The 144,179-nt window shown below is 36.8% G+C and overlaps 1 protein-coding gene and 1 long non-coding RNA gene across 17 annotated transcripts; one reads left to right on the forward strand and one right to left on the reverse strand.

Moving 5' to 3' along the window:
- Positions 1-6,836: 6,836 nt before the first annotated feature.
- RBM26 (RNA binding motif protein 26) lies at positions 6,837-104,080 on the reverse strand. Of its 16 annotated transcripts, XM_055542739.1 has the most exons (23): positions 103,945-104,080; positions 100,889-101,017; positions 60,851-60,969; positions 60,102-60,238; positions 55,438-55,526; positions 54,542-54,759; positions 52,582-52,842; positions 51,571-51,810; positions 50,774-50,944; positions 50,287-50,442; positions 46,295-46,406; positions 45,029-45,188; positions 42,712-42,876; positions 41,883-42,014; positions 40,526-40,597; positions 33,987-34,112; positions 33,563-33,637; positions 32,461-32,628; positions 30,722-30,826; positions 28,329-28,529; positions 25,121-25,207; positions 16,115-16,228; positions 14,509-15,058 (listed from the first exon to the last, which is right to left on the reverse strand). In XM_055542739.1, exons 2-23 carry the CDS (start codon positions 100,921-100,923, stop codon positions 14,966-14,968), a joined length of 3,036 nt encoding a protein of 1,011 aa, XP_055398714.1. In that variant the 5' UTR covers positions 100,924-101,017; positions 103,945-104,080; the 3' UTR covers positions 14,509-14,965. The 16 variants fall into 16 exon arrangements, with proteins under 16 accessions (XP_055398718.1, XP_055398717.1, XP_055398716.1 ...); XM_055542743.1 differs by lacking the exons at positions 14,509-15,058; positions 100,889-101,017; positions 103,945-104,080 and adding exons at positions 6,837-8,642; positions 87,516-87,783; XM_055542742.1 differs by lacking the exons at positions 14,509-15,058; positions 100,889-101,017; positions 103,945-104,080 and adding exons at positions 6,837-8,645; positions 87,516-87,783.
- Positions 104,081-121,391: 17,311 nt separating this feature from the next.
- Positions 121,392-132,315, forward strand: LOC129624150 (uncharacterized). Its single transcript, XR_008700782.1, has 3 exons — positions 121,392-121,503; positions 130,496-130,575; positions 131,884-132,315. It is a non-coding gene; the product is annotated as an uncharacterized LOC129624150 (long non-coding RNA).
- The last annotated feature ends 11,864 nt before the right edge of the window (positions 132,316-144,179 follow it).

The raw sequence follows: 144,179 nt of genomic DNA on the forward strand, positions 1-144,179 counted from the left end.
CTCCAAAATCACTGGCAACTACTGGTCTTCCCCACCTCAAACTTTGTCATTTCAAGAATGTTATGTAAATAGAATCATTCAATAGCCTTTTGGAGCTAGCTAATTTCATTCAGCGTAGTCTCTGGAGATTCATCCAGAAGTGGCATGAATCGATAGTTTGTCTTTTATTTTTACTGTTGAGTAGTATTTTCCTGAAATGGATGTATCAGTAACCATTCACCCACTGAATAATATGGATTATTTCCTTTTTTTACTGTTATGAATAAAGCTTCTCTGGTATTTCTGTACAAGTATTTGTGTGAAGGTAAGTTGAATGTTCAAGAGTACAACTGCTGGTTTGTGTGACAGTTGTATGTTTAGCTTTTTAAGAAACCACACTGTTATCCAGAGTAGCTATTCAACTCCCACCAGCGATGTGATCTAGTTTCTCTGCATCCTTGACGTCGGTTTTTACTTTGGCCGTTCTGATAGGTATGTAGTGATGTCACACTGTGATTTTAATTTCCACTTCCCTAATGGCCAAAGATGTTAAATATCTTCTCATGAGCTTATTTGCCATTTGAACGTCATTTCTGAGGAAACAGGTCCGTCTTTCGCCTATGTTCTACTTAGATTGTTTTTCATTCTTGAGCTTTGTTATTGATATAATCTAGATACCAATTCTGACATATACTAGAAACATGGTTTGCAAGTCGTCTTCTACTTTGTAGCTTATCTTTTTGTCCTTTTAACAGGTTCTTTCACAGAGCAAAAGTTTTAAATTTTGATGATGTCCAATCTATCAAGTTTTTATGGATTAAGCTTTTGGTATCGTCTTAAGAACTTTTCTTGCCTAGCTTTAGGTTCCAAAGATTTCCTGGATTTTTTTTCCTATTATAGTCACATATTTAAGTCAACGTTCCATTTTGAGTTGAGTAAGGTGTAAGATTTAACTCAGGGTTCATTTTGGTTTTCCCAACGGATGTTCAATTGTCCTAGGACCATTTGTTGAAAAGGCTGTATTTCTTCAATTGCTTTGGCACTTTGTTAAAAATCAGCTGGACATACTCATGTGCGTCTGTGACCTCTATGCTATTCCAGTGATCTGTGTCTATTTCTCCCATAAAGAACCCAGTTTAGAGAAGAAATATTGTACGACATCCCTTCTATGTGGAACCTAAAAAGAAATAATACAAGTGAATTTACGTACAAAACAGAAACAGACTCAGAGACTTCGAGATCAAGCTTATGGTTGTCCAGGAGGAGCTTTGGGGGAGAATTGATACACGTGTATGTTTGGCTGAATCCCTTTGCCATTCACCTCAAACTATCACAACATAGTTATCAGCTATATCCCAATACAAAATAAAAAGTTTTAAAAAAGAACAGTCTCGATAACTTTAGCTATAAAATTACTCTTAAAATTGGATTTCTTCCACTTGATTAGTCTCTTAAAAATTTGTTTTATTCTAGTTCTCTTGCCTTTCCATATAAATTTTAGTACGATCTTGTGTCCACACACACACAAAATTATGTTAAACCTGTGTTATCAGTGTTAAATTTGTTTACCAGTTCTGGGAGAACTGACACATTTATTTTGGGGCTTTCTGACATAGGACTGTCTCTCCATTTCCTTAGGTCTCCTTTGATACTTTTTATCAGCATTTTGTAGTTTTCAGCATACAAGTCCTGCACACACTTTGTTAGATTTACACCTAAGTATGTGACTTTTTCATTTACTAGACTTGGCACTGTATTTTTAATTTCAGCCTCCTTGTATTCCAAGGTAGTATTTAGAAATACAACTGATTTTTCTGTCTACTGTATGCAGTACACCATACTTGTTCACATTTGGAACATACGTAATTGTTCACATTTGGAACATTTCCAGGTCCAACTGGGGAAGTACTACAGGTAGGTTACATACACAGCACAGTAAAAATAGAAAAAAAAAAATCTGGGACATCAAATCCGGACATTAGGCATAAATGGTATGGCTTATGCTCTCTTGTCAGATTAGAGTTCTTTGTGAGGAGGGACCTAAGAACTAGATCAAATTGCTATCATAATCCCCATCTTGCTCTCCCATGAGAAACGGAAGTAGGACCCTGAATAGATGTGCCCTGGAGACATGCTTTTCCATGGAATTTCCTTGTCTTTTGGTGCTATATAAAGCTTATCAGTTGAGAAAAATGAAAATGTACTACTTGCTTCCAGGTCAGAACTTCCACAAATGCAGGACTAAATCTATAGCCTATCCTTCTCTTCCCATCCTTGGCACCTTAGATGGATCTGTTCTTTTGTGAGCACTCCCACTCTGGGAATTCTCTCCTTTTTTCACTGCTTGTTGTTTAATCGCTAAGTCATGCCTGACTCTTTTCGACCTCATGGACCATAGCCCATCAGGCTCCTCTGTCCATGGGATTTCCCAGGCAAGAATACTCAAGTGGGTTGCTATTTCCTTCTCCAGGGGATCTTCCCAACCCAGGGATCAAATCCAGGTCTCCTGCATTGCAAACTCTTCACCGTCTGAGCCACCAGGGAAGTCCTTTCCACTGGAGACCTTGACAAAACAAAAGTTAAAAGACCTACTTCTTTTAGGTTGACTGAATTGTTGGTTACAATTGTTTTTAATATATGCAGTTTTCATACTATTCTAAATATGACATGCATGAGGACTGTCATGACTAGTAACTGGTTCAGTATTCAGTGTTTTTGTCAAGATACCTATTTGGTTTTTACTTAAATTCTTACCTTAGGCAGACATGACAATTGTTAAATGCCAGAGATCTCCTTTTTAATCATTAATTTGTTAATTCTGAATATTAACTTGATAAGAAAAAAAATGTAAAGCTGGCACATCTACTAGTTATTTATCACCAAAAACCAAAACCCTAAACAAGCAAAATACTGCATTAAACTTAGTACAAATTTGCTTCTAACTCCAAACTTTCAGTTATAATTTCTAAGTATTTCTCCAACACAGACTTTAATTAAAAAAATAAAATAAAATAAAGGGTATCTATTCAGTTTTAAGTCACAGATGTTACTTAAAAAAAAATAGATTGGTAATGTCCCTGAAAATTCTGATTTAAATGAGGTATTAAGGACAAATAGCATTTTAACATTAGGAAAAAAAAAAAGGTCAAGATGTGAGACTCTTAAGGTTTACTTTTTTGTAATTTGTACTGTACCCTCTTTGAAGTCAGAAACATAAAATTGGTCTTTTCATTAACTCCATGACCTAAATTCAAAATCTTCAACACAAATACAGGGCATATTATATTTCAGATTATCAGAATGATTCTCACAGCACTGAATACAAGTTCTTGCATAGTACTTCAATAATATACATTTGGGATATATAAAAAGTAAATTAATGATCAATTTAAGAAAACTCTGCTATAACACTGTAAAACCCTTGAATACTGGAACTGTCCTATTATAATTAGAAAAAATATTAGATAAAACATGACCATGGATAGCTCAGGAAAATATTCAAGCAATATTTTGCAAGGAATCTTATTATTCTGAATAAAATGACTCTTCTAAAAATGGACTTTTATATAAGGAAATATATGGAACCCATCATTTTCTCATTTCTACGTAATTTTTTTCACAGTTTACTTCTCTTTATGTACTTCAATCACCAATGTTCATGAACTTCATGGGAAAGACAAATTTTTCTGGAAGCAGTCTGCAGAGCTGAGATAAAAAATAAGGGGAGTTTGTTTTTACTGTAAATTATTTGATACCTCTTTCAGTATTCTTATAGTGGCTATGGTATTAAGAAATGGAAATTCCAGTCCTTATTCTGTCATTTATTTTAACTTATTTAATAAAGACAAAGGTTATCTGCCCTACTGTCCAATAAGACTAGTTATGAGACTGTGTAAGTTCTTGAAAGTTTATAAAATGCTGTAACAAAAGTATACAAATCTGTAGTTCCAAGGGGGGAAACAAACTGCTATGGTAGGGAATATAAAATCCTGCCACAACATACTATAGAAAATAAAAAGAGCTTAACCACTATAACAAGCATTAATTTGCTATGTTTAGAACAAGTTCAGTAAGTTCACATTTACAAAGAAAACTGAATGAATGGTCTTTTCCAAAGCTAAATTATGAAAATAGGTGTTCATACCTATTTGCCTATAAAAGATCAAATTAAAGTATATCATTTAAAAAATAATGTACTTTGATGCAGCAGTTCTGAGAAAATATCTTGAAGAAATAATCTAAGATGTTTAAGGATATGGCATTATTTACAATAAAATAAAAGCTGGAAAAGTCCTAAGTGCCCCAAATGAGGAGACAATACACTATGAGTCATCTACAAATGGAGGGGCTTTAAAAATGGTATATTAACCTATTACCATACATGGAAAGACAAAGCAATATGCATTATATAATCCCATTTTAAAATGTCTGGGGATCATTTGTAAATGACAGGCTTTCTATCATCCTACCTCTTTGTCTTTTTATTTTGAATGTCTAGCTTTTTGACAGTATGTCATATGTGATTTTTTACAGGATTAAAAAAGACCAAATCCACTCATACTCTATACAGAAGTATTTCCCAGGTTAAGTGAAGGCTAACATGATTATTCTGCAAATATTCCACATATTATATAATTTTTAATAATTTTACTGTCGTCATGTATTAACCAAAGTCCTCTATCTCAAGCCAGAGACTTCTATTTCATAACCAGATCTCTAATTGGATTTTTATCGACTTATGCACTTTGAAATGATAATGTATTTTCCTGTAGAAACAGTGGAAGATAGGCAACTACCAAATTTATTTAACCCATGTTATAGATAACAGAAGGAATACCTGCAATTAAAAAAAAAAAAAATATCACAATACTGTTCACTCAATAAAAGCATGAAATGAACATGTTGAATGCTGGAAAAGCAGATCAAATTAGATCAGGAGAATAAACATTCAGATGAAAACTGAAAATTATGGAGGGACGTTCTGAAAACTTTCATTGGCCTTCGAGGTTGACAGAAATGCTTTATGTCTCTAATTTCACTTCAGAATCTATGGTAGTCCTTCTCTGATATCAGAGTATCATTATACAATCACTCATGATAAGGAGAAACTTTTTAGTCCCCAAATGAAATAAAGAGAACATTTCCAGCAATAAATAGGCAAGAACTAGGGAGAAAAGGGATACGGAAGATTTTTGTATATGTGTGACAAAAGGAGTCAAGAACACTTTGGTACCAAAGGTGACTTAAAACAATTTTAAGTGAGAATGGCTGTGAAGAGAGGAAGAGGCAATATAGAGCCATTTCTTCATATAAATATTTTCAGAATTTTCAACTGTGCAATGCCTGAGAGCTGCAAATTTTCCTTTCTACTCTATGTTAATATAATTGATGCAAAATGCAGGACAATTTTAAAAAGTTAACAACTGCTTTTAGTAAGACTATTTTATTTAAAAAATTTTCAAAATATAAAAATAATAAACATTATGGGTATTAACAAACAAAACAACATAATTCAACTATAAATAATAAAAACGTTGACAACCCCACATAAACACGTAATACTATAAACATTCTAGGCATACAAGAGTAGTTTTCTAGTTCAAGTTTTACCATTTTCAAGTTTTATCACTTTAAAAATAAACAAAAAAGCTGCTACAGCTTAACCAATTACTTTCGCTCCACTCAAAGAGCAGGGAATTTTCCCCCCATGCCAACACACATTCATGAAATGGGATACTTATGGGCACAGGTATTAAAAACTGGAATAATCCAGTCTCCAGACAAGAAGGAATTCCTTTGGTGCTTTTAGGTTCAACAATCCACAGAAATTGAGTTCAACTAAACCACTATTAAAGGAAATCTTGTGCCAGACATGTTCTGAAGTAATATCACACCCAAAACAGGTTCAGGATTCTGAGAATCAAAAGTAAACATCTATGAATGCTTTGCTGATACTTAAAAACTGTATCTCAAGAACATTCACTAAGGTGCTGGAATGAAGTCTTGCAGATGCAGAAAATCTGCACATCAACACAAAACTTGTACAATGTAAATAATACATCTCTTTACAACTCATCAAATGTTCTATAAATATTTAAGAATTACCCTGCCTCCTGATGAGTAAAAGACAGATGGGAATTGAATGCAGAAGAGGATTACACCATTTTTTAGGATTAGAAAAGTTTTCCATTTGCAATTGGGAAAACTGAGCCATGCTCAATGTATCATTTTTTTTTTGTTTTAGTCTAGTCATATTAACCATTCCTCTTATCAAAAGAGCTGCTGACAAATTGAAGAAAATATTTTCTTTCTGGGAAGTTGGACACCAATTAGTATAATGTCATTCTGCATCATTCTCTTTAAATTACAGGGTGTTTCTAATTGGCTGGGCTCTTTACCTGGCTCATCACAGACCACTTTTATAATTATGCTGCTAGATCAGATTAAGTTATAAGCAATCATAGATTTAAGCTCAGCAAAGTCTGGATAACAGGTTGAAAAATGATATTGAGAGGTTTTGTAGCACCAATGACTTTTTCCTAAGACACTTGAGGGGCTGCATCACTTTAAAGTATTATTTCTCTTGTAAACAAGACCAAAAATATTCAATTGATCTGTACTTTGAGCACAAATATTTATAAACTCTATTTGAAAAAAAACACACACATATAGCATGACTAGGGCAGCTAATAGTGTAAAATCTAAGTATATTGAAAAATATAAAGATATATAAAAGGCTTTCATAATGCAATCGTGCAGAGGTAAACTGCTTCATTCAATTACACAAAAGTGATTCTGTACAGTTATCTACATATAGCTCCATGAGAATCCTCTTCAGGAAAATGAAATAATGAAAATCCTCATCTTTAATTAATAAACATATGGGAAATTATTAAAATATGTACCTGACCTACCAGATCTCAAAGCAATTTTTCAAAAAGAGCAATGATTTTTAACGAGAATTAAATCATCTCAACTTCTGATTCCCAATGGCATGTTCAATTTCATTTTGCTTTATTTTGTTTTTAATTTAAAAGCAAGGGGGTGAAAAAAAAGGAAGATGACAAAATAAGAGAGAGTAGTGGTATGTGATCCACAGCTATTAACCAACCCAAAGCTGATAACAGCCAAGTACGGTCTCTTCAGAGAATTATCTTTGGGTTTTCAGCCTAGCACGTTAGAGCTATTCTAACTATTACACAGAGAGAGAAGCTTTCCTTACAAAGAAAAAATACTGAACTAATCTGGGAAAATATCTGCAAACTCCCAGCGGCCACATGTTAGTTTACAATGTGAACTAATACAAAAGTCTAATTTTAAAATGCCTTGTAGGCTACAAGGTCATACGTAAGAAAAATTTCCAAAATACTTACTGTTCCTTTAAACCAAGCCTACATTAACCATGCTGTTTTCAATTAATATGAATCAAAATAGATAATTTACATTATGCCTGACATATTCATTCTTTTTTCCTGACGACAAATGCAATGCATACTCAAGAAAAAGTGCTTGCAGAACAGTTAACTTTGCACAAAAAGGTGAGAATGTGAGCGTGGCTGAATGGAACTAAAAACAAAAGGAAAACAAGGGTGAAGAGAATCAAATACAATTTGGACTCTTTTAATGAAAACTTTTGATCAAGTATTGACTTCTAAAATGTTAATGAGAATCCAAGAAGGAATACTAAGAAATTAATGTTCTGAAAACTTTATGGTGCCCATTATAAAGAGGGTATTTTGGATGAAAATTTAGAATAAAATTTAACTTCACTCTTTATAAATAATTCTACACCATATTGCTTATAAGTAAAGAACACGGACATACACCTCTTAAGGCAAGAAATCTACAGTCTTTAACAGTGTTAGACACACACTATTTCCCCTTGCTTTTAAGATTGTCTTTGATGTCTTCGTTGCAAGTGAAGAAAACAAGGAAACACTGTGTAAATTAGACGTTCATTAGATATTTCTCAGTATTTATAATTCACAGATCATCCCATACTACTTGAAAAGCAAATTATTCTCCTTGTTGATTTTGAAGAGTTAAGAATTTTTTAAAAATTATTTGGGTAAGTGGCCTTGGCGTAGACTTCAATAAATATATTTAGAAGAAACAGGCAAGTTATTACCATGTGAAAAAAATATTTTAACCATTTGTTCAAAATTATTGTAAGTAACCACCCTAACTCCAGAAATGTATCCTAAAGCCCAGAAAAATTAAAGCCAAACCACGGTTTAACTTTTTAATCATTTTCATCATTCTAGATTGTTCATGCTGATGAACATAGTATCATGGCTTTATAGATTTCCTAGATACAATTTCAACTTGGCTGAGCCTGAAAACTCATCTCATGTTAGGAAAACCAAGAGGATTTGTTTTTCCTTCTTAGAGTGTTTAAAAACAAACAGCTATAAAGGGGAGAAAACATTTAAGTATAAGATCAGACAAAGCACACACTCAGATTTACTTCTGGACTCAGATGTACCCTAAAATTGAACTGGAAAAATAAAAATGCTAATTATGGTACATGTAAACATCTATTCAAACTGATAAAGGGCAAACATAAAGTGATAGTGTCATATTATTGTAACAGTCGTCTCCAGACAGGAACAGGTCTTGCTGCTGTAGTCACAAAGCTAAATTCAGGCAATGATGATCTCCCTCTGCTGGAAAAAGAGAAGACTATTAAAAAAAACTTTGAAAACAGTAAATAAATCTAAAACTTGAATCATACCATACAATGACCTTAACTTTTTTAAAACATTACATCTGAGAAAAGAATCAAAATGAAAGTTGCAGACAAATTTTACAAAGATCAACCATGGTTTAAAATTATTTTAACAAAACGTCTCTGCAACATGCTTCACTGAAACATTAAGCTGCACAGATAACAGCTCGGCAACACGGTTATGATCCAAATTTTTCATTAGGAAATGTCATCATGGACCATATAGTAAATTTTTATCAGTGTGGGTTGGCAAAGTAACAATTTTAAGAAATCATTAACAAATTTCAAGATATTGATAAAGAAATAAAAGCAAGAACAATTGTCTTAAGTTTCCCAAGGACTACAAAATAATCGTGAGCTATATATGTAATTTCCTTAAACTCCATGGGATAACCATTTCATTCTTCAATCACACTGTATGACATAAATACTATACTAAGCATAATGATAAACAACAAAAGTAAATAAAAAGGAACATATCAAAATGAGACAGTGTTTGGTATACAAAAGAAGACTAACTTGGATGATGAGATAAGAGGATGGATAAAATAAAGTAACAGGGAGGGAAGGGTTAGAAAAGAAACATAAATTGGTACAAAAAAGTAAAAAATGCTTCAATTATACTAATCTAATAAGTACATAATACTGATAAAATGCAAGAACCAAATTAGGAATTTCTCTACTGAATAAGTATAACGTTTTCATTAGAAATTACTAATGCATGTCAATCAAATTCACCAAGGTTTCTTTCTTTCTTGGGTCTTTTAGATAGCTATTCTGGATATCAGATAGCTATCATCTGATAATCTGCTGTCATCTGATAGGTATATAATAATCAGAGAGCAAAAAAATCTATTCTTCTCTAAAAGCCTGTATGCTGTATACATACCTTAGAGCAACTAGCCCGTTCAAAAGTTAATAAGATAGTTTCTGAAAATATGGGAAAAGGAAATTTTTTCTTTCTGCCTTACAAATATTGTATGTTCATGATTTATCCCTAGATTAAATTTCTACTTTTAATCATATAGGGTTTCAGAAGAATGGGAATAGCACTGTGAAAGACCAAAAATAAGCTAACAAGCTTACTGAACTAAGCTAACAAGCCAAAACTTTTACACAGGACATTTTTGTTTTAAAATGCTAAGATTTTTTTTGTAAGGGAAAAAAAAAAATATCTTACAAATATTTACATAAATTCTAGGACTAAAACTATTTTTCTATAATTAGTTTACACTACAGGTAAGGAAAAAAGGAAGAAAATATAAACTGATAGTTTGTATGATACTCTAAAATAGCCATTGATATTTCAACATACTAGATGAGCAACTGTTTGCTTTCTTTTTATAACCTTTAGAACCAGTGAGTATTGTTCCAAGTAAGACTGAAAATACAGTCCCCATAAAACAGTTCTAGTAAGAAGAAATTTCCTCCAATTAAACCATACTTTTCACAGGTAGTCAGCTAAAACAGTGAAGTCTTATCTTAATAGTAAACTATCATTTGATACATTTGATCATATCACAAAATAAAACAAGAGCTATGGAATACTATCCCATTCATGCAACATGATTTCATTAAATGCTGAATACTGGTTAACTACCAAAATTAACTTTTAAATGTTACAATTATCCAATAACATTTAAAACAACACTGCTATGTAGAGACATAAGATACTGAATGAAATATGTAAAATGACAACTCCACCATCCCTTGAGGTAATCCTAATCAATCTTTTAACAAATGATATATAATTTCCTTCAATTTTTTCCTGAAAAAAGTAGCTGTCTACATCTCAATTCCTTCTTCATTCCCACTTCAGCCCAGATCTATATTATAGCAAAGAACTTCTAAGGAAAACTGCAGAATTAAAAAATGTATTTCAAGTTTTAGGTAAATACTATAATAAAAAAGAGTTCTAAACTCTGAGTTTAGAACTGAAAGGAAGTTGTAAGTACGAAGAAAAAGTGCGAATACAGAAGTTAATCTATACTTTTTAGGCTAAATGTAATTTGTGTAGCAAAAGCAAACATCTGGAACAGTATACAAAACTGTACCAAGACACACTGTATGACTTATCATAACCAAATCTAAGTTGCTTCTACTGATGACAGAAACAGTAACAGCAACAACAGGTAGGGAGAACTGGTATAGATATGTTAAACTGTTTTAGATCAAACACTAATATACTACCAGGGAAACTAAAGATGTGAAAGGAACCTTAAGAGATCATCTGCTGCTGCTGCTAAGTCGCAGCAGTCGTGTCCGACTGTGCGACCCCATTCGGACCCCATAGACGGCAGCCCACCAGGCTCCCCCGTCCCTGGGATTCTCCAGGCAAGAACACTGGAGTGGGTTGCCATTTCCTTCTCCAATGCATGAAAGTGAAAAGTGAAAGTGAAGTCGCTCAGTTGTGTCTGACTCTTAGCGACCCCATGGACTATAGCCTACCAGGCTCCTACGTCCATGGGATTTTCCAGGCAAGAGTACTGGAGTGGGGTGCCACTGCCTTCTCCAAAGAGATCATCTAGTCCAACCCTTTTCATTTTACAGACAAGGAAACAACCCTAGATAAGTTAAGAGACTTCTCTGAGGCCAGAGAATTAGTTATAGAGCTTGGGAACAAAAGCTAAATCTCTTAACACTTGTCCAGTACTCTACACTTGCTCATCTTTGAATATAAAAAGTTAATGGGATGGACTAGATTAGTGGCTCTTGACATTTCTGTTCTTACACACTGATAGAAACCAAAAGGCTATCTTACTCCTGAAATAGACATTTAATATTCCAAAATGTTAACAGCTTACTAATTGCTATGGAAATTCCGCTAAGACTATGTGTATATTCCTCCATCACTATTTGTAACAAACCCCACTGGTACAATACTTAACAGAATCAACTAAGATGATCCCAATTGATTGAGAAGACCTTCAAGAAAGATTTCTGGAAAATTGATAAGAATTAACAAGGGAGGTAATTGTCACTCCATCATTGGAGATTTAAATATGCATTCATTCATTAATTCATCCCACAAACAACTGAATGTCCACTATGAGCCAGGTTTTATGATAATCACTAGAGATAAAGATGAATAAGACATGGTCCCCTTCTTAGAGGAGCTTGTAATCTAGTGGGGAAGACAGACATATAAACCAGATAAACTATATTACAACATAAGTACTATAACAGAGATATGAACAAAGTGCTGTATTAAAAGGGATGGTTAAGGTATGAACTGGCTAATGACCAAAGACTAGTAATTTTGTGTAACATCTACTACATTTACTGCAAACACAATCTCATGCCCGATCAATAATTACGAAGGAGGTAGCAACATAGTTTTTTAAAAAGTTGGCACTGAAATCAGAGTGCCTGTCTTCAAATCTAGTCTTTCTATTTACTAGCTATCACTCTGGGCAAGTCATTCCATCTCTATTAGCCTAAGTTTCCTTACCTGTTAAATGGATATCTTAAGTTTTAAATGAGAACACATGAAAGTACATGTAGAGTACTAGTATTTTTTTTATAAACATACTCATTAATTTAAAAAATCCAATAGCAATACTAAATAATATTTACAATTAAAATATTAATGATAATAAAAATATAATTATGAACCTGATAAATGTTGCTAATATTTAATCCCCATACTTTAGGACCCAATCAAAACATACTTGCGTTCTGATTCATTCAAAGCAACATGGTGTAAAACATTTTAATTTTAGGTTATGACAGAATTTAAGAATAGGGAAAGTGATTAGCTATTTATGAATTTAAATAAACAATATATGATTTCAGTTACATTATAAGGGAATTTTACAATAATTACACAATAGCACACTAAAATTTGCTAATCAAATTATAAAGCCAAAAATCAGTATGGAGATTTAACTGGCCTTTGAAAGATTTTCTTTCTTTATAATACCTGTTTGGTGTAAAGAGAAGAAACGTGAGCCTCTGCCAATTTGGCATCTTTCACGACTACTAAAAAGAAAAGAAAACAAACTTACCTAATGAATCAGAATAGCACATAGTCAACATACAAGAGACTATACATAAAAATATATCACAGCTCTAAGTATAGTAAAGAAGTTCTGAGTAAAGTCACTATTTTGACAAAAGAAATCTGACTGTGAAATTTTAAATATAAACATGTGCATCAACTGCAAGCCAAAACGTTCCTATGAAACAGAACTACCACTGGGAGTATATATACAACTTTAAGTGGAGGAAGAAAAGAAAAAGAGGAACAGCATCCATGAGCTACTCTACTGGCAAAAGACTATGGTGGTGAAATTACAGTTTGTGACTGTGAGGACCCCAGCATGGGAATAAAGTTTTTTTGTGTGTGATTTTCAATATAATCACTGTGATCTCAGAAGGGGCAGAAATACTTGCAACCAAAAGGATAAATTTTAAAAGATAAATATGTAGTCTCCCACCCTCCATTCTACAAAGAACGCATTTATTTCCTAGAAACTGCTATATCAACTTTCAATGATCATGTTGTCAGAGAACATGAGAGAAGTCCACTTAAAAATCACAATATTGTTGCAAATGTCAAAGATTTTTTTTTATAGAAGTATAGGAAATGCACACTTAAAATATCAGACTGGAACACTTACCAAACAGTGCTTTCCTAAAGTAGTATCTATAGTACATTTCTTTATTCATACATCTTCAAATGGTCAAGTTTTCTTTCATACATCCAAAATGTAATGTGATGTTTTCTTATTCACCAAATGTTATCTCTACTTGAAGTCTGGTTCCAAACTAATCAGCCTGCTTTTAAATTTTAAGACATCTGTTGAAAGTTTATAGGATCAAACCAAACTGAAGTGGTATAAATTTTAAACAATGGATTGTACATTATTGTAAAGGTACCAGTAACCATTATTAAGAATAAGTTAGTGATTATAGCTCCTTTTGTGATAACTGGGGAGAAGGGTAGATCACCATCTGGAATGGTCTATTTATTTTAATTCTTTTTCTTTTCTTTTTTTTTCTTTTTTTAAATCAAGGAACATTGTCTTTTTTTTTTTTGTCATTGCTTTTTTCTTTTCTTTTCTTTTCAAGAGACCATTCCACTTTATTTTTTAACATCTGAATGCATAAGGACTCAAATGCAAAGCAGTCATACACCGTTATCATTAAAACCCATATGGTAAAATACATACACAAGTCCAACAAAAGGCTAATACATAGTAAAGCCTAAGCATACTACTATGTAATATTATGAATACATAACTTGGAGACTTTAGTTAGAGTACTATGTTATCTATTCATTTTTTGAAAACATTCATTAAGATTTTAAATGCAAATTCATTCCTTATTTGGAGTAAAACAAAATTCTCTAAGTTATAACAAGTATTGGTCATTAAGTCTTCAGACCTATTCATTAAATTACAAAGAACCCAAAGAATTCTGTAATGTTCAGTAAGTATGTAATAAAAACATTGCATATGTTTCTAGTGTGATGTCTTTACCAATTGTTTACTGAAATAAAACGCAAACATCAATCTTTCAAAATACAGGATTCAGAAGGTAGTTTTCTTCTCTTTTGTCTATTTGTGAAATCCATCTTCATCACATTTTACCAAAAATTGTTTTTACAAATATGTAAAAGTACATTAGATAATACTAATGAAACACAGGTAGAGTTCTATCATATGCAGATCAATGATCAGTCAAATCATCTTCTCCAAGAACGAGATTCATTGTCCTCTTCTTCTTCATCATCATCTTGAAGTAATGAATCATCCACCAAAGACTCTTCCTGAAACTTTAGGTTAAAATGCATTTAGGAATTTACCCAAAAAAAAAAGGAAAAGAAAAAAGGTGACACTTTTAAATACTGATTACTCTCAACAGAGTCGAATACAAAAGGTATTTCTATAGTTAGAACATTCAAGAAACAAAAGCAACCTTTATCCACTCAAAGGTTTCTCAATACTATCTATTCTATTGCTTACATCACAGATACTAAAAAAAAAAAAAATCAAAGCCATAAGCCTTTGTACATGCCATTTCTCCTGCCTCTCTTCATCAAATTATGCCATCTTCTATACCTACAAAACATTGCTGCACACCTTTTTTTTTTTTTTTAAAGAAAACATCAGTAATTCTTCTCTGACACTAAATCAACCAATAACTTGAATAAAGTTTATCAATATTTATATTTCTTTTCTGCTGTATGTAACAAACATTTTCTTTTACAGCATTCTTTTCTTTTCCCCATTCCCTTCATAAAGGCTTCTCAGACTACTTTTCAAACTTTTCAAAATACCTAATACCAGGAGCTCTCCTGCTTTTCTCCCCATTCAATTCAAACTCATGGAAGGACAAAGGTATAATCTAAAATATAAAATGACAAATCATGTATATGAGTTTCAAAATACACATTTATTCTTGCATTTGACTATGGACATGTATAACAGCCTCAAATGCTCTCCAAACAAAATGAAGTGCCATAATGAAAATCTGATCAAGGTAAAACATGGAACCATTTAGTTTTCCCACCTTACCTTTATTCCTTAACTTCCTCAATTTTTTTTCCTACAGCTTATTTCATGATTAAACAAAACAGAGTTGCTTATTTTTAGATTTTTGGTTTCAAACGGCTCTCCCACTTCAGTGGTCTTTATGCTCCCCCCTCTCAGCCATAAGACTAACTGCTGTTATGCAAGAAAAAATATACTATTCCACACCTATATCTCTGCCAATTATAATGCCTCTCTAACTATTCCCAGTCCAAGTTCTTGGTTATGAAAAGCTTTTTTTTAATCACTTGGGGTTCAGCTACACTGCTACCACCTCCTTCAAGATTCTTCTGGAAAGAAACAATCATTCCTTCCTCTGCGTACCCACAGCATATTGTTCAAATCTTTATTCACCATATCAATCTGCCTTTTATTATAATTAGTTTCTTGTGTCTATCACCACCTTCTTTTCCAGATTGTATTGCTCCTTGATGATAGGGACCGTGTCTTATTCATTTTTCTGCCTATTGCAGTATCTACCATATAGCAGGCATTCATTCTAATGAACTAAAATGATATGAATTAAAATAAGACCTGAAATGTCAATAAAGTAATTAAGTAAATATATACTCTAAAACTTAAAATATCACAAGACTTCCTGTGGATAAAAATCTAATGAGCAATTATTGTCTTCTAAGAGTAAATGAAAACTGAGTATATATATGATTTTCAGATATTCTTTTTGGATTAGCAATCCACAGTTACCATTAATACATAAAATTTAGTCATCTGCATTTTATCTGCTATCCCCTGCCTGGAAAGTAGCTCAGGAATAAAAGCTTTATGTTAAAATCACAGCCATAGATCATATTTTATATAAAAATAAACATTTAAGGGTAAAAACAAATGAAAAAAAAAAAAACAAACATACTTCCTCTTCATCAGGTTCAACTTCTTCTGTTTCGACAGCTGAAATATTAGTTATTGGCTTATTCCATGCCAGCTTTAGATCCTGCCCTTTGAAACGAGCTCCATGAACTGCAGCCTAAAACAATGAAAAACATTGGAATACAGAACATTAATAATTTGTGAAGAGAACAATGAAATGCTATAGTACCTAATATTAAATACAAGTGAAGACAGCTGTCTATTTTTGCTTTGTGGTTTATTTCTCTATTTACTATTTATTATTGCAGTTTATAATTTACTTTATATTGTTATTTATTTCTAAAGTCAGCCTAGTGATTTGAGTAGAGCTATTTCACTACTGGCCAATATGTGACTAGAAGAACTATGTCTCCAAGTCTACAGTAAAATGGTAACTGCTACTCAAGGCAATAATTGCAAAGCACTTCAAGGTTCTGGTTTTATATTTTAATTCTTATTAATTCACAAATGACTCATACAAAATACAACTATCTCACACAAAATGTCTACTCATAAAATTCATGTTTTCATCCAGCTAAAGAAGGCAAAAAATGTTAGTGATGTCATCTATAGGAAGTTCTTCAAAAATTTCTTATGATCTAATTTTGCACATCTCTATATTCAATACTTACTTCAAATTCACAAGGTGAATCTACAACTCTCTGAAGTTTTAGTTTTAAAATTATTTACTGGGTGCTGTCATCCAGGCTTTGTTGTTCAATTTACCCGTTATGCGTATGCATTGGTCTCAGTTGTGTCTGACTCTGTGAGACCCCATGGACTGTAGCCCTCCAAGGTCCTCTGTCAATGGGATTCCCCAGGCAAGAATACAGGAGAGGGCTGCCATTCCCTACTCAAAATTTACACATTATAAGGCAGAGTAAAATTAGCATAAATCTAAGTAGCCTGGGATTTTTGGAATGCTAAGTGAGTTCTGGTTTCAGCTTCAAGGCATCAGTTGCGTGAGCCCCAAACAAAAGTCACCTGACCTTTGAAGCTTTGAAGTCAGGCAATGACTTTTTTCTAGCTATGAATATCCTAGATGGCATTTTCTTTCAATATAAGGCTGTTTCATCTACACTGAAAATCTGTTTACAGTAGCCATCTTCATTAATTATTTTAGCAATAACTCACAGCAGCTTCTGTATTGGCACTTGCATTTTTATATTATGGAGATAGATTCTTTCCTTAAACCTCATGAACCAATCCTGCTAGCTTCAAACTTTTCCTCTGAAGCTTCCTCATCTCTCTCAGCCCTCACAATATTGAAAACAGACAGGGCATTGCTCTGGATTAGACATGACTGAGCGACTTCACTTTCTTTATGAGGATACTGTGGCTGGATTGATCTCCTCTCCAGACCACTACACTTTCTCCGTATCAGCGGTAAGGCTGTTTCACTTTCTTTTCCTTCTTGTGTTTACTAGAGTAGCACTTTCAATTTCCTTCAAGAACTTTTCCTTTGTGTTCACACCTTGAATAACTGGCACAGGAGGCCTCGTTTTTGTCCTAGCTCAGCTTCTGATATACCTTCCTCACTAAGCCTAATCCTTTCTAGCCTTTGACTTAAAGTGAGCAACGTGAGACTCTTCCTTTCACTTGCATGCTGAGAGGCCACTGCAGGGTTATCAACTGGCCTCATTCCAAGGTTATTTTGTCTCAGGGAGCAAGGAGGCCCGAGAAGAGGGAGAGATACAGAATGGCTGCTTGACAGGGCAGTCAGAACACACATATATTGACTGAATCTGCTATCTTATATGGGCACAGTTTATGGTGCTCCCAAACAACCACCATTTGTTCTGCGGTCACCAGAACAAATATAATAATAATAATGAGAAAGTTCGGAACATTGCAGAAATTACCAAAGTGTGATAGAGAGACATACAGTGAGCAAATGCTGTTGGGAAATGGTGGCGACAGATCAGCATAAAGAAGCACTGCCACAAACCTTCAATCTGTCAAACAAACAATAATATCTGCAAACTGCAATAAAGTAGAGCACAGTAAAACAGGCATACCTGTATATGTGTGTGTATAAAAACCACACAGTACAGAATTATATGGGAAATATCAGGAGCCCTCAATTTATTTTCTTTATACGTGTGTATATATGTGCTATACATGTATATGTATATGTGCACATCTGTATATGAATGCATTTTTTCCCCCACTCCCAGCTCTGACCTCTGAAAAAAATTGTTATAATTAACATACTCAGTAGTAATGAGCATGCTTAGTACTCAGACTATGGTCTTTAAATACCTTTCCCAGTAATAAGAACCAGAGCTCCTTAGAGAAATGGCCAGTTCATGGTCTGGAAGAGAAAATGTATAAGATGAACCTGGAACACCTTTTCATACCAGAAAGAAAGAAAATTTCATAACCCATTAGAGTCCTGTCAAAACAACTCACAACAAACCTATATAGTAGCCACTAGCCAAAGACAGGACACATCAGTAACTGAGAACAATGGATCAATACCCATGAAATGTTTAAATCTATGAATTTATAATTATATAATACCAATCAAGCTAAATCAAAATATGCATTTATTATGGATCCCTAAAGGAAGAAAGTAAAATATTTATAAGAAAACCAGGGAAATGTAAACTCTGACTGGGAATTTAATAATATTTAAGGAATAATAATAATTTTTAGGTATAATAATAGTATTGTTTTATTTTATTTGGCCTCTAATATTGAAAGAGACACACTGAAAGGCTTACAGCTGAAATGATATGACTGGGAATGGCTCCAAAACAAGGAGGTAGAGTGTTGTAGTGTGTGGAATATAGACAAAAAAAGATTGGCCGTAAGTGGATAATTGCTGAAGCTCAATGAGGAATATGTGGGGGTTCATTTTACAATTTTCTCTAATTTCTAGCTTTGAAGTATAAATGAAAAGTCTGTTTAAGCGCTGAAGCATTTTATTCATAAGCCTGCTCTAGGATTTTGCCTATTTAGTCTTACACAGCATCATTCGAAGTTTGCACCAAATTATAAGTAAGGCGAGCAGGCAAACATATGACAGAAGGGGAAAAAAGAAAAAGGCTTGAAGATCTGACAAATGAAGGAAGAAAAAAAGTATGAAAAGTAGTTATGAGGTAGGCTCTGTATCTTACACAGAAAATGATTCTAGAAACAACATTTGGAAAAGACTGTGTCGGGGTCCAGCCCCGGTAGATCCAGGTAAATTCGAAGGAGAGACGGCTTTAGCGATCAGAATACGATAGCTTTAATTAAATATTAATTAGACATATAAAGAGTAATAGAATGAGGATAGCTCAGTAGGAAAATTCAGTGGAGAAAAGAGGCTGAATAACTTGGTTTACGTGGAAAGCTAGTAAAATTCCAAGGCAAGGAATTTACATCACCTACGTAGGCCACAGGCGTCCTCCCGTTCTCCCGAAGGAGAGGAGACACTAAGGCCTCCCCGGTCAGATCTTGGAAGCCCAGGCATAATTAGTAGGCTTGACGAGCCTCCACGTTCTAGATGGGGATTCAGCCAGAAGGTGAGAGAAAGAACGACATGGGGAGACCAGTCTTTCGAGGAACTGATCCCATTTTTTATTTCTCCAGGGTCTGTTTTTATACACTGAGATGTTATACAAAAGTCACGTGGGGTCAGCAGTCCTGACTTTTATTAAAGTCAGGTGTTTCATACAAATGTATACAGAGGTCTTAGGGGTGCTACATCATCTGGCCAGGGGGCCTGCTGACAATTTATGACCCTCTCCTTGTGACAGCAGTCAGTCAACTAGAACACTTATTTCTCCAGGGGTGATTATTTTTAAAACAGACGCCACCTTCTGAAGGTACCAGATAAAGTTACATTCCTATAGGGTGGGGGTGTAGTGGGTTTTAATTAAGAAAAGAATTTACTTAGCCTAAGGTCCAACGTGATTAATATCAAAGGTTAATACTTATTTCTCTTATATGGTAGTTATATTCATTAATGTGTATAAGGGACAAGAGATATGGAGATATAGCCATAAACATTGGCTCAACAAATGAAAAACTCTTCACCAATTTATTTTTTTTAATTTTATTTTTAAACTTTACAAAATTGTATTAGTTTTGCCAAATATCAAAATGAATCTGCCAATTTCTAATCAGCCCACTATACTATACTAATAGTTTTTTAAGTTCTCTAAAGAACCTGTTTTTAGAAGGTTTAAAACATCTCGTGCCTCTCACGGTTGAGAGGCTGTGAACAATCACATGTGTCCAGACAAGCCTGTCAGGCGGGCTAGAGAACCTTCAGAGGAGTTTGTAGGTTGAAACACTCCTATCACGCCCAGGAGTTTTTATTAACTGGAGCTCTAAGTTAACTCCTTCTCTGAAAGAGGTGGTGGGGGACAGCCCCCCGTAAAGTCAGAGGTGTAGGTGAGAGCACAAAGTAGTAAAGTAGGCAGACTCTGGTTTTGGGGGTAGATGCTCGAGAATTTCCAGGGGGACTCCTGAGGCTCGATCCCGCCTTTGTGTATGTTGAGCCTCCTTCCTCATGACCTTTGCCACAGGGGGAGGTCCTCACGCTGGCTCCCGATACTGGAATAAGCAAGGAGTGTTTGCCTTTTGCCTTTCAAGTTATTTAGATTATAAATCTAAACTGAACATACAAAATGCAGCTCTTCACAAACTTACTGACAAGAAAATCCTTTGTTAGAGTGCTTATAAAACCAATGTTCTGCAAAAACACTGTGGGAAAAACAGACCTAAGTCAGAAGAGCTAGAGCTATAATCCCAGTATATCTTTCTTTTTTAGTAATCATAATGGTAAAACTATCTATAAAATAAAGTTAAAGCCAAGTTTATTAATGTTTGTTAATAACCACAGTATATAATGTTTAGGCAGGAGTTACATTAAAGAACCACCAAAACAAAACTCAAAACATGTAAAATCTGATTTTCAGAATTTATAGAGAAAGACTTCTATTTCTTTAGCTTTAAGTTCAAGTTACATGGCCACTTTCTCGCAAGCTTCAGACTTAGATTTACTAATTCTCATAGCAGTGTTCATCATATAGCAATACTTAACTATTAAGTAAATCAGTAAGAACACACAGACTGTTAAAAACACGATTTGATTTCTCTTGACTGAATCCACTTATACACTTAGTTCTTGCCACAGATTTACTATTTATTCAGTTAGCCCCATCAGTTTCTGACTTGATGTTGAACTATCCTCTATGAATCCAATTTTGTGCTTCTATCTTCAGGTCTAAAGAATGAGAGTTTTGAAATCATTTCTTCTATCTTGTTTCTATTCAGTTTCATTGAATTAACAATCAATTCTCATTGACACACAGACACACACAAATATTAATAATAGCTAACACTAAGATGGAGAAGGCAATGGCACCCCACTCCAGTACTCTTGCCTGGAAAATCCCATGGACGGAGGAGCCTGGAAGGCTGCAGTCCATGGTGTCACTGAGGGTCGGACACGACGAGGCGAATTCACTTTGACTTTTCACTTTCATGCATTGGAGAAGGAAATGGCAACCCACTGCAGTGTTCTTGCCTGGAGAATCCCAGGGACGGGGGAGCCTGGTGGGCTGCCGTCTATGGGGTCACACAGAGTCGGACGCGACTGAAGTGACTTAGCAATAGCAACACTAAGATGGTTTGGGCTTCCCAGGTAGCGAACTGGCGTCTCCTGCATTGCAGGCGGATTCTTTACCAACTAAGCTAAAAGAGAAGCCCACAGTGGTAAAGAATCCACCTGCCAATGCAAGAGACATGGGTTCAATCCCTGGGCCTGGAAGATCCCCTGGAGAAGGGAATGGCAACCCACTCCAATGTTCTTTTCTGGAGAATCCCATGGACAGAGGAGCCTGGCCGGCTACAGTTCATAGGATTGCAAAGAGTCAGACATCACTGAAGCAACTTAGCATGCACGCAAGATGATTTACTATGTTCCAGGCACTGTGTTCTAAGTAAACTTTATAAGTTTTGAATCCTCACAACTACTGGGAGTTGAGGCATGGGTGTCAAAACCTACCAGTAGAACAAGAGGCTCTTTCATTTTGCTATAAAAAGCTTCATACCTCTTTTGAGTTTGGGACTGTCAAGTTTCATCTTTGGGACTGACTCGCATAAAACAGGAACTTAACTATTCTATTCTAAAACCAGATCCTGGTTACTTATAAAAGTATAGTAACAATTCAGAGTAGGAAAACTAACTTTCTAACCAGTCATAGGAAGAGGTCACTTATTTCTGTCCTCTTTGGGTACTTATCCACCTTTAGTACATTGCGGGTGGTGACAGACAAACCGGAGAACAGAAAATAAAGCAACAGGATTCATCGTCTAATTAACCAGAGTCAAACATTAACCATCTTAACCTAAAGTTAAAATGATTCTGTTAACTCAACCTAAAGCTAAAATATTTCAATATCTTTTCTGAGGAAAATTTCTTACTTTTCAGTCATATTTGAATGTGTTTGATTATCTTATTCCTTGTACTTTTACTTTAAAATATTATGCATCTACTGACTTAAGAAAATAGATAATCATCTAATACAATGGTTCAGAAATTATGAACAATGAAGTATTTGGAAATAAACATTAAGAAAGGTGGACAAATTTATTTTCCTGGGAAAGCCTATCCTTTGGCTTGAGTTCTATCCATCCACATATTGGCATTAAATTTTTCTTCATTATATATAATGATAGTGATGAGAGGCCTGGCATGCTGCAGTCTATGGGGTCGCAAAGAGTCGGACACAACTGAGCAACTGAACCGAACTGAATTGAGTGATGGGACAAGTAATTTTTTGTACTTTTTAAGCATTCTTCTTTGAAAAAATTAAATATTGGTAACTCAATGTCAAACACACTAATTTTTAAATTGCTCAACCTAACTCACATCAGATCCAAGTTAACCAAAGTTGTTCTGTCACTTATTCAATCTTCACATAATTTATTGTTAAAATTTATCTTTACACATTAATCCCTGGTCTTTCAACTGACTGCTATTTGCTTGGAAAATATATACACAGTATAAAAATATATATTAAAAAAGTTTACACCTGAGAGAGAAAAAGCAAAACCCAAGAAGGATGGTATATGTCAACAGATCTTACCTATTAAAAGCAAAACATCCAAAACTTACTTAAGAGGCAGAAAGTTTTTTTTTCCCTCAGTCATGTAAATAAACAGGGAGAAGTAACAATACACATTTTTTAAGCAGTTACTACATTCACAAATTTGGTAAATACTATAACCATCTGAATGTAACTACCATTGTTTAATAACATGACTACTTTCCAGAAAACAAATAGAACATAAAAGGTGGTACTCAATCTACCTATTCAACATTACTTTGAAAACTGTCACTGAAGGCATCATTTAAAGGAAGCTCATTCTTAACTTACACTCTCTAATACCTCTGAGAGAAAACTAGATCAAAACTCTTTTTCAATATAACACATATACATACAAACTTATAAGAAAGTTTTAAACTTTAATCAATTATGAATTAGCTTTTGTTTTCACAAAAGACCTTTAAATAAAAAGATTTCTTAAAACTTAACAAAACTCTAGGATATGAAATTCCTATAAAACTATCCACTACCCACCAATCTAATTCTGAAACTCCATTATTCCAGGGCCCAGTTAACACTTCCCTGAGACTTCTCAGACACACAATCTTTATATGATAGACTACGATGCCCCAAGAACAACTCACACCAGGGACATCCCCAGCAGTGCACTGCCAGGGGGTATTTACTAGACGAGGGTAAATCAATTTAGAAGATTTTCAAAACTTATTTAGACCGCAATCATCTCAAAACTTTTGAAAACCATTCTACTCTTCCATTCCCCATTCATATTAGGTTAACTGTTTGGAATGCTTAATGCACTTTCCCAAATCAAAAGGGTACATCTATTTCTCTGCAATCCTGAACAAAGAATACACAGAGTTAAAAACGTTACTATGAATCCCCTACACCTCGTACTCATTTTTCTTTTTTTAATCTTTTAAATCCAGAAGAAAGACAAGGTTGCACATACTTCTGGTCATTTTTTAGAAAGATAATTCAAGATATACATTTGAAGACAACTACACTGAAAGGTAAGCGCCAAAGAATTGATGCTTTTGAACTGTGGTGCTGGAGAAGACTCTTGAGAGTCCCTTGGACTGCAAGGAGATCCAACCAGTCCATCCTAAAGGAGACCAGTCCTGGGTGTTCATTAAAGGACTGATGCTGAGGCTGAAACTCCACTACTTTGACCACCTCATGCAAAGAGTTGACTCACTGGAAAAGACCCTGATGCTGGGAGGGATTGGGGGCAGGAGGAGAAGGGGATGACAGAGGATGAGATGGCTGGATGGCATCACCGACTTGATGCACATGAGTTTGGGTGAACTCCGGGAGTTGGTGATGGACAGGGAGTCCTGGTGTGCTGCGATTCACGGGGTCACAAAGAATCAGACACGACTGAGCGACTGAACTGAACTGAACACTGAAAGGACTCTAAAGGCTAGCACTATATATTCATGTCTTGGTAAAAAGCTGTAGAGGCCTAGATGAAGATATCCTGAGCTAGGGACACTGCATGGTTCAGCCAACTGAGGCTAAAAAGCAGCAGATGAGGATGATTAAGAAGAGTAGCCATCAGGATTATTATTTCTGCTTCTACCTTACACTTCACCACTCCTTCTGTCAAAACAGACTTGTTTTGGGCCAGCTGAGAAAGGGAGAAAGTGAAGAGGCCCTATTGTGTTAAAAAGAATGGAAGAATTCCTGAAGTCTCAAGACAGTACAACTTGTCATTCAACTTGGTGACTAGCTATTCTAACAATTCCATGTTATATATCAAAACTGCCTAACTGCTTTAGGACATTCTTTGTGGCCATGAATTCCACTTCATATGTGCTATATTTTGTCAAACTGTAGTTAAGCAAAAAAAAAAACAAACCACTTATATTAAAACTTAATTGTAATATTTATAAAACATTTAAATCTGAATTTTAATAAATTAGATTATTTGTAATACTTACTGCTTCAGCTTCTGCTCGTGTCTTGAATGTAATTACTGCATGAAGTGAAGAGTCATCGATCTGACAATCTTCAATTTCACCATATTGCTTTAAATTAAAAAAAAGTATTTCCTCCAAATAAATATTTTGAAACATCCAAAATGCTAATGGTTTTAAAATATTAAAATGCCAACAAATATAGCCCAGAATACATAACAATTCAGGGTGATAAGAAAAAAAACTATTAGTAATTCATTTTAGTACTTGATATTGTAAGATAAAGGGTAGTCTTATTTTCAAATATTATTTTACAATTCTATACTTTCTAGTATTAGGGAAACTTGACTGAACTATTCTTTATTTTTTAAATTTTTATTGGAGTATAGTTGCTTCAAAATGTTGTATTAGTTTCTACTATACAGCAAAATCAATCAGCTATAAGTATACCTATATCCCATCCCTTCAATTGAACTGTTCTTTAAATAATGGAAACATTGGTCAAAGACTGAGTTTCTTTATTGCCATTTCTTTTATGCTCATTATTCTAATTCCAGAAAATGCTAAGTCCTTTCTAAAGCAGATCATTATCCTCAGAATATTCTTTGAGTTTTTTTGATTCCCAATTTAAAGCTGGGGGGCAGGGGAGGAAGAGTCAGAGAATTTAAGTAATTTTTCCAAAGTAACTAAGTTAATTACCAGGATGAGAGTCCAGGTCTTTCAATTCCAAAGTTTATCTGACTGCTGTTTACTCTTACTCTACACTCCTCTAGAACACATTCTTTGAGGACATTTACAAGCTAAGCATATTAAATTATGCTTGCTTTGGGTGTGCTGGATTTTATTTTTTCCATGTATAGGAAGATCTTTCTGCAAATAGCAGAAAACAGCACCTTTATCACATAAAACTTCAGTCCCTTATATATCATTACTAATATCGTCCTTCTTTCTTACCCTCAAATAAAATTAAAACCACAATCTCATTAAATGCACACACTACACAAAGAAAAATTCTCTAGGGCATAGTAAAGAAAATGGACCACAGAATCAGTCAGACCCCAGCTCTGTTAGTGTTAGCTGTGTATACTTGAACAAGTTCCTTAATCTCTTCATGTTTCATTTTCCCAATCTCTACAATAAGCACAATAAAGGTACCTACCTCAGAGAGGTGTCAAAATAACTCATAATATGGTGAGTTATATAAAGCATTCAGAATAAAATCAGCCACAAAATAAGTGCTGTATAAGTTTTAGCTGTAACGTTTTATTTCTATACTAATTCCAGCGCATAAATTAAAGCATTTCATTAATCACAATTTGTAACAATGTTTAGTACTATAGGTTTTTTCTGATACCTGTCATGTTCATTTCAAGTCCCAGGTTGAGATAGAGAAGCTATCTTATTTAAAGACTGACAATTTTTAAATGTTCATTAACACTACTAACTGAGTAGAATTTGAATCTCCAAACTCATGCAAGAATGAATATCCATTTAGAGGCTCTGAATGTTTCTAAGCTTTTCTAAGCTTCCCTCATAGCTCAGTTGGTAAAGAACTCACCTGTAATGCAGGAAACCCCAGTTCAATTCCTGGGTCAGGAAGACCCCCTCGAAGAAGGGAGAGGCTACCATTCCAGTATTCTGGGGATTCCCTTGTGGCTCAGCTAGTAAAGAATCTTGCCTGTAATGTGGGAGACCTGGGTTCTATCCCTGGGTTGGGAAGATCCCTTGGAGAAGGGAAAGGCTATCCACTTCAGTATTCTGGTCTGGAGAATTCCATGGACTGTATACTCCATGGGGTAGCAAAGAATCCAACACGACTGAGTGACTTTCACTTTCTTTCACTTTAATGTTTCTAAAACCAAAACTGTTTTAGCCTTATCAAAACACGTTCCTAAACTCACCTTGTCTAAATTATTTTAGCATATTCTTTAATAATTTCCTGATTAGCTATATAACTATATGTAATACACTTAAGTTTATCTGGATCTTCTTCCCCTTGGGAAGGTACAGAAACAGGGTGTATAGTAGGTCCAAGCCAGAAAAAACTTTCTGATTCCTTTCTGTATTCCTTTAAAGTCATAAAGCATAAGATATTCCAGACCCATCACCGTTAAATATTAATCATCTTAGTTATTTCTTAAACATACACCATTTCTTTCAATACCTCTTGATATCCTAAAAAACTATAGTTTCACATCTGTAACTACAGTTAACAGCCTGGAATATAACTGTGAAACATTTAAATCTGAACATTCAAAAGGTTCAACTACCTGTGTACCTATCTACAAGCTTACCCATCCTTTAAGACCCAAGTTCCAGTTTTACTACCTCATGAAACTTTACTGTTCATTTACCATCATATGCCTGTGTGAAAAAAAGTTCTCTAAGCTATTGAAGCAGTTATAGTTTTTAATAAATTTAACTTGATTATAAATTATTTGTAGTTTTCTTTAACTGGTTTGTGTTAAACCATTATATGTAAAATCCTCTAGGGTAAAGAACTGGTTATTTACTTTATATACTTTATCTAGAGCAATTACTCTAATGCTGCAGGCAAGACTGATGCTTAGTAACTAACTTTTGTGATACCACTAAGAATCACAACATGTAAGTTAAAAAGGCCTTTAGGCAGACATAATCTCCATTCTGCACATGAGCCCAACAGATTCCAGGATATCCACATAAAATAATGGATTAGCAGGGACTAGACTCTTATTCACCTTCCTCACACATCACTCTATTACCATTAGACTGACTAATTATACCCTGGTATCAATTAGGGCAACTTCAAGATCTTATTCCAGAATTTTGTCTTGTTTCATTTCTACATTAGCTACATCAAGAATAGAGTGTTAATGAATAAAATTCCACCTTAACTTTTAAAAATCTGAATGGCCCAAGCAACATGCTCAATTTTTTTCTAAAAGTAAATATCAAATGAAACTAAACTCTAGGACTTCCCTCTCTGAATCAATAAGTTTAAATCATTCCTGTCATAATATCTGAAGGCCTACTAAGTGTAAGAAAAGTAACATTTCTTTCATACAATGATTAAACAGAAAACTCCTACAATTTGTTTCTTAAATAATTAAAAGATTATTATAGATTAATCAAATGCTTTGGTGAGATTAATGGGTTTAAATTACTCATTTCATTTTCATATTTTCTCCTTTAACATCCATTACCCCCAACAATGTATCAGTATTTGTTTCGTTGGACAATAAGAAAGTACCGCAAAGTGAGGAAGAAGATCTTCTCTATCACTCTCTGTAAATGCAGAAATCTCCAATGCCCTGGGACGGTGATCCACCACAGCATGACCAGGCACACCTCGACCTCGGCCTCGACCCCTGCCTCGGCCGTGAGCTGAACCTCGACCTCTTGAATGAACTCCTCTACCACGACCAGATGAAAGAATCCCTCGCTTTGCAGCCTAGTAGAGATTAGACAAACAGGTTAAACAGCACCATTACGAACACAAGCCAAGTGTTATACTCAGATGAGTCACACATCTGACATCAGTCATACAACTGAATATCATATTCAAAGAATGCCCTACAGAAGCATTTAATAATTCAAGCTAGAGTTTTAGTTTTTAAAGTGAAAGGAAATTGAGCTAATGAATTCAGAAAACAAAATAACATTAATTTAAGCAACATTGTAAAATTATTAAATACACCTTTTCTACTAAGTCTTTACTTTCCAAGACATCAAACTATATCACAAAAAGGCCAGCCATTCTTGAGTTTCAAATAATGCAGTGTTGAATGTTACTTCAGAAGTTAAACACAGAGATACAAAATACATATATATATATATATATATATAAATAAGTACATTTACACTATTATTTATTTACTAAAATTATAGGCCAAAATTTTTTAAATGATAATTTTTTTTTAAAGTCATACCAACACAAGCATGAAATCTCCAGAAAGGTTAAAACACAATTTCTACGTTAACATAAAAGAAATTTATGTTTTTCAAAACTTGTTATCTTAGACAGGACACACAGACAACCACTTAATTTTTCAAAGTAAAATACATGCAGGTTTAGGACTCCAACCTATGGTTTCCTATGACAGACAATACAGGGTCTTGAGATAAGAACAGTGACTGCTGAATGTTAAAACTCTTTAATACCCAGATCCCAGTACTAAATTAGATCTGTAATATGCAGAAAGTGAAGAAGAGCCTCTTGATGAAAATGAAAGAGGAGAGTGAAAAAGTTGGCTTAAAAAAGCTCAACATTCAGAAAACGAAGATCATGGCATCCAGTCCCATCACTTCATGGGAAATAGATGGGGAAACAGTGGCTGATTTTATTTTGGGGGGCTCCAAAATCACTGCAGATGGTGATTGCAGCTATGAAATTAAAAGACACTTACTCCTTGGGAAAAAAGTTATGACCAACCTAGATAGCATATTAAAAACAGAGATATTACTTTGCCAACAAAGGTCTGTCTAGTCAAGGCTATGGTTTTTCCAGTAATCATGTATGGATGTGAGAGTTGGACTATAAAGAAAGCTGAGCACTGAAGAATTGATGCTTTTGAACTGTGGTGTTGGAGAAGACTCTTGAAAGTCCCCTGGACTGCAAGAAGATCCAACCAGTCCATCCTAAAGGAGATCAGTCCTGGGTATTCATTGGAAGGACTGATGTTGAAGCTGAAACTCCAATACTTTGGCTACCTGATGTGAAAAGCTGACTCATTTGAAAAGACCCTGATGCTTGGAAAGATTGAGGGCAGAAGGAGAAGGGGACGACAGAGGATGAGATGGTTGGATGGCATCACAGACTCAATGGACATGGGTTTGTGTGGACTCCTGGAGTTGGTGATGGACGGGAGGCCTGGCGTGCTGCAGTTCATGGGGTTGCAAAGAGCCGGAGATGACTGAGAGACTGAACTGAACTAAACTGATGTTGGAAAAAGAAAATCAAGTTGCTAAAAAATTTAGAAGAAAGCATTATTTTCAGAAACAATAAGCTAAGATACAAAAAATTTAGTTGTGGCAACAATGATAAATACAGACAAGTACCAACTACACTAATGACATAAATGTCTCTTTACATCAAAATGTAATTATGATTTTTAAATATCTTTCCGCTTTAGAAATTATCATGTATTAGAGTTCAATTTTATTAGCTTTTTCTGATACAAATAATCATATAACTAAACTATAAGAAACTAGTTTTTTCTCTTTTAAAAACACCCACAGCACCACCTATAGGCAAAACTTGAGTAAACATGTTCTTTGATGTTAATTCTACCACAGAAACTCTGATCCTTATAGTAACTCAATGTAACATGTCTATATATGCATAGAACATCTCCATAAGAACACCTGAAAAATCTTGAATAGATTTTGGTTCCAGGAAAAAAACAAAAATAGAAAAGGAATAAAATTTACTAGAAGTCGAGAGACCAGCTGCCACCTTTCATTAAATACTAAGAGATTTTTCTGTTAGTTCTAAAAAAATTTGCTAACCTCTTCCTTCTTTCTTATATCAACTTCCAAAATGTTTTCCAGAGATTGTCAAAGACTGCTGATCAGAATAAGAATATTTTTCAAATAAACATTCAAGACCATAACAGCATACTGTGTGGTACTGATGAAACATACCTCCAGCTGTAATTCTGTGTACTTTCTCCTAAGTTCAGTGACTTCTTCTCCAGCTTGCATCTTCTTATACAAATCCAGTTCTGTGTCAAGCAACTCTTTCTGCATCTAGAAAACAGTGATTAGTAATTGAAGTGACAATAATATCCTGCATTTATATATATATACACACACACATACACACACACACACAATTTTTTATAAGGAATGCTTTTTAAGTATTCCTATTTAATCTATACATTTGTTCTCTATCTCCAATCCTACCATCCTAATTCAAGCCATCAATCACCTAGGTCTACACTAATGCAACAGGCTTCCTAACTTGTTCCTACTTTCACTGATTTCCCTACAATTCATTTTCCATATGGAAGCCAGAGTGAAATTTCTACACAGAAGAATTTTCAGGAAATAACCGTGCAAAGGAAAACAAAAAACTGAGGTCCAAATGAGGACTATATAGTACCCTTTCACGTAAGAAAGCATACATACACACACATACCAAGAGGGAGGGAAGAGTGGGGAACAGAGTGCCAGAGATCAAACAGGAATGATTATCTATATAATCCTTTATATATATTAATAGTATAACTTTTGAATCATGTTAATTATTTATTTATTGAGAAAATAAAATTAGGGTAATTAAATTGAGAGAGTGAAACAGGAGAGAATTATGTCAATGGAGCCTCCTTCATGGTTATTACCATGCAATTGCTAAAGATTATTTGAAATAACTTCAAATCAATTAGGACTGTGTAACCTTCATATCATCTGGAAATTAATTCTTCTATATTAAAGATACACTAAGATCCTCATATATTATGAAATAAAATACATTTTAAAAATAAAAATACAAGAAAATTAAATCAACAAGAATAAGGGGGAGAGGAATCCAAAATTGAATACATATAGAAATAGACCTAACTTTATCAAATTAATAACATAACCACACAAAAGGAAAAAAACAAAAACGTGATCCTATACCAAAGTTTGATTCTATACTCTAAATGGAGTATATTGTGAGGTTGTAAAAAATGCAAACAAATTCTGAATTTTATATTTAGTTAGCTGATGAAAGTGGTATTATTTTAGCAGTTTTGGAACCATCTGAATGTGCAAGTATATACTGTATTGATGTTAGTGGGAACAAGTTGTCATTATGGGAACAGGGAAATAGGCATAAGAGAAAGAAACAAAGAACACTGTGGTGTTAGATTAGAATCAGAAATATCAATATGAACTCATGATTACATATACACACACACACACACACCAAGTGTTAAGTATTTGTAACTCCGTGGGATTTTTAAAAATCACTTACTGTCATCTGAAATTAATTTGCTCAATTTCTTATGTCTAATCAGTTAATATACTTGAATTTTCTCCCATTCAATCAGCTCATTCTGCAACAGTGACTCAAATTGTTACTTCTGTTCATTAACATTTTATGCCACCAACTACTTACAAAATAAAGCTCAAACTCCTATCAAGCATTCAAGCACATATATTGTTTTGTCCTCAAGCTACTTTTTTGTTCCTATTCTCCTAATTATTGACTTTCTAGCTACAATGTACAAGATTCAAAAGATGAAATCGTTTGCTTATTTGTATTTATTAACTTATTAATTAATAGAGAAGGGGGAGAATGGTAGCAAAGAATATTAAATCAAGAATGAATCTTAATGCAGTGTTTTAATTTTTTTTGCATGCACATGCAGTATAAATAACAACACAAACTGAAATACCTGAGTCTTAGTTTTTATACTTTTTGGAAGACAGCGTCCAGGTGAAGCAGCTTTGACCTCATCTTTCAACTTGGTAATATTTTTAGTCAAAACCTCTAAAGTTTTCATTATTTCTGCTTTATCTTCAGACTTCATTGCTTTGTTTTTCTCCAGTTTTGAAATTAACATCTGGCCGATTTTTAAAAACAAAAATATAAGACTTAATTCTACTACTACTTAGAAAGCAAACACAGCAAAGTAAATATAAAAATAAATAACTACTACTTATAGCTTATGTATTCATGACAAGGCTTACAATCACCAAGACAGCAGAACAGCAGACTGGTGACACTCTCTCAATTCAAGTCTTAATCTTGGTTTGCACTGTGAAGAACTATAGTACTGCTTAAGTCTCTTAGAATATAGATTTCTTATGGTTATAAGCTTTAACTTTAATTTAATCCCTGAAAAGTCATCAATTTGAAATAGCAATAATTTTACTTTCTAATCCATCTGTTGATATTACTGAGTCTAAGTATTCACACTCCAAAAGCAGTCTGCAACCCAGAAAGGATCACAGGAAAAGTTTACGGCTTCCCTTCATATGAGATATTAGAAAAGTGCAATATTTAATTACCTTCTTTCTTTTGTTAGAGGGCACAGTAACTGGCTAGGCTAAGAACAATACACTGGACAAAGATAAGAAGAAAGAAGATAAACATGGTAAGGAGTAGAAGACACCACACAATATAGATTCTTTAGTATTACCATATAATACCATAATCTATAGTATTATAGATTCTCTGAGTCAAGATGGTTTCAGTTTTTGGTGTAAAGCATTGTGATGTCTTTTTATCAAGTATATACAAATTTAAATCAGAAAAGACATAATTTTAAACCAAATGTTCAAAAGTTTGTATATTTTTAATATTTTGAAATGTTATAACTTTTATTACCAGACATAATTAAGAACTGACACCTAATTAAATGTCATAACTAGAGTGAAACTGGCATCTTCTACTCCCTATTACCAGTTTATCTTCTTTCTTGCTATGTCAGGCATATTGTTCTTAGCCTAGCCAAATACTGTTCCCTCTGACAAATCTAACTTTGATTATTTTACCTTTTGTGTTTCAATGTGCTTTTCTAAAATTTCTTGTTTCCTTTTCCTTACATCTTGCTGAAGTTTCAGTGCCTCCTAGAGAAGTGATCAAAAATAGTATTAGAAAACTTAACTTTTCCCAAAAAAACCCCACAATTACTTAAGAACAGAACTGTGCTCTAAATGAGATTGTGGCAAGAAGCTTAGAAACAAAAATAAATGCAAAATTTTCCTATGTAAAGCTTAAACAGTATGCAAGTTTCAAAGATTAATCAGGATAGCCTTTCATTACAAGAAGAAAATTAATATTTACTAATATACTATGGAAAACAAAAGTTCAGTGGCGGCCAACATATATACCTTAATCTTTATTTTATGAAAAAACACATACATGCAGAAAAAGCTTCCCTATATGCAAATACTGTACACTACTAACTATACTTACCTGCTTTTTTTTCTGTGCTTCATTATTATCAACTGCAGAAGTAGAAACAAGTAAGGTTTTTTGTGCAGCCTTCAAAGCAGCTGGATTATACACCGTTTTTGTTAAGCCAGTAGATGTAGACAATACCTACCAATACAAATTCAATTTTTCAAAAAATGTATCAAGTAGTCATGATCTCCTGAGTCCTATTTCCTTCAAAACTCAACTTTAAAGCACTCCTGTCAAAATTTAGCACACTGAACTAAAAGTACTTATATAGTAACAGTAACTAAGTCACATTTAACATCTTGAACGGAAGAGTATGAGTGGGGGATAAGCTACACAGTGAAAAAATTTTAAAGTAATATCATATACCTTCAGGAAAAAAGCAAAAAACAAACATATAAAAACTTCAAATCAATAAAACACTGGTGGTATTACTATAACACTGATAAAATATTAGTTGCTGAACACATTACTAGTATTCCTAGGGACTAAAGATAAACTATACACAAGAGCACAGCAGAGGAGGAATTATGTCCTGAAAATAATTTAAAATGATCATTTATAATTGACATTTCTGACATTAACCTTATTGCTTTGTCTTCTCCATTTCTTTGCCAGCATTAGCATTACTCCTTTTTCTTTAAGGGACCTTATTCCCTTTAATTCAGCTCAGGTTTAGCACAACCATTCAAGATCTCTGCAAAGTCTTAATCACTTATTTCTTCTACCTAGGTTCCTCTATGAAATAATATTCCTATTAAAATATTTAGTAAAAATGACCTGATGATACTTTAATTTATATTTCTCTCTCAATCTCTCTTCCCTGTCCTTACTGTAAAAGCCCTGAAACATAAACCATGTCTTTCTTTTCTTTGTGCTTCTTCCAGTACCTAAACCTTGCTACCAACTAATTATGAAACCATGGGTGAGTTCAGGAACCTTTTTGGGCCTCATTTTGCTCATTAAATAAGAAAGTTCAACCTGATAGTGTCTAATGTCCTCATAAACACAAAGATTCATTCCATTAGAGTAAGGATTTGTTTTTTAACATGGCTCACTGCTGTATCTTCAGTGCCTAGAACAGCGCCAGACACAAAGCAAGTACTCAATAAACACTTTTGCACTAAATTAAAATGAAGTGATGGTAGATCAGAGTGAACAATCTTTTCCTCACAAAGATCAATTCAAGAACATTAAAGTGTCAGGCTGCCTTTTTTATCTTCCAAAAGAAACAGAAAGTTGTAGGTTCCAGAGAGTGGTTGATTACTGGTTCTTGGGAAGGAGTTTAGAGATCCCTTCAAAGAGATCTATGAATGCCATAAAACCTAAACATGAAACATGTGAGACTGTGTAACTTTCCAAAGGAAAAAACACAGCTTTCAAAGTCATGACCTAAAAGAAGTCAGAAGAACTACGTAAGTAGAAGAGTATCAATGAGAAAACGAGTCCTATTTTCTGACTACTAAAAGATCTGGACATGACTTTCTAATATTTTATCATGAAATTAGATTAGGGAACATCACAAAGCTTAAGCAACTCATCACTATTCTAAGTATTCAAGAATGGCATAGCTTCAAAATAAAAAAAAAAATCTAGAATACTGTAATTATACTACCTCCATACAGCACAACTGATGTTTAAAAATAAAGGATTTTTACAGTAGTTGATATGTTCAAAATTTGATAATTTTCTTCAGTAATGAAAACACTCAAGGTATCACTAACAAATATGAAATGGTTGCACTCAGTAAAATACAAAATGGACGTGGATTTAGTTCACTGTCTAACTTGTCACTATTCCATCATGCTACCTTACCACACTACGCAATGTCAAGCTGTATGAACATGTAAGGGTGAGACAAACACTGTCGAAAGGGAGAAACATAAGATGATCTGCTGAAGCCAAAGTTGGAGCGTTTCATAAACCATCTTCATCATGACGGTTCTGTAACAGTTGAAAAGCTGTGACCCAAAAAGATTTCTATATTCAAATAAACTTGGAAACAATATTATAATACTATTTTGTCCTTTCAAATGATATATTATCATAAGAGCTATAAGAAAGCCAGAAGTAAAGCAATCCATGTAATTTAACTAAGCACTTCTCCAATTTCAAGGAGTAGAGAATTCTCCCTTTCAAAGTATTGTTATTAATACCAGATATCAGACTAAGGTGTAGTGTTTCAGGGTTAATAAAATCATCCGACAACAAGAAGATTTCTGTATTCCTATATCACTTCCTTGTTTTGTCCAGGAACTTCCTTCTGTAAAAACAGAACATGAGCTAACGTATTTATTTCACTGAGTTTAAGACACCACTGACTAGGAAGTCATTTAATATAACCCTACTAAAGGAAAAGGCTGCCAATTATAACCATAAACATCAACAACTATAAGATACAGCCCAATTTCAGAGGTGTAGAAATGTGAAAATAAAATATCTTACAAACAGTGAAGTTACAAATGTTGCTCACTATCTGAAGCTATTTGGTTTCAGAGTTTAGATAGTAAGTGTTCGAATAACAAAAAATACTTGCATTTTTCAAAAGATAAAAATAGACTTGTGACAAAAGAAAATCTGTTAAAAATGAAACCAGTGGAGGGAAGTAACAAACCCAACAGAAAATGATGCTACAGTTCTAAGAATATAATCAAAACATAGTAGCCTTTCTAAACAACCACATCTCTATTTTTGAAAGGGTTTCTGCATATGCCGTATTTTTACATATTGACTTTATTTCTAGTGACCTTGCTGCATACACTTATTAATTCAAGTTGTTTGTGAATTCTTTTGGATTTTCTACATATATAACCATATCATCTATGAGTAAACATAGTTCTGTTTCTCCCTTTCCAACATTTACGCCATTTATTTTCCTGCTTTATTATATGGTTAGGCCCTATACTACTGGGAAAAAGTGACAAGAGTGGACACCCTTTGTTCTTCCTGATCTTGGGGGAATGTATTCAGTATTTCACCATTAACAAATAATGTTAGCTGTAGGGTTTTTTTGCGGTTTTTTTGCAGATATACTTTGTCAAAATTAAGGAAATTTATTTCTATTACTAATTTCCAAAATGTGTAATGTGACTAAATAATTTTATCACATGTTTTTTTCCTACTGAAATAATCACATGGGGTCCGGTTCCCCTCCCTTCAATATCTACCCCATTCCTTCCCTCAATCTTTTATTTTGTTAATATGGTGAAATAAACTGATTTTCAAATGTTAAATCAACCTTGCATTTCTGGAATAAATGCTACCTGGTCAAAGTGTATTCTTTCTATTACCAATGCACACTTGCTAAAATCGTATTTAGGACTTCTGTGTTTACGTTCATGAGATATTGGCTTGTAATTTTCCTTTCTTGTAATACACTTGTCAGGTCTGATATCAAAGTTTTTGTTGAATTCGTAAGATGAGTTGAAAAGTATCATACCCTTTGTTGTTGAAATATATACATCACTAATACTTCTTACTTTCAAGATAAAAGCCAATTCTTCAATAAAATAGAGGTTATAATCTATTAATACCTCCTTATTCATTTCCTATATAAAATATTACAAGCCATGACTATTATTAGTACTTATAAAAAAAAACAGATTTTTCTCATGGATAAAAATGGGGAAAAAAAGTATTTTGTAAAAATGACTTACTGCAAAAGAAGGTTATTACAAATTAAGTCATCCAAGTATCATTTTTTAATAATTGGTGCCAAGTTAAAATCAAACACAAAAGAAACATAGTTAAGATGACTCAAAGCCACACTCTCAATAAGCTAGTTCTCACACGTTTCTAAAGCAAATGCCAATTTTATTCTTCATAAATCTCTCTATAGTAAGCTGAGGCATTCGGGCATCATTTTATTGATCACTAGTATCTTAATATAGCAGCAAAAATCAGGTTTTAAGTTTCCTCTTTCTTAGCCCTCTCACATGCAGTCTTAGATTAACAAAGAATCACTAAAGGGTTTATTGGCTATTACAAGAGGTAGGGGATAAAATTTTATATTTGTGCACTTATTTGCCTTAACAATGACAGAAATTACTGTTTAGGTTCAAGGTTTGAGTTTTTGCCTGCCTTCAATTTTTAAAAATTTAAATAACATTTGATGAACATTCTCCTACTCTTCCCTAAGACTTCTCTGTATCACTGAGCTCTAAGGATTACTACACAAAAATCCCTACTGACTAGGAACAGAAATAACAAAGAATAAGCAAAAACAAAATGCTATTCTGTAAACAGGTTCACTGAAGCCTGGAAGTTACATACTGGTAAATAATTTCTTTCCTTAGAAGATTCATTACAATCTTTGCTGAGTAATTTTCTTTTATAAATAGCCCACTACCATTAGTGATTTTTCATAAATTAAGTTAATGCTAACTATATTAGCAAATTTATACTATCAATTCCAAATCTGTACACTTTTTATCTAAAGCTATATAAAACATGTTAAAAAATAATGAGAACAAGTAGGAAAACATACTAGAAAAGTTTTGTAAAAGTGGTAATTAGTACACTTTAATTTTAGAGTACAAGTCTTAACATAACAGATCCTAAACATAATCAGGGTTGTAGACCTCTCCAGAATTGTTCAGTACTGCTGCAGTCCATGGGGTCGCTAGGAGTCGGACACGACTGAGAGACTTCACTTTCACTTTTCACTTTCCTGCATTGGAGAAGGAAATGGCAAGCCACTCCAGTACTCTTGCCTGGAGAATCCCAGGGATGGGGGAGCCTGGTGGGCTGCCATCTATGGGGTCACACAGAGTCGGACACGACTGAAGCGACTTAGCACGCATGCATGCATGCATACTAAGAGTAACGATCCTTATATTGTTGTCTTATTCCTTACTTACTTAGTATCAGAGGATAAAAATAATCAAAGTAAATATCAGACACTGCTAAATTTAGTAGCATAGACTAAGCCATACAGATTCAGGCAGGGGCAGAGGGGCATATATGGAAAAATCTGGAGATTTCACAGTAGAGGTTAGAGAGATTTTCAATTTTTAAAAGAATGACTAGAACTAGAATTCTGTTAGGCAGAGGGAAATACACTCCAGAAAAACCACCACCAAAAAGAAGATAAAAGAGGCAGAAAATAGCAAGAGACAATGAGCAGAAAAGGGCTTATTAGGGTAGAAAGGAAGACCTAAAGCAGAGGTAACAGAACCAGAATAATTGAGGTATGATGAGTTATTAATCCAGCAAAGTCATTTAGCTGAGAAAATTATTTAAGTTTCTATAAGGAGTTAAAGAAAGTCTGAGGGTAGGATGGTGGCAGTGTAAATTAAGAGCAGGTGCCAGCCCAGAGGTCAGGGAACTGAAGGTGGCAGAGACCTACAAACACAAGTGGATGACTCTAAAGCTTCTAGACTGCACAACATGAAAATGGTGCCATCACTCCCAGAGGTGGGTGGCTAGGAGAAGATGCTACTTTACAGAGGAAATAATGAATCATTTTAGGCATTTTATGCCTAAAGTAATGCTGAGGTATCCAAGAGGAAAATGTGATATTCAGAATGAGATTCATATTCAAATTTCCAGAACTGACAAAGTTTAACACAGTAAATATGGAAATAATATACTGAAGAACCAGTGAAGACAGCAGGTCAGCTATTTCATGAGACGTTCTAATTATCTATAATGTCAATTTCCTCCGTAATCTTCATAATGGAAAGAGCCAGGGACTAGAAATAGAAGATCCAGGTTCCAGTCTTAGCTCAGTAACTCACAGTGTATAGGTCAACCATAAAGTTTGCGGGGCCTTACCTTCCTTTAAGGTTAGGATAAAGAAATAAGAAAGATTATCCAATTCTAATATTCTGTGATTCCACGTACCTCAAAAAAAGACTAAAGATCAGGGCCATTCACTCACACCTAAACAAAAAATTAATATATCTGCACAGAACTATAAGACAGGTCCAAAAATGCTCTTAATTTAGTCAGCATTTGCTCCCCTCATTTGAAAAAAAAAAGACTAACTGCATCGTTACACTATACACAATAGCTGTTGTCTTAAAAAACTTATTTACACCATTCTTTCCAATTTACAAAATACTCTTAAATAATATTTTATTTAATCCTCATAAAACCTCAAGAGAAAGACAAATATAACCATCACCACTTATTGATGAGGAAAAGGGTTCAGAAAGATTAAGCGCACTGCCCAAAGGCATGCAGTTAGTAAGTGAAGAGCCAGAGCTCAAACTCAGGTAAAGTTCCTAATTCATGGCCCTTTCTATAAGGTTATCAGAGGTTTAAAATTAAAATGTACAATATCTCTAAAGAAAAAATAGTAAGTGAAAAAACAAAAAGAATGGAGCATAAGGAAATACAGTAAGCGGCAAGTATTAAAATGCTGATGCAAAAAGTAAAAAGAGGTAGGCAAATATTTTTCTTTTTCAGCAAATGGAAAGCAAAAAGTTAGGAATAAAAGATACAGATACTATTAAGAAGCAAGAGTTTGGAACCATGAAAAAAATTAAAAAATTAAGATGCCACCTGAAAACATTTATGAAGCCAAGACACACACATCATGCTATTCTTACCTTTTCAGTTGCTGAAACAGATGGCTTTGATACAAAACCCAACCTGTCCTTCACAGATAACTTAGTTACATTCTAAAAAAATTAAAATGGACATATTCAGTGTTTCCCCAAACATATATAAGTCTGTAGGGATTTTGAACATTCTCATTCTACTAACATATTCTGACTATAAGTACACTGATATTAATAACAAAACCTTGGGCCATTTGCAAAGACAGAGACAGAAAGAAAATGTGTTTGGAAAAATAAACAGTATACAGTAAACAGTGTACAGTATTACTCGATCACGGAAAATGATTATATAAAGAAGTTTTTAAATAATTTTAAAATTATTGTGCCTGTCACATAGGCAGGTGGTTTGCTAAAGTCCCTTTCACTGATACAGAATCATAAATTCTTAGAATCCTATGTTGACAAGTAGAAAGTTTGTACATTCTAAATATTAGAGTAGTTAAAAATGCGCCTGCTTCTTCAGCTTAAAGCAAATGCCATTCTTTCCTATAGTATGTTTGTTTTACAGCCAGTATACACAGTATTTGGTGATGATTTGAGATAGCAGGATTGGAGGGTTGTTTGTTATTTAGTATCTAATAATTTACTAATTTACATTCTGCGTGTTTTTATAAAATCTCAATGTCTTACTCTTCAGGAATAACCTGCGAAGACTATTTTAATCAGGTGGCATCCATTAGCTAAGTAGGATACTACATCCTAACTATCTTACACAGCAAATGTTGAAACATCTGTAGACAAAAGAAAGTTAAGTTTCAGAGACTGAGGGTGTGGAAACAAGAAACTGCCACTCGAGTGTGGAAGGGAGTGGGAAGGGAATGACATATGGAGAAGAGAACTTGAGAATCAGGAATAAGTGATGCAAAGTTCTGAGAGAGCTGCATTAAGTAACTTGAAGCTTTTAAGCCTTCCCTTCCCAAAAGCTTTCAGTTCAGTCTACTGCATAATTATGTCTGGAACAGGAGTCTAATGAAGTAAAAGATGATGGAAAAATAAGATTTAATATACTAAAACTTTACTTTTTAGGCAGTTTTTCTCCTCTATGAAATGAAAAAGAACTCTTTCTCATAAGTAAGTATTAGCTAGAGAAAAGAATTTAAGATTGAAATACTACAGGAAAAGTAGTCCGTAAAAATGTTATGGTAATGGTAAAAAAATTTTTTACAGGTGCTGTTCAAATACAGACTATATTTCTGTATAAGTATACACACACACACACACACACATATATATATACACACATACACACACCCATACAATTAATTAAAATTCAGATCACCAAGGGAAACTAATAGACTGAGAACCTATCTATCATGTGACAGGCACAATAAGATTTTTCATTTACCTGAGGAAGGTCTGAACTGGCACTCTGGGCTTCTGCTGGTTCAATAGTACTTGAAGGTACCGGACCCAACCGCTCTTTGACTGACTGCTTCACAACAGGCAAAATGGGCTGCTGAACTAAAGGCTGCATTACCTCAGAAGAAGAAAAAAGTGTTAAACGCGCTGATTAGTTCATGAGCAGGGAAAGTAACCTTCGTTATTCTGTCACTAAGTTGCCCATGCAGTTTTAAAAGTGCAGCTTATAATCAAAGCCTAATCACCTGCCAAATTCCTTCCTTCATACAAGTTCCCCATACATGTCCAAAGATACAAAAAAATATTTATAAAGTAGAGGAAAAAATCAAAATCTACCCTTCAGTATCTTTCGTCTCTCTTTAATTAACAGAAGAAAGCTAAATAGAAAAATAAGGTGCTATAGTACACTTCTACAAGCAATTAAACTTTATATATTGATTGACTTCCTGATTAAAAGAAAGAAAAAGAGAAAAAAGGAAGAGGGAAGGAAGGATTTCCATTATGAACTCCTAGTATGAGTTTCTAGAATACAAACAGGTACTACATACTGGAGTATCTCCCACTTTAAGGGATGGTTCTATATTTTATATGTATCATCTCATGACTTCCTAAACTAGGGATGAATGTAATAACAAAATGAAAGAGCAGGTTAGAGAAGTTAAGTAACTTGCTCAAACCTACATACAGTTAACAATGGTAGAGCCAGGATCTGAACTCAAGTCTACCTGACTACATGCCCCTCCTTTTAAAAAACACTATGCCAAATGCTTTTCTTTCATAAGAAAAGCATTTACTTTCACACAAATTTCTCTTACCTTTGGAGAAGTAGTTTGCAACTGTTGGGTGCTTCCTTCTCTGTGCCAGTAAACTTTAATAAAGCGATTATTTAGTACTGCTTCTGTACTTGATATAGCTTTCTTTGCTTCTTCGTATGTTGCAAATTGGATAAGGGCACCTTCAGGATCCCCATTATAGGCAACCTAAGATTTAAAATATTAAGCACAGCGAATTTGCAAATGAATCAGTTGCTTTATATAGTAAAATGCCTCAGGAAATGAAATACTAGTCCTTCCAAGTTACAGTCTATCTTTATACTACCTTATATCGAGATTATTACCACAGTCTACTTTCACTCAAGAAGAAATGGTAACTGTGGACCACTCAGAATAGAATCAGCCTCCTCTAAATAACATTTAGGAGAGAATGCTCATTGCACAAAGGTTATATACAAGCACTCAAAATGCTTCACTTCTTACCCTCAATATTAATGCTATGGGAAATAATACTTATGTCAGTGAGTGATGTAGAGTCAAAAGAGGGAAGTAAACTATTTTCAAAGGAATGATCTCTAACTAAAAATTACAGAAAAATCAATCTGTAAAATTGTCCAAACTGGTTAATTCTCACAGAAATATTTGCAAGAGCACACACAAATAAATCTTAGATAAGGAAGGGGGGAAATCTACAAAACAATAGCAACAATTATATTTTACACATAAGGAAACTACGACTCAAAAAGTATGCAATTCTTTAGACCTATACAATGAATAAGTAGTATTAACAGATCCAAGGCTTTTTAGTGTTCAATAATACCAGCACTTTCGAAATTGTTCTATAAACTACTGGTGAGGCAAAGCAATACAAAATAGGGATTAAGCACACAGACCCTGAATCAAACAACCTGGTTCTGGATAACAATACCCACTCTGTAGTTGTTAAGAATTAAACAGTAATTCATATAAAATGGTGGGGCGGGGATTGTACACGGGGCAGGTGATGGTGGTGTGTTCAATTAGGATAAAGCTATAGGGTTTTTTGAAACTAACTTTTCAAAATATATATTTTATAAATAATAAGGCAAATGGGATACAGATACAGCAAAAGGACCTGTAAGGAGATAACAATCTCAACAGTAACTGAGGAAATACAAATTGAAAAAATATAAATTAAAGAAAAAAACTGAGATAATAGTGAGATACTCAGCTTTAAATTTATTTAAATTTAATATTACTAATGTAGTTAATTGGGTAAGGAAAATAATTTTTCGAAGTCTAGATCTACAGGTGGTAGATCAAATTGAACTGCCATAAAAAGATATTTAGAGATAGTCCAGATAATGTTAAATTACTACAGGGTAATATGTATGCTCAGGACCCACAACAAGGACCCACATACTTTTAAATACATATATATTTGTAAGCTTGCATACTAATTTATTGGTAGATACATACAGAAATACAAAACAAAAAATCAAAAATAATACATGGTAAGCTGTTACCAATAATGTAATAATATCATGCAGATACATGAGGAAGACAGAGAGCTGAAAATATTTTCATTAAATCTGTAGAAATCTCTACTGACTGACCCTAAGCAAGCATGCATTTTCTCATCTATTACTTAATAATATTATTTTTTAAAGGGCAACACCACAAAATTTTCCAAAATACCAACTTAAGCTGTACTCTCTAACATCTATTCTTATCAGATTATGGGAAATTATTGTTTTAGTTGAAAAGAAAGCCATACAAACTGGAAAAGAAGCCCAACATTATTTCAACACTTTCAACATATCCCATAATATAAACTCAATACAAAATAATCTCACAAATAACATATACCTAAGCCAAGGTCAAATTTTAGGTGAAATCAAATACAAATTACAGTTATTTATCTTAAAAGACATTCAAAAGCAGTAGAGGAAAAAGTAAATGTTTAAACTAATTAGATATTTGGGCCCCCAAAGTATCTGTTAGATATGTGCCATCTTAGAGGCAGCAAAAATAAATGTGACTAAAGCCTTCTGCTAAAGTGAAACTAAGGAAATGAAAACTATAGTAAGATTAGACTTTACCACTGTGGCTATTTAACTTTGCTGTAATTTTATGATAACCTCTATTAGGTAAAAAGTATATAATATGATCAATCAAGCCTCTTGCCTTTTCAAAGTAAATATGTTATTCAAAATCACATTTTTCTAAAATACAAAGTTTCATTTCATATCCAATTTTCTAAATTTAGAATATTACCAAAATTTCCATAATATTTTCTTGTAAAAGTATTTCTTTTTACTATATTAAGATTTCCTCTCTAAATTAAGCAAAGACAACAGAATCACCTCATAGCTCTTACCTGCAAGTTAACCAAGGTTCCAAATCGACTAAAATGCTCATTAAGTTTGCTGATATTATTTAATTCTGGAGGAACTTTTCTAAGTTCAAGTTTGGTATTTTCATTTCCAAACTGAACCTTTTTCTGGAAGCCTGGGCTGTTTGTTCTATTAAAATTTGGTCTGTAACAAAAATCAAGTTAATTAATACATTTATTTATAAATTCTGATGCTTATCAAGTACAAAGGAATCAAGTTTTGCAACTTAAGTTCAATTTTCTTTTCAAAATTGAAATTGCTAGGTGATAAAGGAAATTTATACTTTTTTTCCTTAAAAAATGAAGTTTCCAAATAAGTAGTGTTCTTATCTTTCACAGAAGCCAAGTAAGAAAGGTTCTTCCAGACCATTTGTTCCTTCCCACTTCTATTCTACGCCTGCTTAAAATTTTCAGCAGGAAAGGTCTACCCTCTTTCAGTCAATTTGCCTATATAACCATTTCACCATTTGCACCATTTCAGGAAAAGCTACCTTATCAAAATAATTCCTATTTTCAAATACTGATTAAAAGTAAGAAATCACTGTCTTGATCTCGTTCCAATTAAAACAAAATGTGGCGAACAACAGACCATACACTTGACACTTGAAGAAACAGGGACAAAACTGTGGCCCAGGGAGGTTATAATACTTGCTTTAAATCAGAGAATTAAAGGCAGAGCCAGAACTATATATTATCCATTAATAAACATACGTTAAAGCTCTAAAAATGTAATCCTAGTCTTTCCTCAAACATGCTAAATTGTAAATGAATCATCCAACACATACACTAACATTCTGATTCTCTATCTGCTTCTCTGAAGCCCTTCCTCAACAACTTCGGTGCCCATCCTATCTCCCCTGCCCCCACCAAAGACTGCTTTCTAACTCTTTACAGGAATCGCCCACATGCTAAAGCCTCCTCCCATTTCTTCCCTAATAGCAGGCTCATGACTATCCCTTAAATAGCTAGTATTCAACAACATCTCTAAGGGTTGGGTTTTTGGGGGTAGGTAGGTACAAAGAGGAAAAACAATATGCTAACCACCACACCATTTCTGTAAGCATGTACCTTCCAAGTACCAGACGACTAACATACACACTTTTAGAAAACAGATACTATATACTTTAGTTGGGGACTCCCTACAGAATAAATTTTACTTTGAAAGAGACCACTATTACTGCCACAATAATACTGCAATGATCCTAAAAATCACAGTACAATAAAATTCCTCAATTTCCTCTGCCAGCTTACTTATCAAACCAAGTCTTCTTTGTAGGAACTCCAGGCTCCCCAGAACCAATGGTTCTTTTCCTTGACTCTGAATCCACTACTATCCTCATACTGCTTTTATTAGGAGGCTTTTCTGTTTGAAACAAAAGAAAAGGAAGCAAAGATTAATATTTTCTGTTAATCATAGCCACATTCTTAAATTTACATTAAAAACAAAGTTCTGGCTTTTTGTCCAAATATACATTTTAGAAGAAACAGAAAAAAATGTACATCTAAATACAGTAATCTAAGTGATTTTAATTTACTTTGAATTCCTTTCACACTTAAATTAAGAAGAATCAGTAATTCTCATATGTCAAATTAATAATAAACAAATCATCTTGGAACTCTAAGTTTATAGTTTTGAAATCAAATGCACAACCTATAAGATTCAAAATTTAACACTAGTGCAATGACCTTAAGAATCAACAACTTTGAATTGCGACTGAAATGAGCTGCTTATTTAAACATCAGCAAATTAACATAATAAAATTATGTTAAATTTTAAAAGGTAAAGATTCAAAAGATTGAAATGCATTGCAAAAGAACTGTAAACTGCAAACTACTTCCAATATTTTACACACTTTTAAGAGTTTGACAAACACAACTACATTTAACCTGTTATTCCCAAACGATGCTCAAGTTTAAAACATGCTAACCTTAGTCCACATAGAAAAAAATATATATTTAAAATTCCTTTTTAAAAAGGAACTGGATAAATTGGTTATTTAAATCCTTTCCTGAGTATCTCTAAACACATGTAACCAAAAGAATTCTGGATCTGTTCCAGTACAGTCTTTCTCATGGCTACCACTATAATTTCCAAGCAGGTCTTCCTACCAAATCGATTCTTTCTCTCAATGAATAAAAGTATCATCTGCCCAATTATCCAAAAGCAGAAACCTAGTGTCTTTCATTTTACCATCTCCATTAGCCCTATTTTAAGTCCCCAAATCAATAAGTTATAGGTGTTGTCAATTCTTTCCACTGAACTTAAATCTTTTACTTCCCAGTGTTACTACTGTAAGTCTAGCTACCATCATCTCTTCTATAATTTTTCAAACGCCTGTAATTGACCTCCTATTCCCTCTGACATCCCTTACTCCCTCTGTTCTAATCAAAAATATCTTCTGGTTTCACAAAAGTATCAACAGGCTATACGTACTTTATCAACCCGCTTTTTCTGACTAACTCTGACTTATCCTACATCTCTTCAGCATATCAGGTAGAAACATCCAGCATCTGGCACTGCAGGCATTCACAGGACAAACTGTATTTTCTTTGCCTAGTGGTATCTTCACAGGACCATTTTTGCAACACAATTTCTGGCCTTATTACTGCCTCCCAAACATGTTTGTTCACTAGCCCTTTTATAAAGTCTTGAAGCTATTCAATATCCTTTTCTACTTTAATATGTTCTTTATCTGAAGGTTCATTAAGAAAGACAGTGATGTGTTTGCTCCAACTCATCTGTATTCTCTCACTCATATTCTCTTTCATTATTATTTATTTAAAAGAGAGGTGTTAATAAACACACAGAAGCAAGTTCCTCTTGATATACAATTAGCAAATGTGTCTTTTAGTTGCATGTATTCTGTTTCCCCCCAGTATCTTTTTAATAAATTGTTTTTCTGCTTAAAATTTTCAGCACTAGTTTTGTTGATGAAAACTACTGAGCCCTTCTTCCTACCTATCTATATCCAATCAAGAGTGTCTAGCAAGTTTTCCACTGCCTTAGAATCTAGAATGAACAATTAGCAGGCCTCGAGGTCACTTTTTTAGTAATTCCAAGGCAGCAAAAGGCCTAAAGTTTTTCCATTTGCTTAATAACAATAATTTCCTATGAAGCTTTAAGTACGAAGCATAAGAATAGTTTGCACATAATAGTCTGTGACAAATTCAAATGAGGCCATCTGCAGGCTATTATAAATGTATAATAATTACATAATGAACAATATTATAAACTTTTAATTATGTATATCTCACAATCCAGGCCAGTAAATTTCAAACTAAATAGGCAACAGCCGAGAACATTTTTGGGGGGAAAGACTGAAAAAGATAAGGAAATAGAAGTACAGGTAACCCTCAGTTTAAATGGTTTGCTAAATCAGTTATCTAGTACATAAAAACAATTTATGGAGAATGTATTCCTGAACCAGCTTACAAAAACAGTACACAAAATATCTAAAAGAATAGTACTAAAATAATCACTATGTATAATGATTCTATGAGAAAAGGCATTCAAATTTCTAAGTAGGCATACCAGACATTTATATCTCAGCAAGCCATATCTCAGCAAGCCATTTCCTGTAACTTCTAACTATATGCATGTGGAGCTGAGATGACCATAATTCCAACTTCTACATGGTTAAGATTTATGTTCAAAGGATTTGATCCCTTCTGTCTTCCCTCAATCACCACCACCAACAAAAAAAAACTGACCAAGATTTGGGATGGGTCCAATATTGATCTATAGTGGAAAGCCACAAGGTAAGAAAGAGATGATTTGATGCTTCAGAGGTTCTAGTAAGAGCAAAGAATACTGGTATAATGAAAGAAAATGAGTGCTAAGTCATGACCGAAAGAAGGAAGTGGTTTTACTCCAAACTAGTCAGGTAGAAGACACTCAGGGGATGAGTCAATATTAATACAATGAACAGCCACAATCTTAACTGGCTACTTTTCAATTACAAGCCATCTTATAACTCTGACATAAAAATTGTTAAAAAACTCTCTTTTTCTGTTGTTGTTCTTAACAAAAGTCATTAAAATGCCTCTAGGAGACTTTTTGTTGGGGAAAAGGGGCATCTACATGAAATGTTGTCCTATGACCTCATAGGATGTAAGTTAAACTGGGTATAAATTTAAATGTTCCTCACTCCATCACAAAAAGTTCTCTGAACACTCAAGACAGATGTTTAGGATCTGACAGTTTCTAATGAACAAATAAAAAAGTGCAAAGCATAAGTAAACAAGTTTACTAAACCACATTAGGTATGGACTGCTGCTGCTGCTGCTGCTGCTGCTACTGCTGCTAAGTCACTTCAGTCATGTCCGACTCTCTGAGACTCCATAGACAGCAGCCCACCAGGCTCCGCCATCCCTGGGATTCTCCAGGCAAGAACACTGGAGTGGGTTGCCATTTCCTTCTCCTACTTAGTTAAATAAGTTGGACTTTATTCACAACTGATAATGTGTGACTTTTTTTTTAATTAGAAATAAAAGATGGTAAGGAAAGACTAGAAAGAAAATGGGATTTAAAGGTTAGTTGAAATAGGAAAAAAGATACATTTTTATTGGTCTATACAGTATTTCCTATACTGTCTGACAATATTGTCAAATATCTGTAGCAAATGCTCTGTCTTTCAAATTAAGGTGAATGCTTCCTCCTCTGAACGTTTATAGCACTTTTCTTGCACTGGTTTGTGGACCAATCTAAATTCTTCTCCCATTCAGAAATTATATAAAAAGTCTGTCTCCTCTAACAAAATTTTAAAAGCTAACAAGTCAGTCTAAAATATAATTTTTTGCTTAAAATATAAGCAAATCAACATCAAATTCTAACATGTCAAAGCAAACAAAAATAAAATATATATCAAATATTAAGTCTGCACAGCTCATTTCATTTTCTAAACTATGAAAGAATGTATCTTTAGGAATTAAAGCATTATTCTTAAGACTTTAAATGAACCAATTAAGACTACAAATGAGAGAATATACCTCCCAAAAGCTAGAAAATTAGTACTTTGGGGAAAGTCCTTTCCCCATGGATGACAGAATAAAACATCACCAGTACTACAAATAGGGTACCACATATTACCTTTTCTTTCATGTTGAGACCAAAGAATCCAAGGAACAAACATAACAACATCCCTTACTCAATCCTAATAAACACAAGACCAACTATTCTTTTTAAATGTTTTGCCACTCTTGATATTATGAAAATGACAGGAAGAAAAGATTCATCATAGTACCTCTGGGTGGCAAATCCATATCCCCTGATGTGAGCCCTATCAAGTTGGGCCTTTGTGCATGCACTCTGTGTCTATACATTGGTCTGGAAGTGTTTGTTATGCTTGGGGCTTCAGGATTGTAGCCATCTGTGTCATATGTATCTGGTAATACAAAAACTGTAATTAAAAAACAATTATAAAACTCCATTTGGTAATTTTTTATACTGATAATAAAAAAACATATTACTAATTTATAACTCACATTTTATATGTATTCTAAAAAGTAGTTTTAGAAAAATAAAATGCTGTTAAAAACTTCGTTTTTTAAAAATCGTAACTGAGGACTTATATTTAATGTACATTTACCATGTCTACATTTTATTCCATAAAATTTTAGTGAGAATAGACCTGATAGAGCAATTCAGTCTCTACATATTTTTAAATCCCTCACCTAAAACTCTTCTCTAACCTATATGACATTATTAATATAGAAAGGCTAAAACTGCACCTGCAGTAAAAAGAGAGGGTGGAGCAGGAGGTGGCTGGTGATGAATGCCAGTTGTTACTACAGTAGGAACAGAGCTGGTTGCAGAGTTTGGGGGAGCATCCATGCCAGATGGTTGCAAAGGAGGAAGTGGAGGTGGTGGTCCTGTCAAAACCAAAGAATAAGAAATATCATCTGGAAGCAAACAAATAAAATAAGTTATTGTATATCCAAACATGATATGCTCATTTATCAAATAATAGTATCTTTAAAATCAAGCTCTTACAACTGAAATAGTTTTCAAGGGTAAAATATCCATTTAATGTATTCCAAAACAGGTTTGTCTTAAGCTCTAAAGGACTATAGACAGCTGGGATTCATTAGGGACGTACATAATTCAGGGTCACCCTAAACCACAGTAAACCATGGGTTTGGCTGAGCCAAGCCATGCTAAGTCACTTCTGACTCTTTGCAACCCTATGAACCATAGTCTGCCAGCTCCTCTGTCCATGGGACTCTCCAGGTGATAAAACTGGAGTGGGTTGCCATGACCTCCTCCAAGGGATCCTCCCAACCCAGGGATCGAACCCGCATCTCTTATGTCTCCTGCATTGGCAGGTGAGTTCTTTACCGCTAGCGCCACCTGGAAGCCCATTAGCCTACAAAATATATTCCAAATGGGAGTATCTTACTCTTAATTTCTAGCAGGCATATATAGGATTACTATAGATACTTCTAACAAAGGCAAGCATCAAACTATTAATTTTTATAAAAGACTATGAATGGGCAGATAATAAGTATAGGCAAACATATTTCCTCACCTGTGACAGGTGGCAGACTGGGTGGTAATGGGCCTGGCGGTGGCACAGGGGGTCTCAGATTCACAGGTGGGGGTGTAAGAATTGGTGGTGGTGGAGGGAGTCCAGGAGGAGGTGGTCCTTCAACAACAGGAGGCTGTGCTGGGAAAGGCAGCATACCAGGAAGATTGACATCTTCTACAACTACTGGGTCACTTCCATGATCAAAAGGGCACATGTCTCCTCTCATACAGAAACCCTTTTCTGTGAGGAAAAATAGTTAGAAAGAACTATGAAAAGTGCTGGACAAACATTTTCTCTAAGTCAACAAAAGTAAGATATTTAAAAATTGGAATATTTTTAACATTGGGCAAGTATAAATAACCATAAGAACTACCTACCAATTTCCAGTAATATAAAACCCTCATTAAGTGATAATATAGCTAACATACACATTAAAAAATGTACCACCAAATTAACATGAGTATTCCTAGCTAGCAAACTGATGTAAAATAGGTATTTCTGTCTGATTTTTATCATTAGAAACATTTCCTTTATTTAAATCTCTCACTTAAAACTTTAAGGATACTTCAACTACAGCTTTAATACAATTTACAAAATTTTTACAGTAAAATCTTAAGAGTCTTCAGTTCATTTATAAGTCTTATATATAGGTGATACATTTCTAGATTTTACTTATGCTAATAACTCTGATTTTTAAGTAAGTTTTGTCAAGAACGTTTCAGTCGCCAATTTCCTGATAAATAACTCAGTAGATATTCCTCTTTGTTTGGTAAATTCCAAAAATATGTTAAGACTTAAGTGCAAATAAACACAATCTTTAAATTGATATTAGTCGGTGGTGACTAATGAAGACTTCAGTAACATACTGAGGAATTCATGAAGTACCTAAAATTAATTTCCCACTATTTCCAAAAGGTTAAGTATTTGAGTAACTGTGTACAACCTAAAATTACAGAATTTACTCAGCTGAAAATATTAATTCATACTTCATGAAATGGTTGACAGGCTTACCATCATAGTCTCTACACCGTTTCTTTGGCATTGGTGGTCTTACGTATGAATTATGGTCCACCTGGTCTTCATGAAATTCAGACCAACTTTCGGTAGTGTTATTACCATGATGAGTAGGAGCAATTACTGTAATAGTGCTGCTCAAAGTAGGTACAGGGTAGTGGCCAGATGAAATATTCGGTACCGAAGAGACTGGAGTATAATTGTTTTCTAACGGATCTGCTCTATCCAGGTCATATTTAGGTTTTACCAGATCCCTTTCTGCAACAAAATATAAATGACTTGAAAAACTACACTCGATTAAAAACAACAACAACAAAGTCCCAAATTTAATAGATATTTTTGCTAAACATAAAAAAAAGTTCAAATTTTACACAATCCTCCTTTTAAAAACAACTCAATACATAAACAATGTTTCAAGAAAAGTTATTTCTTTTTGTTATGACCTAAACTAAAAAGCCACACATAAAGTTGCTGTACTTAATGAGATTTTTCTTGGAGTTTTATTTATAGAAGAGAGATTTTTTATTTTCTTCATTGAAATCTTAGTATGCAAAACTTTAGCCAATAAAACAAAATACGCAATACAAGTAGAGTTATTTTTTCTGTGATGAACATTTAGTTGTTATCCATTAACAGGGCCTAACACAGCTTTATACAGTGAACACTGCTGAAGATGAGAATGGATACGCAAAGAGGAAGAAAAAGGAGTTCATAATAGATACAAACAAATTAACTGGGCCAAGAAAAGAAAATTTACCATGGAAAGAGAAAAGATATTAAGGAGATCAGTTAAGTGAAGTAATGTGGAGAAAGGCCTAGAACACCTAGATGACAGGAAAAAGACTCTTAAGAACAGAGTAACAGAGAAATACTGGGACTATAAAAAAAAAGTCATGATTTTCTAAAGACTAAAAGTAATACACAATAAAGGTCACAAGAGGAGTATAAATCTAAGCTTAAGTAAAGGTGTTTTACTCTAAGGTGTTAAGCTGTTTTATTGCCTGCAACATATTCCTTTCAGTAATACACACTGAAGGAAAAATTATACACGTTGAAAATGACACACTCTTACAAACTCACACATCTGAAATGAAACTTTTAAACTGTTTTCATAGTTTTGAGGTCTAAGTGATAAATAAAACTGAAGATATTTAAAAGATACAATTTAACAAATTTTGATGTATGCATATACCTATGAAACCAAACATCACAACTACAGTAAGGTATACTGTACATACTCATCACCCCCCAAAAGTATCCTTGTTCTCCTTAATGATCCATCCCTCCTTTACTTCATCCCAGGCAACCACTGAATTGTTTCCTGTCTATGATGATAGATTAGTGTGCATTTTCTAAAATTTTATCTCTCTCCCTCTATTATATACACACTCTGTTTTCTGTGTGGCTTCTTTCAATCAGCATGATTATTTTGTTGCGTGTATCAATAGTTTTTTTCCTTTTTATCCATTCTATGGGTGTATCACAATTTGTTTATCCATTCACTTGCTGATGGACTGTTTCCAGCTTTTGGTTATAACAAATGAAGCTGCCATGATCATCTGTTTATGTCTCTGTTTGGAAATATACTTTTATTTCTCTGGAAGTAAACACTCAGGAGTGGAATGGGTCATTAGTAGATACAGGATTAACATTTTTAAGACACTGTTGAAGTGTTTTCCAAAGGGTTCCAGCTTATTTCCCATCCTCACCAACTCTGAGTAAAGCTAGTCTTTTTAATTTCAATCATTCTGACGGGTATACAGTAATACATTGTGGTTGTAATTTGTATAAAATAAAAGTTTCAAAAGAAATTTTTAAAGTTATTCGGACATATAAAATACAGCAAGATAGAAAAAATAAAGATAATACTGACAAAACAATTTTTAAAACCTTCAAATACAAAATGTTTTTCATAATAAAAGTGCCAGGCAAAATATACCCATATGTGATTATTTACCCCTGCTTCGTGTCCTGCTCCTGCTTCTAGTCCTGCTTCTATCCCTATCTCTGTCACGAAGCCTCTCTTTACTCCAACTTCGACTCCGACTCCTGCTGTAACTGCGACTTCGACCTCGTCTTCTGTTGTACCGGTCTCTGTATGAATCCCTTCGAGGAGGGTTTCGATCATAATCTCTTTTGCGAGAACGATCATCTTTTTTCCTCTCATCACGACTTCTAAAGAAATAAATGAACTTTTTATTGAAAATATTCAAGTGGATACAGGAAAAACTCTAATCAAATGCAAAAGTTCTGATTTATTCTTGTAACATCATGATTCTTTATTCCATCTTACGAATACAAACATAGGCGACTCAGAAAACTGAAAAACTGAACATGATCTGCTTAAGCACTCTAAAAGCCCTTCACAGTACCCACCCGCCCCGCCCCCACCAAAAAAAACCCAACTCTTTCAAAGCCTTAATCATATACACACAGGCATCTATACATATGTCCTATAGTATATTCTGTCTTGCACAGTCTCATAATTATAGGAAAGTATCACAGGCACTGCACTCTAAATGCTTTTGAAGCTTTAATGGGAAAAATAATTTATTCATTCTAAAGGGAAGCTTTGGGTAAAAAAGGTCTCAGAGTAAGACTTCACTGGAATTGAAATTAGGAATAAAAATAGTAACAATAACTAACATACGCCAAGCACTGTTCTAAACCTCACTTCCAGTACCTTCAAATCTCACCTAGTTATTCTTGATAGAAAAAGATCGAGTTACTACTTTCCCAGACTAATAAATCAGTAGATAATACTTGCCCCTATGTAAAGGAAAATCAAGTCTAAATATTCATATACAGAAAAGCAATGTCTAAAAATTAAACATGGTTCAAAGAATCAATCACCTATTTTCTCTATATCGGGAGCTTGACTGAGGAGGACTGTGATTTAGCCTTCTAGAAAACTTCTTCTCTCGCTCTTCCTCCTTTGTGATCTGATAAACAAAGAAAAACGTATATAAATTTAATAAAAGTTATTCCTTGCCATGTTACTGCTTCAATGACTTAGCTGGTATTAAAATATACGGAAAAGATTGAAGGCCAAAGGAGAAGTGGGTGGCAGCGGATGAGATGGTTGGATAGCATCTCTGACTCAATGGACATTTAGTTCAGTTCAGTTCAGTTGCTCAGTCATGTCTGACTCTTTGTGGCCCCATGAACCACAGCACACCAGGCCTCCCTGTCCATCATCAACTCCCAGAGTCCACCCAAACCCATGTCCATTGTGTTGGTGATGCCATCCAATCATCTCATCCTCTGTCGTTCCCTTCTCCTCCTGCCCTGAACCTTTCCCAGCATCAGGGTCTTTTCAAATGAATCAGCTCTCCGCATCAGGTGGCCAAAGTATTGGAATTTCAGCTTCAACATCAGTCCTTCCAATGAACACCCAGGACTGATCTCCTTTAGGATGGCCTGGTTGGATCTCCTTGCAGTTCAAGGGACTCTCAAGAGTCTTCTCCAACACCACAGTCCAAAAGCATCAATTCTTCTGTGCTTTCTTTATAGTCCAACTCTCACATCCATACATGACTACTGGAAAAACCATAGCCTTGACTAGACATGAATTTGAGCAAACCCTAGGAGATAGTGAAGGACAGAGAAGCCTAGCGTGCTGCAGTCCATGGGGTCACAAAGAGTCAGACATGACTTAGCGACTGAACAACAACAACAAAATACAAGAGCAATATAGTCTTCTTCTGAAAGCATTCAAACAAAATAAATTTCTCTTCTAAGTACATTTAACAATAAAAGACAGGCTTGCTGAAAGTTAAAGTGAATGGTAAAGAAATTCATAAATGTTTATCTTAGTTAACAGTAGTGACAAAAACATTTTAAGCAAGTGTCCTCACTTTACAGGCTTCCCAGGTGGCACTAGTGGTAAAGAATCCACCTGCCAATGCAGGAGACAAAAGAGATGCAGGTCTGATCCCTGAGCTGGGAAGATCCCCTGGAGGAGGGCATGGCAACCCACTCCAGTATTCTTGCCTGGAGAATCCCGTGGACAGAGGAGCCTGGCAGACTAAGGTCTACAGGGTCACAAAGTGTCAGATATGACTGAGGCGACTAAGCACACACACATATCCTAATTTTAACATAATTACTAGAAAGCCAATTTTATTCCTTCTCATGAATTTGGTCTGGCACCAAACACATCAGGGGTTTTAAAGGAGAATGCAATAGAATTAACCAAGTCACAGAGAAAGAAAATGCTTGAGAAAATAATACATGTGAAAACAGTTCTCTAGTTTCTCCTAGCAGTATGACATCTATATAGTCCTCTTCCTACAACCCATATTATACAATTAATAGAAAGCAGTCCTTAAACACATTCCCATGATCAGTGCTGCCTTCCCTACACCAGTTTTCCATGCTGCCCAAAAAAACTGGTTCCACAGGACATTAAGAGGTGTTATTAGAGAAAAAAGGATTTATTTAGAGGATAAACAAATTGAAAAAGTATTAAACATGAGCCTCTATAAATATGATAAGGCTCAAGATTTTTAATAAAAACCCTAAGATATTCTGATGCAGGTAAGTCTACAAGATAGCATAAAAACAAATAAATAAATGAAATAGCATAAACACGTCCAGGTTTATGCCAGTTGTTTCAGCATCCCTTTGGGTAAAAGCCTCTCACTGTCAAGTGCCCCTGAATGAGAAAGTAACTGAAATCCTATCAACAGACCAAACTCTGAGAAACAATGCTTAAAAGCCTTCTTATAACAATTTGCTTTTTTTTCTTTCTTTTAAGTACTTTGTTCAACTCTTCCTATCCATTTCAACCCTCCACTTGGAAAACAAAACAAACCAAAACCTCCTGTTGCACTTTATCCCTTCTATTTGCTTCCATGCACTCTTGTAAGTAATCTATGTTGACAGATTGCCATATTCCATGGCACATGCCCAACTGGGAACTTCTAAAACATCCACAGCATTTAAAACACAGACTGCCATCCTGACATTTCAGTTCTGAAAGACGAGGGATAAATATCCTTCACAACTGGTCAAAACAACTATGGTGAAATATTATTATACCAATAGATGTAAGACTAAGGCTTCAACATTAATCCATCAATGGGTAAAATTTAAATGAATTATTGTATATCTCTATGTTGCATAAGCAGTTGCCAAGACAATACCCACTATCCCATTCTTCCTCACTAATGTTCTAGAACCCCTGTACTATTAGGTACAAAGCATGAAGTTATAATAATTTCTGGTTTTCCCCAGTGGATAAAAGTAATGGGGGTGTTTTATGTATGTGTGTGAGAAACTACATACATGTACATGTGTGTAAATGCATTAAGACACAGAGATAAAAATACATTTGAGAATTATTACATAATACACAGCAAATATATTACTACATAATAAATATATATTACTTATATAATCTGGACAAAAAAACAGGTTATCAGGTGAAAGAACCAAAGGTCACGATTAAACCACATCACCCACCACTTAATATCCTCAACAATAATTGCAGCTATCATTTACTGAGAACCTACTTTGAGCCACATACTCTGCCAAGTGTTCACAGACCTTATTTCACTATTCCTCACAATAACCCTATAATATTTCCATTTCACAGCTGAGTAAAGGTTGGAAAAGTAGTATTTTCAAGGTCACAAAACAGTGGCCGGGAAAGGCAAAAATTTAACCAAGATTTGTTTAACCTAAAACTAGACTAACCATGGACATATTATATTATAGCTTGTCAACAATTATTTTTAAAATTACAATCTTTAACATCAAACTAAGGAAATCTGAATTAGTATATGATTATTATACAAGAGTGGTAAACTTGTACAAAAGGTAAAAACTTCAAAAATTCTTAAAGCATAAGTCATTTCTATTGCCCTGTGAAGGCCTTTTTATTTGACTACCTTAAAAATAGTCCCTTGCAAAATGCATGTAAGGCAGAAACAAGCAGATCTACTGACAATCGGGTTATTTTCCTAGAACACAGATAGTAGGAGCCCATACCTGTAAGATACTATGCACAAACGAGTTCAAAGCACACCTGAGACTGTTATCTTTGAAAGGGCTGCTGGAGACTTCCCTAATGGCGCAGTGGATAAGAATTCGCCTGCTAGTGCAGGGAATATGCGTTTGACCCCTGGTCTAGGAAGATCCCACATGCTGCAAAGCAGCTGAGCCCATGCGCCACAACTACTGAGCTTGAGCTCTAGAGCCCAAGACTGACAACTACTGAGCCTGTGTGCCACAACTACTGAAGCCCACACGCTTAGGGCCTGTGCTCTGCAACAAGAGAAGCCACCACAATGAGAAGCCTGTGTACCGCAACCAAGAGTAGCCTGTGCTTGTTGCAACTAAAGAAAGCCCCTGTAAGGCAACAAAACACCCAGCGCGGCCAAAGAAATAAACGGAAAGGGCTGCTGACAAGGGAAGCCCTTGGTTGACATCTGCAAATTATGACTTCTGGAAGGTTCCCATCATTCCCTAATAATAACAGTTCACTATGCCTGAACTGCAGATGGTGACTGCAGCCATGAAATTAAAAGATGCTTGCTCCTTGGCAGAAAAGTTATAACCAACCTAGACAGCATATTAAAAAGCAGAGACATTACTATGCCAACAAAGGTCCATCTAGTCAAAGCTATGGTCTTTCCAGTCATCATGTATGGATATGAAGAGTTGGACTATAAAGAAAACTGAGCACCAAAGAATTGATGCTTTTGAACTGTAGTGCTGGAGAAGACTCTTGAGAGTCCCTTGGACTGCAAGGAGATCAATCCAGTCCATCCTAAAGGAAATCAGTCCTGAATATTTCTTGGAAGGACTGATGCTGAAGCTGAAACTCCTATACTTTGGCTGCCTGATGCAAAGAACTGATTCATTTGAAAAGACCCTGATGCTAGGAAAGATTGAAGGTGGGAGGAGAAGGGGACGAGAGGATGAGATAGTTGGATGGTATCACTGACTCAAAGGACATGAGTTTGAGTAAGCTCCGGAGTTGGTGATGGACAGGGAAGCCTAGTGTGCTGCAGTCCATGGGATCTCAGAGAGTCAGATACAATTGAGCGACTGAACTGAACTGATGCCTGAACGGTCTGGATAAACAATGTGGATTGTGCTAAACATCTGCTTTCCTCTTCAGAGTTTGGAAGTTTCGTAAATCCTAGGCTGAAGGTGGCCATGTAAGCAGTCCTAAATAAAAACCCTGGGCACTGTGTCTCTAAGGAGCTTTCCTGGTTCACACGTGTTGTCACTACGCATTAAGTGCATCCTCTTTGACTCCACTGGAAGAAACCTCTGCAAATTTGTTCCTAACCCAGACTTTGCATGATACACTTTTTTCCCTTTGCAGATTTTGCTTTATATCCTTTCACTGTAAGATATAGCCATGACAATGACCATATCCTGAGTCTGTTAATCAAACCTGGAGGTGGTCCTGAGGACTCCAACCCAGGTACAAAAAATAAAACTCAATTTAACTACTCGAAATACGTTTTTAAAGAACACAAAAGTTTAACACAAATTCTTACCTCTTCTTTTTTTATATCTTTTTCTTGGTGCTGAAAAAATTCTACCTTTAAGCTTCCTGATGATGGCTGCTCTGGAGGAGGTAGATAACTCTTTGTATTCACAGCATCAAAAAGTTTTTCCACAAATATCTGTGTCTCTAACAATAAAACAAAACCAGCACAGATAAACAGATTTCCTAATTATTCTCCACTTCTTCACATCAGACTTCAGTATGATGAAATTTATCTTGATTTTTACAAATCTAAAATTTATACTAAGACCAACAGCTTCCCAACCAGTGTGCTATGGTACAAGTCCCATAGTAATACGGATTCAGTCAATTCTCAGGATGCTGAGGGCTAGAATGAATGACCGGAGCCTGTGGGTCAGTCACCACCAGCCATCACTAGTCTCCATGTACCCTGCCTAGTGTGCCAAACAGAAATATTATCATTACCTAGTTCCCGGCAAAGTGAAAAAAGTTGAGAAGCACTGTGCTAGACAACATCAGTAGTAGGTTCCTAAACAGTACTATCTTTTAGTCATTTTCTTAATCTTTTAAGGAAAAATATCAGCATTCTTTAAGAATGAGCACAGGATGTTAACAGAAAAAAAAAAAGATTTCCATTATAAATAAGCCATGAATAAAACCACTAATTATACTGTCTGTTCAACTTTATTAAAGTTACAGCCTGTCTCTTACCAAACTCCTTTAACACTCTCTGAATATTAAGTTATCAAAGCAATATTTTGAAACCAAAGATCTTACCTTTTTGAAGAAATACATCCAGCTGATCAATACATAATGCCTTTAACTCTTTTTCACTTTTGTCTTTCTTTACCAAAGCGAGAACATACTTTGCCAGGGCTGATGGATCTGCATCACAGCTGAAGAAAAGAGCAATGTTGAAGGAAATTTAGCCATAAACAACTGCATACTCTATAAGTTCCAATTACAAACTAAGTCAGCATGATAGTTAAACAAGTTAATATATGTAAGCATCATCTAATTCACAGAAAGCAATGATGAACTAGAAGTTTTTCTCCCTCATATTAATATATTTTACACGTTACATATAGTCATCATTCAGTATCCTACCAAACATGTACTAAAGATTCAGAAAGTTCTATTATTTAAAAAAAAAAAAAAAGAAGTTACAACAAATTATGGACAACACCAAAATGTCAATAACTAATAAGCAATGTGGTACCAATAAAAATACCAAGAGGCTATTCTCTTCCAAACAAGGTAAATAATTGTCAAACAATATCTGGAAAAGAGGACAATAAAGGGAAACTTGAAAACATACCACACAATATTTACTTTTAATGAAACAAAAGAAAGTTTAGAAACAGACCCAAATACATATAGAAATACAGATTTTACAAAGATGATATCCAAATCAAGGAGGAAGAGACGAACTACAAAATAAATGACACTGAGGAAACTTGGCAGTTATTTTTCTAAAAAATTAAGTTGGACCCATAATTTATTCCATATACCACAGTAAAAACATGAAACCATTACAAGTATTAGAAGAAAACAAGAAAAAGTTTTACAACTCTGGAGTAATGAACACTTTCTGAACTGCATTGCAAAAGGGTAGTTTGATTATATTAATACAAATAAAAGCTAAAACTTAGGAGTGTAAGGAAGCCTTAAATGAAATACTAAACAGAAAAACAATAAACAAGTAAAAATACAACCTCATCCATCCATAAGAGAAATTCAAACTTAAACTATATTGAAGTATCATTTTTCTGTTACAAAGTTGAGAAAATCTAAATATATGAAAATATATCCTAGAGGCAAGACTAAGGGGAAAACAACCCGTTTTCATACATTATGGCTGCTGAGAGGAACTCAGTAGATACTAGAGTATGGCATATCAAGGTCACAAATACAACTGACCCAGCAATTCTATTTCAGTGAATAAACTTTACAGATATACTTACATGTTCAAAATGACTTGTGTACAAGGTATTCAGTGTCACACTGATTATAAAATAAAAAATCTGCAACTGTCCATTTACAGAGGACTGGAAAAAGAAAATACACTAAGTCTACACAAGGGAATGGCATACAACAAAAGGACAAAAAAGAATGGGGGAGTTTTCATGTCCTGGAGAAACCTATCAATTTGTTACATTTAAAAAGCGAGATAGAAAAAATCTGTATAGTATATTACCATGTGTGGGAGAAAAGGAGATTATACATTTGGATTATATATTATGTCTGAATAATGGAATATGTATAAGTATAAACTATGCTTGCCCGTTGATTGGGATGGAGAGTAGCAAGTTAGTGAAAATGAAACAGGGTCAGGAGGGAAAGTTTCTGATGCCCAAACCATGCCCATCGAATTTTTAAAAAGCAGATAACTATTTTTCAACTAAGCTAAAGTTGTTACCTATTTAATTCACGATCATTTTCCAAGTTAGGGTGAATAAAATCATAGCAACAGCTAATAAGCACTAACATTTACCGAACCCTTATTTGAGCCATGAACTATGTTCCATACTTTACACTCTGTATTTAGCTCTCATTTTACTGATGAAACAGAGGCTCAGAAAAAAACTAGGCAAACTACTTCAGACTACATGTTAGTAACAGAACCAAGATTTAAACCTGAACTTCTTACTCTAAAGTCCATTCTCTCAACACTACAGCCCCCAACCGCATTTTCTTATAGCGATCTACCCAGAAACCAGACCTCCAATTTACTTACTGCTACAAACTTCTAGTTACAGCCACCTATTTACTTTTTAGCCATCCTAGCAAAAGCCCCTACAATGCCTCCCTACACACTTAGCTGCTGTCCAAGGCACAGTTCCTCTAATTTATTCCCTCCTGTGCTCTTCCCCTGAGTCCATTATTTCGATAAACCTCTGAATTCCTCAGCCCCATTTGCCTCACTTTCTACTATTTTTCTATGCCACCAACTTACCAAAAACCCATCTCAGAACCCACTCCACCCCCAGGTTAGATTTCACTTCCTAGCTTGGGTTAATTTCATGCCAGCAACATAAACAATGTTCAGTAAATTGTATTTTCAAAGGAGAGATGACACAAAAAGACTTACCAATCATGGCTTTAAAAAAAAAAAGACAAATACATTAGGGAATTACAGTGGGGAGAGATAGTGACTACAAACGAGGGGGAGAGGTAGGATAACTTAGTTCATTTGAGGAAAAACATGATACATGAGAAAAGACCCTGATGCTGGGAAAGACTGAAGGCAGGAGAAGGGGACGACAGAGGATGAGATGGCTGGATGGCATCACTGACTCAACGGACATGAGTTTGAGCAAGCTCCGGGAGATGGTGAAAGACAGAGAAGGGAAGCCTGGCGTGCTAAAATACATGGGGTCACAAAGAGTCGGATCCAACTAAGCGAATGAACAACACAACGATACATGACATCCTTCAATTTATTTTTATTGCTCTTTATTGTTAGCAATCTTAACTCTAACAATAATAAACACAAAATATAATTCCACAAGTTCTACTAAAAGTTCAAATACTAAGAGTATTAATAAGGAACCTATATACATTAAAGCTAGAAAACTATAATACATATACCAAAAAGTCTTAATTCCTATATATACCTGGAATGTAACAGTTCTACAGAAGTATAGCAGTAACACACCACTGAATCAAAAAGCACATCTTAAAGACAGTGGACAACTCTGGGTGCACCGTAGTTAACACTTATGGAAAAATCTTACTGCAACTGAATCAACAGGTCTAATACAACCATCTGCAATTTTGCTTCATTTATTTTATAAAAGCTGTACAAGTCTGATACAGTATCAGAATTGAGAACTGCTCTGTTAAGGAACCAGTACATTTATCATATGCTGTGAAGACTCCCTACAGTACACGGCTCTGGTGACTGTCCAAACTTTTCAGTCTTCCCTTCAAAAGGCAGAGCCAAATTCCCTACCCTTTGGAGAGTAGGCTCAATTTAGTGCCTTGCTTCTAAACAATCAGAACATGGCAGAAGTGACAGTGTCTGACTTCTGAGGTCAGACATCATCTAGGTCATAAAAGACAATCTGACTTCTGAGGTAAGACATCATCTAGGTCATAAAAGACACAATGGCATACTCTTTGTTCTTTTTCTGGAATCATTTATTCTAGAGTAATCAGCTGCTATGCTTCAAGGATACTCAAGCAGGTATGGAGAGTACCATGTGGCTACGAAATGAGGGCCCCCCAGGGTGGACTGCGGTCTCTGGCCAGTAGCCACATGTTAATGAACATGGAAGCCGATTCTACAGCCGCAGTGGCACCTTGAAAGGACTGCAGCACTGACCAACAACTTGAGCACAATCTCACGAGACTACGTAGCTAACCTGCTCCACATTTCTGACCCACAGGAATGACACATGGCATGAGGTGATTAATGTCTGCTGTGCTACTAAGCTAAGTTTAGGGTATCTGTTAGTAATCCCAAATCCACTTTTCTCATAGATCTATTTCCATTTATTCACAAAGACTTGAAGTGGATTACAACCTAAATAGAAAAAAAATTCATTTCAATGGTACATGAGATTTTTAAGCACTTTCTCTTTGATATTTAATATACTTATTTAAACCAACAATTTTAAAAATGCAGACAAAATGACTTGTGGTAAGTTAATTTTTTCATGTTTACCATAATGAGCATGAAAGTACTTAAATCTGTGATGAAATAAGCATGAAGAAATGGGACAATAACCTCACGCTGTACCTACAGACACACTTATACTGGCAATCTCGTAACTGCACGAGAGACCATGAAATGATACTTATTCATATTGCTGCTGCTGCTGCTAAGTCACTTCAGTAGAGTCCGACTCTGTGCGACCCCATGGACGGCAGCCCACCAGGCTTCATGTTAGGTAACCAGAATAAGCACCATCAACTAAACCTTAACCTAACGAGGCATCAAGCTAAACACACCTTAGTTTACCAGAAATCACTGTGGTAAAATATATATATATTATACTATCACTATCTTATACTGTTTTATTGCAACTGCTGTTAATGAACAAATTCAGAGTCTCTACACTGAGTCCAATGCTATAATTTGACTGAGTATTGGTCTGATAGCTGTGGTGAATTTTTAGTTTAATAATGACCTTTCTAATAACTGTCACTTCACATTTCTCTTAGCTAAACATCAAATCTATTCCATTTCCTCCATTATTTTTTAAACAGGACACTTTAATAGTGAATTAAAATGTTAGCAGTGAAAACTGTGGAGAAAGATTTTTTAGATTATAGTCTAGACTACAGTTTTATAAAACAGCAAGATAGAATTCCTGAATTTTTGCTCAAAATCTTTTATTAGAAGCAATTCAAATCAAATCAAGATCTAAGAAGTCACAACAATCATAATGAATCAACAACCATACAAAAAAATGCAAAATACTTAAAACGGTCTGAAAGGCAGATTACTTTTTAAAATGTTAAGACTGCAAATTACATAGTAGAAGTAAGGTTTACAATTTCACATTTAACAGCAAAACAGGAAATATGTATTTGGGAGGTAATTTTTCTTAAGTCCTATAGGAAGCCATTTCATATTTATTTCAACACTTTTAAAAACAAAAGAAGGTATGTACTTACAAATTACAGCTAAGTAAAAAATAATCTGAACACAGAAGTTTAATATACCAGAATGTCATGGGTCAGGGACAAAAGGCAAACAATGTGCTCTTGTTACTATCTGTCTTAATTAAAAGTACCACTGCTACTTCATCTGAGCATAGAGCAATAACAACCTACTATGCAAAATTAATGAAGTAAAAATATTTAAATTATGAATCAAAAGAAAACTATATTCTGATAGTAAGGGGTAAGTTATTTTTAAAAACTGTGTCCATGGTAAGCAAAGACTGTTCATGAGGTACTTTACCAGTTGCTGCTACTGACAATAGGTTTGTGATTTGAATGACACTGTATCTTGTCAGAGCCAGTCTACCCTCTGCTATACTACCAGTATTCTGGAAGCATGTGAAAGAAAAGTGGGGCTAAAATCGTTCAAATCAAGGAAAGACAAAAAAAGAACCACATTTTGAAAATGTTAAGGACAAAGCAATAATACTGAAACAGTGATAAAATTCATTTCTACTTAGAAACAGGCTGAATTTCCATGAAGTTTCATAAGTACTTCTAAGACCAACAAAAACATAATCTGCCAATAAAGTATAATTCTGACCACAGAGCGCTCCAACTTCAATCTTCTGTGTGTTTGCTGTGGGGAACGGAGTCAGGGAGGGGAGAGGGGGAGGGGAGCACGTAAAACACAAAACAAGAAACTACAAAACAGCACTGAGGAGTGTGAGATGAAAGGGAAGCAACCATGTATTTTAATTTATAAAAGCCAAATGAGATAATGTGTGAAATGAAGGAAAACAGATCATCAAGATGAGATGAAACCGAGAACTGACAACTCGAGAGGAACAGTGTCGCTCTCTGTGCAGCAGGGAGTGCCACTGCTTTCCCCACTTCTAGGCGCCACGTTTTTTAAGTGTATAAACAAACCCAAACATTCTTAGAAACTGACCAGAATGGAAATGTGTATCATCATCAGATAGCTTGCTAGAGATTCTTGGCCTGGAAAACTGAAATGTCAGAGTGAACTTGGTAGGTTTTCAAATAATTGAAGGGCTATCACAAAAAAGAAGGATCACCTTTATTCAATACATCCTCCATGGGATATAATTAGAACCAGTAAGTGGAAGCAAGAGATTCTGGTTTAAAATAGAGACGGAATTTTTTAATAATCAAAGGCCTCCCAAAGGCTGAATAAACTACCTGTAAGAAAGTGAATTCTCTATCATTAGAAAGGTTTCAAGTGTAAGTTCAACAGCCCCTGGCAGACAAGCACTAAATTAATTAGATAGTAAATCCCTCACAAACCTCAAAGAGTGTAATCCTTAGGTTTAATTTGTTCATGGGGTATTGTGTAGATATATAAAAAGATAATACAGCATTCTTTTCAAATCTATAAAAATGAGTAGCAACTTTATACTACACTACAGATAAAATATAAACTATAAAATATAGTTTCATCAAAAATATATCAAAATCCAAAAATACAACTTCTTACTCGTATATGTAGCCTCTGCACCTAACACAGTAACTAAGACAATACTGAAAGAAAGAGAAAAAGAGAATACACGTACAAATTTCACTAGATTATTAGCTCACTTGTCAGGGCCCTTTCTTTTCCATTTTCATAAAGTTCTGAGAATAAAACTTTAGTTTATTGATTATCTTCTAACAGCATATTCACCTTTCAAAAATATTTAATAAGCACCTAAAATGTCAGGTACTATTCTAGAATCCTGGGGATACAAATTTGAAAACCATAAAGTCCCTATCCTTACAGAATTTATTTCACTGGAGATGAAGGGAGCAGACAGACCATACATACATACAAACAAGGCATTCTCAAGCAGACAAGAGTTCTGAAGAGAAAAAATGCAAGGTAAGGGAATACAGGGCTTCCCTGCTAGCTCAGAGGTAAAGAATCCACCTGCCAATGCAGGAAAAGGATATGGCAACCCATTTCAGTATTTCAGCCTGGAAAATCCTATGGACAGAGGGGCCTGGCAGCATAGTCCATGGGGTCGCAAAGAGTCAGACACGAATTAGTGACTACACAACAATAAGGGAATAAAGTACAGAAAAGGAGTGAAGGGGGAAAAGAGAAAGAAAAGGGAAGGAGAAGGAATGAATGAGTAGATCCTAGGTAAGATTATCAGGGAAGGATATTTAAACACAGATCTGAAGTTAGATAGAGAACAGAACATAGTACAAGCAAGCTTTTTTGGCTTTCTAGAAAAAGATCCTTCTTCTAGAAAAAAGAAGGAACCCAACAGGAAAGACCTCAGGTGGGAATCTACTTGACACATAGGGGACAGGAGTCCAGTAGGATGGAGCAAAGTGAGCATTCACAAACATTTTGATCTCTCACTTTCGTAAGGATTTAAAATTAACATCAGACCACTATGAAGTCATTCAAATCAATGATTTTAAAGGCATAAAAACAAAACTTTAGCAATCTCTGAATACACTCTGTTAAGGATATAAATAATAATGCCCCTGAAAAGCATGGGGTGAACATCTAAGAGGCTCATTCTCCTCCAGCTGTATCTGGGCAGGGGACTAAATACATCTGGGCATGTACTAAATAAGCTGGAAAAGCCAAAGCAATGCAAAAGATCAAATTTTTAATAAAATCTCCCAAAAGAACTTTATTTTCTTAAGAAAGACTTCAAAAAACACGAATCAACAGTCACTTGGCTATATAGCAGGGACTGGCACAGCACAAAACACTGTAAATCAACTATACATTTTAAAAAAAGAACCCTAATATAAAGGCTCTAATTAATCCTAACATCATCATATTAGCTTTTATTTTGTAATTAATACTTTCGAAATAGTAATGAGACAGTAAAGTGAAAAAATACTGTACTGCAGTACAATATTTCAAAGAGTAGTTGGTTTCATTTTCTTCAAGTTTCTTGGAGGCTTTAGAAATTCAGTGGAAGATAACTGATGAAATGTAACCCAAGCTTCCATTTTCAGTAATCTTGAGAAGGAGGAACTGGAGGTGGCAGTGGGAATTAAAAATTAAATTTAAATATGTTAACTCAGTAACTTTAGAACACGGATATACACCCACGTCTGTTCCTACCAAATTTTCACTTTATATTCAAGAAAAATATCTTAATTTGCATCAAAGTCATGCAACTATATTCTGTACTTCAAATTACTCTTTTAAAAACCCAAATTCCACTGCAACAGACTATATACATTGAAAAATTCGATTACCATAGTTTATTATACAGCTTCATCCAATTCAAATAAAGAGGGAAAATAGATTATTTGCATGTAGTAATTAGTTACAGGAAAGGTTACTCATTTAGAATTATTACATGCCCACTTCATTCTACAAAATAAAATGAACATCACAGCAAGCATATATATCTAAACATGATCTATCCATGACCATCACACATACCACTTATCATCACTGGTAAAAACTTATCACAAAACATGCAATTATAATGCTGAAAACTACTTAGTTAGTTCCTTCATTCTTTTATATTACCCTCAAGAAATGGTAGGAATGCCTCCTTACCTTGAGAGCAGTGGTTCTCAAATTTTTGGTCTCAGAATCCTTTTACACTTTACACATTAGAGAGAACCCAGAAGAGCTTTTACTTTAAATGATTCTATATGCCATTATTTATCATAATAAAATTTAAAACTGAAAAAAATTCTACATTATTTAGCTTAAAATAACTAAATAGACCCATTACAATTTAACATAAATACTTAGGAGGAGGCAGGAAGAGTAAACAAGAGGAGGAACTTATGGATATAAACAAGTGGGAAGTCCAAGTGTAGGCACAGCTAGATCCAGGAGTTCAAATGCTATTACCAGGACCCTTCCTTTCCATTCTGCTTTCCTTTGAATTTTCTTGATTTTGAGGCAGGCGTTCTCCATGTGGCAACAAAAATGGCCCTGAGCAGTTCTGAACTTACATTATTCTGACAGCGAGAGCAGCCTCCCCTCTCCAACAGCATATATTGGTTCTGGGAAATGACTGACCTTCTCTAATTTGAGCTATATCCCCACTGCAGGGCAGTGCTGCACAGAGCTCAATGACTAATTGAATAACCTGAAATTAACACACGTACCCCCTGCTTTTTGAAAATTTGCTTTATGTCACTTTGTGAAACTTTTACAGAAGAGCTATACTGCTAATTAGAAATTTGGAAAGGATTTTCACTTTTCTGAGAAAAGATGAAAAGCTGAAAGTCTCCAGCATTTGTTTTGTAGCAAGTTGAAGAGAAGTAGCTATTATCATGGGCAGACAGAGCGGGGCTGCTAAGATCCTTTCCCAGGAGCTACACTAGGCATCTCAGCATCAGGCCACCATGCTCTAAACTGTGTCTGTGAGCATCTATGCTTTATCCCAACTTATTCTGTGCACCCATTAACAAGATATGTCCTAAAGTAATGACTTCTTCACTTCATGACATTTTGGCTTAAGGAAAGTTTCACAGGAACACTGTTTTCAGAAATCAGGGGAAATCTGTACCCTATACTTTTTATGAATACAGTTATATTACCACAAGAAAATAAAACTTTGGTAAAACTGATTTTTTTTTTTGCAAATACCATTGATGCCTGGCTTAAATAATAGACAGGTTCTTTTATCTTTTACATTTAATCTGTCTTAATACGCTATGAACTACATTTCATATATGAAATATATGAAGAAAATACCTCCTCAACTGGTATACAATTGGAAAAGTAGGGACCTCATAGACTTCATGAAAGGGTCTCAGGAAATATCAGGAGTCACACAGTTGAGAATCACTGCTTTAGAAGTTATTCATCAAGTATTAAGTGTCTAATTCAAAGACAGTCTTCAAACTCCCTAAGAGTGAGACTTCATACTTTTCAGTGCAAAAAGCAGTAGCCCAAATAGCAAATTAATGTTACAGAATTCTCTCTCAAAAGAGAAGTAGACTGCAGGTGAAATGCTGATACGGCAGCCCTCAACAAAACTCCATTATTTCTTAAATGTTTTACATTTCAATTCACAGCTGAGGAAGAATCAAATTCGATGGGAAAGGGCTCTGGCTTCCAAAAGCCACTTCTTAGTTACTTATATGTGGGTTCCCATTTACCTAGTTAAAAAACAGATCTAAAGCATTTCATCCCTTCAGTTACTAGCAGAGGCTAAGGAACATTTTCTCCCCTGACTAAGAAGGGGCAGAATTATCCAAAAGAAATAGCACTAAGACTAGAAATCTGAAAAACCTAATTCTGTCATTCTATTTTCAATTAAATTCTTACTACCTGCTCCCTCATATGTTAAAAAAAAAAAAAAAAAGTCTGGCTAATACTGTGTAGCTTATGATAGACTTCTAGGTTTTTTCTAATATTGCCACAACAGTTTTCTAATATTGCTATCAAATCACGCTGAAATTTTTTTCACTAAAAAGGGGATACTTTCCACCTCACAAATCTCACAACTAAAGAACTAAGCTTCAGTTTACTTATCTGAGAGAACAGCTGCTCTGCCCAATTAGAAATAATTACAAATAAATATGATTACAAAGGAGAAAGCATTAACCTGCAAACACCAAAGCAAATGCACTACTAATGAAAAAACAGATTAAAAATGTGAAATTATAAGATGCTTATTATCACCACTCCCTTTGAAAAGATGTTAAAATTTAATTACTATATTTTAAGCACTATTCCCTTTCCAATCTATGTTCTCTTCTAAGCCAAACTATCAGCTTTTCCTTGAAGCAGTCTGGTATTGAAAAGCACTGAACTCCAAAACCCCAGGTTTTCAGATTTCTAGTGTTATCTTACTTTATTCATTTATTACGTAATCCTGGGTTAGTATTTTATTTCTCTAGGCTTCCGCTTTCTCATTTTTAAAACAAAGGCACTGAACCATATAACCTGACCAAGTGGGTCATTTTTTAGGAATAAGATACAAAAGCTTTCACCATCATTGCACTCGACCTCCCCTACTTTAATTGAATTTAAAATAATTCAGTCTGTAATCTGAAAAAAAAAAATTGAAAAAAAAAATCCAAAATGGTTCCTCTAGATCTTTTTCAAAAGCCACAGAACTCCCTCTTCTGAACTGGTGAGCAAGGTTTGAGCCTTGGGAAAGATAAAGAATAACTAAATAGAAACATTTTACATATTTTTCCTGAATTCCCAGGAAACAAGATCTGTACATATTTCTATCACTGTTAAAATGTTACTATTGGTGTACTTGTCTGTTTCAGACTAGATAACAAAGTCTATCTTTTCCCTAGAACCAATCACACTGGTGAAGAAGTGTACTAAACATCACAATAAGTAATAGCATTCTTAATCAGGGGTATATCAACTAAAACACACACAAAACAATTTTCAGTTAAGATCAAACCCAATTATAGCAAATATAAAAGTGTGCCAACAAATTCAGAGCTGTCATGGATCTCAAGAAAGGTCAATAAAAAAAAGTCCACAAGCATTTTGACAAGTCCTTCCTGGCTGCTTTTTCTTCCATACCCTGACTGCTGAGATGGCCCTCATTACATTCAGTACACATGTTCAAAGAATAGTACTTCTATCTTCCTAGCTTCTGCCGAAGTCCAAATTTAGACATTTTACAACTCACTCTTAAAACTAGACTAAAAAACTGCTATTTAGTCTTTCTTGTCTCCAAAATGTTACAACTTAATCAAATCTCTAAATATCATAGTTTCATTCTTAAAAGAAGATCTGACCAATTACTCCATTACTTCAGTTAACCCTCCCAGTATCCTATAACCTAGTCCCCAAAATGTCCATACACTTCAGTATGGCATGATTCATCCCTTCTTAATTTGAAACCAACAAAGGCTAGCTGGAGTCAAAAACCTTTTCCTAAGCATAATGAATAGTCATAATTCCTCATAGAACTGCTCTTCCAATTTGGGGCACTCGATGTCTTCATAAGTTTCAAAACTTTAACATAACCCAATTTGAGAAAAGTGCTTGAAATACTTCACAGTCTGGTAAGTACAAATTTATGAAACTCTTCAAAATGAGATCTCTTTCACAATCTGTTATTATAAAAAACTTTTTTGAAAATGTGAAGTATGTACTGTAGCCATCATCAAATAGTATAAATACAACAAGGGTCACACTGACAGTTTATTTTTTTATGTTTTTTATTTATAACTGAAGATTTTTATAAATGCTTTTTCCACATCAATTTTTAAACTGCCAGTAAGCAACAGAAAACTGATAAGAATATAAGCAGTTGTTTTCTTGCTCCTTCCCTTTTCTTTTTGTTGGGTAACCAACCAACTCTGTGAAGACCTGGAATCCTAAAAGGAGTTTGCTCAGCCTTCCTATTCTTCTTGACTTTGCTAGTTGAAAGCTGGGAGTGCCCTGGCAGATCTCTTCTAGTTTTCCTTCCCTACTTCCACAACTACTCTTGTGGTTTTAGCTGGTAAGTATTGAGTGTGTATACACTTCACTGTTTTATAATACTATTGCCACGGTCCCTCATCGATGATGATAAGCAATTAGCCACTATTTGAGTCTTTGTTTTCCTATATGTAAAGTATCTTTTTTCTCTCTTTGACTACTTTTAAAAGTCTTTTTATTTGGTCAGCAGTGTGTGACCATGAAATGCCCACAGCTGTGTGTGCGTGTGTGCACAGACGCACACACACACATATTTTATCCTGCTTAATTTTGCCAATTTGGATTTATGTTTTAATGTCTTTCACCCATTTTGGAAAGTCCTTGGTTGTTATGTCTTCAAACATTTTTTCTGCTTCATTTTTCTTCCCTTTTTCCAGGACTTCAGTAACTTATATTTTAGACTGCTTGATACTGTCTTACAGATCTCAGATATATCTTTTAAAATTACTTTTCTCCCTTTGATTTGGATATTTTCTATTTTCCTACATTCAAGTTCACTGCTGTTTTTTTCCCCTATGGTGTCCAGTCTGCTTATTTCAGCTATACTTTTCATTTCTAGATTTCTCCATTAAATTCTTCTGAATAGCTTCTGTGTGTTAACTGAAGTTCCCCATATCTTTGTGCCTGTTGTCCAAATGCTTAAATAAATTCTTCAGCATTTTTATCATAAAGTTTGTGTCTAATAATTCTAATACTTGAGTCATCTCTCCATTGACTATTTCTTCTCAAGTGAATCTTACTTTCTTACTATTTTGTGTTCCTTGTTATTGCATTAAGCTGAAAATTTTGTGTAAAAGAACACTGAGGTGGAGACTGAAGTAAATAAGATTTATCTTCAGTAAAGGGTATGTCCTTTCTTTTGCTAGGACACTAGAGTGGAGTCAACTGTTCTGTAACTGATGTGGCTTGGGTTTTGTAAGAAACTTAGTTTGATTCAGTTCACCACTGGCTTCAAATGTTTTTGAGGGCATGATCAGGATCATCTTTTTTTTTTTTTTTTAAACTGTTGCATTATGATTTAATCTAATTGCACAATATTTGAAATCACAACCCCTCTAGATTTCTAAGAGAAAGATTATGCATGCCTTTATATTCAATTTTGCACTGTTACATTTGAATCACATAGTGAATTTCATATTATGATGGATCAATTTAGAACTCCCATGCAACACCTCAAATTATATAAAATGGAAACAGTTTTTAAAGGTTTGTGGCCATGATGTTCAGTGACCAACATTTTGAAGTACCTGATACATTACAGTCCAACATGGCTGGTTAAAAAAAAAAAAGTTTTTATCACTAGTAGGATCTTGCCTTTTATAAGAACTAGAATCTCAGCATTAACAAGATTCTGGATACCTGCCTGTGCTTTACCTCCAGGCCCTAGTTTTTGAAACTACAAGAAAAATATAAAACCAATGGCCTAAGCTTACCTTTGAAGAAAGAAGGAAAAGCCAGCAAATTAAACTCTAAGTAGAAAAAGGAAATGATAAAAATATAACACCAAAATAGAAAACAATCAAAGCTAATAGTGTTCTTGGCAAAAGATGAATAAAACTGATAAACTATTAGCAAAATTGGTCAAGAAAATAAAAAAGTAATATTACCAAAATCAGGTATAATTTTTAAAAGAGGAGGGGAAGCATCAAATAGATTCTAGTCATTATATGAATAATAAGGCAACAATGCAAACAACTCTGTGTCAATAAATCTAGCAACTTAAGAGAAAAATCCTTGAAAAACATAAATTACCAAAAGTGACACAAGCAGAAACAGAATACCTAAATAGACCTATACCTAGTAAACAAACTGATTTTGTAATAAAAGATCCATTTCACAACTAAATCTTCATTCCCAGATGCTTCATCAGTGAAATCTAACATTTTAAAGAAAAAATAAAATACACATAGCCCTCATAAACAGAAGCAAAACTTAACAAAATATTAGCAAATCAAATCCAGTAATATGCATAAAAAGGATAATTACATCATGACCAAGCAGGGTTTATCTTAGAAATCCAAGGTTGGCTTAACATTTGAAAACCAATCCATGTAATGTACAACATTAACAGAAAAAGAGAGAAAAGCACGTGATCATTTCGATCAATGTAGACAAAGATTTGACAATTCTTTACCTTTTCATGACAAATCACTCTGCAAATTAAGAACAGAAGAGAATTTCCTCAATCTGGTAAAAGGCAATTATAAAAAAACCTAGCACTAACATCAGTTAATACTGAAACACTAGGTCTCTTTCCCCTAAGACTTGGACAAAACAAGGATGTCAACTCTTAGACCACTTCAATTTAACTTGCACTGTTGTTCCTAACCTATACAATAAGAAATGAAAAAATTTTTTTAAATCAGAAAGTAAAACTATCACAGATAACATGACTGATAAATTTCAAAGGATCTATAAAATAGCTACTGTAAATAATAAGGGTACTTAGTTGCAAAATACAAGGTCAATATGTAAATATCAATCATTTCTATAAATAACAATAAAATTTGAAAAATGATCCTCTTTCTTCTAAAATTGATCTCTACATTCAACTCAATCCCTATCAACAATCAACACAGGCCTTCTCGCAGAAACTGAAACACTGACTCTCACCTTTATAGGGAAATGAATCCAGTATAACCCAGACAATTTTTCAAAAGGATAAACTAGGAGGATTTACATAACCTGATTTCAAAATTTATAAAGTAATTTAGACAGTGTGGTATAAGCATCAGAATACATACATATCACTGGACCAAGATAGAGTCCAGAAATAGACTCATATATACAGTTAATTATCAACCAACATGCCAAATATCAGTGGACCAAGACAGAGTTCAGAAACAGACTTATAAGTACAGTTAATTATCAAACAACAAGCCAAGTCATCCAATAGGAAAGTCTTTTTTAGGGACCATTTATGGAAAAATTAACAATATACTTATTTTAAAAACAGATAAAAGAGCCACTGGCCCTACCTCATTCCATATGCACTTCTGGTTTTTCGTTTCTTGACTCCAAACAGCCTTGAGCCAGGGCAGCCAGTCCCTGTCAGGGAGAGTCCTCCTGAGTTCCCCAGAACGACATGAGCTCTGGCAGGTGCTGGGGACTCGGGGAAGAGGCTGCTCCTGGGCAGAGTCAATCTGCCACTGAAACAGACTACTGGGCTGGCTTGCCAAAACTGTTAATAAACACAAGTTTGTGTGCCTGATGGACACACACATAGGCCAAACAAGCCTAAATGTCAGAGTTTGGAGCAGAGAAACAATTATTACAGGGCCAAGTAAGAACAGGTGGCTTGTCTGAATGCCTTCATATACATTATTTTAAAAATTTATTTGAGATGAATGGACCTAAACCTACCAAGAGGCAGAAAATTTCTAGAACATATAATGTCTTTATGATCTTGGAGGAGATAAAGACTTGTTAGACATAACCACAAAACAAAAATAAATTGGACTTAATAAAAATAAAAATTTCTGCCCACAAAATGACATTATTATATAGTAGTCCCCCCTTATCCACAGGGCTTCCCAGGTGGCTCAGTAGTAAAGAATCCACCTGCACTGCTGGAGACATGGGTTTGATCCCTGGCTTGGGAAGACCCCTGAAGAAGGAAATGGCAACCCACTCCAGTGTTCTTGCCTGGAAAATCCCATGGACACAGGAGCCTGGGGGCCTACAGTCCACGAGGTCACGAGTCGGACACGACTGAGCAACTGCACGCACACCTTATCCACGGTGGAAATACATTTCAAAACACCCAGTGGATGCTTGAAACCACAGATACACCCTACTATACACTAAGTTTTTTCCCACACAGGGATGTGTGTATGCTAAGTCGCTTCAGTTGTGTACAACTCTGAGACCCTAGGGACTGTAGCCCACCAGGCTCCTCTGTCTATGGGATTCCCCAGGCAAGAATACTGGAGTGGGTTGCCGTGCCCTCCTCTAGAGGATCTTCCCGACCCAGGGATCAAATCCACATCTGTGTCCTGCATTGGCAGGTGGGTTCTTTACCACTAGCACCACCTGGGAAACCCAAGAATACCCGAGTGGTTGCCATTTCCTTCTCCAGGGGATCTTCCCCACCCAGGGATGGAACCCAGGTCTCCTGTGCGTCTCCTGCATTGCAGGCAGATTTTTTACCCGCCACTTATACACACATACCTATGAACAAATTAGGTATATAAATTAGACACAGTAAGAGATTAACAACAATAATAAAATAGAATAATTATAACTATATACTGTAATAAAATTCATGTGAGTGTAGTGTCGCTTTCTCTCTTCTCCTTTCAAAATACGTTATTGTACAAACTGAAGGCCTTTTCCATCTTAGGTACTTACCACACAGCTGTCAAAACTTTTGCACTTTGAAGTGTGACAGCAAAACTAGAAAGAATTTTTCTCCTTTTTCACAATTTCAGAGACAGACGATTCATTCTTACTATAAATCTCAGCAACTTCAGTACCGAATTTTTTCTTTCCTTATTAAGTTGAGAATTTCCACCTTTTTGTTTAAAGGAAGCACTTTATGGCTTCTCTTTGATATATCCAAACTGCCTGTCACTAATCTTGAGTGCTGCAGTCATAATTAAGCAAAATTAGTTACTTGAACACAAGCACTGCAATATCACGAGAGCAAAGCTGATAACCAGGACAGTTACTAAGTGACAAATGTGTGGGATATGCTGGACAAAGCAATGATTGACATCTTGGGCAGTACAATGCGAGATTTCATCATGTTACTCATAACAGCATGCAACTTAAAACTTATAAATTGTTCATTTCTGAAATTTTCTATCTAATATTTTTAAACCATAGCTCATCATATGTAACTGAAACCACAGAAAGCAAAACCACAGATAAGGAGGGACTACTGCACACAAGTCACAGAGGAGGGGAAAAAACCTGTAGGTCATGTATTCTACAGGAATAAAAAGCTCCTAGAAATTGGCACGGAGAAGGCAATGGCACCCCACTCCAGTACTCTTGCCTGGAAAATCCCATGGATAGAGCCTGGAGGGCTGCAGTCCATGGGGTCGCTGAGGGTCGGACACGACTGAATGACTTCACTTTCACTTTTCACTTTCATGCACTGGAGAAGGAAATGGCAACCCACTCCAGTGTTCTTGCCTGGAGAATCCCAGGGACAGGGGAGCCTGGTGGGCTGCCGTCTACGGGGTCGAACAGAGTCGAACACAACTGAAGCAACTTAGCAGCAGCAGCAGCAGCAGAAATTGGCAATAAGATAGCCCAATTTTAAAAATAAGTAAGACTTAGCCACGGGCTTCCCTTGTGGTTCAGCTAGTAAAGAATCCGCCTGCAATGCAAGAGACCTGGGTTTGATCCCTGAGTTAGATCCCCTGGAGAAGGGAAATGCTACCCACTCCAGTATTCTGGCCTGGAGAATTCCATGGACTATACCGCACAGTCCTGGGATTGCAAAGAGTCGGACATGACTGAGAGACTCTCACTTCACTTCACTTCAGCCACTTTACAAAAGATGTGACAGTCAATAAACACATGAAAAGGTCCTCAATAGTATTACTCATCAGGAAAATGCAAATTAAAACCATAAAGAGAATTAAACTGTCAGTCCAAAAAAGGTAAGATGTCATTTTATACTCACTATAAAGGTTTAAAAACAACAACAATGAAAAAAAAACTTAACAATACTAAATAATGCTGAGGATATGAAGCAACTGGAACTCTCACAAATCACAGGTAGCAATGTGATATACTTCAACCACTTTAGAAACAATTTCTAAAGTTTCTTATAATAGAAAACATGCAGCTACCCTATGACCTAGCAAATACGCCTCTAGGTATTTACCCCTCTCCCAAAAGAAAATACTTCCACAACTTGATTAAGAATATTCACAGCAGTCATATTCATAATGCCAATATCAGAGTGGATGTCTTGTTAGAAAGAAAAACTCAGAAAGAGGCACAAGAGAATTTTCCAGAGAAAGTTCTAGATCCTGTTTTATATGGTGATTACATAGGTATATGTAACTGTCAAAACTTATGCAACTGATCTGTTTATGTTAATTACAAACTGACACAAGATAAATACATACACTATGGCTCTATCTGTTCAGCAAATCAATAAACGATGGTTAAATAAATTATGGTATACCCATTACATTAAAATACTATGCAACCTGAAAAAGGGGGGGTATCTCTTATGTATTATATTGAATGACCTCCAATTATAGAAAAAAGGAGAAGAAAAATATATATAACATATTTGTACAAGTGACTGAACACACACACAGACAGAATATGTCAGAAAGAACCAACGAGTAACGTGTCTCTAATTACTACATCTTTTACACACACACAAAATACTAAATATAACCTCAAGTTAAAAATAAACTTTTACCTATTTCAGAAGTTACCACCTGTAAACTGAAAAAGACTTTTCCACAGAAACAAAGTAGTAGGAAGGTAGTGAATAACTTCAGCAGGAAGCATTTACCATCCACGCATTCCTGGGGAGTAAGGAAGCAGGAGGAAGAAAAATTCCTAAAAGCCTACACTTAGCTCAAGTTTTGGTCATTCTCAACACAAACATACCAAACACTAGAAAATATTATTTTCCATTTTGTTACTAATACTATCCCTATACCTGGACTTATGCATATAAAAGAATTCATTTAAAAACACTGTAAGCCAAAAAAAGGAATTGCTAAAACAGTAAATGCTAAATGCATTTTAACTATTCATCACTCAGATGGAAAAATCCAATTAAGACTGCAGCAGTAAAATGTGGTAAGAAAGTCATGAAAAATATTTTAGCCAATATAGCTATAAAATTCATCAGACTAGAATTACCATAATTTTTTGTGCAGCTCTATGGAGCTAAGAAATCTTGCATATAGCAGCATTCACATACTTTAATGAGTACATGCTAATATTTCTGTGTCCTTTCCCTCTTTAAAAAAAAAAAAGAAAAATCCGAGTCTTTAGTTAATTTGAAAGTGCTGTAAGGTAAAAATAAAGTGAAACAGACCCAGAGATTAGTAAATCTTCAAAGTGCTCACATATCTGCTTTTCCGAAACAGTTTTATACAAATGCCTTTCTCTCTCCTTAGATCATGGGTGCACAAAGTAGAAATTTCAACTAATGCATTTGAAACCCAGGTGTACACCCGCCACAAGGCACTGTGCTGGGTGCTATCCAGGAGAACACTTAACATTTTGAGTTTATTTTCAAGGACCTTAGACTCTAATAAGAACAGTAAAACAAAAGAATTAACTACTGAACAAGTCTGCAAATGATGAGTTTCAAAAAACTATGCAAACTAGCACTAAGAGAGGAGCCTCATGGAAGAGTCACTGATTTCAACTGGACAGATAAATGGCTTTCTGGATGAACTGGAATTGCAATGGACCTTTGATTTCAACATATATAAAAGAAACCAAGATAGGCATTACATCACAATACACAGCAAAACTCTGGAATAGAAATGTCTTGTCATTAATCCTGTCTCTTATCATTTATTAGCTATGAATGAAGTATATTACTTAAACTTCCTAAGAGTGAATTTCTTCTTCATCTTTAAAATTGGGATAACAGAACCCAGCTCACACACAATGAATGCACAAACATTAGCAAACAGTAAGGACTCAATTAATGTTACCTTCTACATAAAGTTGGGGGAGAAAGGACAGTATAAACTATGTGATAGAGAAGCAGAATGTAAAGTTCAGCTTTTGTTGAAATTAAGACTTACAACGTAAAAAGTAGGAAGATATAAACTGGAAAGATAATTTGAAACAGACATCAGAGTTCTGAAAGTCAAGTTAAGAAGTATGCAATTGATTATTTAGAAGTGCTGAAGATTTTGATCACACAATACGATAAAAAAGCTGGGTATCCAGGCCAAAAGAACTCCAAATGAGAAAAAGACTGGAGATAGGGAGGTTTGTTAGAAAACAAACTGCAGTGGTTTAGATAAGGAGTGCAGGGTTCCCTACTGACCACTGTCATTAGTAAGAATTATTAAAAGAAAAAGACAGAACCCAATGATTAACTGAATTGGGGGAAAGGAATGAAGGGAGAAGCCAAAAAAATACAAGTTCAAGCCCAAATAATTTGGAAAAATTAAACAGAAATAAGTGAATATTTTATTTTCAGAAACATACAGTGGTTTGAAGTTCAGGTGGAAAGGATCAGGCACAGAGCTAGCAATCAGAGTTTCCGAGTATAAAACTTTGAAGCAATTAAGCCTAGACATACCTATGAGAAAAATAAATGCTTACAGGTACTCTTGAAAAAGCTCTAAAATTCAAATATGTATATGCAATATCCTGGGGAAGGGAGTCTTTAATCAAACTTTCAAAGCAACTACAACACACACACAGTTTTTAAAACCACTGGCACGTATTACAATAGAAACCATCCATAGGAATGAATGTGAATAAAGGGTTAGGAGTGGTAATGAATAAGAAAAAGGAGTCATGGGAACAGAACAAAGAAAAATACAATTCAAAGGCAGGAAAAAGAGCTTAAGGAGATAGGACTGATTTGTGAGAAAGAGAACCAAAATATTAGGGATCTAAGTCATGAGAAGCTTAAAGAAAAAAAAAAAGCAGCTATCAACACTGTCTAATGTCATACACAGAGGTCAAAGAACTAAAATTTCTATAAGTCTTTACATTTAATAAACAAATTCAATGGTAACACTGGGGTAAGCAATTTCGGTTGAACATGAGTATAAACTATTGTTAAGGCATTAAGAAGTAAATGGTTGGGGACAAATGAGTGAAAAATTAAAGGCTGACTACTATTTCAAGAATTAACAGTGACAGGAAAAGAAAGCTAGTGTGAAAACGACTAGAAGTAGGATTTAATTCTTTGTTTTGTTTTTTGCTGAGCTTAAGGAATTAGAGACTGACTATACCCAAAAGGCTCTGCAGAAAATGAAAGATCAAAGGAGGGGAAGAGTAAATAAAATTCAGAAACAAAAAGATCACCTTTCAGTTCTTCCTATAAAACAAAAATAAATTTTAATGTGGTGAGAAAGGTATAGTACTAAGTGTGGGTAAAGGAGAAATGACTACAAAACTCTAGGTTTCTGTCTTAGACTCTAAAGCACTGATAATCACAATGCCTAAGAACTTTGTTCCTTTACAATAGCAGCTGCTGCTGCTGCTGCTGCTAAGTCGCTTCAGTCGTGTCAGACTCTGAGCGACCCCATGGACTGCAGCCCACCAAGCTCTTCCGTCCATGGGATTTTCCAGGCAAGAGTACTGGAGTGGGGTGCCATTGCCTTCTCCACAATAGCAGCTACTACTACAAAAATCTAATAGTAAAAAAAGTACACATACAGAGGCACACACATAGGGGAGGAGGAAAGGATACACTACATTATGTTGTAGTAAGCTAAGAACAAGGCTCCAGAGTCAAAACATTGAGTCTAAATCACTGTTCAGTCACACTTAAGATGTGTGACTCTGGGCAAGTATCTTAACTTCATGCTTCAGTACCTCAGGTGTCATCACTTGCAAAATGGAGATAACAGTATTTACCTCATAGAACTTGAAAGTAATACAAAGGTTTAACAATGTATACAAATGTTAACAGTAGCAATAATAGCAATGTAACCTGTGTTTAATCAAACTGGTATTTAAGATCAATACAGTGTAACTGTTGTACTTGTATCTTCCTTATTACTGTAGCATCTGTGAACCTTATCAAACTTTTTTGACTTGTCACAGCTGTTGTAATCTGGTCTGTTTTCTATGTTGTCAGCAGTAGATAATATAGCTTTAAAATACCTTGGACTTGAGAGCAGATAACTTATTTAATGTTTTCCCCTGGTAACTGTTGCTAAAGAGTTAGGCATTAAATACTCTATTTGTCTTAAACTTTAAGCTAAAAATTTGGTTAGAGATAAAAGAGGAAGAAAAGGTCAAAATGAGTGAAAGAAACCTAAGCAGACTGAAATAATGCCTGCCTGTAAGAGTGAGCTCCCCAGATTGCACAGCAGATACTCTTTGTATTTCAGAACATTCCCTTTGGGTAAATGCTTTTTTCACTGCTTTTATATATATATATATATCTCCTGGGAGTTGGGGGGAAGGGGCTGGGCTCTTAAAAATATGTCTCATTTAATTCTTTCACCTACAGAAATAGGTATAATTCTTCCTATCATACTAACAAGGAAAAGGGAGGTTCACTTGCCTGTTGGCAGAGCTGAGAGATCTGAACACTGGTCTATGTGGACACAAAAAGGTTTTTTTCCACTACACAACGGTACCTCCACAGCACGACCTAGTAGCAGCACAAAATGAGGCATTCTGCTCTTCACTACTAAGTTCAACAAAACTTGGGCACGTCATTAAGTCTCTCTCAATTTTATTTTTGTTAAAACTAAGGGGTTTGATTGGAGAAGGCAATGGCACCCTACTCCAGCACTCTTGCCTGGAAAATCCCATGGATGGAGGAGCCTGATGGGCCGCAGTCCATGGGGTCGCTAAGAGTCGGACACAACTGAGCGACTTCACTTTCACTTTTCACTCTCATGCATTGGAGAAGGAAATGGCAATCGACTCCAGTGTTCTTGCCTGGAGAGTCCCAGGGACGGGGGAGCCTGGTGGGCTTCCGTCTATGGAGTCGCACAGAGTCGAACACAACCGAAGCCACTTAGCAGCAGCAGCAGCAGCAGCAGCAAGGGGTTTGATTAGATCTTGAGGTTTCCCTTAAACTGAAAATAATCCATGATTTTATTAAATCACATTTAGTGATACGTAAACTCACAAAAAGTTTTAAAATACAGCAGAAAATCTTTTGTTTAAAAAACAAAAAAACATCAAAAGAGAGCTTAATGTTATGAAAAAGAAATCAATGATACAGGAAAGACCAACATCTATTTTATTTTATTATAAGCATGTATGACTAAGCAAATGTTTTGGAGAACAAAAACATCATGTATTTCAAGATGATAATTTTAACACACATATTTTCAATAAATTATGAAAAAGAAAACTTGGAATCCTGATATACCTACAGACCTTATAATCAAATAAAATACAGATTTACCAACTTCTATTTCATGTTGAAACTGCAACCAGGTTGACTCCCCACCCCATCCCCCCAAATGTCCATCTGAAAACTCTTCTCCCCCAAAACCCTTCACTGGCTACCCACTATCCTTCAATGACATCCCAAATCCTTAACATGACTCAACAGTCTCGTGCAATCTGGCTCCTGTCTCAGGAGCTATCTGCCGCTATGGTTCCCCTGGCTCTTTTTTTCACCTTTCCTTCCGTCATTTTAGGGTCATCATACGATCTGCCCTCAAAAACCTTGCTGTTACAACTCTCCATTCCCATCCTTTTGCCCCAACAAACTACTCATCCTTCCTTGTTGAGATGAAATACTGTCAGGCAACAAAAGTCTTTCCAGATGTTCCAGACATATATTTTCATAGCACTCTGGATTCATCATGCTCACCAGTCTTATAGTTACTTGTTTAACATCTGTCTTCCCTGGTAAACAATATGAAGATGGTCATTTCATGTCATGTTTCCTACCGTTTCACCAATATCTTAACACACTGTTTAGCACAGAGGAGATTAAGTGCTCAATAAATACTTACTGAATTAATACATTTAAACTACAAGGCAGGTCCAAAACCATGAGATACTTTACTAGCACAAATAGGTTAAAAGTTCTATACAAATTTCAAGTTCTGTCTTCATATGGTCCTGCCTCAAATAGATGCCTCAAATTTGGCCAAAAAAAAAAAGAAAAAATCTCTTTAGATAACAAACACATCTTAAAGTTTCACAAAACCAAGGTTAGAAACCATAGGTCTTAAATAACTGGAATCAGCTTTAAAAGTCATCTAAAAGAATTCCCCTGAAGTGCAGTTAAAGGGACAGGAACTTGGATACGCATTCAATTTTACCACAGCAGTGTACTTTACAAAAGGACCAATCCCAGCTCCTCCCACTGTCTAGGTTCTACAAGCAGTGCCTTATTCCAGCAGTAAAGACTGCAGGGCTACAGTCATCTGAGTATGCTACATGATACCTGAATATGCTTTATTAAAACTACGAAAAAAAATTACAAGCAAACACACTAATCAGCTATAAATAATCTCTCCAATAAGAAGAAAAAATGGTAATAAAACTAAGTAATTTGAGAACTGAAGGCTTATACAAGGAAATGCTATTTTAACGCAAAACATTCTAAGTTTTCTGTTCACCTAACATTTACTGAGTGCTAATTACAAACCAGACAGTGTTCAAAGATTTTCTTAATACATATTCATTATTTCCTCCCTCTCAGACATGAGGAAGCGGAGGCACTGAGCTAAGTTACTTACCCAATATCATACAGCAGGTGAGTGGTGGAGACAGAATTCAAAGGCAGCCATTCTGGCTCCACGGTCTCAACAACTATACTCTACTACTGCCCACTCTCTCCAACCCATTGAAACAGGGCTTCTATCTGCACCATCCTGCTCCAGTGAAACTTTTCAACAAGTTCACCAATGACTTCTACCTTGCCAACATAAGGGCCCCTCTGTCTTCATTTTATCCATTATGCAGTATCCCATCAAGGTGACAACCTTCCTCTTTTGTTATACATCTCTTTCATTAGTGACATACATCCCACTTTTCTTCCAACCTCAGACCTGAACTCTCTTCTTTTCCCTATTTACACGTTCTTCCTCAGAAACTTCCAGTCTCGTGACTTTAAACACTACCCGCATGAATGCAAGTATCTCCACTCTTGGCCTGAGTTCTAGACGCATACCCAACTACCTATTTCATATCTCACTTAGATGTATAACAAACACTTTCTACTTACTGGTTAAAATTAACCTTCTCCCCTCAAACAGTTCTCTCCAAGCCTCCTCAACCAACACACATTCAGTTGCTTAGACTAACTTCTTAGTCATCAGTCACCCTTGATCTTCCTTTCCCTTATCTCTCACATACAATCCAGCAACAAGTCCCACCAGATCTATTTATTAAACATATTTGTCTCCACTCTCACTCTAATGCAAACATCTACAGCTTGGCCTACAACTTCCTTCAGCATGGTCCCCTTATTTCTATTCTTGATCCCATAATCTCTACAAAGTAGGCAGAGTTTTAAAACAAAGTCAATCTCTGCCTGCTTTAAATCATCTAAAGTCTTCCCATTAGATTTTAAGTAAAATCCTAGCTCTTGACTATAGCCTAGAAGAGTCTACATTATTTGGCCCCTTCCTACTTCTCCAACTTCACAACTTTCCTTTTGTTCCCTCTTCACAAGATTCTCTGCAGCCACAACAGCCTTTCTCTTCCCCATCGAACCATGATCATTTCCGCTACAGGGCCTTTGCACTTGTCATTCCTTCTGGAAGGAGCATTGTCTTCCCAGACTTTCACACAGTTCCTTCTCCTCCTCAGGGGTTGCTGCACTGTCACCTCCTCTGAGAGGCCTTGTTGACACTATTTTACATGATCCTCTAGTATTACTGTCACGACTCTTTACTACCTGAAGTTAGCTTGTTTACTTTTCTATTATGCCTTGTCGATTTTGGAATTTAAAAACTCTAGCCCCAATGCCTCCCACAGTACATAGAAGGCGTTTAATAAATCTATTAAATAAGTGGATATTCTGCATTGCACTTTAAATTGTTTATTGTAAATCAATCAATTTTGATCAAAACACTTGGCCCATATTTTTTATGTATTAAAAGGTAAACCCTTAAAATTCAATTGTTCCAATCTAAGACATTTCAGCACTTCGAAGCACCCCCCCCAACACACACACACACACACACACACGAGTACACCCATAGGATTCTACTTAAAACTGCCAAACAATCCATATGGTTAGATTGCATTTTCTACCTCCAAGCGAACAAACGTGCAGAAATGAGAAAGGGAAATTTTACTGGGCACCTTAGCACCTGTTACATTTTCAATCAGTTAAGAGCCAGACAGCACATGGCAGACACGGCCTTTCTTTCAGAGACGGTATTTAGGTAAAATATGAGTGGGCTGGGCGAGAACTGTTCTACATCCCTAAAAAGAGCTGTTCACTTCATTTAAAAAAAAAAAGCGAAGTAAAACAGTCTACTGAACAGATCATGCACGAGTTCGCCAAAAGAAACCGACCTGGGGGCCCTCGACAAATAACGAGTTGTGTGTTTAGGCTGGGGTCGATCTACAAATAACGGGAAAACAACAGAAGAGCCATCGGTTTAAAAACCAACTCAGCGATGAGGTAAATCAGCTCAGGCTCCCAGGCGTATTCTGAACCTGGGAACGAAGGTGGCGGAGGAGGAGAAAACACAGAGCCTGGGACCTCAATTCACTGCTTCGGCCTCCACGGCAGGCACTTAAAGCAACTGGGAGTCCACCTATCTCCCCCTTCCATCCCTGCAAGTAAAATAGCTCCCGAATACTCACATGGGCTCGAGAGTCTTGCTGAGCCAGGACTTGAGTGCCTCGAAGTTTTCAATGATCATTTTAGAAACCATCCACAGCGGCCCCGAGGCCCGTCACACTCCTCCGCCCGCCCAGGTCGCTGCCGCTACAGCCGCCGCTGCCCCCGCCCCCTACTCCGCGCGCCGCCCGCGTGGGCCGCGGTGGGAGGCGCCGGTGGCAGGTTCCCGCGAGCCCGGATCGGCGAACAGCTCCGCGGGGACCGCCGTAGGCCGCGAGTCCACGGGGTGCCAAAGGCTCCCCCTCCCCGGACCCCGGCCCCGGCTGAGGCAGCAACGGTTTGCCCGGGCCCTCCCCCTTCCCTCCACCCCAGCCAATCTTCCTGGACCTGAGCGCGACACGCGCCTAAACACGGGCTTGCCCTCAGCCCTGAAACCAGGTGCTTGCTGGCAACGCAGAAGAGGAAAAAGTGAAGAAAGCGAAAACGAAGGACAGCTGAATGGGAACGATTCGGGGGGTCTTCCCGGCTCCCAGCACCCCCAAGAAGATGGCTGCCGATAAATCTCGCGAGAATTGATGAAATCTCGCGGTGACTCCCGGAGCCTGCTGGGAAGAGACGTAAGTTTTTTGTTTTTTTGGTTTTTTTTTTTTTCCGGAGTGCACGCTGGGCAAGTGTGGCGAGTCTTGCTTATTTGTCTGGCTCGTGGGCCTTGTGCTTTTCCACGCTTTGGTCTTGCTAAGGAGTAAAGACTTTATTTCTTTACTAGGAGGGAAAGGCTGTTGACTTCAGAATCAGCAGGAACTTCAGCAGCTCGAACTCTATACCAGACGGCGTGGCCCATCGGCTGGAACGACACTGCTACTGGAGCGCTTTCTTGAGAGCATCCGCTCGGATGTGTTGGGACACAGGCGATCAGGGGGTTACAGGTGTGCTGCGCTGTGCTGCCTCCTCCTTTTTTTCCCAGGGTTCTGCAGTACTGTATTCTGGATATGCTGTGCTGTGGACAAGATTGGGAAGAACGGGATGGTCTCATCTAACGCACCGAGACCTCCGGAGGCTTAGTTTTGTCCAAAATTACTCGATTTATGGCAAAACACTATTGATATACTAATGACCTAGGGATTCCTCCAGCCTTTAGTTCTCAAGTAGTTTGTTATTATCCAGTACTTTCAGACTTAACCCCTAGCTAGAAATAAGGGAAGTATTTGTTGTGTTTTTAATTCTATTTAGAACTGATTCAACCAATTCTCTCCATTTAGAACTGATTCAACCCCAGATAGGGAAATGACATAGCACCAAAAGAGAGAGCCTTTCTATCAGCATCCTAAACAAATTACCTTCATTTCTCCTGAGTGGTCAGATAAATTTAATTCCTGCCTCAATTGTTCTATTCGCTGTTACTTACTTCCATTAAGGTACTAGGTGGAACTTTACAAACTGTTTACTGCCTGTAGAAAAATAATTCACAATATAAAGACACTTAAAGTAGATCAGTAAAAAGCTTTTTATGGCAGATGCAATGGTAGACTAAATTGTTACGAACTCTGAGTTTGTAATTTTCTAAAGTGTTCCTTAAGCAATAAGAGGAAAAGATTTGATCAAGTAAGAAAATCAAGACATTTGTAAAATACAGCATGAAAAGTATTTTGCAAATTAGAAGCCAGCTTTTGATTAACCAGAGTGTTGATGAAAGTGATTTAGCCAGATGAAGCAAGCTGAATGCAAAGTGGCAATTATTGTGTGTTTCCACTTACATGAGGTACCTAGAGTAGGCAAACCCCTAGAGACAGAAAAATAGAATGTCAGTTGCCAGGAGCAAGAGGGACAGGGGAGAATGTGAAATTATTTTTTAATGAGTAAAGAATTTCAGTTTGGAATGGCAAAAAGGTTCTCAAGATAGGTGGTGTTGATGGTCACACAACAGTGTGAATTGTGAGTTCAGTTCAGTTCTGTCGCTCAGTCGTATCCAACTCTTTGGGATCCCATGGACTGCAGCACACCAGGCTTCCCTGTCCATTTCCAACTCCTGGAGCTTGTTCAAACTCATGTCCGTTGAGTCAGTGATGCCATCCAACCATCTCATCCTCTGTCGTCCCCTTCTCCCACCTTCAAGCATCAGGGTCTTTTCAAATGTGTCAGTTCTTCGCATCAGATGGCCAAAGTATTTCAGTTTCAGATTCAGCATCAGTCCTTCCAATGAATATTCGGGACTGATTTCCTTTAGGATTGAGTGGTTTGATATCCTTGCAGTCCAAGGGACTTTCAAGAGTCTTCCCCAACACCACAATTAGAAAGCATCAGTTTTTCAGTGCTGAGTATTCTTTATGGTCCAACTCTCACTTCATTCATGACTGCTGGAAAAACCATAGCTTTAACTAGACGGACCTTTGCCGGCGAAGGAATGTCTCTGCTTGTTAATATGCTGTCTAGGTTGGTCATAGCATTTCTTCCAAGGAGCAAGCGTCTTTGAATTTCATGGCTGCTGTCACCATCTGCAGTGATTTTGGAGCCCAAGAAAATAAAGTCTGTCCTTGTTTCCATTGTTTCCCCATCTATTTGCCATGGAGTGATAGGACCAGATGCCATGGTCTTCATTTTTTGAATGTTGAGTTTTAAGCCAGCTTCTGCTTTTCCTATTTCACTTTTATCAAGAGGCTCTTTAGTTCCTCTTGAATTGTGAACTGTTCACTTAAAAATGGTTAAAATGATAATTTTTTAATATTTGCCACAATAAAAAATGATTTGTAAATTTAATATTGCTAGGGAAAATGTAAAATCCTAATTGTTTAGTCTGTTGTTTAGTAGCCTTGCCACAGGCTGACTCCACCAGTGTTTTCAATCTCATCACCAACTCTTGAGTCTTCTGTTAAATGCTATATATTCCTGGCAAACTGATTATTCACTGTTCAGGGAATGCTTCCACTTAACTTCTTTCTCTGGCTACCCAAACCTTGCCCACCCTTCTCTTTCGATTATCACTGCTGCTATTATTTTTGAACCTTCTCTTATTTTTCCTAAACAATAGTAGCAGCCTTTTAATTTCTCTGCTCTTAGCTGCCCTCATATCAGTCCAGCTTCAATGCCTTCATCGCCATTACTTTTAATAGCAATCTTTGTAAAATGTGGATTTAATCATGTCACTTCCCTGCTTAAAATCTGTCTCAACTTCCATATTGTCTTCAGGATAAAAATCTAAAATTCATAAATATTTATAAAAGACCTCTTATAGTCAAAACCTTCCTATATGCCTTAGAAACTTCTTTCACTGCTTTTCAGTCTTTGCTCCAGCCACCCAACTATTTCATGTTCCTTGAAAAAAAGGTGTATTCTCTCACTAAAGTGATCCATTGCAAAATGTTTCCCTCCCTTGCACTTGAACCCTACTCATCCATCAAAATTCAGGGCATACAGCAAGCATCACCTTCAGAAAACCATCCTTGACCTCCCTGCTCTAAAGCAGGAGTCCCTCTTAGGCTTTATCACATCAGCCTGTACTTCTGTCTATTGTAACAGTCATTGCTTTATTTTTGCAATTATCTGATTATCTGTTCATTAGTAGACTAGGTTTTCAATCTTCTATTCCATCTCCAGCCTTTGATATATAGAGTCAGTTCTCAATTTGTTAAATTAATCAGTTACAGCCTTGCTACTTCCATGAAACCTTCCCTGAACAGTGTAACTGATCGCAATCTCAGCAATCTCTTATTCCTCTTAACAGTTACCGTGCTTGTTGCAATAACTTACAGTGCTTGTTACCCCTCCACAAGGAGTCATCAGTGCTTCCTAGCATGATTCTCTTTCTTAACCACTGTTTATCCCTCATCAGTTCAGTGCTTCATCTTTGGCTTTGTCTTCTAATTAGCTAATTAGCTAATTCATAGTTAGCTAATGTAATAATCAGTGCAACTGAGAAAAGACTAAAACAACCTCCATAGACTACTTTCTCTATTCAATAACAACACTTGCAGTATTAGGTTACCTACTTAATATTTTCCAGCACACCGTGTGTCTTCAAAGCCCTGTGACTTTGTTAGTGCTGTTCCTTTTGCTTAGAATGACTCCTCACTGCTGAAATACCAGATAGCTGAGGCAAATGTTGCCTCTTGGTTCTTACCTGTAGTGTGTGTGTGTGTGTGTGTGTGAGTCGCTCAGGTGTGTCCGACTTTTTGCGACCCCAAGGACTATAGCCCACCAGGTTTCTTTGTCCATGGGATTCTCTGGGCAAAATTACTGGAGTGGATTGCCGTTCCCTTCTCCAGAGGATCTTCCCGACCCAGAGATCAAACCCTGGTCTCCTGCATTGCAGGCAGGTTCTTTACCATTTGAGCTACAGGGAAGTCCTGTAGAATAGGAGTTAAAACAGTTTAAAAAATAGACAGTTTTTCTTCTGTCTGCCTAATTAGAATATGAGTTCTTTAAGAGGACTCATAATCTAGGACTAGGACTCAAGTTTATTCCTCTCTGTTCTTTCTGCACTTAGCATAGTGTCTGGAACTCAAAACTGTTGAAGGATATAGGAAGGAAGTAGAGCAGGGGAAATATTTTTGATAGGTAGGTCATAATGATATATCTCCTGGTAGACCTGCATCTCCTTATAGTTTACTTAACTGCCCTGATCCTAGGAATAGTCTCTGGAGTATACTTAACTCCTCCTTAGGTTCATCTAGTTCTCTCCCAGCTGATAGAGACAATCTTATTATCAGTGGTGCTTCAGGAGTTTTGCTTAAAAATTTAGCCTGTGTTTCACCATCACAAAGATTTTCTGTATTTTTTTCTTCTATTTCTTTTATATTCATTACTTTTTCCAGAGAATCACTTTTAGATGTTTATTCTGTCTGGAATACATTTCTTTATTTGACGTACTGTGGGGATCTAGCCTATTTTTTCTTCAAACAGCAAGCCAGTTTTTGTCTGTGATTCTACTCAACAGTCTCTCCCTTCCCCATCAATTTTCGATGCCACCTTTAACCTTTATCATATATGCATATTTCCATTTATGTATAACTCTGGTTCTGACCTCTTCTTCAGTTGGTCTCTGTCCATGACTGTGCCAGTTCCTGGAGAAGGAAACGGCAACCCACTCCAGTGTTCTTGCCTAGAGAATCCCAGGGACGGGGGAGCCTGGTGGGCTGCCGTCTATGGGGTCGCACAGAGTTGGACACGACTGAAGTGACGCAGCAGCAGCAGCAGCAGCAGCATGCCAGTTCCATGTTGTCTTTATAGACTATCTTACTGCGTAACAGGGAAAATCCTTCCCCTTTGCACTTCTCTTTCAAATTTGACTTAGACTTAGCTAAACGTGAACTCTTGGTCTTCCAAATACTTCTTAGGGCAAGATTATTGAGCTTAGCAAAAAAGAAAAAAATCCTTCATTGAATTTATTGAGTAATTTGGGTTGGCATTCTATGTGAGGCAGTCACAGAGGTACGTTGCTCAGATCTGCCTTTGAGAAAGGACTCACACCCAACTGCAAGGCATGTAGTTAGCTGACATTCTTCAGTTAATTTCTTCTGGATTCACCTCAGCTTTCAAGCTGAAATTACACTATTCTCAGGACTACCTCTCTCTCCCATGCCCATCCTCAGCTAAAGACAGTAAGGTGTAGGATAAAGACATATTCAACATTAGGATGCCAGGGGCTTTGTCAGTCCTGCATGGCAGTCTGATGACTCCCCTGCCCAATACAACTGCCTCCCTTTCTCTTTCACAAACGCTATTCTTCAATAAACCTTTTGTACTTCTACCTCTGTCTCAACATCTACTTTCCAGAGAACCTAACCTATGACACAAATCATCCAATTCATTCTATTTTTATAATTTTTTTTTAAAATTATAGTTAACAATAAAATCCAACCATCCCTTCTGGCCCAATAACTTCTTTGAAACCATCCCTAGCCACCTTAATTTAATATGATCTCTCCCAGGACAAATCGTTTACATTCTAACAAGCATTTTTCTTACCATGGTCATCATTGATTTAGCCCCTATCATTTTATTTTTTACTGCACATGCACTTTAGCCTCTATGGCCTCTTTAGTACTCTGTTTCATCAGTTGCTTCCTTATCTCCCATTTCCACTCTTGTGCTCTATTGAGTCTTTCCAACTTGTCACTCAACAAATGTTTACTGAAGGTCTGCTCAGTTTCAGATATACTACTACTCTTTACTGACAATACAGGGATGAACAAACAGGTATGGTATCTGCTCATGAAGCTTATAGCCAAACTTCAAAAGGGAGACATTTAATGGAAAGTCATATAGGAAAAAAATGTTAATGTTTATAATTAAATTTTAAACTTTAATGCAAACTATTTAGGTATTCTGAAAGAGAACATATGAATCATTATAACAGTATAGACTGGAAAGACTCAAGAATAGCTTCTCTTAGAACGTCGTGTTTAAATGGTTAAGAAAGGGAATAATGAGTAGAAGCTAGCCATGTGAAACAAAATAGAGACAGGAACATTCAAGGCAGACATGATAGCTTGTGGGATGGTCCTGAAATAAGGATGAGCTGGATCTGAAAGGAAGACAGAGAAGCGGGAGGGTATCAAGTTAGGGGGAATCATGGTGTATAGGTTAAGTTAGGTAAAGAAGGGCCATGTTAAGATTTTTGAACTAGATTTTATATAAAACCTGTGGCGGATTCATTTTGATATTTGGCAAAACTAATACAATTATGTAAAGTTTAAAAATAAAATTTATAAAGTACAAAAAAAATAAAATCTGGTGTACAGTCATTGAAATTTTTTCCATATGACAGGATGAATTAAACACACGAACAAACACACACATGCATAGTTCTTTTAAAAGAGAAAGCTTAATTAAATTTGGGACTTTTTCAGTAAAAGCAGAAGGGAGGCAAATCACTTTTAACATAATATTAGCAGGATTTTTATTTCCGTCTAAGTGATTAAGAGCATGTTAATAAAGGGAATACAGTTTTCTCATCTTGAGATTAGACACTAATAACTTGGAAAGAAAAATAATGCTTGCTGTGGTGAGGTATATCCTTAGGTAATTTAAAAGAAAACGCTTCAGCAGTTGCTAACGGTGTGAACTGGGATTAGAGGACATTCTATCATTTCCCTTAATAAGTTCAGAGCACTTCTAGTAAAACAGTTTGTGAGACAATCTCCAGTTCTTCAATGGACTCCATTTATACCTATAATTGCTTATAATGACTGCATAGAGCAGTACTTTTGTGAAAGGGACCCAAAACAGTACAGAATAAGAGGACCAGGAGTCGTGCTATGAATGCACTGAAATTTTCTATTTTATTCCGTGTAAGGAGAGAAAAAGGGGTTCCCTGGTAGCACAACTGGTAAAGAATCCACCTACAATGCAGGAGACCCCTGTTCGATTCCTGGGTTGGGAAGATCCCCTGGAGGAGGAACAGGTTACCCCTCCAGTATTCTTGGGCTTCTCTGGTGGTTCAGATGGTAAAGAATCCATGTGCAATATGGGAGACCCAGGTTTGATCCCTGAGTTGGGAAGATCCCCTGGAGGAAAGCATGGCCACCTACTCCAGTATTCTTGCCTGGAGAATCCCAACAGATAGAGGAACCTGATGGGCCACAGTCCATGGGGTCAAAAAGAGTCAGACACAACTGATCGACTAAGCACAGCACAGCAGCACAAGGAGAAACAAAATCCTTAGGCTGAAAAAAAAACAATACTTTCCAATAAAAATATGCAAGCCACATACATAATTTTGTAGTGGCCTCATTTTCAAAAGTTAAAAAAAGGTGAAATTAATTTTAATAATATATTTTGTCTGCATATCCATAGTATTATCATTTCATTGTACAATTAATATAAAAATGGTTGATATATCTTACTTTGTTGTTGTTACTAAGTCTTTGAAATTCAATGTATATTTTTACATCTACATCACATCTCAGTTCAGACAAACTGCATCACACATGCTCAATAGCCACACATCACTAGTGACTTTGGTACTGGACAGGGCAGCTTGCAAACTTCGGAGGGTGCCTCTTGTGGGCATTTAATTATACCTGAGGACTGTTGTTTCAGTGTTATTAGTCGTTTCCCTCTGCTCAGATTCCAGCCCCCAATAAGAGTGGGCTTGAATTTCAAAAGCCCTAAATAAGGTTCTGCATGGTTACTTTTGTAATAGACAGTTTTATCCTAAGACTTGTAAGGAAATGAGAACAAAATGTAGAGGCGAACCTTCTTCAAAAGACTTTATTCCTCCCCTCTCTTCTATTAGCCATAGTGTAAGAGAGACAAGGGGAAGACGGGGTACATAGAGTTTTCTTCTGATTCTTAGCTTGAAGGACAAAGATACCTCCACAATGAATGTTGGTTTGTTTTTTTAAGAAAAACAAACAAACAATGGAATAAAATGATATGACAGAGCCCTGCAGAAGATTTCTAAGGACCATATGGATATAAGCATGTAAATACCTACTTCTCACGGAACACCAAAGTGAAGTTTGTGAATCTGCTTTGCTTTCTCTTGGGGTGGTTTTCTTGAGGTCTTTTTCCTTACAATAGCTAATGGGATATCCTATGTAGCACAAAAGATAAAAGGAACCCCGGGGGTCTTGGCTCTCAGTGTAAGCTGTCAGACTCACTCAAGCTATGGTTTTTGTTCGCCAGTGTTCATTTCTTCAATGAATGCATACTGAGAGCCTACTATGTGACTATGAATTGCCCTAGGCCCTGGAGATGTAACTAAGACAGGCAAGGTCTCTACCTTCATGGTACATGTATTCTAGCCAGTCTACTAGGCCCTCCAGGGATCTTTTTGCCTGCCTTAATGTCTTTTTTAATGTTTTTTGTTATGGAAAAATTTTGATGTGTACAAAAGCAGAAAAAAGTATAATCTTTCCCATCATCAGTTTCCATGATAATCAACTCCTGGTCAGTCATTTCACTGATACTCCATCCTTTCTCCTTACCCATTTAAGTTATTTTGACAGACTGGCATCGCATCAATTCACTGACAGATGATTTTAGTAAGTGTTACATATTTGATTCTGCTGGAAACAGATTTTCTACACTTGTCATCATCTGTGGCAGTTTGTGCAGGAGACATTGTGCGTGTGTATGAATATGTAATACATGTATGTATGCAACATATAGCATATGTATCATCAACCTTCATGCAATCAGTAATATATACTGAATCTTCCTCTTAAGAACACTTAGAATCTACTCACTGACATGCAACCTAGACTATACACTGCAGCCAAAGAAATCCATAAAAGCCCATTCTAATCATATCACTGCTTACAGCCCTTTACTGACTTCCCATCTCTCAGGATGAAGAACAAATTTATTAACAATGATGTCTAACCAAAATTAAGTGTGTTTTATGATATTAAACCCTGTGCTATGGACTTTATTATGTTAATCATCACAGTTTAGCATCTCCATTGTACAGCTGAGGTAATTAAGGCTTTGAGGGCCAAGGCATGGCAGAGATTGAACCCAGGTCAGTAGACAACAAAGACTACATCTTTAACCACATCTTTGCTAGACCTCTCATTAACTGGTGCCTGCCTGACTCTCCAGCTTTATCTCTCACTTCTTTACACTCTGCAGTGTACACTCTACAGTGTACTTTACACTCTGCAGTGCTGCCGCACTAAAGTATCCGTAGTTCTCAAAGAAACAGTAGTGCATTATGCAATAGACAAAGCGGTATGTGCTGAATGCCAAAACAGGAACATGAACATGTTAATATATTTTAGAGAATTTAAAATTTCTTTTAAAGTATTAAACTATGCATGATGAGAAAAATCAGGACTTTCCTACATGCCTACATGTATTTTATAGTTAGCATTAATCTTTTTAAATTTTATTATTTATTTATTTATTTTTGGCTGTACTGGGGCTTCGTGGCTGCGCTCAGGCTTTCTCTAGTTGCGGCAAGTGGAGCTACTCTCTAGCCACGGTGCATGGGCTTCTCACTGTGGGGGCTTCTCTTGTTACAGAGCCTGGGCTCTAGGCACCTGGGCTTCAGTAGCACAGCTACTGGCTCAGTAGTTGTGGTGCATGGGCTTAGTTGCCCTGTGGAATGAGGAATCTTCCCAGACCAGGGATTGAACCGGTGTTCCCTGCATTGGCAGGGGAACTCTTGACCACTGGACCACTAGGAAAGTCCTGTATTTTAAATGGAAAAACATTGCAGTATTTTTGATGCATTGGACCTATAAAATCCTTAATCTATTCCTAGCTCTCCTTTATTGTATTCTAAGAATGCTGTCCTTTATTCTGTTTCTTGTACAAGGAGTCCCTGCTGTTTAGAACCCTATGTTTTACCTGCCCAACCTGCCCAACCCTATGCTTTACCTAACTCCTAAGCAACCTTCAGGATTTATCCTAAAAATCACTTCCTCCAGGAAGACTCCTCCAACTGAGCAAAGTGTTCACAGTGCTTATCTGATTATAATTTTTATCACCCTGGAATATTAATATTTGTCTATCTACCACATTAAAAGTTTAGGTTACTTTAAGGCAAAAGCTTTTTCCATTCAAAGTTTTATTCTTAGTATCCAACATATAATAGGTAGTACTTTTTTTTTTTTTTTTCCAAACAAAGGTTTATTAGCTTGGTGCAGCAAGGAGGTGTACACATAATGGAGAGTACAACATTTTAAAAGGTGGAAGTTAGGGAAGATACCTGTAGAGTTTGCAGGACTGGAGTTAGTCATTGGATGGCCTTGGCAGAGATTGGTCAGAATTTGTAAACTAGGAAGTTGTTGGAACAGTCAGTGGTCTCATCTTCAGAAGACATGACTGTGTGGAGTTACTGCTCAGATCATCAGCTTCTCATAGCAAAATTCAGGCTTAATCTAAGGAAAGTGGGGGAAACCACTAACTAGGCCATCCAGGTATGACTTAAATCAAATCCCCAGTGAATATGCAGTGGAGGCGACAAATGGATTCAAGGGATTAGATCTAGTAAACAGTGTGCCTGAAGAACTATAGATGGAGATCCATGATATTACACAGAGGGCAGCGAACAAAACCATCCCAAAGAAAAAGAAAAGCACCAAGGCAGAGTGGTTATCTGAGGGGGCTTTACAAATAGCTGAAGAAAGAAAAGAAGCGAAAAGCAAGGGAGAAAGGGAAAGGTACATCCAGCTAAACACAGAGTTCCAAAGAATAGCAAGGAGAGACAAGAAAGTCTTCAATGAAGAGCACATAAAAATTGAGGAAGGCAACAGAAAGGGAAAGACTAGAGATCTCTTTAGGAAAATTGGAGATATCAAGGGAACATTTAACCCAAAGACAGGCACAATAAAGGACAGAAAGGATAGAGACCTAGTAGATTTCAGAAGAGATCAAGAAGAGATGGAAAGAATACATGGAAGAACTATACAAAAAAGATCTTAATGAGCCTGGTAACTGTGATGGTGTGGACAGTCACCCAGAGCCAGACATTCTGGAGTGTGAAGTCAAGTGGGCCTTACGAAGCACTGCTGTCAAGGTGGATGCGATGCAATCCAGTAATGTTATTCAAAACCCTAAAGGATGATGCTATCAAATTGTTGCACTCAATATGTCAGCAAATCTGGAAGACCCAGCAGTGGCTGCAAGACTGGAAAAGGTCTCTCATCCCAATTCCCAAGACAATTGCTCTCATCTCCTATGTTGGTAAGGTCATGCTTAAAATCTTGCATGGTAGGCTTCAGCATTATGTGAACCAAGAATTTCCAGACATCAACCTGGGTTTAGAAAAGGCCGGAGCCAGGGATCAAATTGCCAACATTTGCTGGATCATAGAGAAACAAGGGAATTCCAGAAAAACATCTACCTCTGTTTCATCGACTATGTTAAGCCTTTGACTGTGTGGATCATAACTGTGGAAAGGTCTTAAAGAGATGGGAATACCAGACTATCTTATCTCTCTCCTGAGAAACCTGTATGCTGGTCCAGGAGCAACCGTCAGAACCCTGTATGGAGCAACTGATTGGTTCAGTGTTGAGAAAGGAGTATGACAGGGCTGTCTGCGGTCACCCTGTTTGTTTAACCTATTTGCTGAGCACATCATGAGAAATGCCATGCTGGAGGAGTTACAATCTGGAATTAAAATAGGCTGGAGAAACATCAACAACCTCAGATATGCAGATGATACCACTCTAATGGAAGAAAGTGAAGAGGAACTAAAGAGCCTCTTGATGAGGGTGAAGGAAGAGAGTGAAAGAGCTGGCTTAAAACTAAAAAAACTAAGATCATGGCATCCAGTCCCATTACTTCATGGCAAATAGAAGGGTAAAAAATGGAAGTAGTGACAGATTCCCCTGCTTGGGCTCTAAAGTCACTGCGGATGGTAACTTTAGTCATGAAATCAGAAGACAATTGCTTCTTGGCAGGAAAACTATGACAAACCTACACATTGTGTTGAAAAGCAGAGACATTACTCTGCCTACAAAGGTCTGTATAAGGCTATGGTCTTCCCAGTGGTCACATACAATTGTGAGAGCTGGACCGTAAAGAAGGCAGAATACCAAAAAAGTGATGCCTTCGAACTGTGGTGCTGGAGAACACTCCTGAGAGTCTCTTGGACAGCAAAGAGATCGACCTAGTCAACTGTAAAGGAAATAAACCCTAAATATTTACTGGAAGGACTGATGCTGAAGCTGAACCTCCAGTATTTTGGTCACCTAATGTGAACAGCCAATTCATTGGATAAGTCCCTGATTCTGGGAAAGATTGAGGGCAGAAGGAGAAGAGGGCATCAGAGGATGAGATGGCTGGATGGCATCTCTGATGCAATGGACATGAACTTGGGCAAACTTTGGGAGATGGTGAGGGACAGGGAGGCCTGGCATGCTGCAGTCCATGGGGTTGCAAAGAGTCAGACACAACTGGGCAACTGAATGACAACAACTGCTGGGTTAGTTTGTCTGTTGCCTTATTTAGAACACTATGAAGTGTTGTGAAGAGTCTGAACTTAGTGTGTCTTGATTATCATGGTTTTGCACAGTTTTTCTATTTTGTGACTCATGATACGGTTTTGCAAGTTGTGGTTTCAGTTTCAACTTTCAGTCCCCCTCCCCCACCTCCTAGTTGCCAGCTGAGCTGGTTTTTCCTTTATCAGAAGAACAATGATAAAATTCCTGTACTCAAGAAGTTCCCAGTTTAGGTTATTACAATATAGTCTGATATGTTTCATAATAGAGATATGAGTTCGTTGTTACAGAGTTCAGAAGAAAAGACTAACTTTTTTTAAACTACCATTTTGTTGAAATCCTACCATATGCAGAGCTCCATTTACAATTATGTACAAGGCAAGTTACATACATTATATATTAATCCTCAGCAACCCTATGAAATTGGTGCTGTTTTTCTTATTCTTGTTTTAAAGTCAGGAAATTGAGATACAAAAAGATTAAATAACCCACTGAAGGTCACCTACCTTAGAAATGATACGTCAAGGACTTTATTAAACATTTGGTAGGCACTGTCCTAGGCACTTTATCCCATCTCCAAAGTAGACTTTTGAAATGACCACTGCTCTTTATCTCACTGTCGAGGAAACCAAGACCTGTGGATGTAAAGTAATTCATCTAGGATGAGAGAGCACGTGATCACATTGTAGAGACAGAATTCAGACCCAAGCAGCCTGGCTTCATGGTCCATGCATATGACCACTTTGTCCGTTGCTTCTCTTGAGCCCTGTCATTGGGCTCTTACATCTTTGTTCTTAACCACTGTACCATTGTACATTCATTGGCAGAGGAGAAGTCTTACAGAAGGGCTGAGTGTGGGCCAGTGAGGCAAATAAGTAGGATATTTCCAAAGGGGTCAGAGAGATGAGGCTGTGCCATTTTATTTGGAGGAGGGATCTGTACAAAGCCCCAGGGGCAGGAAAGGTTCTACTCACTCGGGAACGGTATTTGAAGAACTCTGAATGCATAGGATGGGGAATGGTGGTACCTGGTAGAGACTTGTGTATTGGGACCAGACAGGGACTTCACAGTCGCCTCTCACACTTGACTGAAAGGATGTGCTTCTTCTCAATGCCACTGTTGGCTCTGAATAACTGTTCTGATCATAATGCGTCCCCAATGGAAAGAGATTTGTCGTCATCAAAGGTACTTATGCTAGAGGCAACTCCAAGAGAATGTCCAGAAGTGGGTTAAGCAGAGAGACATTTAGGGGAAAAGTGCTGCTTAGAGATATTCTTATGTCACCACTTTCAATCAGTTCAGACTCCTGAAGAGGGGCTTTTATTTATGGAGTTCTGGGAGCTGACATGCATTTGCTCTTTACATCAACCCATAAAGTAGGTATTTTTCATGTCCCAACTGTATAGATGAGAGAACTGAGGCTCAGAGGACTCAAGGAATTTGGGCAAGTGGTAGAGTCAAGATTTCAACCTAGTATGTCTGATTCTAGAGCCTGTTCTGCCATATAGCCTCAAGAATCTGTGTCCTTTTAGCGTGTGAGTGTGCAGAATGTTCCAAACACAGCAGGCAGGTAAATGCCTTGGAGAGCTAGCAGTCAGGAGAGGGAAAAGCAGTGGTGAGACCAAGATGGGGGACTTAGAACTTCATCTACATCCATTCTGTATCAGACCCACCCCTCTCTGCATACATCACTGGGTTTATTAGTTTCCTAAAGAATCTGCCTGCAATGCAGAAGTCCTAGGTTCAACTCTGGGATCAGGAAGGTCCCCCAGAGAAGGGAATGGCAACCCACTCCAGTTTTCTTGCCTGGAGAATTTCATGGACAGAGGACCCTGGGAAGTCCATGGGTTTGCAAAGAGTTACTGCTTGGATAGCAAGAAATAATCCAAAAAACTAAGGCATAAAATTATGATCCTCCTTGGGCAATGGAGCTCCCCTCAGGTTTTCTGGGACATGGGCTCATTAGACAATTAGCAGATGTGTTTATATTGACCCTTCTGTTACCAACCTAGTGATTTTCTTACTTAACTAATGACTGGTAGCCTCATTAGGAGCTGTAGGCACAGAAAAATCTTCTCTGACTCTGGACAAGTGATGATCTTTGTGACTTTGGGGGTATGGTAGTTCACAGTTTCTTCACACTTTCCACATTCACGCACTTTCACAGTTTCCTTCCACAGTGATTTTGGACTTAGCTGTGTGATTTGCTTTGACTGCTGCTGCTGCTGCTGCTAAGTCGCTTCAGTCATTTCTGACTCTGTGTGACCCCATAGACGGCGGCAGCTCATCAGGCTCCCCCGTCCCTGGGATTCTCCAAGCAAGAACACTGGAGTGGGTTGCCATCTCCTTCTCCAATGCATGAAAGTGAAAAGTGAAAGTGAAGTCGCTCAGTCGTGTCTGAGCATGTCTTGAGTCGTGTCGCTCTTCGCGACCCCATGGACTGCAGCCTACCAGGCTCCTCCATCCACAGGATTTTCCAGGCAAGAGTACTGGAGTGGGGTGCCATTGCCTTCTCCATTGCTTTGACTAAATGAGACTAAAGTAAATATGCCGAGATAAATGTGATACAAGTCAACAACTTGAAAAGTGTTGCACATCCTTTTGAACCCTGAGAACCCTGAGGCCACCATGTGAAGAAGTCCCAACTAGATCCAGCCTGCCAACCACCAGATGTGTGAAAAAGATCAAACTAAACCACTCAGCTTCTGCCCAGTCAGCCCAATTGTAACGTCCCAGCAACTCACAGAATGATGAGAAATAATAAATGGCTTAAGCCACTAATTTGAGGTGGTTAGTTATAGAGTGAACACTAACTGATACAAAGCCCAGCCAACACACAACTGAGGCTTGTAGTTTCTAAAACACATATTTTTCTTATGACACAGCTCTAACTTTCATTCTATCATTCATTCAACCGATATTCATAGTTGATTTACTTGTAAAAGGAGGTTCATGTCTGAATGAAATTAAGCTAACTTATGCCATCAAATGCTGAACAGCAAACCTCTTAGGAACCAGCACATCTCTAGGAATTTACTTGTAAAAGGAGATTCATGTTTGAATGAAATTAAGCTAACTTATGCCATCAAATGCTGAACAGCAAACCTCTTAGGCAAACCTCTTAGGAACCAGCACATCTCTAGGAATCAGAGCTGCCAATATATGTTCCTTCATGGACATATTCTATAGAATGCTCGTGCATCCCAAAGACACAACAGCAAGCACCTACTTTGGGTATCTCTGTTCAAGATACAAATGATCAGGATAGAGAAGCTAAATGATTGAGCTTGAGTCTATACCTCTCTCTTCCCCAAGGAAGAGGGATTTACTACCAATGTAAACTAGAGAACAGGGCACATCATCACACATAGCACTTCAACAGGAATCAAATTCTGATTTCTTTTAATAATGACCTTGTTTGCAAGTGATTTTCCAGAAGATGGATGTTAACTTAATTTGGGAATTGTATATCCAAAAGGCAAATTCACATCACAAATAAAACACACAAGAACCTAAATAGCCCAAACAAGACCAGTGGAAATTATCTTTGGGGAAGACTTACTGGGAGTTGAAGAAGCAATGATAATCTATGAGAGCTGCTTAGCTGAGAGGTTCTGATAAGGGTCTCTCATGAAGTTTCAGGAAAGATGACTGCTGGGGCCACAATCTTTGAAGCCTTGCCTGGGGCTAGAGAATCTTCTTCCAAAATAGCTGTTCGCAGGAGTCTTCAGTTCCATACCACGTGGCGCTCTTCATGTGGATGTTTGTGACCTCATGACATTGCAGCTGACATCCCCCAAAGCAAGGAAGCCAAGAGAGCAAGTAGGAGGACACTACATCTTTTATGAATTAGCCTTGGAAGTCTAATACCTTCACTTCCACCATATTTTACTCATTAGAGTCAAGTACAGCCCACATTCAAGAGAGAAGGAATTAGGATTCACCCACCCTGGTGGCTCAGCTGGTAAAGAATCCGCCTGCAATGAGGGAGACCTGGGTTCGATCCCTGGATTGGGAAGATCCCCTGGAGAGGGGAACAGCTACCCACTCCAGTATTCTGGCCTGGAGAATTCCATGGACTGTATAGTCTATGGGGTCACAAAGAGTTGCACACGACTGAGCGATTTCACTGTAGAAATAAGATGTATGGAAGAATCTGTGGATGTATTTTGAAGCCATGGCACTACCCTTAAGGCTAGGTGAATACTACATCAGTGATTTCTCCAGGGGCCTCAGTAGAGAATTGGCTGCTTACCTGCCTTTACTACCTTTGCAGATAGAGACTTTGGTGATGAGTTGATTAATGTCTAACATCTCCCTTTCTAGAAAACAAAATGCATAGATATGTATGTATAAACATAAGTTGTACTGATACAAAAGATGTGTAGCACAGAATTTGCAAATAATCAAATATAAAATACTCTTTATTATAAATTCCACACAACAAATTGGTTCTCACAAAATGTTTTTGTTGATTTTTGCCAAGTACTTATATCTAACATTTTCTGCATCACTTTCTTACATCTAGACAATCCACCAAACAATACATCAGGCCCAGTCTCTGAGTACTTGCCATTTCCAAATGCTCCCACCATAGCCCATTTCAAGTTACTGACATGGTATCACTAAATGCAGAGCTGGAAAGAAATTTGCAGTAACACACCATCATACAATATTTTCACCATCCAGATACAATAGATGTAAATAATCTGAGTCACGTAAATAATAATAAATTAGAATAATTAGGAGTATATGAGTTTTGAATACTTTTGGGAGTACTTTTTTGCCTTTTTAATAGGATTAATGTAATTTTAAGTTTAGACAATTTTGTTTTTAATAAAATCTGTGTTTAACAACTAGACTGCAACCTTCTTGAAAAATTAGCAGTCAGGTTTCATAGGCAGCTAACAGCTGACTCCAGCACACCATTATCTTCCACCATGTGGGGAATTCCCAATGTTTCAACAATCAGAATTGAACACATGAACCGACCAAGAAAAACAACATCTTATGTAAGAAGTGTGAGTAATTTGAAAGAGGAATATCAGCAGAACAAAGTAAATACAACTGATAAAAGAGAAAGTTGAAAACCTGAACTGCTTTTTAAAAGTATCCTTAAAGAGATTTAAATAAAGCAGAAAAAAATAATTTAGTAGATAAATTGAAGAGTAAGATGGTCACCACTGAGACACTAATCAGTGATCTGGAACATAGAAATCATAAAAAGACAAGAGAAGTAGCTATTAATTTTACACAGCACATCACAATCAGAGATTATGCTATCATGACAAAGAACAAAATATTTACAGTTATTCAGAACTGTCATGTAAATCGTTGTTTAACTATGCATTTATTTTATATTCCTTCTAACTTCAAAATATGCATATGGTATTTTAAATACATAAAATATTAATATACTAATCCAACACATAGGTTTTATGGTAAAGCTATAATAAATTTAAAAACTAAAGAGGGAGTTTGGGATGGACATGTACACACTGCTATATTTAAAATGGGTAACCATCAAGGTCCTACTGTATAGCACAGGGAACTCTGCTCAGTGTCATGTGGCAGCCTGGATGGGAGGGGATTTTGGGGAAGAATGGATTCATGTAGATGCATGGATGAGTCCCTTCACTGTTCACCTGAAACTATCATAGCATTGTTTGTTAATCAGCTAAACCTCAATACAAAATAAAATTTTTAAATAAATAAAAGGTAAGTTAAAAACATTTTTTAATAAAAACTAAAATTGTCCTTTACATACTGTGGTGTATGCAGAAAATTTGTGCCTGTGCAACCCACTTACATGGCACCATGTTCTGAAATATTAAAGGCACATACTGAATAAAATTTTAAGATTTTATATTGAAAATATGAGTGATATATTAGCAGAACTTCACAATGGTAAAATTATGGAAAACACAGTTTAGAGTTACTCTTAAACACTGATGTTGCTGCTGCTACGTCGCTTCAGTCGTGTCCGACTCTATGTGACCCCATAGATGGCAGCCCACCAGGCTCCCCCGTCCCTGGGATTCTCCAGGCAGGAACACTGGAGTGGGTTGCCAGTTCCTTCTCCAATGCATGAAAGTGAAAAGTGAAACTGAAGTCACTTAGTCGTGTTCAACTCGTAGCGACCCCATGGACTGCAGCCCACCAGGCTCCTCCACCCATGGGATTTTCCAGGCAAGAGTACTGGAGTGGGGTGCCATTGCCTTCTCCCTGGCAAATGAATTAAAGGCATTAACCATGTGCAAGTTTGTTTCTAAATAAAACCAAAATTTACTCTGATATGCTACTACAGCGCCAGCAGAGGGAGCTCAAACGTTTTTGTTTGTCTTTTTTAACTAACTAGAGAAAATTATTTTCTCTTTCAGAACTGCTGGATTCTGAAAAATAATGTAGTTATTTTTCAAATAGTAAAAATGTATTAGTAAAATGAATATCATATTTCTTGTTAATAAACATATTATTGAACAATGTATTTTGTATTAATATCACCTATTTCGCTTAGAAATTACAGGCAATTAAAATTCTTTCCATTTATTTTTCCAATAGCCTTAACTTAAAAACAATTTTTTACCAAGATATTGTGGACTGAACTAAAATGAAAACCTTCCAGTTGCATATATAGCACATGTTACATAAATCATGACACATTTTAAGTGTAATTCTTCCATATGTAATAGAATATAAACATGTTTCCATCCACTTAATTCTCAGCCCCTCCACATTCATGGATAAACATTCATTATTAGTTTCTTCATGTATAATTCCAGAATTTCTTTATGAATATACAGATTTACCAATACATATGTTTCATTGTAATCCATTTTTTTCTCATGCAAAAAGCAGCATGTCATACACCCTATTCTGTACCTGACTTTTATTAATATTAGTTTTGTTACTAATATATCTTGGAAATCTTTCCATAAATCTACTTTTTTTTTCCACTTGTATAGTGGATAGCAAGTGCATTTTAAGAATATATCATAATTTATTTACCTGTGACCAGCTGATAAACTTTTTAGTTGTTTTCAGTCTTTTTCTATCGCAAATAATTCTTCAATAATTACCTTGTATACATGTGCCATGTTATATATGTGAAAATTATGCCTGAAGGATTGGATAAAGTCCACAAAGTGGAATTGCTAGGTAAAAGGACATATGAATTTGTAATACTGGATATTGCCATCATGAAGTTTATACCAACTCATATTCCCTCAAGTGCAATGTAGTCATTTTGTTACAGTTTTGCCAACTGAGTGTTATCAACCTTTTTAATTTTGCCAATCTAACAGATTAAAAATGTATCTAGTTGTAGGTGTATTATACGCTTCTCTTATTATGAGTTGAGTATCACTGGTAGAGCTTTTTGTATTTCGCTTCCATGAACTTACTCTTCATAACTCTTTGTTTTATTTTCTTTTGAGTTGTCAGCTCTTTTCTTATTAATTTATAGGCTGTCTCTCTGCAGTAGGGAAATTAACCTTCGTAATGTGTGTCGCCGCTTTGTCTTCGGGCCTACAGCATTCGTTTGGCATACAAAAGAAAGATACAAACTTCAAGTTATAAAGTAAATAAGTACTTTTTTTAAAAAAGGTAGTTAACATAGCTGTACTCATACTTCAAAATCTATCTTCCCTATAGAGGGCAGCAGCTAAATTTCTGTTCAAATCTTTTGGCCTTATGTGTGTACTCGTTGCTCAGTCGTGTCTGACTCTTTTCAGCCTTATCTGGACCTTTTTAATCTGTCATGTGCAAATTAAGTTTAGGTTTCAAACTAAAGATTTGAGCAGAGAATTTGGAATTTTCCCTTTCTGGCGGTCTGCTGTATAAGATTTTTTTTCTCTTTCCTTCCAGCTGCAGTAATCACCCCAAATTCATTGATTTGTTTCTTGCTTCTTTAAGCCAGTATAACCGTGGGTTTCCATCCAAGTTTAACTCCCTCACTGGAGACCACATTCAGGATAAAACTCATCTGTTACCACTTCCTTCAAGTTCTTACTTCCCTCCAGATTCTGCCTGATTTTGGTCACTCTCCAGCTCATTAAAGTAGTTGTTTTCTGAGCTGTTTTAAAAATCATGATGTATATTTGAATGATCACTTTGATGCCCATGCAGAGAACTGGGTTTAGTGAACAAAAGATTGGAGGCAGGAAGCCCCAAGTAACAGAATGATGATGTCCTAAAATGGGACAATAATTATGAAAAGGCCAAAAACAATGAGAACATCTGCGATCTCATATTGGTGAGCTTTGTGACTCTGAACAACCACACTCGACCCATCTAAAATGTCCTTCATTGTATAGAAAGGATCAGAAAAGAGGTTGAGGGAGCAGCAGCCAGTATTATTAATTGCTTGTTACCAAAAATAAATGAGGCGAAAAGATAAGTACTTGTAACTTTAAGCAAAGATATTCCTGTCCCATCTCTCTTCACTGGACAGAAGATAAATTCAGGCATCTCCTGAAGTACCATTGATGTTCAAATGTAGAGTTGCATTACGTCAAGGAGGAATTTTGTCAGCTACTGGCAATAAAAACCTGACTACAATGGCTTAAATACCTTAGAGTTTATTCTTTTACATATAAGAAACTCAAAAGTGGGCTATCCATATTGGTAATGAAGTTCTACAATGGCAGCAGGAATCCTTTCTTAATTCATGGTTTACAACCTCAAGGTCATAAGATGGCCACTGGAATCGCAACCATCATGTATCTATTTCAGGGAGGAAAAAGTGGACAGGCAAGGAGCAGAACTCCTCCAAGCTTTCTGTTAGTAAGACTCTTCTGATAAATCCTAGCTTATGACTTATGTCTATCATCTCTTTGACCAATACTTAGTTACATGGTCATTCCTACCTATAAAGGAGGTTGGGAAGTACTTTTTAAAAAGTATGCTAAGACAATTGGCACCTTGGATAAAATTGAGATTATGTTACTAAGGATAAAGAAGGAAATGGAAATTGAGTAAGCAACCAGCTGTCTCTGCCACATGTACCAAATGATTTTGCTGGAGCTCTCTCAACCAACTTAAGCCAGTATCCTGCTGCTGCTACTGCTAAGTCACTTCAGTCGTGTCCGACTCTGTGCGACCCCATAGACGGCAGCCCATCAGGCTCCCCCGTCCCTGGGATTCTCCAGGCAAGAACACTGGAGTGGGTTGCCATTTCCTTCTCCAGTGCATGAAAGTGAAAAGTGAAAGTGAAGTCGCTCAGTCGTGTCTGACTCTTAGCGACCCCATGAACTGCAGCCCACCAGGCTCCTCCATCCATGGGATTTTCCAGGCAAGAGTACTGGAGTGGGGTGCCATTGCCTTCTCCATTTAAGCCAGTATATATATATCTAATATATATATATATATATATATAAAAGATTGTATATATACATATATATATTAGATTGTATATATACATATATATTAGATTGTATATATATACATATATATAAGATATGTATGTATATATGTATATATTAGATTGTGTATATATATATACAATATGGATGTATGTATAAATATATATATATATATATGTCTACACATTGACCTGAATTAGCAAACTCTTGTCTCTGTCTAGGCAAACCCAATCTAGGCACTCAAATGATCACTGAGAAATTTTACTTCCTTTTATCTCTCACGTTTGCTCACCTTTCATCTCTCAGCCAGCTTAGATGGGCTCTCCCCTCATAATGGCAAGATAGCTACTAGAAAGACTGAGCTTACATTTTCTCAATTTAGCAATCCCAGAGAAAAGAGATCACCTGTTTCTTACTAATGTTAGAATGAGTCATATGAGGGACTCCCAGGTCCCTTGAATCACATGTCTATTCCTACCATCACTGTAGATAGGGCATGTGCCACTCTGATTGGCCACATCTGCAACAAGGACCCCATCTTTCTGGGTCAGTCCCGATCAAACCATACGAACTGAGTTGGAGGAGGCATGTTTCCCTAAATTAAACTCAGTTCCAGATATCAGGTAGCTGGGTACCATGCAAGCAAATACAGCAGACCTTGTGCAGAAGGCAAAACTTTGAAGGAAAAACAATAATTTAGGCACTTCCAGTCTAGGAATGAAAAGACAAAATAGACAAAATACTGATGGTCTATAAATCTCTTGCAGAATTCCTGTTCTTCAATAATATTCAACAATACAATGTCTACAGGGAGGAAGTTTACCACAAGCCAAGGCTGGTAATATTTTGAGCATTATGAAAAGCTTTCATAATTCTGAAGCAACCACCAAAATACCAAGAAGATTTTCCTAAGTATGCTATTGATAGGAACATTTAATCGTGATCACTCCCATAATACCTAAATCATGGAGATTCAAAGTGTTGCACAATTATAAATTAATCTTTCCAACACCCCATAATGAAAAAGATTATGAAGAGAATAAAGCACAAGGCAATGACCTGTTTTTTTCCCAAGGTCACAAATTGAATCAGCAGCCAGCCAACACTGCTGACTTGCAAAATAATATGACTCATTCTGCTCCACATTTCCATACCTTATTTTAGTTTATCACAACTATTGTTCTTTGGGGGCATTTGTGTGTGTGTGAGTGATTGGAGAAAATGAAAATGCCCGTATGTTTGCAACTTAGCATCATCTGCCCTAGGGAGATAATAAACAAAAGAGGAGAACACCAAACCTCAAATGAAAGAAGCAAATTGAGCACAGCAAAACACCTATGCAGAACATTTGCAGTAGCTAAAAATAACTGAGTGGAGTGTAAATTAAGGTATCGGAACTTTCAGTATTCAGTATGACAGTGTGTACACTTAGAATTTATTTTGTTTTCTTTTAACATAATACTGCACTTACAGAAAAGTTTCAAAAATAGTACAGAGAATTCTGGAATAAACTCCACCCAGATTCCTCAAATGTTAACTTTCATTGTACTCACTCTTCTTCATTTTCTCTCTCTTTCCCTCTCTCATGTGTGTGCCCACCCACATCCACACCTGCAACACACACACTTGTGAATTATTTTAAGAGTAAGTTTCAGATACAATATTTCACTCCTGCTATGTACTTCAGTGAATATTTCCTAAAACCAAGAACATCTATATAGCCACAGTACAATTTTCAAAATTAGGAAATTAATACTGATACAACACTATTATGCACTATACATCACTTACTCAGATTCCACTAATTGTTCAGTAATGTCAATTATAGCAAAAGAAATTGAAGATCATACATCACATTCAGTTGTCGTATCTCTTTAATTTCCTTCAGTATGGAAGTCCAGAGACATTCTTTGTATTTTATGAAGCAGACATTTTTGAAGAGTGCAAGACAAGGATTTTATAGAGTGTCCTTCAAATTAAGGTTTATCTAATACTTCTCATGATTAGATTCAAGTTATGCACTTTTGGTAGGACTATGATAGAAATGAGGTTGTGTTCCTCTCAGTGCATTATAGCAGGAGGAATGTGCTGTTGATTTGTCCCACTAGGGTTGAAGTTAATGTTGATCATTTGGCTATCATTTGGCAATGTGGTATCTGTCATTTTCTCCACTGTAGCATTACTATGTTATCTCTTATAATTAATAAATACTTTGTGGAAACATAATTTGAGATTATGTAACTATCTTATTGGACTTCCCTGGTGTCTCAAATGGTAAAGAATTCACCTGCGATGCAGGAGACCCGGGTTCAAACCCTGGATCGGGAAGATCCCCTAGCAAAGGGAATGGCTACACACTCCAGTATTCTTGCGTGGAGAATCCCATGGACAGAGGAGCTAGGCAGGCTACAGTTCATGAAGTCACAAAGAGTCAGACACGACTCAGTGACTAGGCACACACACAATCATCTTATTACTCCTCAAAAATTTACCCACAGTTTTACCATCTATTGATGACTACTGCCTAAATTGATTAGAATGAATATCTTTTAATTAAACGTGTTTCTAAAATGTATACCAATCATGCATGCTAAGTGTTAGCATAGTTATTGGACTCTCATTACATTGCATTCTCATAACCTAAAAAACACTACTATAATAATGAGGAGGAGTTGAGATACATTTTTAATACACCTACTGATGATCTGAGTGTTCAGTCATGTCCAACTCTTTGCAACTTCATGGACTGTAGCCAGCCAGGCTCTTCTGTCCATTAGATTTCCAAGGCAAGACTACTGGAGTGGGTTGCCATTTGTTCCTGTAGGGGATTTTCCCAACCCAAGGATAGATTCCGTGTTTCCTGCATTGGCAGGCAGATTCTTTATCACTGCTCCATCTGGGAAGCCTACTAATGACCTAAGGACCATCAGTTACCATGAGTGATCTTATTAGGGCATGAAAATTTGTTCTAAAATTGATTCCATAAAGCTACTAATTGAATGATTGAATTATACACCTGAAATGAGTGATTTTATGATATGTAAAATATGCCTCATTAAAGGTATAAAAATAGAAAGACATATGAGTTAAGGAAATAATAAAATGATTTAAATCAGAACACAGAAGCAAATGCCAGTGAAAGCAATTATTCAGTGTCATGATATACATAAATAACAACTTACATCTACATCAAAGGTTCTTAACCTTCTTTTATATCATGGACCCCTTTGGCCGTCTGATAAAGCCGATGGATCCCTACCAATAGCCAAGACATGGAAGCAACCTACATGTCCATCAACAGAGGAATGGATAAAGGTGTGGTACATATACACAATAGCATATTACTCAGTCATTAAAAAGAATGACATAATGCCATTTTTAGCAACATGGAGGGACCTAGAGAGTATCATACTGAGTGAAGTAAGTCAGATGGAGAAGTAGGACTATCGTATGACATCTCTTATATGTGGAATCTAAAAAGAAATGATACAAGCGAGCTTACAAAACAGGTTGAGACTTACAGACTTAGAAAATGAAATTATGATCGCCAGGGGAAAGGGATAGTTAGGGAGTTCGGGAAGGTCCTGTACACACAGCTATATTCAAAATGGATAACCAACAAGGCTCTGTTGTATAGGACGTTGAGCTCTACTCAATGTTAATATGGCTGTCTGGATGGGAGAGGAGATTGGGGGCGATAGGCTACATGCATATGCATGGCTGACTCCTTTCACTGTTCACCTGAAACCACTACCGCATTGTTAATTGGCTATACCCCAATACAAAATTAAAAGTTTAAAGTCTGGAAAAAAAGAATAATGTTTTAATTCAAATGTATTTCTTTTTTATATATTTATTTTATTTTATATATTTAAATTCAAATATAGTCAGCATTTCTTATATAGTTTGAATTTTTAAATTGTAAAATCCGTTCCCTCTTTAATCTGATAGAGTACTTCGTGTCTAACTGAGCGTGGGTAACTGCCTATGTGTAGCCAAGTGAGACCATTAAAGCTGCTTTGATGTCAAGACCGCAGGTGAGCTTAAGAGCAATTCAAGGGACAAATGAAAAAAATGTAAATTGGTTGATTATCATCTTTGAAGTTTATGCAGACATTTGTATTGGTACTGAATAACTTGTGCATGATAAAAATTTGTTGTTGGTAAGTATGAGATAAAAATATTCATCATTTTTGCCTAGCAATGACTGGCCCCTGGTAAGTTTCAATAAACATTTTTTTAATTAAGTGAAAATAAATGTTTTGAATAATACAATTACAAACAAAATCAATTATATTGAAAAAATTAATTTTTTTGTATTGTAACAATGTATGAGCTTTAAAAATATGCTAAATAATGATACATTTAAAATACAGGCAACTTAAATTTAAATTTTATTTTTGCAAGTTATCAGTGTGAAGCCTGTTGTTACTTAGCATGAGTAAGAATGACAAACTTCCTTTGACATGTCCAATGACATCAGGTTTACTTCCAGTTACTGTGATTTGGCTTCGAGTGCTGACAATCCATGTTCTCAAAAACATATTTTCATAACTTTAATTAAAGTTTTCACTGCTTGCTTAACAAGGAATGGAAAGGTTCTCTCAAAAATATCTAAAGTTGTTTGAGTTAAATTTCTATTATGAGGTTACATAGCTTCACACAGAGAAGGCAATGGCACCCCACTCCAGTACTCTTGCCTGGAAAATCCTATGGATGGAGGAGCCTGGTAGGTTGCAGTCCATGGGGTCGCTAGGAGTCAGACATGACTGAGCGACTTCACTTTCACTTTTCACTTTCATGCATTGGAGAAGGAACTGGCAACCCACTCCAGTGTTCTTGCCTGGAGAATCCCAGGGACAGGGGCAGGTGGGCTGCCGTCTATGGGGTCGCACAGAGTCGGACATGACTGAAGTGACTTAGCATGGCATAGCTTCACCACATGGAGGCCCAGAATTGCTCTGCAGTTGGCCAGCTCCACTGCAAGACTGTCTGTGGACAGGGAGGCTGAGAGCTAATACTGCAGTATTTTTGAGGGAGTGATTAGCATAAATGGTATTTTGAGATATATGCAACAACTTCACTGTGATTTGAAAGTCTCTGTGATTTCGATTGGTTATAATGTCACAGGAACTAAAATTTTTTGCCAACATTCATACCTGGAGAACTTTCTAAATTTCACATTACTGAAAATAAAAATCTAAATATTTTTTACCCATCAAGACAATAACCTGCTGAATTCTAGCCACAAGAGTTTGAGCATCCAAGAACTTTAGATAAAGTAAATGGAATTTCTATTCCTCACATTTTGACTGTTTGGTACAGTTACGTAATGCCTAAAGACAGCATAAATATATTTATAAAGCCAGGATGTTTTAAGAAAAGAGGAAAATTCCTGGTTTTGTCTATGTTAAGCCTGAAGACTCAAAAATAGAAGCCTAACTCTCAGTTTCTTTCAAGATTCTTCCTCATAAAATGTGGTCAAAATACTTAGCGCTGTTAAAACATATCCAATGGTGAGGCATCTCTTTCCACTCTTTCATTTCTAGGCGTTATTCCAGCCTGGGGTTTTTCTGCCTCATCAGTTGTGATAGGAAGAAATTGATCCTTTGTTTCTTATTCTTATCTCCAGTTTGAGGTTATCTTTTTTTTTTTTTTTCATTTTCATCTAAATTTAGATGTTGAACTCTTCTTAAACTCATTGCAAGCAGAAGTCCAATTATTTGTTCTTGAGCAGTTAATTCTTTCCCATTACAAACAAGATTCATTTTGCTCCAAAATGTATAACAAGTCCTTTCATTCTCTGAAAGAAAGATTAGAGATGTTTTCTGCTGCATTCATGCTCAGTTGCTCAGCTGTGTCCGATTCTGTGCAACCCCATGAACTGTTGCCCCCCAGGCTCCTCCATCCATGGAATTCTCCAGGCAAGAATACTGGAGTGGGTTACGACTTCCTCCTTCAGGGAGTTTTCTGCTATCTATATATTAATCAAAAGAAACATTTCTGGAATTAGGAACTGAGACTTAATGAAAGTTGAACTGCTGAAAGTCAAATTGTGCTTTAATCTGTGTTATGCCAAGTCGAGTACTTGTAAGACTGTCTTTGAACCTCAGTTCTCTTTACGTGAAAAATGAGGGGTAATGTTATCTAATCTCTAAGGTACTTTATATTGTTGCATTTTCAAAAATTTAAAAATTTAACAAGTCAAGATCATATCTGCTGGACAAAGTTGGTGTCCCCTCCCTACCCAACCTCACCCCCCACTGCCGCCCCATCTCCCGGTTTGAACTGGCTGATCTGTCCATCCCCTAGCACTTCTGAGTACCTCTTGTTAGCAACTCAAGCTGTCCTTGACCCAGGAGAACTGCTGTCTTCCCTTCAGAGGATCAGGAGCCTGGAGCAGCCACACCCTGGGGAATATAGCCCCTATTCAATAATTGACTGACAGAAGGCCCAAAAGTTGGGCCTCTTCCATCAAAATGAGACCAGAATTTCCCGTAGGACTGGACTGAAGCTAGTGTCCCAGTGAGATTACATCCCTGCTAAGTGTTTATCCCCTGTACTAACCTGCCTCTCTCACCTACACTGTCCTGAGATCACTCTCAACTAATCATTTCTCTTCAATGAAAATCTCCAACTCAGGTTTTGCTTCTAGGGAACTCAATGTAAGATAGCATCTTAGAGTAGGCATTCAGCAAATCTCTATGGACTGAGTGAATGAATGAATGGAATCAATCTGCTTATTATTAATTGTAAAAGTTATAGACCAAGGCTGAGAAAGCTTCATATAGTTTTTAGCAATAATTATGTGTTGGCAATCTTTCCTAGCAAGTACTATGGCTATGTCTGCCTGTAAATTTGCCTCTCTTCATTTCTGATAAAATTAATTCATTTCCAGAAAGAGCTTCCCCCAAATGATAATTCAGTGTTCAACAGAGGATGGGCCATTTTTAACCCTAACCATTGAACAAGTGATCAAAGTCATGAACTCAATATAATGGAGGAAAGGAAAACCGAAGCTCGTATCCCCAAAGTTCAGCACCTTTGATTATTTATTTCTAATGCAAGGGGGTACATTATCAACGTATTAGCAATACAGTATTAAGAATGTATGAGAAGACGATGCAGTAAGTGCCTAAGTGCGAGCTAACTTTCAATTATTCAGTGACAGAGTTGAGTAATGTAGATGTGTGGGATGGGAACGGATTATACATCTTGTACCAAACTGCAGAGAACAGACAAAACTCTCATTTATCAACACATCTTCATATATCAACTAATAAGACAGGTTTTTTTTTTTTCCCCAGTGGAAAAAAAAAGCGGTGTGTTAGTTTTGAAACATTGTACTGGAAAGAAATTTCCTGTAATTACTCCTCAGAACAATTGCAAATACTAGAGTTGCACCTATTTTGTAAGAAGAGTAAAACCCCAGATAGCGTCATTTGGGTTCTAGCTTCACTGATGCACGGACTCTGTCTCTACTCAGTCCTAGCTGTCAGTTCCCTGACCTCAGATTATCATCTGTGAGTGTTCAGTTGTTAGTGAGCACCTATTTGGAGATCTTAAAGACATTCTCAGTTAAATGTAGTATAAAATTTACTATTTGCTTTTTTACTTTTTGTGAAAGTGCAGCTGAGCAGAAAAAAATGGTTTTCTTTAAAATTTGTTCATGGCTAAGGAAATGGCAACCCACTCCAGTGTTCTCGCCTGGAGAATCCCAGGGACGGGGAAGTCTGGTGGGCTGCTGTCTATGGGGTCGCACAGAGTCGGACACAACTGAAGTGACTTAGCAGCAGCAGCAAACTGCATTTACATGTTATTGTTATGGTTTTTCCAGTAGTCATGTACGGATGTGAGAATTGGACCATAAACAAGGCTGAGCACAGAAAAATTGATGCTTTTGAATTGTGGTGCTGGAGAAGACTCCTGAGAGTCCCTTGGACTGCAAGATCAAATCAGTCAATCCTAAAGGAAATCAGTCCTGAATATTCATTGGAAGGACTGATGTTGAAGCTGAAGCTTCTATACTTTGGCCACCTGATGGGAAGAGCCGACTCACTGATGCTGGGAAAGATTGAGGGCAGGAGGAGAAAGGGGTGACAGAGGATGAAACAGCTGGATGGCATCACTGACTCAATGGACATGAATTTGAGCAAACTCCAGGAGATCATAGAGAACATAGGAGCCTGGTGTGTTGCAGTCCATGGGGTTGCAAAGAGTCGGACATGACTTAGCGAGTGAACAACAGCACATGTTATCGTGGGGCTTTATATAGCACAGCGCAAAAAAAAAAAAAAAGGTATGATTTGTTTTAGCCTAGCATGCAGCAGGCATGTATTCAAATTTGGGGGTAAAAATATTGAAAATCCTGGTATCCATTTTCTAGGGCTGTTATAACAAAGTAACACAGACTCAGTGGCTTAAACAACAGAAATTTATTTCTCACAAAATAAATTTATTTCTGGAGGCTAGGAAGCCCAAGATCAAGTTGCAACTTGTCAGCGAGTCTGATTTTTTTCCAAGCCTCTCTCCTTGGCTTGCAGAGATCCATCTTCCCACTGTGTCCTGGAGGAGTCTTTCCTTTGTAACTGTGTCTATGTCCTAATCTCTTCCTATAAGGACCGCAGTCATGTTGGATCAGTGCCCACCTTATTCTACCTTGAAAGGCACTATCTCCAAATACATTGAGGTACTGGAGATAGGATTTCAGTGTAAGAATTTGGGGTGGGGGACATAACTCAGACAATAATGCTCCTTTGTATTGGTCTTATACATTTATAACTCTGGCTTATATACTGCTACTGCTAAGTCACTTCAGTCGTGTCCGACTCTGCGACCCCATAGACGGCAGCCCACCAGGCTCCCCTGTCCCTGGGATTCTCCAGGCAAGAACACTGGAGTGGGTTGCCATTTCCTTCTCCAATGCATGAAAGTGAAAAGTGAAAGTGAAGTCGCTCACTCGTGTCTGACTCTTAGCGACCCCATGGACTGCAGCCTACTAGGCTCCTCCATCCATGGGATTTTCCAGGCAAGAGTACTGGAGTAGGGTGCCATTGCCTTCTCCAGGCTTATATACTAAAAGAAAGCAAAAATAAGTACTGAAATTATTTTAAAATAAGAGCTATGGATTATAGAATCACTTTTTTCCTAGACATTTGTTTGGAAAATTATGTGTACTAATTGAAGTTCAGTCATTGTCATCAGCTATATTTTTGCTTTGGTTTTATTTTTTCTCTTCTTTTGCTAGTTCCTAAATTCAAAACTTACATTATTGATTTGAGACTTTTCTTCCCTTTTCATATAAATATTTAATGCTATAAATATCCTAGTAAGCACTGCTTTAGCTACTGTCCCTCAATTTTAAGATTCGTTGTATATTAAGATTATTAGCCCTTTTGTCTATATTATGTATCTATGTATTATCTATATTATGTATTTCTCCCAACTTTCAATTATACTTTGACTTTTTTATGGTTTTCTTGTCATACAAAATTTTAAATTTTATGTAGTCAAATTTATTATTTTCTTATTGCTTTTGGATTTTGAGTCATGATTAGAAAGTCTTTCATTGTATGGAGGTTGAAGAGGACTTCATCTATTTTTCCTTTAGTACTTTCATGTTGTTTTTTTTAATTTATGCATAAATTCCTAATTTATTTGGAGTTTATTTTTGTTTATGTGTGAGATATTAATCTAATTTTATCTTTCTACAAACAGCTACCCAGCTGTCCCAGCACCACATACTAAAAAGTCCATCTTTAACCCAGAGATTTGAATAGGCACCTTTCTCATGTACTAAATTTTCATAAATATTTGGATCTAATTTTGGCTAGTCTGTTATATTTCACTGGCTTGTTTGTCTATTCATGTGCCAGTACCACATGGCTTTAATTATCGTGGATTTGTATGCACTAAGTGTTTTAGTAATTGGTAGAGCTAGTTCCTGGGGTTCCCAGGCGGCACTAGTGGTAAAGAATCTGCCTGCCAAAGCAGGAGATGGAAGAGATGCAGGTTCAGTCCCTAGGTCGGAAAGAGCCCCTGGAGGAGGGCACGGCAACCCACTCTAGTATTCTTGCCTGGAGAATCCCATGGACAGAGGAGCCTGGTGGGCTGCAGTCCATGGAATCGCAGAGTCAGCCATGACTGAAGTGACTTAACATGCATGCACGCAGGGCTAGTTCCCTGGTAGCGTTTCCTTTTTCAGGGTTTCCTGGCTACTCTTGCTGTTTATTTTTCTATATGAACTTCGGTATCAGGTTGTATATCTCCACAAGAGCTTACTAGTATTTAATCTTGTTAAATTAAGTCCCAAATTTAGGGTCTAAATATTTTAATATCTTAACTCATTCAATTTATTCTATATCCCTTCCAATTTTATTTCATCATAGATTTGATGAAATAAATCTCTAATCATACCCACTCCAATCATATCATGATCCATGCCACTTACCACTGTGTGATACAGTAGTGGGCCAAGACTACTCTTTTGTATTGATACATTAGACACGTCCTTCTCAGGTGACACTGACCAGCGAATCTTTTGAAAATGGGTGTTCAACTATTTTCTAATCCAAGCCATCCATTTAATCCGTATTTCCCCAAATGTTTCACAGCATTTGTCAAATGTTCTACTATGGTTCAAGCCACCCTTGATCTAAGCCATTTTCACTTTTTGCTCTAAAAACAAACATTAAAAAAGTCCTCTCTTTTAGGAAAATGTATGAAGCCAGAGGCCTAGAAGCAGTTGGCCTAACTGATTAATACATGTATTAGGCTGGCCAAAGAGTTTGTACAGGTTTTTTTCATAGGATGTTATGGAAAAATTTGAATGAACTTTTTGGCCAATCCAACAAAAATTCAATTATAGTTCCAGTTTGGGAGAAAAAACTACCTTGAAGATAAGGAGTCTGTCTTAGGGAATACACTTATCCAAATACTTTGAATCCGAGACTTGTACGGTACTCTCTACTCCCCTACATGGCAGTAGAGACCAAGAGGTAGAAGTAGGAGCAGCTTCTCTTTCTGGTCTGCCTAATAATCCACTTACAGAATCTTTGCCTCCTGTGCTAGCAGTTTTGAGCTCCACTGGTTTGGGAGTCTTAGTGCTCAGGAAAGAATGATTCCACCAGAAGACAAAATAATGGTTCCATTGGACTGAAAGATAAGATTTCCACCTTGTCATTCAAAGGTGACAGGAAGAAAAAAAGGCACTCAACTGCCTGGTATAAGTGATCTCAATTCCTCAGGGGAAGCTGGGTTGCTACCACACATAGAGGCAAAGAATACTTTATCTGGGATCCAGGAAATTCCTGGAGGCTCATTACTTGATGGCTCAGATGGTAAAGAATCTGCCTGCAATGTGGGAGACCCAGGTTCGATCCCTGGGTTGGGGATACCCCCTGGAGAAGAGAAAGGCTACCCACTCCAGTATTCTTGCCTGGAGAATTTGATGGATAGAGGACCCTATGGGGTACAGTGACCCCCAGGGGGTCACAAAAAGTCAGACATGACTTAGTGACTGAACAACAACAAAGGGAATATTAGACTTTGCCAGGAGGGGGCACTAGTGTGCCCCTCTAGGCAATACCCTCAGTAGGACACTTCCCTTCCTTTCCTTCCTAGCCTACTGTGCAGAGGAGCTCAGTCATATCTTGAGGCCATGATCTCCCTACCACATGCCTGAACAGCTCTGCTCTGACCTGCCTTCACCTTCTGGCAAATGATGTATCACTTCCAGGCCCTCACCACCTCCAGCAATGGTGAGCTCCTTCCACAGACCAGTGCCAGCCTGTACTCAGACCACTTCTTGGGCTGCATGGCAGGCTGTGTTACTATAGTAGCTGCTTTCTCTCTGAAAAGGCTCAAATCCTAGCCTGGGGTGGTGGCAGTCGGGGTAGGGGAAGATCTCTTGGTACTTAGTTCCTTTACTGTATGTTTTCACAGCTTACCGATATTAGCTTTATTTTTTTGCATCCGACATTGCTGGACTCCTTTTACTCAGTTTAGTAGACGACCACCTTCTATTATTGAACAATTCTTTATATTGAACTTTTCCTGTTTAAATAATTGGTGTGGTTTCTGTCTCATAACTAGACCCTGACTCATAAACACATTGAAAAGAAAATTATTTATTTTTTTCATCAAGTAAATTACCTTTTGCTCATTGGATTTACTAGGGTAGAAATAAATGTCCTAAAATAGATTACATTTTGTTTTACAGAGTACCTTCTGTTCTCTAAGCTCCTGTCCCCAAAATGAAGAGGTTGTACTATGGAACCTGATGTTATCTATTATGAAATACACAATAGGAACCTTTGTGCTTGACTAAGTGTTAAAGTTCTGTGAAGCATTGTTGTAAATAATTGCCTAGAGTCACTATATAATAGCTAGAGTGAAAATTGTTGATGGTTCATAAATTGTATCAGTTGGTACAAATGAGTCAGCAGCAAGTTCACCAAGTTTTCTCTTTTTAGGTCTTTTATTTTCAGCGCTATAAAAAGCTCATTGTAACTCTCAGTGGTTAGAAAAAAATGACATTCTCTGTAGCAGATTCTTTTAACAAAACAGTTTGTGACTGATCCCTGAAACCTAAAACGCAATGCAAAAACTGGGGGTAGCTTTTTTAAAGAAAAAACCTTTACTACCTAACAGTCAAGACAGAAACTGGGCCCTGAAATTAGGCTGAGTTCCCTACTCCTATTAAAGCAAGCTGATAACTCTAGCTGACATTCCAGGGAAGTGTTTCTGAAACTTTAATTGGTCCAGTGTCACCTGGTGGGCTTGTTAATACACAGATTGCTGGATCCCAGTTAGAGTTTCTGATTCAATACATCTCGGGCAAGAACTGGGGATCTGCACTTCTAACCCATTCTCATGTGTGGTAGAAGGGAGCGACAGAGGACGAGATGGTTGGACGGCATCATCAACTCAATGGACATGAGTTTGAGCAAGCTCCAGGAGATAGTGAAGGACAGGGAAGCCTGGCATGCTGCAGGCCAAGGGGTCCCAGAGAGTTGGACGTGACTGAGCAACCGAACAACTCAGGATTTACTTCCTGTTTTCTCCCATTATTAATCATATTTTTCTCCCTTTCCTCTGATTTAACCCCAAACTGTTCACACTTGCTGTTAGTATCCTGAGATTCATATTTTGGTACTATATTTTGCCTTCAATTCCTGTACTTCTTCATCTTTCTTGTTTAGTTGCTAGGTCGTGTCCCCATGGCCTGTAGCCTGTCAAGCTCCTCTGTCCGTGGGGTTTCCCAGGCAAGAATACTAGAGTGGGTTGCCATTTCCTTCTCTGGGGGATTTTCCCAACCCAGGGATCAAATCTGCATCTTCTGCATTGGCAGGCAGTTTCTTTATCACTGAGTCACCTGGGAAGCCCAACACTTAATCTAACATTTTTAAAACTTGGCACTTTTTTTTTTTTCTCTCTTTTTGTGTTCTTAATCACTGGGCTTTAACATCTCGTATTACCATAGCCTTCCCATTGCAGGTTAGGTTATACTAAATTCATTGCAGCCCTTCAGCCAGTGTCCCTCTTCTCTTTCCCTCCTCTCCCCTGCCCTTTTAAGCCCACAGACACATTTCTCTACTGCCAGTAATGAATGGTATTCATGGGATTTGGAGAGATGAGTTTAGGATGTATTGATCTTTTCAAGTTAATCCATGCTGGAAACTAGAAGGGCATGAAGCAATCTTTAATAATCCAATTTAAAATCTTCCTTGGGATCAACCATTTAAGAAATTTGTAGCATAATCCTCTTATCTCTTCTGAATGTGATGTAATCTGTATTTTACTCCTGCTCTGCATCCATCTTTCACAGTCCCTCAAGCACCACAAATACATAGGCAAGGTCTTGTTCACATTTCTTGGCCTTTCTTACCCTGCCTTGTCTACCTGTACTGTTCTGTGCATCTCTGAGATTCATCTCATGCGTTGCCTTTTCTGGGAATCCTTCCTAAATGTCTCCTCCCATAGGTATAGCTAATCTGTAACTATTTATCACACAACTGATATGGAATTGACTTAAGTGAGGAGACTTTATTGCATGTAGATTGTGGACATGTTTGCAACCTCTCCTTTCATTGTAGGTTGCTATATTTTTTTTTTTAACTAATATTCATTTCATGATTGTCCACCAAAAAATTTGTTCTCCCTGGAGAGAAAATATTAGAACAGCATAAAAAATGAGAAGTGTGCCTTCTTTATATCATTAGCACACCATTGGGTCTCACTTTGGGCCCATCCCACCAAACTCATATTTGTATCATGTAGGCAGCACCAGTTAAAAGCAGGGTTACGACATTTCCTCCATATTTAGACTTGATACCTGTTTCTGACCACCATGGTTTGTGATGTTTTTCCTCATTTCCTGTTGATGACATCATCTTCACCTCTTGGTCCTAATGATTTATATTACTCCTCTGATGACAACCAGAGAATCTTATCTGCCTGTCCATGTCCACTCTGAGTAAGCCCTGTTTCTGGGGTCATAGTCTAAAGGGATGACTCAGTCTTGTAGAACCTGGCTTTAAAGGGTAGTAAAAATACACACTCTGACATATATATCTTATACATTTTATTGTGTAACTTCCAGTGAAATATTTTCAGTAGAGAATACCAGATGACAGGAAGCTAGGGTGGTCTTTCTCAACTAGTTCTGTGAGCAAATTTGGCCATATTGCGCTAAGGCGTCCGCTGTGTGCAATGACAACTTCTCTCCTATACATCTAGAGTGGTTCCAGTTATATAGCCATCTGGAGAGAATAGACATAATTGTCACTCATTTGTTCATGTTCTTTGAAACGTGAGCAAAGTGTGTTTCTTCTTGAGTCCTGCAAAGTACATGTGTTTGGGTGCTGGAGATGGTTTTGTGACTGTCCAGTATATAATCCTGCCACATCAGAGAAAGTCCCTTATTGGAGCAAAGGCAGATTAAAGCTTAAGCCTTAGGGTCCCTTGCTTGCATAAGTCCTCCCCGGGAAGGACCACAGAAAATATGAATTTGTTGGTTTTTACTTTGTCTTCAATAGTGTCTCCCAAACTGAATACATTTCAGATCTCATAAAACCAAGATTTGCTGCTGCTCTTCTTACTTAAATCACGCCCACATGAAACTCCAGGGTAATTAAATTGTTGTTGTTGTTTAGTCTATAAGTCATGTCCAGCTCTTCTGTGACCCTATGGACTGTAGCCCACAGGCTCCTCTGTCCATGGGATCGCCCAGGCAAGAATACTGGAATGTGTTGCCATTTCCTTCTCCAGGGGATCTTCCCGACCCAGGGATCAAAACGGCATCTACTGCACTGGCAGGCAGATTTTTTACCAGTGAGCCATCAGGGAAACCCTATAGTTAAATTATATGGTTTCTAAAACTGTCTTAAGCAAATGCTATTATGTGTGTCTCATCCAGGTTCTAGGTAGAGTTTTTACTGTGTCATAGACACCATCTTACTCCTAGTACATAGGTTATATAAAAATGACTCAGGCTTATTAATGTCTTATTGGCACCATGCAACAATGACCAACTGGAAACATGCATGAAACATGCTGGAACCATGGCAGGCTTGGCTGGGACTCCCACATGCAGGTGCTAGCCCCTGGAGCTGGAACTTGGGCTTCTTTCTTTCTCTTTTCTCCTCCTCCCCTCCTTCCTTTCTTCTCTTCTTTTCTCTCTCTCTGCTTTTTCTTCCTTTTCTTTCTCTCTCATTTTTTTTTCCTTCTTGGTCAAATATAATAAAAAAAAAAAAAAAGGAAGAAGGGAAGGTGTGGGGGAGGAAAGGAAGTAAGCAGAAAGGAAAAAAGAAACAGCTTGCTATGTATGGTATTTAAAATATAATCTCAGTTTATTCTTTAGACATAGTTCTACCATTTGACACTGTCCATGAGTGAGTGTGAGCTAAGTCGCTTCAGTTGTATCTGTTTGCAACCCCGTGGACTGTAGCCTACCAGGCTTCTCTGTCCATGGGACTCTCCAGGCAAGAATACTGGAATGGGTTGCCATGTCCTCCTCCAGAGGATCTTCCCGATTCAAGGACTGAACCTGCATCTCTTATGTCTCCTGCCTTGGCTGGTGGATTCTTTACTACTAGTGCCACCTGGGAAGCCTATTCCAGAGTTATATGCCTTTTTTCCCACTATATAGACTTATATACACATGCATATGTGCATGTAATATCACATATATATATATTTATACACAAAAATTTTATATATATAAATAAATATATACAGATACAATTTAAATGTGAAATTACAAAAAAAATTCAGTGTGAATCTTATTTTTTCTTTTGATATCTCCCCTTTCACCCACTCATGAGTATACTAAACCAATAACACTACAGTGCGCATCATCTACTCACTGTGATTACCAGGACCATTTGAATTATATGGTGAGAAATATTTCTGGAGTTTTAAACCCTCTTGAACTATATTGGAGCCTTATACTCTTTCCTCTGAATTGCTTAAAATATAGTTTTTTAAATTTAGGAGACTTGCTCTAAATTAGATTTTAAACTACCTAAAATTAGCTTGTGTCCAGCCTTTTTCTCCAGACCTACGACAAACTCTAAAATAACAAAATGTAAGCTCCTTAACACTCTCCTACATCATCTTCTGCCATTCCCACCTTCACACCTTATGTTCCAACAAAATTGAGCTGCTTAAAATTCTCTAATCCTGTTGGCTCCAGGGCTGGTGATGGGAGTTAAGTACATACACAAAGATGTTTTCTATGGCCCATTCACTAGGGTTTCTCCACTTTATGGGAGGTTAAAATGCTAAAAAGTATGCCAAGAGCTCTAACAGAAAATGTTAGCCAGTAAGTTTTTTCAAAGGTGAGGATATTTACTTATGATAACAGTTTTAAAGTGTAACAATAAAATAAAACAAAGATACTGGGGTTAAGATATCTTTTAAAAAAAAAAAATCACTTGAGATTGCAGTATAATGTACAAATTGAATGTTGGAATTTTGCTTGCACTGGTAATCTTTGTCATTCTAGGAGAGATACTGTAAATAAAGTTTTGAATAAACAGACCCTTAATAGAATGCCTAAGATTGCAGTTCTATATTTTATTTTGGACAATTACTGATAGCATTTAATGGGAAAATATAGTCCACAGTCCCACAGGAAATAAGATCCTCCTGCTCTTTTTCCCCCAATGGAAATAAAACATTTTATCTAGGAAGCAGAAGAGAAAGCCAATTTTATATAAATGGTATGCAAAACATAGTTATTGATTTTAGACTTCATTATACCAGTGTTCAAATAAATAAGAGCCCTACAAGAGAAATGACCAAAAAATAATAAAATAAAATAAAAACAGGGATTATTCTTGTTGCTCTAAAAGGTCATTAGAGAGAAAAGAGGATGAGTCACAAACCACCTCAGCAGAGCTGAAAATTGGGGCAATTCCCCAGAACTCTGTGTGTGGAGAAGTGGGGGCGGAGTGTGTTACTACTTAGAAAACAAGCACCTAGCAACAGCTAGGCAGTGACTCAGGGCAGTGACTCTGAGAGAGAGGAAATGGCGCAGCCACTGCTGAGACAGGTCTAAAACCTGGGTCTGTAAATCAGTACATGCCAGCTTCTACTGCCTTCAAAAGAAAGGGCTGGACTGCTTCTCCCTTCTTCTTCAACAATGTTCCAGTTGCCCCTGTTTTCATATCACATGCAATTCCACCTCTAAAGAAATGTGGGCCAACCAGCTGAAGGGAGGGGTGAAGCTGTGATATTTGTCCTCACCCAAACTGTTGTAGAACTTCATGAAGGGAAGTTAATACAGTTGGATCCTTTTGGGGGTAAACAAAAGAGAGAGAGAGACGAATCTGAGGCTCATTCGACAGCTGGAGAAGGTGCATAGATTTTGGCTACTTGATCGGTCTTTCAGAAAAGATTTAAAAAACAAACAAACAAAAAAAAATGAAAAGAACTGCAAAGTGTAAGTTTAGCTCAGTAAAGAGAAAGAGTCATAAACAAAGAAACTGAGGGAAGTAATTCTGTGTGATAAAGTTTGTGGATATCAATTATTACTGTGCATAGTATCAAAATAGAAAAAGCTGAGCAAGTATCTATCATCTCTAAAGCAGCCCAAGTTACTTCTGAACCTGTAGCCAGAGAATTAGAAGACAAAAATAAAGTTTAAATTGATCTTTTAGTATGGGTGAGAGCTTAATACACTCAAAATAAGAAAGTTGTCTGGTTAAAAATCATTCTTGGTCCCTTAGATTGTCCAATATCTGCTGTAACCTAAACCACACTCTTCAGTTGTATCTGAATTTTAAAAATGTTGCTCCATTAGCTAAATAAGGACAGTCCTGAACCCACTTTGAGAAGCAGGAATTCTGATACTACCTCATTCCTGGTGACCTTAGCAAGTGTGTTACTACCTTTCTTCTTCATATTTCTCCAATGAAGGCTACCAACCATCCCTTCCTGACCTGATGCCCAAATATAAACAGCCTAGTGCATACTTAACCTCCCCCTAAATATAGCATCTCTAAAAAACAAAAACAGGATGAAATGAAAAGTGGCGAAGAAGAGCTCTTAGAAATTTAACTATACGGTAGATAAAATCTTTGATAGAAGAGATGAACGATGAATTTAAGAAAATCTACCAGAAAAAAAAAAGACAAAATATCAAAGAAAAAAAACCTTCATTAAAAAAATGTAATAGATCATAAGGATCAATCTAGGAGAATATCTGAAGAAAGAGGAGTTCAAGAAAAAGAGAACAAGCAAGTTTCCCAGAATTTAGGCCATGAGTCTTCAGATTGAAAGTATCCTGTTGAATATCAGCAACATAAATGAAGAAAGATCCAAACCAAGGCATATAGTCATAAAATTTCAGAACACCAGGCATGAAGGAATCATGAAAGTGTCTTTTTTTTTTTTTAAAGTGTCTTTACATGCAAGAGAATTAGAACCTTATGGCATCAGACTTGTTAGCAGCTATCGAGCATCCTAAGGACAAGGAAGCCATTCTTCAAACATTTGTGAGACAGTGATTTCCACCCAGACAAACTGATTATCAAGTATGAGGGTAGATGGGTTCCCCAGTGGCTCAGTGGTAAAGAATCCGCCTGTAATGCAGGAGATGCAAGAGACCCAGGAGACACAGGTATGATCCTGGGTTGGGACGATACCCTGGAAGAGGGCATGGCAACCCACTCCAGTATTCTTGCCTGGCGAATCCCATGGACAGAGGAGTCTGGTGGGCTACAGTCCATGGCATCACAAAGAGTCAGACACAACTAAGCGACTGAGCATGAGCACAGTGAGGGTAGATAAAGACATTTGCAGATACCTGAGAATTCAAACATGTAACTTGTAGGAAACTACTGGAGAAGGTACTTCAACATGAAGGAGTACCCAGGACAACAAACTTCAGGGGCTACAGGAAGGAAGGGAGCCAATACAAGTAGGAGACAAAGGAACTGGCCAATAGCAAAAGGTCACCCTGTACGACAGCTGTGTAACATCAGTTCAGTTCGGTTCAGTCACTCACTCGTGTCCGACTCTTTGAGACCCCATGGACTGCAGCACACCAGGCCTTCCTGTCCATCACCAGCTCCCGGAGTTCACTCAAACTCACGTCCATCGAGTCAGTGATGCCATCCAACCCTCTCATACCCAACAATAAATCAAGATTAGAGCAAGAGGATGGGGGAGCCTCCAGGGAAAAAAATAGAAATAAAATATTATCTGAGGGCTTCTGTCATGGCCCAGTGGTTAAGAATCTGCCTTGCAATGCAGGGAACACTGGTTTGATCCCCAGCCCAGAAAGATCCCACGTGTCTTGAAGCAACCAAGCCCTTGAGCCATAACTACTGAGCCTGGGGATCCTAGAATCCACACTCTGCAGCAAGAGAAACCACTGCAGTGAGAAGCCCACTGCAACTGGAGACTAGCCCCTGCTTGCAGCAACTGGGAAAAGCTCATGTGCAGCAGCAAAGACCCAGCACAGCCATAAATAAATAAATAAAAAATTTTTTTTAAAATAAACATTATCTTACATGTTTGAGTACTCGAAAAATACTGATATTTGAGAGATAAGGTGGACAATGTATCAAAGACTCTTGAGACATTAAGAAGTTACCAATATTAATGTAAATAAATGAAAAAATAAGGCAAATATTAATGCTGGGGAGAACGGTGTTTAACAGGAAAAAAACATGATTCTGAAGTGTCAACATTGACATAGTCATAAAAATATAAACACTGAATATCGATTTAACTTAAAATTGTGGTATAACTACATTGGGAGAGTGGCAGATGTAAGGGAAGTAGGATTGGTGGTATAAGAGATGTAAATCCCCATTTACCATAGCAGGATATTAATAAATAAACTTGAACTTGATAAATGAGACATACCAGTATAAGTGGATTATTTACAAACATGGAGGTAAATACCAGAAAAAAGTGTAAGTATTGAAAAGAATTTCATCTGGGGAATAAAATGGAGATGGGTTAGGGGTTATAGTAAGAGACTGTATTTTTAATTGGCTATTACTTTACTAAAATTTATTCCTCTCTTTCTCTCCTCCTCCCTCTCCTGGCCCGTTGGCTTCCTTTCTTTCTTCCTTCTCCTCTTTGTCTCTCACACACACATACATACACACATCTATGAATTAAGAGTTTGTGTGTCCAAGCGCAACTTGACACTTGAAAAGAAAGGAAACCAAGAACAAAGACTGATTTCCAATTCTATCATACCTTAGCTTATAGGGTTTATTGCCTTGACAGCTAAAAAACCTTGAATGGAGATGAGAAGATTAAAGTCCAAGACACTGGCAGCTCTCTGGGACATTGCTCATTGGGTTCAGGTTAGTTCATGACTAGAACTGGGGCTGTTGGGGTGATTTTGGGGGTGCTTTGGGTGGGAGATCATAAATTAGGGTGCTTGGAGCAGCACACAACCAGTTTTGATCTGAGTTCATATAGTGTCCATGTGCAAGTTATTATAAAATACTCTTTCTCAAGACATTTATTGCCACATGCCAAAAAAAATCATAGTAATGAATATATGTCAGTGATGACTATGGACATGAACAGAGCTCTCTGGTATTGCATAATCCTGCAACAGCCCTACTGATAATTAGAGGTAAGGAAAGGATGGATGAGGATTGTGAGGGCTCTGAAGGAAAACCTTCCCTGTTTCATCATTTCCTTACGATAATTAAACAAATGTATGGAAATGTTTGGTAGATTCTTTCCCCCTAAACCAAGGAGCTGTAAAGACGAAAAGATGTAATTCATTTCTATTAAATTAAATCAGCTTCTATTAAAGAGCAAAGCTCAAGATAAACATTCAATAATAACAATAAATAAATAACTGACCTGTTGAAAATTATAAAATCTTCTTCACTTTCTGTTACCTGGATTGCATTCCTTTCACCTTTGGGAAATGTAGAGCTAGAGATCTCTTGTCAGCCTGTCTCAGGTTGAGTCCTAGCAGCTTTACTTTCTAGTTCCTAATCTTAGGCAAGTTACTTAACATTTCTGAGCTCAGTTTCTTCATATGAAGAATGGAGTATATATGATACTCCACAGAGTTCTTATAGGATTAGATGAAATAATGTATAGTAAGTATTCTAGAAACTGGCACATAGCAAGCACTCGATGAGTTTTACAGTTATTACTAATCCAGACAATTTGTTATTGTTGTTTAGTTGCTAAGCGGTATCCAACTCTTTTGTGATCCCATGGACTGTAGGCCAAAAGTCTCCTCTGTTAATGGGGTTTCATCACCTTTAGTCATATTCTTATATAACAGTTGTATCAGATGGGATTAACATTTGGCAGCTAGTAACAACCAACAAAAATAACAAATTCTTTTTTAAAAAAATTATTTTTGGTTCCGCTGAAGCTTCATTGCTGTGTTTGGGCAGAAGCTACTCTCTAGCTGTGATCCCTGGGCTTCTCACTGCTGCAGCAACTCTTGTTGCAGAGCCAGGGCTCCAGGCCCACAGGCTCAGTGGTTGTGGTGCAATGGCTTAGTTGCTCCACGGCATGTGGAATTTTCTTGGACCAGGAATAGAACCTGTATCCTTTGCATTAACAGGCAGATTCTTAACCATTGGACCACCAGAGAAGTCCAAAAATATCAAATCCTTTAACTGCTTTTCTCTTAGGTAAAAGAACTTTGAGGATGGATACTTGAGATGTCATAGGGGAATGCCAGAGTCATCCAAGACCCAGCTTGTTCCTATATTCCTACTCTGCCTTTTGTAGCCGGCTTCCATCTTCAAGGTTTTCTCATGGTCCAAGATGGCTGCTGAAGCTCTGGCCACCATGTCTGAGTTCCAGACAGGAAGCAAAAGAAAGAAGAGAAAGTAAGAAGGGTGCAAGCAAGCTGACTGTTCCTCTATTAAGGATCCTTTCTGAATTCCATGTCTGGCTGTGTTGGGGGCTGTGAAAGGACTTCTTTAGTTGGTCATATTGCTACTTGGAATAAAATCAAAGTTTTGTTATTAAGTCAGATGAGGAGAATGGGTATTGGTTTGGCAGCTAGCTTCTTCGACAACTGTAAACCAGGACCTTAACATTGCCATCATAATGAAGGTTTAATTGATCTAAACATGACTCCAAAATTATGCTGTCTTCATTTTGCCCTGAGTAAATGCAAGTTTCCTTGAACTTGAGGTTAATTTACTTCAAGGTACAAAACTAAGATTTTTGAGCTCTGAAAGTAAGACAGGTAGCCAGTCATTTTTATTCTGCATTTGGTACACAAATATATATATACATACACACACATGTATGTATGTATTTTGTCATCCTGTATTATTCGTGAATCACAGTTCAGTTCAGTTCAGTCGCTCAGTCATGTCCAACTCTTTGCGACCCCATGAATTGCAGCACGCCAGGCCTCCCTGTCCATCACCAACTCCCAGAGTTCACTCAAAGTCACATCCGTTGAGTCGGTGATGCCATCCAGCCATCTCATCCTCTGTCATCCCCTTTTCCTCCTGCCCCCAATCCCTCCTAGCATCAGAGTCTTTTCCAATGAGTCAACTCTTCGCATGAGGTGGCCAAAGTACTAGAGTTTCAGCTTTAGCATCAGTCCTTCCAAAGAACACCCAGGGCTGATCTCCTTTAGAATGGACTGGTTGGATATACTTTAGAATGGACTGGTTGTTATCTCCTTGCAGTCCAAGGGACTCTCAAGAGTCTTCTCCAACACCACAGTTCAAAAGCATCAATTCTTCGGCTCTCAGCTTTCTTCACAGTCCAACTCTCACATCCATACATGACCACTGGAAAAACCATAGTGAATCACAGGATATCTCCAAATTGATATATAAGGGATGAAGTCAACCTATATTTAAGGATCAACTCTTTCCTTGGCCCAATCATTTAAAAATGGCACAACTAATTAACATGGAAATAAATATAATCTTACAATTGACATACTTTTTCAGTAAGAATGTCCTAAGAACAGTAGGAAAGTTCTTATGACATCACAAAATGTATTATGGAATAATACATAAAAATGTAACTTTCTTCTTATAAATTCTTACTTTTTATATAAAAGAGAATTTATGTAATGATGATAACGTTTTTGGAAGAGAAAAATTATAATTCTTCTATGAGAATCAAAGTTTCATAATCAACATGGAGACGTCACTGGCTTAAAGGCATCTACCGTGGTCAAGGTAGATCCTGCTTGGCCTGGGATATTTCCAGGGTTAAAATGGAAAATCCAGGACTTCCCTGATTGTCCAGTGGCTAAGATTCCACACTCCCAATGCAGGGGGCCCAGGTTCAATCCCTGGTCAGGGAATTGGATCCCACATGCCACAGCTAAGAGTCTGCATGCCGCAACAAAGACCCAGTGCGGCCAAGTAAATAAATAAAAATAAATATATATTAAAGAAAGGAAAATCCTCAATCCTGGAAAACTGCACTTCTGGGCAAAGCTGGACAGTTGGTTACCCTACTTTTAGCTACTGTCAGGGTAGCTAGTTTAGGGTAGCATAAAATAAATAATTTTAGGGTAGCATAAAAAAAATAAATGATTAATTTTTTTCAAATTTGGATAACAGAAACCTAACAGATGATTCACTTGTTAGGAAATACTGATTCCCAGAGTTAGAGATAAAGGGGGATGTTTCTGGAAATGGATCAGGAGCAGGTGAGAAAGAAACAGCTTAGCAGTCACATGCTAACCAGTCTTGCCTGCAGTTATTGTTGCATTGTGAGCATGTGTTTGTCTGTTGCTGACACTGAGTCATGCTTATAAAGCAAGTAAGTATTAATTACTGAAGAGGACTTTCATAGTGACCCTCAACCTTAACTTTAAGTGTTAGGTCATCAGCCTCACATCTCATTTTTCAAGCTCTTAGATAGGGTTATCAGGTAATACACAGAATGCCCAGTTAAATTTTATAAAACCAATGAATAATTTTTAAAAGTTAGTATTGAGAATAACTTTCAATAAGTTTGTGTATCCAAATATTGCATGAGACATACTAAAAAGATGTCCATCACTTATCTGAAATTCAAATTTAGCTGGGTGTCTTGTATTTTTATTTGCTAAATCTGGCAACCGTGCTGGGAAGAAAATAACTCAGTGTGCCCATTAGTACCAGGACAAACACACAGCTTCTTCCCTGAATAGAGCTCTTCATCTTTCTTTATCTTTCTCTCACGAGCCCTCTCTCATCACCTGCTTGAGATGGACAGGTCTGGGGCAGGGGCAGAGGTGGTGAAAGGGGAGAAGGAAGAATTTCTTCAACCTTGTCCCTTTCCCTCCATGCCCACCTGTCAGTGTCTATGTTCCTACACTTTCTTCTTCAGTTCTGATCTCAGAACTGAGATCCTGCTCCCACTGAGAGTCATTTCCCTGCCAGATAAAGGCTACGATCTCAACTCCCCCAGCTTCTCCCTTCCCGCTGGTTCTCTTTCTTTGGCAGGTGAACAGTCATAGCTCTGATTTTTAACCAAAGGCACCCCTTGGCCCTCTCCTGCCATCCTCTCTCTTCTCTTTTCTTTGAGGGACACTCTGCACTGGTGGGTTTCACACCTGACTAAGCAAGAAAACACTACCTGGAAAATGTTACTAAACTATCTGCTCGATCCCTCTCCAGACCAAGCAGTTTCCTGGGGGTGTTTACCTTCACCACATTTAGACAATTCTACCTCCTCAGTATCTCCAGGCTTTATCCCTGCCTCTGAGAGCCCCCTGTCCTTGCTGTGGCCCAGGGCAGCATGACTCCTGCCAGGATTACTGTAACACTCTTTCAGTTGCCCTGCGTGTGTGTGTGAAGTTGTGTCCAGCTCTTTGCGATCCTATGAACCGAAGCCCGTCAGGCTCCTCTGTCCATGGGATTCTCAAGAATACTGGAGTGGGTAGCCATTCCCTTCCTCCTGAGGTTCTTCCCTACCGAGGGATTGAACCCAAGTCTCTTATGTCTCCTGCACTGGCAGGCGGGTTCTTTGCTACTAGTGCCACCTGGGAAGCCCTCCAGTTACCCTACGTGCCTCTAATAGTCTGAACACATGTCCACCTGATCCTCAGATTAATTGTAAACCCATACTTTATCTTGTCACATTCCTCACTGGAGTCCTGAATTGACTTCTCCTTGCCTCCAGGGTAAAGTCCAAGTTTCTTAGCATGCCAAATAGAGTCCTTAATTATGTGGCCTCTCCTAACCATACCGCCCAATCACTCGCCATCCTTTTCCCCAAGAATGTTTAACCACCCGCAATTTCTGCAGGCACTGCACATTCTTGTTTCTCAGGTTTTACTTGGGCACTTTCCAAATTCCTCCCACTGGGAACATCTTTAGCCTATTTCCTAACCTCATTCCTCCTTATCCTTTGAAATAAAGGAATTACCTGCTTACCTCTCTACTTTTGCTATATGGATAGTAAGCTCCTTGAGGGCAGACAAGGTATCTAATTCTTTTTTGTAACCTCACTATATACCATGGCTTCCCTGGTGACTCAGACAGTAAAGAATCTGTGTGCAATGCAGGAGACCTGGGTTCGATCCCTGGGTCTGAAAGATGCCCTGGAGAAGGACTGACTACCCACTCTAGTATTCTTGCCCAGAGAATTACATGGACAGAGGGGCTTGATGGGATATGCAGTCCATGAGGTTGCAAAGGTGAGCAACTAACACACTATACACCACAATGTCATAAACATTATTGTTGTTGTTTAGTACCTACAAATACTGTTGTGGGTACTCCATAAAAGAAAGAATGCCTGGATATACTCCTGAAAGATTGAGTTTAAAAAAATTAAAATTCTAGAGGCTATTTCCCTGGTAAGAAGGGTTAGAATGCAAATTCAAATTTCAAAAGGCAACTGAAACTTAGAATATTAAACTTACAGGTGGACAGGATCTCAGAGTTCTTATAGTCCAATGTATGAATGCCTGCAGACTTAAAAAAGTTAAAATATTAAATGTAACTCAAATTTACACATCAGGATCAACTAGGTCTGTATTTAGCAACATTTCCTGTGTTTTTAAAGTTCTGTTGTTTTTCCTGTACCCTTGATTCTTTGGCCTTTCCTTTGTTTGTCTTTCTCTTTATTATAAAATCCAACAATGGCTACCAAATTTCCTAAAAGTGTGTTAGTTACTCAGCTGTGTCTGACTGTTTGTGATCTCATGGACTGTAATCTGCCAGGCTCTTCTATGCATGGAATTCTCCAGGCAAGAATACTGGAGCGGGTTTCCATTCCCTCTCCAGGGGATCTTCCTGACCCAGGGATGGAACAAGAATTTCCTACATTGCAGGTAGAGTCTTTACTGTCTGAGCCACCAGGGAAGCCCCAGTGAATTCAGTAAATCCAACACCTCAATCTGAATGATAGCATGTCTTGTCTATTCATCCCTGTATCTGAATCTCTTTGCTAAACAGGTTGAATGTCTCACAGTCCATTTTCTGTTTCTTACTTGTGGCCTGGGAGTAGAATGTTTTAGCTGAGTCAAACAACTTATTTCCTTCTGCCAGTGCAAGCTTTTATCATCAACTTTTTATGTTTTCTGCATATTTTTACTATTAACTATTTACATAACATAAAATTATAAAAACTCTGAGCAAAAATGAGTTCTTATGTGAATAATATTGTTCTTCTACAAGATATATAGGAAGCAATCCTGTATTTGTGTATGGTAGATTTGCAAATACATGTGCAAAATATTTACTAATCTATTTTGTTCACCCTTTATGCAAAGTCTGTCTTCTGTTACAAAGAGCAGAAGTGTAGTGTGTGGTGTTTTTCCAATCCTTTTTTGTGTGTGGTAAAATACAAGTAACATAAAATTTGCCATCTTAATTGTCATTTAAAAATATATATATATTATTTATTTGGATGCGCTGGGTCTTAGTGGCAGTATGTGGGATCTAGTTCCTCGACCAGGGCTTGAACCCAGGCCTCCTGCATGGGGACATGGAGTCTCAGTCACTGGACTACCAGGGAAATCCCCATCAATCATTTTAAACTGTATGTGCACTGTGCTTAGTTGCTCAGTCGTGTCCGACTCTGCAACCCCGTGGACTGTAGCTCACCAGGCTCCTCTGTCCATGGGATTCTCCAGACAAGAATACTGGAGTGGGTAGCCATTCCCTCCTCCAGAGGATCTTCCCAAGCCAGAGATTGAACCCAGGTCTCCTGCATTGCAGGCAGATTCTTCACCACCTAAGCCAATAGGAAAGCCCAAGAATACTGGAGTGGGTAGCCAATATTCCTTGTCCAGGGGATCTTTCTGACCCAGGAATCAAACCAGGGTCTCGTGCATTGCAAGTGGATTCTTTACCAGCTGAATTACCAGGGAAGCCTGAAAACTGTATAGAGAGAAAGAAAATGAAGTCACTTAGTCGTGTCCAACTCTTTGCGACCCCATGGACTGTAGCCTACCACACTCCTCCGTCCGTGGGATTTTCCAGGCAAGAGTACTGGAGTGGGTTGCCATTGCCTTCTCCAGGGGATCTTCCTGACCCAGGGATTGAACCTGAGTCTCCCACATTGTAGGCATGTGCTTTACCATCTGAGCCACCAGGGAAGTCATAGTTCAGTGCTATTGAGTCCATTCCTATTATTGCCAATTGTCACTAACTTCCACCTCCAGAATTCTTTTTATCTTGCAAAACTGTAACACTGTCCCTTTCCCCAGGTCCTGGCAACCACCATTCTACTTTCTGTCAATACAATTTTGACTACTCTAAGTACCCCATGTAACTGGAATCATACAGTGTGTGCTTTTTTGTGACCAATTATTGACTTAGCACAATGTCTGTGATGTTTATCCATGTTGTAGCACATTTCAGAATTTCCTTTCTTTTTAAAGCTGAATAATATTTCACTGTACATGTATACCACCTTTTCCTTATCCACTTCATTCATCCATGGACACTTGGGGTGCTTCCATGGTTTAGCTATTTTGAATAATGCTGTGATGAACATGGATGTACAAATATCTTTTTGAGGTTCTGTTTTTAATTATTCTGAGTATATACCTAGAGGTGGAATTGCTGGATCATAGGCTAGCTCTGTTTTTAATTTTTTTTGAAAGAAATGTCATGTTACTTTCCACAACAGCTGTATCATTTTACATTCTTGCTGACAGTGGAAGGGTTCCAATTTCTCCACATTCTTACCAACACTTGTTGGGTTTTTCTTTTTTTGATAGTTGTTGTTGTTGAGCTGCTAAGTTGTGTCCAACTCTTTTGATATCCCATGGACTGTAGCCTGCTAGGCTCCTCTGTCCATGGGATTTCCCAGGCAAGAATACTGGAGTGGGTGGCCATTTCTTCTCCAGGGGATCTTCTTGATTCAGGGATCAAACTCATGTCTCCTGCATTGCAGGCAGATTCTTTACCATTCTTTACCACTGAGGCACCAAGCCCCCTTTTTTTTCAATTTTGTTTTTCATAGTTCAGTTCAGTTCAGTCTCTCAGTCATGTGTGACCCCAAGGACTGCAGCACACCAGGCTTTCGTGTCCATCACCAACTCCTTGAGCCTGCTCAAACCCACGTCCATCAAGTCGGTGATGCCATCAAACCATTTCATCCTCTGTTGTTCCCTTCTCCTCCTGCCTTCAATCTTTCCCACCATCAGGGTCTTTTCCAATGAGTCAGTTCTTCGTATCAGGTGGCCAAAGTATTGGAGTTTCAGCTTCAGCATCAGTCCTTCCAATGAATATTCAAGACTGGTTTCCTTTAGGATTGACTGGTTTGATCACCTTGCAGTCTGACTGGTTTGATCTCCTTTTTTTTTTTTTACAGTAGCTATCCTAACTGGTGTAAGGGAGTAACTTGTTTTTATTGTTAGGATTATTTGGCCTATTTTGAATAATTGGATAGCCTAAAGTACTTTTGTTTTTATTGGTCATTTTTGAGTTTGTTTACAAAGCTGTTGTTGTTGCAAATAAAAGATAAAACATACTGCTCTCATTTCCTGAATATTGATCCATAGTCTCTCTGACACCAAATGATCAGTGACCTTGAACTGATGACAACATCACATGGGCTTCCTAACCTTGAAATTTGCTTTTAAAGTCAGAAACAGTGACTGGCCCTTTTTTGTTTGTTTTTGTTTAATGACTATATTTAATTATGTTAAAAATTACTGCTAGGCTTCTTTGTTTTTAGCCCTGTAAATGGATATTGTGATTATGTTTAAAAAAGAGTTCTTACTTATGTGGTAATCATTTCACATATATGTAAGCCAAGCCCTTAAGCTGTATACCTTAAGCTCATACAGTGCTTGAGGTCAATTATATCAATAAAATAAAAAATTAAAGACAAAATGAAATATTACAAATAAACAGAAAGAGTTCTTACCTTTTGTTTGTTGCTTTAGTTGCTCAGTCATGTCCAACATTTTATGACTCCATGGACTGTTGCCCTGCCAGGCTCCTCTGTTCATGGGATTTCTCAGGCAAGAATACTGATGTGGGTTGCCATTTCCTCCTCCATCATCTTATCTTTTTCTGTTGTTCAGTTGCTCAGTCGTGTCCAACTCTTTGCAACCCATGGACTGCAGCATGCCAGGCTTCCCTGTCCTTTACCATCTCCCCGAGCTTGGTCAAACTCGTGTCTACTGAGTTGGTGATGCCAACCAACCATCTCATCCTCTGTCATCCCCTTCTCCTCCTGCCTTCAGTCTTTCCTAGCATCAGGGTCTTTTCCATTGAGGTGCATCAGGTGGCCAAACTATTGGCCAAAGCTTCGGCTTCAGCATCAGTCCTTCCAATGAATATTCAGGACTGATTTCCTTTAGGATTGACTGGTTTAATTTCCTTGCAGTCCATGAGATTCTTAAGAGTCTTCTCCAACACCACAGTTCAAAAGCATCAATTCTCTGGTGCTTAGCCTTCTTTATGGTCCAACTCTCACTTCCATACATGACTACTGGAAAAACCACAGCTTTGACTGGATGGACCTTTGTTGGCAAAGTAATGTCTCTGATTTTTAATATGCCATCTAGGTTTGTCATAGCTTTTCTTCCAAGGAGCAAGTGTCTTTCAATTTTGTGACTGCAGCCACCATCTGCAGTGATTTTGGATCCCAAGAAAATAAAGTCTGTCAATGTTTCTTATGTTTTAAAGATATATATTAAAATGTTTACAGAGGGACTTCCCTGGTGGTCCAGTGATTGAGACTCCGAGCTCCTGATGCAGAGGCCCCAGGTTTGCTCACTGGTAGGGAGACTAGATCCTGCACACCACAACCGAAAGACCCCTCGTGTCACAACTAAGATCCAGTGCAACCAAGAAATTAAATAAATATTTTCAAATTAAAAAAAATGTTTACAGAGAAAAATGAAATAATGTCTGAAATGTGCTCTAAAATCATCCAGTGGAAGGTGGAGGGTGAGAGCCGGTAGGTTACAGATGAAAAAAGATAGGTCATTAACTGATAATTGTTGAAGCTCAGTGATAGATTCAGGGAGGTTTGCTGTATTAGTGTCTTTACTTCTGAGGAAATTATAATTTCTCTTTATAAAATGTTTTTTTAAGCTGTGTTTAATCCTGTAAGTTAAGTATATTGAAAGATGTATGGTAGTATGGTGAGAGTAGCTTTTCACTTAATGCAGAAAGTAAAGTGAAATAAAACATGTATATCACAGTCACATATTGCTTTTCTTGCACTTAATCTTAGCATAGATGACTGATGGTGTTCTCAAATGATATTAAGCTTGTATAATATTAGAAAACATTTTAATTACTAAAATTTGCTTCATTAGTTGAACAAAATTGGGGCAAAAGCACATTACTCATAAATAGACCCATAATGCAAAGTCTACTTTTGCTGAAAGATGTACCACAGCTCTGTCCAATTGAACTTTCTGCAATGATGGAAATGTTCTATATCAGTGCTTTCCAATATGGTAGCCACTATACATATGGCTATTGAGCTGGCTGGCATGACCAAGTGGCTAGTGAAACTGTAGAATTAAAATTTAAATTCTATTGATTTTCACTTGTACTTTTAAGTGCTTTTCATTATAAGATCTGACAACTCATATTTTTCAGTGATGATGTATATCCCTTTGACAAGTAAAAAACAATTACAAATTTAGTCCATAAATTTAAAATTGGTGATTAGAAGTCTAATAATACTGCTTTATAGATGATGTTAAAATTTAAGCTTAGAAAGCATTATAAATATTATCTACAAATAATGTTACAAGATTTTAAATTTAGTCAATTACATTTATCTTGCTTTACAATTTCAGTTTTTAGTATATGATATCAAAGATTTTTAATAGCTTTTAGCTATTTATATTATAGGTAATATTTATAGAATGCTTAGCATATGTGAGGCACTATTTAGGTATTTTATATGTATTCAGTGTATTAAAGATTAACAAATTTAATCCTTATACCAACCTTAACAGGTTCAGTTCAGTCACTCAGTCATGTCTGACTCTTTGCAACCCCATGAATCATAGCACGCCAGGCCTCCCTGTCCATCACCAACTCCCGGAGTTCACCGAGACTCACGTCCATCAAGTCAGTGATGCCATCCAGCCATCTCATCCTCTGTTGTCCCATTCTCCTCCTGCCCCCAATCCCTCCCAGCATCAGAGTCTTTTCCAATGAGTCAAATCTTTGCATGAGGTGGCCAAAGTACTGGAGTTTCAGCTTTAGCATCATTCCTTCCAAAAGAACACCCAGGACTGATCTCCTTCAGAATGGACTGGTTGGATCTCCTTGCAGTCCAAGGGACTCTCAGGAGTCTTCTCCAACACCACAGTTCAAAAGCATCAATTCTTCAACACTCAGCCTTCTTCACAGTCCAACTCTCACATCCATATATGACCACAGGAAAAACCATAGCCTTGACTAGACAGACCTTTGTTGGCAAAGTAATGTCTCTGCTTTTCAATATGCTATCTAGATTGGTCATAACTTTCCTTCCAAGGAGTAAGCATCTTTTAATTTCATGGCTGCAGTCACCATCTGCAGTAGGTACTCTATTAATAGTTCCATTTTTCAGTGAAGAAACTGAAATAGAGAAGTAACCTACTCAAGCTTATGCTAACAACTTCTGGGGTTGAGGATTTGAACCCAGAAATTTGGCTTAAGTTCATATTCTTAATTGCTTTGCTATACTTCCTCTTTTGAAATAATTTGGCTAAGAGTCAGACACAACTGAGCGACTTCAGTTTCACTTTTCACTTTCATGCATTGGAGAAGGAAATGGCAACCCACTCCGGTGTTCTTGCCTGGAGAATCCCAGGGACGGCGGAGCCTGGTGGGCTGCTGTCTATGGGGTCGCACAGAGTCAGACATGACTGAAGCGACTTAGCAGCAGCAGCAGCAGTAGCAGCAGAAAAGGATTAAAAACGAATGATTAATTAGTGTGTTCACTAATTAATGTGTTCATAGTTTGAAGAAAAAATGTTCAAAGAAAAAAATGTGTTCATAGTTTCTCATCACTTAGGAAAAATCCTATGTAAGGTATTGTATTACAAGGTTAAGTAAAAAAGGATATAAAATTGGATACAGAGAATCACTCACTACGTTTATTCCTCCTTGCCCCTCTAAAAAACTATACTTAGGGAAAAAGACCAGAAATAAATATTTTGTCTTTTTTGTATGTTCAAATTTTCTATAATAAGAAAAATGTTTATGAAAAAACTTCAGTTACTAAAATCATAAAGCATATTTAAAACTTTTTTATGGTCAATATTAATATTTGGTTTTAGAGGAAATCTAAATTGGGATTTTTAGGAAAGCTTATTAAAAATTCTCTTGAAAATTTTAGCTATTTATTTTCCCAGATGCTCACTCTGAGAATTAGTTTTAGTTGACTCTGAAGATACTTTTATTTCTAATAAGTTATTAGGTCCACATTCCTTAAAGATATCATTTTACTTATTTGTCTGCTAAACAAAATGAAACATTTTTTTTACCTAAAGAGACAAGTCTTTCTGCTAAGTCACTTCAGTCGTGTCTGACTCTGTGTGACCCCAGAGATGGCAGCCCACCAGGCTCCCCCGTCCCTGGGATTCTCCAGGCAAGAACACTGGAGTGGGTTGCCATTTCCTTCTCCAAGACAAGTCTTTGGTAGTCCTTAAAATGGAACCCTTTGAACTGACATTTTAACCTCTCTGAAGCTGGCAAATAGATAGTGGGTAGAATAAAAAGTACATGTTTCACAAATTATTTGTCTTCCATTATTGATTTGAGTATTTTAGAAGCCAAAAATACCTTTTGGATATGCCATATGTACATGACCTAGGATGACTTTTTCATAAAGGGGACTACATTGCACATAGTAGTCAGGACTTCTCCTGAAATTTATGAAACAGGCTTTTTAATTTCTGACTAGCAACATGAATCATTATGTTTCTAGCTGTCATTTATTGAACACTGACTATCTGGAAGGCACTCTAGTCCAGTGAGATGAGTGATTTCATTTCCATTTTACAAATGAGAAAATTGATATGCAAAAGGGAAATTCAATGTGGCCAAGTCAGTTTCTGTATAAGTGACAGAGCCAACTTTGATATTCAGTTCCACCATGGGTATTAATTCTGAAGATTAAATAAAAGAGCCCAGGAGAAAACAACCCAAACATCCACTGGTGGATGAATGGATAAACAAAGTGTGGTATATACATATGTGTGCTGTGCTTAGTCGCTCAGTCTTTCTGACCCCATGGACTGCAACTCGCCAGGCTACTCTGCCCATGGGGATTCTCCAGGCAAGAATACTGGACTGGGTTGCCATGCCTTACTCTTCCCAACCCAGGGATCAAACCCAGGTCTCCCACATTGCAGGCAGATTCTTTACCATCTGAGCCGCCAGGGAAGCCCAGGAATACTGGAGTGAGCAGCATATCTCTTCCCCAGGGAATCTTCCTGAACCAGGAATCAAACCAGGGTCTCCTGCATTGCAGGCAGATTCTTTACCAGCTGAGCTACCATGGAAGCCCAGTATACACATATAATGAATCA

The sequence above is a fragment of the Bubalus kerabau genome, chromosome 12, assembly GCF_029407905.1.
Source record: "Bubalus kerabau isolate K-KA32 ecotype Philippines breed swamp buffalo chromosome 12, PCC_UOA_SB_1v2, whole genome shotgun sequence".
Lineage (NCBI taxonomy): Eukaryota > Metazoa > Chordata > Mammalia > Artiodactyla > Bovidae > Bubalus > Bubalus kerabau.

Bases quoted from the DNA above. Each gene is read 5' to 3' on its own strand.
- RBM26 (XM_055542733.1), bottom strand. From the start codon at position 87,586: ATGGTTTCTAAAATGATCATTGAAAACTTCGAGGCACTCAAGTCCTGG. The intron at 60,239-60,850 runs GTAAGATCTTTG...TTTTATTGTTAG, and splicing joins GGATGTATTTCTTCAAAAAG to AGACACAGATATTTGTGGAA. The intron at 28,530-30,721 runs GTATGTTTCATC...AATCTCTACTAG, and splicing joins ACACAGAATTACAGCTGGAG to GCTGCAAAGCGAGGGATTCT.